The following is a 135,381-nucleotide window of genomic DNA, read 5'->3' on the forward strand; positions in this document are numbered from 1 at the left end:
TTGGGAAATTCATTGGTTTCTTGGAGCTCCAAGAAACAACCTACAGTAGCAAGATCCTCAACAGAGGCTGAGTATAAGGCATTATCCTTTACTGTTGCTGAAGTTCTATGGATCTCTTATTTGTTGTCTGAGCTTCATATTATCCCTACTATGCCTTTTATGCTCTATTGTGATAATGTAGGTGCTAAGGCAATTGCTTCCAACCCTGTGTTTCATGCTCGAACGAAACACATTGAGGTTGATTATCACTTCTTAAGAGATTTGGTAGCAAATGGCTCTGTGGTGATTAACTACATTCCTACCGAGGATCAGCCAGCAGATCTATTTACCAAAGGCTTGCTTCCAGCTCAATTCATTCATCTTCGAAACAAGCTCATGTCCCTCTCGGTTCCTGATCTTGAGGGGGATGTTAGAGTATGAGATGGTGGTGTATTCAAGGTGTTAACTTCTAAAGATTACAAAAGCTAAGTATGGTGGTATTGATAGAAGTGGTGGGTGCTGATAGAAGAATTTTGTTAAACAAATAGTTATGAAATAATAGTTTGTTAAGAAGTAGTTAAATTTTGTTAATTTCTGTTTAGTTTTCTCTTTCATAGGTTAAGAGATTATAAATACTCAAACACTTGTATCTTTTAAACCTAATGAGAAATTCTCTTTTCTTCATCTTTCATGGTGCTTATTGGGATTTAGATGTGTAGTGGGATCATATACAGTATGTTGGAATTAAAGCTTATTGTGGCTCGCTGCCAATTGTCAAACTCAGAAAAGGAATACGTCATTTTGTTCGTCTCGCAGGCTCTTAAATTTAGAGTCAATACAGTCAAATAGATTCCAAATAAATGAGACATTCAAGTTTGAAGTTTGGATGAAAGTTGGTAAAAGTTAACCGAGTCCATTAATTTAGGAATTAAATCACAAACTGGACCAATTAGTTTGGGGGTAAACGGAGAACAATGAAACGTCAGGATATAACGATCCCATTCAACCCGCTAAAATGATCAGATGGCTTGTATTTAGATTGTTGGGTGCACTTCACACAACCTTTTAGAAGGTCTCAAAGCGCGATCCAACAGCGAAGCTTGATCCTGTTTCAAGATCGTTCGGGGATAACATCTAGATCGAATAGATATGATTCTTTCCATGAATTTTCTTCTAGTCAAGCATTCAAAAATGCAACCGACATTCAAATGAATGGAACCATCATCACGTTTGTTCGCTAAACATCGCATTTGTTCATGCCAGGATCAACAACAACGTCGCTATAAAAGCCGACATGTCCTATTTACGCGTATCGATTCAATTCCTATATATAGACTCAAATCAACTCCTGTTTTTATCAGTTTTTTCAATCTTTCAAGAGTCATTCAAGATATTTTAAAGTTCATAATACTAGTCAATAGTTCGTATGTGTAGTTTTCCTTCAACGCAGGTAAGAAGGCGACGTCATTCTAACTAGAGTTGAAACAACGTTGACATATAAAGACGCACAGGTATATTCGTCTTAAGCCAAGATATTTTTCTACGCCTCAGCTTTTTCTATACCTCGGATACAACACATTATACATAGTATGTTAAGGAGAAACCTAACCAATTGATGATTTCTATTTTTCCCTCATATTATATGACCTACCTCAATTTCTAGATTACATTGGGGACGAAATGGAATAAAAGCAAGAAATGTTCTTAAATTCCCAACTAGCATCAAAACTGAGAGCCACATAGGTTCTGTTAAGGACGATAGAGGTTTCGAAACTATCTATGTATAAATTGCTTGTGTAAAAGATACCTCATTAGCCTAAGGTGTATTTTGTGAGTCTTTCATCATTGGAGAGTCACAAACTCACAAGTCACAACTGAATTAAGCCATTTTTTCAGAAATTGCAACTGAGGTTGTGTTTGTTTTTTTTTGTTTGTCTGAATCTGAATTGCTTGAACTGAATTGGCTGAATCTGAATTGCTTGAATCGATTTACCAATTACCATGTTTGTTTTTTTATCTGAATTGTTATCTCTGAAATTTAATTTTGACACTTATACCCCTTTATATATAAATAAGTTCTCTCCTGAGAAAGACCTTCTCCAACTCTAATTCATTGCTTTTCCCTTTTTCATCTGCCGACTCTTTTATCCCCGTTGACCAACGTTCAAAAACCCTATCTCTTTCCCTTATATCTCTCTGTACCCTCTTCACGGCTTCACCTCCCTTAATTCCTTAGGTTCATTTGGTCATCTATTGGGGTTTTACAGTAGTGGATTCGTTAGTGTTGAAGATTGCAACAGATTCACAAGATGATAATTGCACAAAGATAACAACAAAAGCAACAAAAAACAGTAGGAAATAACAGGACACAAGATTTACGTGGTTCGGCGTTAAAACCTACTCCACGGGGCAGCAACAATCAATCTTCTTCTTCACTAAACAGGAACAGTTTTACAGGGTTACTCTTAAAGCAGAGAATAATTCAGAACATGAAAATAAACCACTAGTAATTACATATATATAAGCACTTGGTAGTTTTCACAAAACAGTTTCTAAACTGCACAAAACTACCACCCACTCCAACAAGGCTTCACACATTGCCTTAAAAATAGGATATTTCTCAACATTCTCCCACTTGAAGACTTGTTCTCTTTTAGTGCGATGAACGATTCTTCAAGTTGCTGTCCAAACGTTACATCTCATCAAGTAACAACAAGCCCGAGAGGTGTCATGCACCTCTCAAACTTCTCTCTTGCAACCGGCTTCGTAAAGATATCTGCAAGATTATCATTGGTACTGATTTTCTCTAAGGAGACCTCTCCATCATTAACAACTTCACGAACACAATGATATTGAACATGTATGTGTTTAGTCCGAGCATGGAAAGTTGGGTTTTTAGCCAAGTGCAAAGCACTTTGACTGTCACAATATACTGTCACCATATTCTGCCCAAATTTCAATTCACCAAGCAACCTCTTCAGCCATATAGCTTCTTTACATGCTTGTGTTGCTGACATATATTCAGCTTCTGTGGTGGATAAAGCAACTGTTGACTGCAACTTTGATTGCCAACTAATTGCTCCACCACCAAGAGCAAAAACATAACCTGTAGTTGATCGAGCTCTATCCTTATCACCACCAAAATCTGCATCTACAAAACCAACCAATTGCAAATTTTTCCCACCATAGGAAATAACACAATCAGAAGTGCCCTTCAAGAAACGAAGAATCCACTTCACGGCATCCTAATGCTCTCTACCCGGGTTTGCCATGTACCTACTAACTGCTCCCACTGCTTGGGCAATATCTGGCCTAGTACATACCATGGAAAACATCAAACTCCCTACTGCTGATGAATAAGGTACACGAGACATCGCTGCCTTCTCCGCTTCCGTGCTAGGAGATTGCCTAGAAGACAACTTATAGTTAACAGGAAATGGAGTACTGACTGGTTTAGCATTCTCCATATTGAAACGACGGAGAACCTTCTCAACATAACTCTTTTGAGTTATCCAGACTTTCCTGTTCTTTCTATCTCTATGTACTGTCATCCCAAGTATCCGATTCACAGCCCCCAAATCCTTCATCTCAAATTCCCTAGCCAAACGAGCTTTTAAGTTAGCAATGCTACTTTTGTTAGCACCTGCAATCAACATATCATCATCTACGTATAATAACAAGATAATGAAGCTACCATTGTCAATATCACAAACATAAGCACAATGATCAGCTTCACACCGACGAAATCCCAAGCTCACAATGAAGGAGTCAAATCTCTTATACCAACACCTCGGCGCCTGTTTTAAACCGTACAGAGACTTGTTCAACTGACAAACCAGATTCCCTTTATCTTCTTCTACAAAACCTTCGGGTTGAGTCATATATATTTCTTCATCCAAGTTGCCATGCAAGAAAGCAGTTTTTACATCTAACTGCTCAAGTTCTAAATCAAAAACAGCTGCCATACTTAACACTATTCGAATAGTAGTCATACGAACAACTGGAGCAAATATTTCGTTGAAATCAATACCTGATTTTTGAGCATACCCTTTGGCAACTAAACGGGCTCTGTATCTTTCTACATTCCCGTTAGCGTCTTTCTTTAGTTTGAAAACCCACCTGCAACCAATTGCTTTTCTACCCGGTGGTAATGTTACCAATGTCCATGTATTATTTTTATACAAGGCTTCCATCTCCTCTTCCATGGATGCTCTCCAAGAGCTAGCATCAACAGACTCACATGCTTCTTGATAGGAATTAGGTTCACGATCATCAGCAACACATGCATAAGTCGTGTCGTAGTCTTTTAACCATGTAGGAGAATGACGAGTTCTTTGTGGTCGATCTTGTGTTTCTTGCATTTGAGCAAGTGGTTCTTCTACCTGCTCTTCACCAACATCATCTTCATGATTTTCAACAGGTTGGTTGTTTGAATCAGCACCCAATTGTTTCTCATCTCTTTTTGCAAATTCAACTTCAACACTATCTATCTCATGTACATCAGCAACTTTCTGTTTTTGCATAGCATCTTCATTAAAAATGACATCTCGGCTAATCACCAACTTGCGAGCAGTAGGATCCCACAATCTGTACCCCTTTACTCCATCTGCATAGCCAAGAAAAATACACTTTTTGGACCTCACGTCCAATTTAGTTCTCTTCTCTTTTGGAACCCACACATAGGCATCACAACCAAAAATCCGAAGGAAAGAATAATTTACAGACTTACCAGACCATATCTCTTCCGGAACCTTGTAACCAAGTGTTGTTGTAGGAGATCTATTTACTAAATAACACGATGTAAGAACCGCTTCTGCCCAAAAACAGTGCTCCAAACCAGCAGCACTTAGCATGCTTCTAGCACGATCCATAAGAGTACGGTTCATACGTTCAGCCACACCATTTTGTTGTGGTGTGGCAGCAACAGTCCATTGCCTGTAAATCCCATGCTCACTGCAAAAATCCTGAAAATCTCCAAGATACTCTTTTCCATTATCAGTTCTCAAGCATTTTATTTTCTTTCCTTTCTGATTTTCAACCAAAGCCTTAAACTTTTTAAAACATGCAAATGTGTCAGATTTCCTTTTAAGCATATAAACCCAAACTTTTCTAGAATGGTCGTCTATGAAAGAAACAAAGTATAGTGCACCTCCAAGTGACTCAACAGTGGCTTCCCATGTATCTGAATGTATTAGTTCTAAAACATCCTTACTTCTAGAGTTAGACTTTGAAAATTTAACACGATGTTGTTTACCAAATAAGCAGTCTTCACATAAATCTAACTTAGAAGATTTCAGACCAGGAAGTGAGTTATTATCAAGGAGTACCTTTAAACCACGCTCGCTCATATGACCCAAGCGTTTGTGCCATGTTGTTGCCAATTCAGATTCTGCATCTGCAACAATTGCTTCACCGGCTACGGTATCTCCAATAAGACGATACAAACCACTGATTAATTCCCCTTTCATGACCACAAGTGCCCCTTTACTTACTTTTAGTCGTCCATTTTCTCCAGAAAATTTGTAACCAACTTTATCCAAGACCCCCAAAGATATGAGACTCTTTCCTAGTGCAGGAACATGTCGAACATTAGAAACTGTACGAGTACTTCCATCAAACATCCGGACTCGGACATCTCCAATTCCAGCTATTTTACATGGATTATCGTCACCCATGTAAACAGTACCTCTATTACACACCGCATAGGAGTAAAACCACTCTTTATGTGGTGTCATATGAAACGAAGCACCTGAATCAAGAATCCATTGATGTATCAACTCGCCACATCCTATTGCTGACAACACAACACCATCTTCAGAAGAAGTTCCATCTTCAACTATATTTCCTTGTGAAGTTTCTGGTTCTGTTTTTTGTCCTCGCAAATCAGCTTTTGAATTTTCCTGATTTGCTTTCCGTAGTCGACAATCTCTTCGTAAGTGCCCAGATTTTCCACATGACCAACACTTTACTTTCTTATGTCCTTTAGATTTGGATCTGGATCTATCCCCATAATTTTTTTCAGTCGATCTACCTCTTACCAACATTGCATCGCCTGAAGAACCTTGGCCTGATTTTCGCCTAGACTCTTCGGTGAGTAATGCTGACACAAGTGCATCCATACTAAGAGATGTACTGCCACTTAAGTTCATAATCAAACCATCCCATGAATCAGGCATTGAACATAACAAAAGGCTGGATTTTTCCTCTTCTTCAATCTTCACGTCAACTGCTGCAAGTTTATTAATCAGAGTATTGAAGTCGTTCATGTGCTCTTGCAATGAAGCTCCTTCCTTCATCCTTAGATTATATAATTGTCTACGGAGAAAAACTTTATTTGGTAAAGATTTTCCATCATACATGTTTGTCAATTTGTCCCAAATGCCCTGTGCAGTTGTTTCTCCAGACACATTGAACAAAACAACATCATCTAAAGCAAGTAGAATATCTGCCATTGCTAAACTATCCTTTTCTTCAAATACATCTTCCTTCATTTCAGGAGGTTTTCTCTCTTTTCCCTTAATCGCAACTTCACAACCATCTTTCACCAACATAGCTTGCATCTTCAATTTCCACAATGTAAAATTTGAACCATTGAATTTAGGGATTTCAAATTTTGAAGACATTGTGTAGATTAAATCACAACCAAAGCTCTGATACCAAATGTTGAAGATCGCAACAGATTCACAAGATGATAATTGCACAAAGATAACAACAAAAGCAACAAAAAACAGTAGGAAATAACAGGACACAAGATTTACGTGGTTCGGCGTTAAAACCTACTCCACGGGGCAGCAACAATCAATCTTCTTCTTCACTAAACAGGAACAGTTTTACAGGGTTACTCTTAAAGCAGAGAATAATTCAGAACATGAAAATAAACCACTAGTAATTACATATATATAAGCACTTGGTAGTTTTCACAAAACAGTTTCTAAACTGCACAAAACTACCACCCACTCCAACAAGGCTTCACACATTGCCTTAAAAATAGGATATTTCTCAACAGTTAGGGTGTGAAGAACACATTCATGTTGGTCAAAATTTGTTCTCTAGATGAGTAGCCATTAAATTGCTTCACAAAGAAAAGGTGTGCAGATTGAGATTTCAACTACTACTTGACTATTTGAGTACTTGAATGAAGATAGTATAGACGCCATTACAGAAACATAAATTACAAAATACAAATCTTTCTTTCTCTCTCTAGGTTTTGCTCTTAGCTTCGGTTTCTCCACCAACGACGGATCTGATTTTGTATGGGAGGGTTTGAAGTACCACATCAGCGGATTCGTTAGGGTTTTAGGTCAGTGGGTGGTGGTCGATGGTGGTGGTCGACGGTGTGGTGGTGGTGGTCGATCAAGTCAAGATGGATATTAAAAGTATTTTAATCATTTCAATGGGGGTATATTTGGATATTTTCATATGGTGGATTTGTATTTCAGACTTGTTTTAAAGTCTGAAAGAAGTGGCCCATTAATCAGCCGATTCAAACATCCAAATCTTTCAGACAAATTTTCAGATTTTACTAAATAAAAAAACAAACGTCTGAAATCTGAAATCGGCCACAATTCAGACCGATTTCAGATTTCAGATCTGAAATTTTTTAAAAACAAACAGCACCTAAGTCCGCTAAAAATGAATGAGGAAGTAGAATCCATGGTTTATTGAACTTCTCTTACTTTTATCCTAAGGTGTCGTTTGACAACACAAAAATAAGTAACTCTTTTTTTTTCTTTAAGTAAAAAAAAATTAGTTTGGTAATACAAAAATTTCTGACTAAAGTTGAAATTTGACTTAATTTCGAAGTTTAAAATACTTGCTTTTGACTTCGAAGTTAAGTTATTTATGTCCAACGCATATATGAATGACTATTTTTTTTCTTCTCTACCTATGCTCCACCACAATACAATTTGCACCATTACCACAACACGTTGACCACCATCATTGCCTCACTTCCAACCCCGCACCTCCACCACCTCCACCACCCCCGCACCTCCACCACCGCACCTCCACCACTACCACCTCCACCGCCATCGTACCTCCGCCACCGCCACCACACCTCCACCAACACACTTCTACCACCATCACTACGTCTCCACACCACCGCACCAACACTTCAAACACTGCCACCGTACTTTCATCTTCACCGCCACACCTCAACCTCCAACATCACACCTCCACTACCACCACCTTTACCATACTTCCATCACCATCACCACCACTATCATCATACTTCCACCACCACCACCACACCTCCACCACCACAACCACCGTACTTCCACCACCACTGCACTTCCACCACTACCATCACCAAGTCTCCACCACCTTATCAACACCACTACCACTATATTTCCACATCCACCACACCTCAACCACCACCATTGTGTTTCCATCACAACCACATTTCAACTACCTCGGTTACCATTTCTCCAAAAGTCTAACACCAGTGCCACTTTGATCATTAATGTCAACATAACCACCACCATAACCACCAACACCACCTTTGTCACAATAGTCATCACGCAAATAGTGTGTGTAAACCTAAAATGAAGTTTCTCACTGGGAATTGAACAAGAATAAATAGAAAAGTAAATTATGTTGCCAAACTAGCTTTTTGACTTTTTTTTTTTTTTATTTGTAAGTAACTATTTTGTCATATATACTTTTGATTTTTTTTAACTTTGTTAAAGCAAAAGAACTTCTAAAGCTTCTCAACAAAAAAAAAAGAACTTCTAAAGCAACTATTTTGTCATATATACGTTTGTCAAACGACACCCAAAAGTATAACGTAATAAAATTGTCGGGTCTTAGGCGTCTTTCATGTTGTCGAGTTTTAGACATCTTTCATTAATAGTCTAACTTTGAACGTAGTCGATTCTTCAGAAAAAGAAATCATGAAGTATTTATGGATTGTCACAAATACTAATTTCATGTTCTTTTCCATGCGTTGTTCTTGATTAAGTCCTCCAACTCTCTTTAGATGTGGACAGTTTTTATTTTTTATTTTTTTTGGAACTAATACTTTTACGAAGGTTAAAAAGAATATCACAAAAGCAACAAAGTCATAGCATATCTCAACCAAATTTAACCTTCATCAACATAAAAGTTTCAAAAGAACCTAAAAGTACCTTCATCAAAATAAAAGTTTCAACAGATCCTAAAAGTATTGCAGTATTACTAACAACTCCAAAAACTAATCGAAATTCGTTCACATATGCAACTATTCACCTATTCAAGTGTAATCACCACTTAACAACAAAAAGAAACTCCATGAGAACAACACTGAAACCAGCTCCTAATCCAGCTCCTAATCGGCAAAAATATCTATTCCTCCCCAATCTTCGTCGCTTTCTTCTTCTACTTCTTCCTGCAATTTAACACAACCATCAAACTCAACATTCATCAAACCTAATTTAAGAAGAAAAAAACAATAAATTTTGCAGATAATAAACATAGTTTGAAAGGAATATACCTTCTTTTCCTCAGCTGCAGGTGCAGCGGCAGCACCGCCACTAGATGGGGAAGAGACAGAAACAGCACCAAAAGCACCACCACCAGCAGCACCAACATTAGTGATCATTTCATTGATGTCCCTATTCTGTACCAACTTAGCAAAGAGACTTGGCCAGTATGATTCACATTCTACATTAGCTGCTTTAATCAAGGTAGCAATCTTCTCAGCCTGTATTAGCATTCAACACCCAAATTAACAAACCCCTAAACACCCAATAAAATAAAGCCTATTATTATATCATAAAAAAAAATCATACATGAAATAAACAAATATCAAACCATATTATACCATACAAGACTAAACCCTAGATGAAATAAACAAATATTAAACCCTAATATATCACACAATAAATACTAAACCCTATATGAAATAAACGATTCAAAGCTATAATATATCACACAAAACTAAACCCCAAATGAAATAAACTCTTATCAAACCCTAATGTATCATACAAAACGAAACCCTAAAATCTGTATGAGATAAACTCTAATCGAACATTATCATAAACAATAAACCCTAAACCATAGATGAAATAAACTCTTTAAGTCTTACCGATCTTGATCATGAACTATAAACCCTAAACCCTAGATGAAAATACTCTTATCAAACTAGATCATACAAAACTGAACTCTAATCCGTAAAACATAAACCCTAGATGAAAATAAACATATAATGAAGCATAATCATACAGAACGAACCACTAATGCATCAAACATCCACGTGAATACAGAAATTGATGAAACTCTAAAGGTTAAAAGAGTAGAAGATTACAGTAACGGGGATCCCATCGTCATGGAGGATCATGACGGCGTAAGAGCAGGCAAGTTCTCCGGTGGACGACATCTTTGGAATTTGTTCAGCGTTGTTAGCTAGCTAGGGTTTTGTAAAGAAGAATGAGTATTTTAATGAGTCTTTAGGATGCATTTATAAGTTTCTAAAATTGAGGCGGTTGGGCCTGGACTCGGACTAGTTTCTAAAATTGAGGCGGTTTCGCATGGACTCGGACTGGTTCAGGTTCTAAATAGAACCGATTCATTATCCCTTTGGGTTCCAGAGTTTTGGGGATGTTTGTTCAAGTAATCCACACAATAAAAAATTGTCAACAACCCTGAGCTAAAGTTTGAACCAAAAGAAAAAAAAATTCAACAAAAAAAAAAAAACAACCACCCTAAGTTGAAACGGTTGCAAAATTGGTTTTTATTTTGGCCAGCGCTTCGGGGAAAGCTAAATAGTGTCTGAGGAATAGTGTTTGAGGTGTGAAATTTTAAAGGGAATATGCAAGATTTTGAAAATTTTCCGGAGAAACATATTTTATCGGGAATATGGTTTAAAATAAAAAACCCTCCACCTCACCTCACTCTCTCTCCACCTCACCTCTCTCTCTCCCCACCATTCTCTCTGTCTTCTCCGACTAGGTCGCCGGCCGGAAAATTCACTCTTTCTCTCTCTCTAGAAACTCCGGCGAAGGGGTTTCCCTTCATCGGAGTTCTGGTATGTTGAAGAACAGACCAGATCAGACCGGAACTCCATCGAAGGAAAACCCCTTTGCGGGAGTTTCTAGAGAGAGAGAGAGAGTGAACTTTTTTTTATTTTCGGTCGGCGACCTAGTCGGAGAAGACAAAGAGAATGGTGGGGAGAGAGTGAGGTGAGGTGGAGAGAGAGGGAGGTGAGGTGGAGGGAGGTGAGGTGGAGGGTCTTTTAGCTTTCCCCAAAGCGCTGGCCTTTATTTTTTAGAAATCATGTCCCACACACATACATATTATTCCAGAACCAAGCCAAAATGATACAGTAACGGTTTGAAACGACAGTTAAAACATGTGAGTTTTCTTATTTGAAAATTGACTACGATAGTCATTACAATGGCATTGATACATCAAAAATGTGATAAGCACAATAATGGACAAATTTTAAATAAGAACATGTCTAAAGCTCAACTACATTATTTATTCAAAATTGGAACTATAAAAGATAAATATGATATACGTATTATTTATGCCCTAGTTCTAACGTATTTCCATTATTTCATTTTAACGTTTTCCCAACACTTCTTATCTATCACAATTCTTGAACACTTTCTTCAGCGTTCTTTTAACTATTTTTTGGCATTCTAGCGGTGGCTTATTTGTTTACGGTAGGTTTTCAGAGAATTATTTTTCACTTTGCTCAAATTCAAACATACTATTTTTTGTCTATGACATGCTATAGTTTGTCATTGTTTCTAATAAACTCTTGTATGGTTCTATATAATATTTGTTTATTTCATTATTCTCGAGATGGCATATTATGGTATGCCTAAGATATACAACTTTTGTTTTCTAAAATTGTTTTTTTTTTCGGAAAAACATATTTATCTTGTCTAAAACATACATCTACTTGTTTTCAAAATATTAATGTATTTTTTTATGAATTATTTTCCTTTCCTGTGACATTTTTTATTTGAAAATCTTTTTCTTTTTACTATCTTTTGTTTATAGAAAATGACTATATGGGTTTACAAAATTATAATCTATTATATAAAACAGAAGGGAAAACGATGACTGGGACAAACATCCTTATTTAATTATGCATATTGTCTAGAAGCCCTTCTCAAAATTTAAGATATAGTCCTTCGTAGAATTAAAGTTACCTATTTAAAAAACAATAATCTTTTCCTTATTAGAAATAAAATAACTAATTTAAGAAAAAAAGAAACAAAATAAATTTCAATCATAATCTATTATATAAAACAGAAGGGAAAACGATGACTGGGACAAACATACTTTTTTAATAAAGGATATTGTCTAGAAGTCCTTCTCAAATTTAAAATATAGTCCTTCGTAGAAATAAAGTTACATATTTAAAAAACAATAATCATTTCAATCTTAGAAATAAAATAACTAATTTAAGAAAAAAAAGAAATAAAATAAATTTCAAGGGTTAAAAAAAGAAATTAAAATCTCTCTCTCTCAATAAAATAAGGGTTAATTCCGTTTTGGCCCCCGATTTGTGACCAACTGGCCGTTTTGGCCCCCAATTGTGTCCGGTAGTTCGTTTTGGCCCCAACATATTTTTGTAAGCTTCTCCATTCTACCCTTATAGCAATTTTGTAAATTAAATGTATTTTCTTTCTCTTTGTCCACCTCACTAAGCAATTGCCACGTCATATTCGTCCACATAAGGTCGCCGGAAAATGTCGTCGGCGACATCATTTCCGGCGACCACCATTTTTTTTTTAACTTCTTCTTCTCCAACCATCTCCTTCCTTCTTCTTCTCTCTCTCCTTCCTCTTCTCTCTCTCTCTCCTTCTTCTTTTCTCTCTTCCCCTCTTCTCTCTCTCCCCCTCTTCTCTCTCTCTCCCCCTCTTCTCTCTCTCTCCCCCTCTTCTCTCTCTCTCCCCCTCTTCTCTCTCTCTCCCCCTCTTCTCTCTCTGTTAGGTTTTCGGCGAAGGGAAACCCTTCGCCGGAAACCGTCTGGATCTGGGGAAAACCCCAGATCCAGACACCTCTTCGTCTGGAAAATTCCAGACGGTTTCCGACGAAGGGTTTCCCTTCGCCGGAAACCTAACAGAGAGAGAAGAGGGGGAGAGAGAGAGGAGAGGGGAAGAGAGAGAGAAGGAGAGAGAGAAGAAGAAGGAGAGAGAGAGAAGAAGGAAGGAAGGAGATGGTTGGAGAAGAAGAAGTTAAAAAAAAAAATGGTGGTCGCCGGAAATGATGTCGCCGGCGACCTTATGTGGACGAATATGACGTGGCAATTGCTTAGTGAGGTGGACAAAGAGAAAGAAAATACATTTAATTTACAAAATTGCCATAAGGGTAGAATGGAGAAGCTTACAAAAATATGTTGGGGCCAAACAGGAAATTGGGCCAAAACGAACTGCCGGACATAATTGGGAGCCAAAACGGCCAGTTGGTCACAAATCGGGGGCCAAAACGGAATTAACCCATAAAATAATAACCAATCTAAGAGAAAAGAAACAAAAAAATAATACAAAAAAATAATGACTAATAAAAATCTCTCACTCTCAATAAAATATAACAATAAATTTCGTAACATTTGATTGATACAAGTGTCCGTGTCCTAGGGCACGGGATATACCCTAGACAATATCTAATTTAAGAAAATAACCTATTTAACATTTGATTGATATTGTTTAGAAGCCCTTCCCAAAATTTAAGATATAGTCCTTCATAGAAATAAAATAACCTATTTAAAAAATCTTTCTTAGAAATAAAATATCTAATTTGAGAAAAAAAATGAAAGAAAAGATATTGCAAGGGTTAAAAAAAGAAAATGAAATATCTCTTATAAAATAACTAATTTAAGAAAATGAAATAATAAGTAGAATACCAAAAAATTATGGTATCCACTATATAGCAATAATAAATATTGAAAGTCGTCAAATTTAATTGATACGACTGTACGTGCCCTAGGGCACGGGGCATACCCTAGTAATAACTAAAAACACCTAGATCTTTTTCTATTAAGTTGAAGATACCAAAATATTATGAGTAATAATAGGTCAAATTTGAAATAATATTGATAATTATTAGAAAGGTCATTTTCTAATTGTTTAGTTCCAAAAATACCCTTCCACATCAAAATCTACTCTCTAAAAAAACTCCGAAAAATTTAGGGCTCCTCTTCTCCAATCTTACGATGTCAAACCGTCGCCGGAATCTTACTCGGTGTATAGATCTCAGATTTCGCCATCCCCACCTAACCCGAGAAATCTCCTTTCTCCTTCAACCATTGTTGGTGATTACTTCTCTCTCGATGTGAATTCAGCCGAAGATGATGTTTTAGTAGTTAGAAAACCATCTGATGTTTCTCCATCTCCTTCCACCATTGTTACTCCAATTTCAACCACAAACCCTAGCTTAGAACGTGGTTGGTTTCGAGCTAATAGTAAATTCGAATCCCCCATGATCCAACTCCACAAAGGTAAAAAAGATAACTCATTTAAATCTACTCAATTTTCTAGGGTTTTGGAAATTTTATTAGTTTATTTTTCCTGTTGGTTTGTAGACTAATTGTGGGTTATTCATAATAAAGATACTTAGATTTTTGTGAGTTTCTCTTACCTACTAAAGCAGAATTTTTTGAACTTCTATATATTATTTATGTAAAATTGTGTGTGTTCCAAATGCTGCAACTTTTAGAACTTTTATACATTATTTATGTAAAAATGGAGATTTCAACAAGGGTTTGGAGGTGTTTAAGGAGAGTGTGGAGAGAGATAAAGTTCCTGACTTTGGAACTATGAGACATTTGGTTGCAGGGTTAGTAGAGAAATTGAAATTAACAGAAGTGAAGGAATTGATTAAGATTGTGAAGGAGTTTCCTCCTAACTTCTTAAATGGTTGGAAGAATCTTGAGATAGAACTTGGGTTGAACGTGGAAAAAGAATTTGCTTCTGCTACTTCAATTTAAAGCTTTCCGGTTAACTGCGGAGCTAAATTTTGATGGAATAATGCCTACCCAACAGAATTAATGCTACAACCTTATAGGTGAATTCAGAGGGAGGGATGGGTGATTGGAGAAAAGGAAAATTTGGGTCTAAAAGTAGAGACAATAGGTGGTGGTGGTGGGTAAAGCAGAGATATAGATGAGGCTGTCATTTTTCGTCTACTTCTAACTTTTCCCCTGAATTGAGTGGCTTTGGCTGAGATCGTTGGAGATCTTTTATCAATTGATTATAAAGGTTGTTGCAATTCATTCGAATTTGGAGAGGAATAGGAAAGATAAATACAACAAAAATCAAAAGATTGATGGTAACGACGAAGAAAGGTTTTCTTGCTTATTTTATCTTCTAAACATTAGTCGTTTTTGAATTTATCAATTGAAGGAGACAGTGAGGTTTTGTTTTGAGATCTCTTGTTAAATTTGAATATCATCTTAATGAATTTTCCCGGCAAGTTTAATTACATTGTGCAAACACATGTTTGCAGTTTACATTATCAATTGAAAGAGACAGTTTGCAGTTTACATTATGCAAACACATGTTTGCAGTTTACATTAAGTTTACATTATGCAAACACATGTTTGCAAATCAGATTGTTGCAAACACGTTTGCATAACAGATTGCTGCAAACACGTTTGCAGAACAGGTTGTTGCAAACACGTTTGCAGAAAACGTAAAGGAAAAAAATGCCGTTTTTTTTTTGTTCTTTTTTTGAAAAAAAGTATTGAAAGTGGATCTTGTTAGAAAGCTAATGAAAAATCATTTCTAAATATATAATTTTTATAGAAATCCGATATCTCAAACAAAGGTTATATCGATTTAAAGTTTAAAGAAAAATAAAAGAATTTGGTTACACAAAATGACAAAAAGGGACATTTTAGTATTTGCACACTTTTTGACCTGAATAATAATTTTCAAATGTTTTGTGTTTTTCTACTCATTTTCAATATTATTTTGACCTTTTTAGAAATTACCTCTTTTGTTTATATAAAACATTCATTTACTATTGTTCTTTTTCTTGAAACATTGTATTTCCATCATTTTTTCTATTAAAAATACACTACTCTTTACATCCAATATACAACGTTTCCCTTGTCTGAACATTATTTTGTTTTATTTTTTGATGCAAATTTTTTTTTATTTTTCTAGCTTAATGTATACACACAAGCCAAGACTACAAATCTATTGACATGTCCTTTTTAATGGATACTATGAACATGAAATTAGTTCTTTTTTAATCCTAACATAGAAATCACAAGTGTATTTAAAACATTTTAATTAACTTGCATCACAATTAATAATAGCCGTTGATATTTCTAATCACTTTTATCTTCTTCTATAGAGCTCCAAACAAACATCATCACTACCTTCAAAATCTTTCAATCCAAAATTCAACGTCAATGGATGCAAATCTTTATCGATTTACACAAAATTCGTCTTGGGTATTAAGGAAATCACTATTCAACAAACCCCATAAACTTTTTTCTCTCAATTTCGATCAAAACTTAAGGAATTGGAATTCTAATTCTATGAATCGAAGTTTTTCCAAATTGGGTAGCAGTAACAATCGAAATGCGTTCAATGAAGCTGAATTTGAGTCAGAGAGAAATAGATTAGACACAAAAGCCAGATAAGAAATGGCAGAAACGGCTGAGAGAATGATTAATAGTAACAGTTTGGGGAATGATGATGATAAAGAAGAAGAAGGAGAAGATTCTAAAGCTTGGAAATGGAAAATTAGAAAGAGGATTTGGGATTTAATGGAAGCTGAGAATATAGCTCAAAACCCTCGTCCTGTTCATCATCGAATACCTAATTTTGTTGGTGCTGCAACTGCTGCCATTAAAGTTAGTCTCTTTCTCTCTCTCTCTCTCTCTAAATTCTCTCTATCATCTGTCTCTATAGAGTTACTGATTGATTTTGTTTTGGTTAATTGAAAGCTATCTGAACTGGAAGTTTTCCGGGAAGCTAATTGTGTGAAGGTTAATCCAGATTCACCACAGAAGCAAGTTAGATTTCTAACACTCTCAGGTTAGTTCTTGTTCTTCTACTATATTCATTCTCCTTGAATTTGAAACTGATTTTCATCTATAAAGAAAAGTTGACAATGATCTCTCAAGAAATTCTAAAAATTTAATAACCCACAAATTTAAGCACTTTGTATTAGCATTATCCCACATTGTTGGGGCATTCGGATTTATAACGTAGACAAGCCTTGGCTCTTGGCCTCTTGGGTAATTCTTTCCTTGTAAGGCGGTTTTTAAGGAGAGTTAGGCCCAATGTGCTCTAACGTGGATCCGAGCTAGTGTCTGAGGGGTGGGTCGGGATTTAGTTAGCTTTGTGTGCAGGGGGAGTGCCGAGTGTCTCTGGCCTTGGCGTTGAAAGAAGGTATTAGCATTATCCCACATTGTCTGGGCATTAAAATTTGCAAAGTAGATACGTCTCGAACAATCGTTTCCTAGAGGATATGCTCAATCTTCATTGAGCAACTCATATTCATGACACTTTTCAAAATAAAAATTAGTTTTCAATTGAAATATGGAATATTAACAAAGCACACCTTTTCTTTTCAATGTGTTTCTCCAATCTTTAATGACCCATGATTGATGAGCTTTAGCTCAAAACATCAAAGTTTGAGTTCGAGTTAACTCGACGTAGATTTCTAGAGGATATGCTCTCACATCCAGCTGCATCGGATAATGATTTAAAACTGCAATTTGAAGTGGAGTTCATTAAATTGTTTTTCTTCTTCAAACAGGTGGAAAGAAATTGTTGACTCCACAACCACGTTTAAGGACGGGATTTTTCTCGGTGTTAGAATCGAGCAAGTTATCTCCTAGTACCATCATTGAAGCTTGTACATCAGTTGGAGCAGCTAAGTATGGAAGACCAATTGGTCTTGATGAGAAGATGAAAGTGGATTTGATAGTGATTGGTTCTGTTGCTGTTGACCCAAGGACTGGTGCACGACTTGGTAAGGGCGAGGTATAAACATCTACCGTTCTTTGAAATACGATTATTGTTCTAAAGCTATTCATTCAAAGCTTTTAAGTTGTGTTGCGTTCAAAGCTTAGAGTCCGAGCAATTGAAAATTTGAAATTGAAACATTATACCCGAAATAATAGTTCATGAAGATTATTTCATCTAGTTACACTTTGAGTGTTATATAATATGCATCTAGTCAAACTATATAGATCACTCCTGTTTGCATTATGCTACTATGCGCACTATGTGGTACTAAGTATTTCGCAATCGACCAAGAAAGAGACTGGTTTATTATCATTAAATCACTTTGATCAAATGGATCGTTATGATAGGATTTGTAGACGTATTTAGATAGTACAATAGAACAAGAAAACTAAGGTATTATACAGAAGGAATCGGCTACGAGGAGCCAAGCTGTGGAGGTAAAACCACGACAGTTTGATCCATCTCCATTTTTTTTTTGTTGAAGGATCCATCTCCATCTTGATCTCTTTCATTGAGATGAGTTTGAAGTTTATCGAAATATCAAGTGTACATAGCCATGGAGAGCTTGCGGTGTTCCTTGATGAGCAAGAGAAAGAATCAGAACTAGGATTCGGTGGGCCAAGTCATTGCAGTCGGTCCATATCTTCTAATAGGCTAGTTCCATACACTTAAGACTTTTAATTCTATCGAAAACAAAACGTGCATTAGTTCCAGTAGTTTACATGCATTATACAACATATATATTTACGAACCACATTGTTACTTTTTCTTTTTGTGAGGTATGCGAGAGTATATTGTTGTGTTACCACACATATTTTTGTAGTCCGAGTCTCATTCTTACACTCCACTTGTTTGTAGTCTTTCAAATTCTTTAATTTTACGGGGTAAAAAAGGGTTCCCTAGTTACTCTCCTTAGTCTCTGGAAATCTTTAATTCCTTAGCATGTTAGTCTTCCATTGCTCGTAAGACATCCAGCATTTCCTCTTTGACTTGTAATGGTATTATGAAGTGCTTTAATATCGGTAAATGTAGAAAGAAAATCGTGTCATCAGGGGTATTTTCAAAAATACATTGTCGGTATGGTTCATCTTTGACATATGTTTCATATGATAAGTTGGTCAAAAGGCAGATGTCTAGAAATGTAATGCTAAGCTATGAATTTGTACTTACTCTCTCGTCTTTTCAGGGTTTTGCTGAACTTGAATATGCAATGTTGAGATTCATGGGCGCTATAGACGATACAACGCCTGTTGTCACGTCTGGTACACATTTAATTTTCTTATAATTGTCCCATATTATAGTTCATCTAATCGATCGTAAACTAGAACCAGTTTTAATGCTTGTTTAGATATAAGGTTAAAACTTTGAAGAATCGGTTTTTGCAGTTCACGATCGACAACTTGTTGATGATTTCCCTGTGGAGAAGCTATTAATTCATGATGTTCCTGTCGATATCATTTGTACTCCTACCCAAGTTATATTCACAGATAAATCAATACCGAAACCTCAAGGTAAAACTATATTTCGTTTCATTTGTTTTGTCGTTCTTTCGTTCTTCTGAGGTTATTCATGGTCTATGTTTGAATGATTTGTCTCGTTGCGTTAATTTTTTTCATATTAGGAATATATTGGGAAAAACTGTCTCCGGAGAAGCTTGGTCAGATTCGTATTCTGAGAGAGCTCAAAAGTCGGATTGAGCGAGAGACTGGCCAGAAACTTCCAACTGGACCTTCAGAAAAACTACCAGCCACAGCTCAAAGGAAGAAGCGAAAATGAAAAACTACATCAGGACTTGGCTTTAAAGCACATTTTGTGTAACTATAGTCCAAGGTGAAACCTTTGAAGGAAGGAGAGTTACTCCGTTGTCGTATGTCTCAATGTTATCAAAGCCAATATTAATCTTTTCGTGCTCCATATAGTTCGGGTTCGCCGAGTTTTTTATAGTAAAAGTACTTCCACAACTTCATTTTAAACATAGACCAAGTGCTCGGACACGCCTAATGCCAAACCTAGCTTGATAGACATTCGGCTCTACTCGAACTCTTGTTACTCCAACTCTTGTTACTCCCACTAGAATAAAATACATTAATCTAGTGCCATAGCTTGTCCCACTCTCATTCCATTCGCGCATTCCAATGAGATCCTTTCATGCACGTGTGACCATTTCGATTAAGTTCCTTTCACGCACATCTCCAATGACTTCCTTCGCTTATCGAGTTCACCGACAAACTATGGGTGTGCAAGCTTCCTTCCATCATCACCTACTTTCAGGCGCAAGTTCCTTTCATACACATTTCCAATGACATCCTTCCCTTATCGAGTTCACCGACAAACTATGGGTGTGCAAGCTTCCTTCCCTCATCACCTACTTTCATGCGCTTCCTCGTCAGCTTCTTTCATGTGTTCTCCAGTGAGTTCGAACTTCCTTCCATCATCAGTTACTTCCATGTGTGTTTCAATGACTTTCTTCCCTCGTCAGCTACTTTCGCGTGCTCCAGTGACTTCCCTCGTGGAGTTTACAAATTATGGAGAAGTGGTGTTATAGACCAACAAGTAAGGACTAAAGGTTGGTGTCCATGGGATTAAATCCACAAGGCAACCGAGTCTGAGTGCAGATTGCAGTTACACGCCAAGTTCTTCATGAACAGAAGCGTCAGGTCGTTGTGGTCTAGCATGCCTCAGCACGCTTCTAGCTTCCTTCCCCCTTTCACCCGTAGTGAAAAAGAGATCAAGAAATCAAATCTTAACATGTGCGCATGTTCACAGACCACAAAATTCGAGAGTTCTATAAGACAGCGCAAAAAAATAGATCCCATAACTAGAAACATAACAACCAATATCATAATAAAAACAGGCACCAAACTCTTCTTGTCAATCTCAACACCTCCAAAAAAAAATCGGATTACATTCTCCTATTACAAAATAACAAAGTTTAGAAAAGAAACTTCAACTAATTGGCATGATCCAAAACTTTGGCTAAAAGATAGAATCTAGTTTAATCCTTGATCAACCGCCACCGCTGAACTTCGCTTCATATTCATGGGGTTGCTGCAAGAGTTAACAAAAATGTTATATGTCATGAAAATACGGAAAATGGAACAACAGATCAATTGTTAAATATTTAAAACAGTGCTAATAAAAGTTCAATAGTTTGAATGTATGCTCAAATAAGGAATCTTCGAACACAAGGAAAAAGTGCTGCAACATTAAGTAGTACTCTAAGCAAATATTTTCGGCACAGGCAGGACGAATAATCAGATGGTACAAGAGACAAGTATCATTCCCCTAGTTAATTTATCAGGCCTGAATTTTTCAGTACTTCCCAAACTAAAGGTCACCGATTGGCAAGAAAGCTCATTTGTCAGCTAAGGATTATTAGAAGCAGAGAAACTGAGTTGGAATTGAGAAGTTTTATTTAGTATTAGTTAGGAATGGATGAACAGTTACCATGAACACAGCCGAGATCAACCTTCGAGCAAACCATCGCATATGCATTGCTCGTTGAGCACTAGCAGCTGCTGCTATGGTTTCAAACCGCAAGTAAACATGACCGGCGCTGTGCCTGCAAATATAGTCAAGGTAAATGTGGGAGAGAGAGAGAGATTGATTTCGCATAATGAGTATATATATATATTTAAATATGTAAACGCTTGTGGGGAGAAAATATCATACTTATCCACATAGATGTGCTTCACTGGGCCAAAACCAGAACATTCTTCGTGAACTTCGTCTTTGATATCCAAATCAAAATCAGGTTCAGTCTGTAAGACAAATTTGATAATTAACTCCCCAAAGATAAGATAACGTATATGAAATTGAAATAGAGAAGGTTGAGAACCTCAGTTGCCGGATCAAACATATTCTTTAACAAGAGGCACTCAGAAGGATTCCCGACAGGTTCCATTGCTGGAGAAGGTACAACTAACGCGGGAACTGCGGGAGCAAAGCCAGGTTGTACATTTATAGGAAGACCTAAAGTTTGTTGATTTGAAGTTGGCCCATTAACCAAAGGTACTCCGAGAGACCCGACAATGCTGCAAAAATGTTAATAAGCTGTCACGACTCATGATGTCTAGAGAAAGAACAGGGTTTAAAAGAGAGAAACAAACCTATTAGCAACGCCAGTTCGATCTAGCTTCTGCATAAGCATTGCTCTCGACTGAGCATTTAAGGACTGCATTTAGAAATCAAAACACATCAGCATAGCTTATTATTACACACCTCAAACCCCTTTCTGGGTGAAAATATAAGAACCTTTGTTAACATCAATTGTAACGATCACTTACCATCAAAGTTTAGACAACCGAACTTAAAAATCAACCACTAACAAAAAATTTAACAAAAAGATTTTGTAAACATAATTCTATCAATTCTAGCACAAATTTGACTCACCAAGCCACCCCCATCATCATCATCAAAGTCAGCAGCATTAGCTCCAACATTCTGAACTCCAATATGATCTGTAACAGCTGAAACCTACACAAAGAATACATAGATCGTCATAAAAAAATAAAACGTAACCATTTTGGCTGGGGTAAAGAATGATAAGAGATAGCATTATTAGCATCATCAAACTGAAGTGTATAAGTATAAGTTGAAGCAAGCAAACCTTGATAACACGTCCTGCAATCTCTAATTTACCATTCAGACTTATCGCAGCTTTTGCATGTTCGAGCTGAGCAAACTGAAAAAACGAAGTAATATCTCATTTAGAAAAAGAAGATGAAGTAAATATTGTACGAATTAACTTCTATACCGAAGAATGAACACTAAATTTAGTAACTCTCACTTGAATAAAGCCAAATCCTTTACACTGCCCTGTTTCAAGATCAAGAGGTAGCTGCACAAGCTCCACCGGACCAAAAGGCTCAAAAACCTACATATAAACATTACAGAATTTTTAAATATTTTCAAGACACCAGAATCTTCACCCAGATCTATATCACTACCATAGTAAGAGAACATTAAAATGCTTCCCTGTTGAGCAAATTTGGTGGTAAGACCCAAAAAAAGTCAGGAGTATACATAATAGTATAGAATAACTATAATAGCTCCTTTTAGTTGCTTTAAAGAAGTGTTTGAGGAACAATTATGTCACTGATCGGTTTTATACTTCAGTATCTACATGCGTCCCAACTGAAATCTATAAGTCCAACTAGCATTGCCACCAATGATTTATACTTGAGGTTTTAGAAATTTAAACACCTTGACTGACGTCTAAACTCTAAACTGAGGTGCATATTCAATTCTTGCCTTGTAAATGGAAAAAGGACTGAAATGCTAGAGCATACCTGTCGAAGTTGATCTTCGGTCATGTTGAAGTGTAGGTTACCAATATAAAGTTTCCTAGCAACCGCTCCATATGGCCCAGCGAGATTACCTGCTCCTCCAGGAGTGGCAGTTGATTGAACAAGATTCTTTTCAGCTTCAGAAGGTTTCACCATAACAGGTTGACCAAAAAGCTGATGACCTGATAACGCAATTGCCATTGGAACTGACATTGCATCATAAAACTCGATATACCTGTATAGAAGAAACAGAAAACTCATGAACAAGTAACTTTTGCTCTACATACATAATAGGATTTCTGTAAATACCTAGACTTGGTGATGTATGTGGTTTTTTACAAAAACAAAACTGAAGTTAATCATCAATAAACCACACAACAAAGAAGTCCATGAAGGACTAACTACACTAACCAAAGTCTACAAAAGACAAAAACTAAAGAAGAAATAGCAATATTATAGATGTCAAGAGGCTCCTTTGGCAAGTTCAATGGAATGATATAAGCCCACCAAAGAACATGGAAGATACCACCGCCAACAGTCTAAAGAAGAACAATGCCCTTGGTGGTGCCTTAACATGAATACCCAAAGAAAGTTCCATCATATTTAGGAATATTTAACAATACTCCCAACGATGAAAACCAGGCAAAAAGATATCAATCATAACCAAGGTAAACATTAACCACTCTTTCCTCCTACATCTGAGGCTACACTAGAAGCACCGAAAGCATTGGCCCACAGACAAGCTCAACATAAAAAGAGAGCTTACAAAAATACTATAGCTGTCATAAACTTGAAGAACTCAACCAACGGCAAACAAGAATTGAGCATGAGTACAAGTCAAGAACTCAAGACATCCTTTTGTACTAAGACAAAATATAGAACAAGACAATATACATACCCGACCCCTTTTGACCGCCTTGAATTTCGGTCCATAATCAATCGCACATCTCTCACCTGAAAATAAAAATTAACTGTTCAAACAAAACATTATGAATAAAGAAGAAAAAGTAAATATTAAACCTAAAACTTACAAAGTGATACGTGACATGTTTGATACACAATGGTCCACCTATAGAAGGTGCGCTAATGATCATCAGTCAATTTATATGGACATATTTAGACTCACCCCAAATATTTGAGCCACAAAAAGTGATTATACTACGCAACTTCGAAGGAAGTGGAGATTTACTGCAATAAGAAGCAAATGTATCTCAAGGATATGCATTCGTACTGTTTGGAGATATCACTCATATATTAAGAGTTTAAACATCAAAGGAGCGATACAAAAACCTTCAAGATATCATGATATGCACGATCACAGTATGCATATATCTATTATACCAGCGACTGTAATCATTCAATACAAGAAAAGTCATTCATGTGAAGAAAATTAACAACTTAAAAGATAATACATATTTTTTTGAAAGATAAAAATATAATACATATAGATTTAATTTCTCCATTCAAATAAGTTTATTATTCCCCTAACCTTGCCCGCTTTGGAGAAGAACTCGTAAACATCTCTCTCGGTCGCTTTCAGGGGCATCTGTCATCAGAAAATAAATAACAAGTGAAAATTTGTAATACTAAATTGATTAGTCATACATGAGCGCAAGCAGAAGAATCACTTGGGTAAAAATGGGCTCGCCCTTTTCAAAGCAACAAGCAAAAATATTGCATACCTGATAAGCAAAAACAGTCCTCTGATCTCTTTCTGGGTCCGCTTCAGGCTCCGCTTCTTTCTTGTCCTTAAATCTCCTATGAATCAACAAATAAAGAACGCCAATCAGAAAATGACAAATTGACCTATTGATAATGGAACTACAATGTGTTAAGATTAGTTTACACTTATAGATCAGAAGGTAATGTTGTGTAAAAAGCTATAGCGGTTGGCTTCTTTAGCGGCTTAATTTAGTAAAATTATGAAATGGTGCTTAGCAGCTTAGGTATGTGATATAACATCTTCGACGACAAAATTACAAAAAGTCATATATGATAATAACCCAAATTTAAACTCTTAATGAAAAGATAGAGTCCGCAGATAAACCCCATATGAAGCTTATCCTCAAAGAAGCTATATGCTAAAAACACAAGGTTAAGTTACTAAAACACCTTTTGTAACTTTACTAATAGACATTCTGTAGATTATTGTGAAATTGCATACACACAATACCACGGGCAAAACATGTGGGAAAGTTTTGAAGCAACCCCAAATGTAGATTGCAGCCTCAATATAACTTAAATCGAAATTAAACTCACAAGGCTGCACAATCAGAACACAAACTCTGAAAGCTAAAATTTTGATACATCTATAAGTAGTTTGCACAAATAATCACACTTCATTACATACAAGTTAGACTATGGAGCTAGTTTCATTTTCACAGATTAGTCTCTGTAGTACAAGCTTCTTTTAGGTAATGAAAACAAGTCGTTTATCCAATTTCACCCGAAACTATCATACTGAAAAGAGTCAAGCGATAAGCATAGAAAACAAATAATACAAAATCTACAGAGAATTAACGACATTTCATAAATAAAGCTGTAAAACCATAACATGAATTGTACCTTGTTTCCCTCTCTCGTTCTCGAATCTCCATTTCTCTTTCTCTTTCTCTAGCCTCCCTATCACTACTCTTTCCTCGAATTTCTCTATCACCATCACTCCGATGCTTCGTCGAATGGCTACTACTCCTACGCGACCTTTCTCTCTCTTTCTCCCTCTCTCTATCTTTTTCCCTCTCCTTCTCTCCATCCTTCTCCCTATCCTTCTCTCTGCTCTTCTCCCTTCTCTCCCTCTCCTTCTCCCTATCCTTTTCTCTCTCCTCTCTTCCCCTTTCCTTTTCTCTCTCTTTCTCCTTATCCCCTCTCTCACGATTCCGTTCCTTCTCTCTCTCCTTATCTTTCTCCCTATCTCCTCTACCCCTTTCTTTCTCTCTATCTCCTATATCCCTTTCCTTCTCTCTGTCCCCTCTATCCCTTTCCTTCTCTTTATCTCCTCTATCCCTTTCCTTCTCTCTTTCTCCTCTATCCCTTTCCTTCTCTCTACCTCCTCTATCTTTATCCACATCTCTATGTCTTTCCTTATCGCGCCTTTCCGATCTTGAAGATCTTTCTCTTTCTTTCTCTCTATCATCACTGTCACCATTTTCACCTCTTGACCTTTTATGACTCTTACTCCTACCCTCTGTAATTCTATCATCTTCATTACCACCATTACCATTACCAGTACCATTATCATCTTCTTCTCTCCTCCTAGAACTTCTATAACTCTTCTCACCTCCTTCTCTCTTGTTCCCTGAAGAAACACGATGATCACTTTTTGGATCTTCAACTGCTTTCTCTAAATAATCGTACTCATCGAAATCCATTATCAAGTAAACCCCTTTTTTCAGCTCAAGGTTGAATTTTGATTATATGAACTTGTTCAAGATTCACTGTCAAATCTAATCAAACTCAAAACCCTAGAGAGAGAGAGAGAGAGAGGAAGTCTTCGAGAAGTTAAACAGCGTACGAATTTGATAATTTTGTAGTGTTAGAAGAAGTACTGGGAAAACTTGAAAGTATTTTTCAAACTGGAAAAGGGAAGAGAAAACCCTAATTCTCTCTTCTTTTCGTTTCGTTGCTTCGGGAGGTTATTTCCTCCTTTTTTTTCTATTTCCGCTTATTAGCTCAGTTTGTAGCCGCGAGATTACCGTTAGATTTTATCATCATCATCTACAATGGTTAAGATCGAGGTTTAGGTGTTTGATTTTTAGCACTTATAAGCGATAGTATTTAGTAGTAAGTTGTAAGGGTGAGCAAAAATCAAACCAATTGGCCGAACCAAACAAAGTCGAACCGCACCGATCAATTTTTGGGCCGAACCGATCACCGTTCGACTCGGTTCGGCCGAAAAACCGATCAAACTCAAATCGGTCTGGTTTGACTCCGACTTGAGTTTCTAGAAACCGCCCAAACCGAACCGACCGAACCCTAAAGAAAACTAAAATAATAATTTTGTAAAGTTAGGAAGTGTTGAACTACAAAGGAAAAAAAAATAGAAAACCTAATCAACTCTTCCATACTATTGTCCACCATCCTTCATAGTAGTTGTTGTCGGCTTCATCAACCACAACCTATTTAACTTGATTGAATTGTTTTAGAGGTAAGTCTTCATTGATTTTCTATGTACCACAACCTATTCTTAGTTAGTAACTTAACATTATTGACTTTGCTTTCGCACTTCTACTTATTTTTTTGTTTGTAATGGTGCAAAAGTACGATGAAATTTTAATTTTAATTTTCGGTATATCCAATAGTGGAAAAGCAAGATGGGTACTTAATTTTTATTTTCGATATATGCAATGAAATGAATAACATTAGTTACTATTTTCTCTAAATTGTGCTTGGTTAAACCGATCAACCGAACTCAACCGAGTCGAACTAAACCGAATCGAACCATGTCGCCCGACCGAATGATCGGCTCGACTTCGGCCGATGATTTGGTCAAACCGCCACTTATTGGTTCGGCTTCGGCTCAAACCAAAACCGAAAAAAACCGACCTCTGCTCACCCCTAGTAAGTGGTATAAATAATGTGAATTGTTTAGACTATCCTTGCATATAGTAACTAATAGGCCTGTGAGCTCTCTGCTCTATGGCAGATATTAGTAAACAAGTTTGAGATGGATTATACTGAAGTAAGAATGTCAAAAACATATATTTTGTTTATAAGTGCTATAAATAATGTGAATTGTCTAGACTATCTTTGCATATAACTAATAGGCGTACGAGCTCTCTGTTATGGCAGAGATTAATAAACAAGTTTGAGATGGATTATACCGAAGTACAAATGGCAAAAACATATATTTTGTTTACTGAAGTTTGTAATGAGTTTTTTGTGTCATAAAATTACATTAGTCAACGAACAATGTAAAAAATAAATAAATAATAAAGAAAGAATAGCAGAAAAACATATTATTTTTTTGATGAACCAAACTTATTTGTATATTAATCAATGAAAAAGGCAAAACAAATAGCAAAACAACTAAAAACAGTAGTATATTAACCAATGACATAGTTTACTTATTAGTGTAAACAAAATTATAATGAATACAAACAAATTACCATCAAATGATAAATTAATTAAACAATGAATAATAAGAAAAGGTGGATGATTTGGGGAAATAAGAAAATTATCCAGGGTGCAAAATTTTAAAGGGTGAGAAACAAATTTTTTTTAGCCAAACACACCCTCCCTTGTTGCAGACAGAGAGTAGCCGACCGGTTCTTGGACGGCGACAGAAGTCAACAACTCTCTCCTCTTATCTCTATACCTAACAATGGCAGTTGCGAAAGTCATCTACAAAATAAGAACTCAAACCTAAATCCAACTCATCCCCATGAAGTAATAGAAGAAGAAGAGTGATGTATATAGTAATACCAATTGTCAAGAATGTGGATCTAGTGATAATGAGGATGAGATTCTTCTCTGTGATAAATGTGACAGAGGGTTTCATATATTTTGTCTTCGACCTATATTAGTTGCAGTTCCTAAAGGTTCATGGTTTGGTTCCTCTTGTTCTCATCAAAAGAAACTTAAAAGTAAGTTTATTATGGTTAAATCGAGGGTTTCTCATTTCAGAAAATTTCTCCCCTTTTTTAATGTCATTTTGATTAACGTGTTATTTTTATTTCGTTTGGAGACTATACTTTCAAATTCAAAGATCTTCAGATTCGATCCACAAGCCATGCAAAGGTAAGAATGATGATTAGGGTTTTGATTTGATATTTAATGGGTGAAAAATAGTTTTTTCTTGATTTCTGAAATTAGGGTTTATAGCTTCAGATAATCGTAAGAGGCGTAAGAGCTTTATTGTATCTAAGTTCCGACAAATTTGGTGGTGGTCGGCGTTAATGGTGGATGTCGCCAGAATTTTGGTTGAGGAAGAAGAAGTCGAAAGGTTGAAATGTTTGGAGGAAACAAAATGTTTCAAATTGTTTTGTTCCCGCCCAAAACTTTGTACCCCGGATGACTTTCTTATTTCCCCAAACCACCCACCCAAGAAAAATTTATTGACCTTACATTAAAAGTTTTTTCTCTCTCTGTAACTTCTTTCTGTTTAGAAGGTCTTGCACAGTGGGGAGGGGGTATCGTTAAATTCCCCTTAATGAATAAAGCTTTAGGATTTTAGATTATTAATAGATAGGTTTTTTAATGTTTTGATGTCCTAAGACTCTTTTTCTCTCTCTAATATTCACTTCTATAGGATTCCTACTACTTTTGCATCACACGGTTTTGTCTCGAATTTAGATATACTAGGTTTCCGACGCGTCCTACGAACGCGATAGATCCCTCTTGGCTAACGCCGGAGATGACATTCAAATCAAAATTCCTAAAAATAGTACTCTGGACAAAGAACAATTTGTAATAAATATGATGTCGATTTGGGGAAAAAAAATAAAGAAGATAAGGTAGAATAAATAGGAAAGTATCCGTAGTAGTTATTGTAGGGCTATCCTAAGTGATTTTGGTCGATATACATTAATATCCTTCTATTTTGATTTAATTTACATGAAGTGGATTTTATACCAGTCGTCGGATGTGATCCCTGTCAAAATCCCAAAGAAAATAGACAGTCAGACTTATCCGTTATGTAACTCTTAGAAAGTAAGTGCAAAAAAATTATGTGTTTTTCAGGATAAGGTTTTACGTAGTAATAGGTATTTATAATTCTCATTCTTGTTTAGGTTTTTTTGTCTTTTTTAACACTTAGAAAGTAAGTGAAAAAAAATAAGGTCCAAGTTAGAGCTTACTTTTTTGTATTTACTTTAGCACTACTCACAAGTGATATTCACTTATTAAGTGAAAAAATAAACGGCCTAAAATTACAAACTCGCACTTATTAAGTGAAAGTCACTTTAAGTGCAAAAATCAAACACCCTCTTAGTCACTTAACCTAGTGTTTGTGTTTGCTAGAGCAACTCCCATCCCCGGGCCCGGGCTCCCAATTATGGGAGCCCCTATGTTTTTCAACTTCAATGTCGGGTCCCCAAATGGTATCAAAGTTTAAGATTATTATAGGGGCTGACATGGATTAAAAAAAAAAAAGAGAACGGTTCGAATAGCATCTACTAATATCAACGGAAGCATTGGGAAAATACTTCTAAGATAAGATCTAACTGATCTACTATTAAAAAAGAAGATAGCCTTCCAGGTCTAATGTATGAAGAAGTCTCCCAATTCAGTGGAATGAAAGAAAAGATTAGAAAAGCTTCACCTCTTGATCTAGTTTTTATAAGACCAAATCTACTTGCCCACAGATAAGGATCATGAACCACACTCACAAAGATTTTGACAGGACTGGTTCTGTTTATCTTGGAAAACTTAGCTCAAAATTGTCTTAGAACAAAAATGAAATTGGGAGATTTTTAGCCTCTAATTGTACATTATAATGATACGATTGTCCCGGAAAACATCTGAAACCTAGGCTATATGTGAGAGCTTATGCTTAATAAGTGTTAACGCCTTTTTAGGTGAAGTTGTAAAGTTTACGTAATAAACAAACCACATATTTCGAATTTTACTCCTTTGACAAGGCATTATTAAGAAAAACTTAATTACAGAGTAAGATGAAAATTTTGGTATGCAAGGAAAGGAATACAGTCCATATCATCAAGGATCACATAATAAAAAGGCAACAACATATCTACAAAAGAGTAGAACAATAATTCAAGAAAAAGTAGAGTAAAATTACACAAACTCCAATAGTAATAATTTACACCAAAGAATCAAAGCCAGCACCCTAAAACAAGATCACAAACCCTAATTTTGGCACAACATTTCACAACACAATCTGGAACCAAAGAGGTAAATATCATGTCAGGAAAGAATTTCTATCCACTAACTTGGAAAAATTACAATTTTACTAATTTCATTGAGTACCCAAATAAGGGTACCGAGACCCGAATAAGGAGAGTACCAAAATGATAATTGATCAACTTCCACGACCATATAGTAATTTTCCAAGTGATTTTGATCTTTTCCCCGAATTTAAAACTCCCCACCAGTAAACGAACATTTAAGTATCGCTAAATTGGTGGTTAAGTGTGTAGGATGGAAAAATAAATGAAAACAACCTTACTGGCTATCGTTTCTGCTTTGGGCACCAGCCATAGCAGCATTCATGGCAGCAACATCTGGTGCAATCTCCCAGCTTCCACTTCGTCTACCCCGACTAGAATGACGAGTTTCGGATTGAACATTAGGGTTTTGCTGATCCAAACCCGCACCCAGACCCAAATCAGCAGTATCTGAAGAATCGCGGTGTGGACCGTTGCTACCTCTGCTACGTATATCGATATCATCGTTCATTTCTTCAATGTTTCGGCGTTGAGAAATTTTGAGTAGATCTCCTCCGAGTTCTAGATCATCTTCTATCTTGGCCCGCGGATTCCCACCAGTGTCCTCTACTTCAGGCTCTCGGGTACGAGTTGTTTGAGGTCTTTGTACCTCCTCTTGCACGAAAGATCGGAATTTGTTCTTCGATGGATTTACTTTGGAGCAGAATACTTCGAAAAAGTTATTAAAACACCCTCGGTTGTAGACGTTTATCCTGTTGTCAGCTCTGTACCGGAAGTTCTCATATGTAGTCTGAAAGAACAAACAACTTGTTCATTTCAATCGGCATTCTTATCAAATTTTTACAGATTCTTATTTTCCAACTGTAAAACCTAATTTAATAATCAGTGGCCAGGGTCATGAAGGCTTCTATGAGATCTTACAAACGTAACGGCATGCTCAATTATCATTTAACCTAGCTATGTGAGGCTCTTTAAGCATTGGTGTAGCTCCCATATGTATTCCATGCCCCTTATCCATATCTGGGTACTGACAATGGTACCCAACTTTTGTTGTTCACACATTACGTGTGGATCGGTGAATTTCTCATAGTTGGTGCTGCTGCACATGTGGCCATTTTTATGGTAAGAAACTCTGATCGAACTACAATTTGCATGTCGTAAGAATATAAATTGTCTGTCGAGAACCCAATGTAGCAAAAATAACCACAATCTAAAGAAAACAAAAACTATATAGAATAACTGTGCTTAGAAAGAAATATATGATATATAAAACCGAAATCAATCCATGGCGAAAATACCCGAGAAGAAACTGACCTGGTTTGTGCCTATTAGGTATAGATGAAAACCAGTGAGACCACCGACGAACCAAAGTGAAATGAAGCAATATCCCATTAGAACCACAGAAGTGGGAGATTCTTTCATAGCCTTCCAAACTGTTCCCTGATCTCGATCCATTAGAATCTTAATGTACAAAGCTGACATTGCAAACACGTAGATGCAAAGAATGGTTGAAGAAGATACAAACATGAAGAAGAAGCGATAGTTTCGCTGCACATAACCATATCTAGTTAGATAACAAAAAAATCCAATTATTTAATCATAATCTAAGCTTAAACTCCTAAGACACCCATTAACGGATAAGAAAATAAGAGAACCAAAAACATACCAGTCCAATGCATTGACCAACCCAAGGGCAATGATGATCGAATTTCTCTACACAATTATTGCAGATGGAACAATGGGAACATCGGGGAGGACGATAAAGCATGCATGTTTCACAATACTTAACTCTAACAATCATTCCATTAACATGAACTTCTTTCGTCCGAGGAAATTGAAGGCTTGGTGTTTGTCGTCCACCGGCATCAACTGATGCCGACGACTCATAATTGAACTCATCCTCTGGCGGATGAGAAGCTCGTGGAATAATACCCGGATCTCGGGCAGAGGTAAAAAGTAGAAGGCCCAACACCTAGCAAAATCATTGAAGTAATTAGAACTACAAGTCACTTAGAAGAGCTTACAGCAACAAAGGAATCAAAATTTTCCTAAATAACTAAGTATCGATATGTAGATGGAGATAAAGAGTTGACTTTTGGAAGAAGCGATAAGAATTGCATAAATAATATTGGTTAAGAGTACTAACATAGATAGTGAAGACAATTGCTACCACCAAAATTGCATATCCAGCATTTTGAAACTCATGGCGGAGATGCCTACCAACAAGTGCACAAAATAGAATGACGGGGACAAGGATAAGCAATATAGTCACACTAAGTGATTTTGCATCTGGTCCAAACACTAATCTCCCGCCAAAAAAGAATTTCTGCTCAAACATGAAAAGGAATTCAATAGCAAGTAATGTAAGAATGAGACGTATACAGATAAAACAAGTAACTTCAGAAGCTTTACAAGAAATATAAGGCTTTCATATATAAACTATCTTCACAAATACTAATTCAGACCAAGTATTATAGTTCAAAGATAAAAAAAAAATTACATAGTATGCGATTCTAATCAGAGTTAAGAAAGCGAAGGATACCAACTAATTAAAATGAATTACACATTATCACTACTCAAAGACGTGCCAACATTTCGGTTACATGGAAGTATCATATTTCATGGAAATAATGATTTTCTCTAAATCACTGCGAAGCTATTTAAGTACGAAAGTGTAGGTATAAAAGAAATGCTGAGTGCTGGCAGAATCACGGAATATGTAACCCAGCCAATCTTCAAAAAAGTCAACTTAGCACAAATCTCCCTAAAGCCACCAATGACAATGAGATACCATGCCTCGTAAATTTCAACACTCCACAACTTATGATATTCGGAAGACGGCAACAGTGCACCCAAAGGCTCTGATTGTTTTGGTGTAAACTGACAGATAGATATTCAAATGCAGACTAACGGAAAAAAGATAAAGACAACCTTTTCCGAATATATCTCTACACTAGGGAAAAATGCTGGCAAACTAGAACAAGGAGCTGGAAGAGAACTAAAATTATTCTCCCCTTTCTTGTTGTGTGAGTCTAACCCTCTCGGTGAGTTTCACATTAGAATTGGAGGAGTAATTGATATGCAAGCAAATCATTGTTAACAGTGGATATGACGAACATATACTGACCAAGCTTATTGAGTTGGTTCACATTGATGTCTCAAAGAAATAAACTACAACAATAATCCTTAGCGCTTCGAAGCTACTATATGTCGATCTTAATATATAAAGAACTCTAGAGTCTACACTATTTACAAAATAAAATGAAAGTAACAAGACGGATATTATATCCCAATATAAAGAACACAAGAAACTTCAAACATCTAATACCACTATATTATCACGACTTCGCGGTTGCTTCTCACCATTAACTCTCCCAAAATATCGATCCTAAGCTATATTCAACTCTTTTAAGAAGTTGAATGCCCAATGTAACGAAAAAAAAAACCAAGTCAACCGCAATTCAGATAAAAACAATATAGTGATATCATCCAGATAATCTTTAAATCTTCAACAGAAAAGCAAGTGAGCTAAAAAGCAAAAGTCCAAATGCCAAAACAGCCCAGCCTACAACATATAATTAACCAGATAATGCTTCTAGATCAATAAAAAAAAGTCACCATTTTCAAACAAAACTAACAGCAATTAGAAAAGGAACAGTTCAAAACAATAACAAACATACTCACCCTTTTGAAATAGACCCTAATAAAGAGCTCAATAAACCTAGCAGATAGTCAAAAAGAACAGTAAACGAACCTAAATGCAAATAATAAACCTAAAGAACAAGCTCAAACACTTGGACCAACCATTATAACTAAATAACAAACAAAATCAGTACCTACCCAAGTGTCAAAATCACCTAAAACCACCAAATCAAAGACAACCCAATCGAAATTTCAAGATAAGAAGAAAACCCCATTATTCCCCAACTCGATCCAAACATACCCAAAACTTAAGAACTTAAGAAATCACCAAAAAAAAAGAATTTAGGGGTAGAAAATCTTACATTACTTCCCTTCCAAACTTGATAAACACGCTTAGCCATGAGAAAAACAAAAAGAGATTTCTTTTCTCCCTCTCTCTTCTTCTGGTTCTCTTTAACTACGCAGGAAGAGAATCGAAGATTTGGAACTTGAAGTTATTCATAGTTTCCAGATCATGGGTATCGCTTAGAACAGTATAGAAGGAAGAGGGTTGGGGGGGTTTACGAGGGGTTCTCAAATCAACAATTAATTTTGATTGCTTGCTTGGTGGGTCGATTAGAGGGGGAAAAGGGCTAGTTTTTGCTGTGGCTTTTCGAGCTTCTTTAAATGCTAGAGAGAGAGAGAAGAGAGGGTTTGTTATTGTTTGTGTTATCTTTGGATCTAAAAAAGAAAAGACGGTTTGGATTAATAATGGAGGAATGTTTTTATTTAAGAAAACGTATTGGAAGCGGGTATATAGGCAAAATAGAAATTAAGTAAAAATATTGATGAATACACCCCCCATCTCTCCCACGTTCTACTTCTTCATTTATCATCATCTTTAAATGAATTCAATTTTGACCCTCACTATGTAACAAAAGAGTTATTTTGACCCTAATAATGAATTTTGTTTTGACCCTAAATATATAACCAACTAGTCATTTAAACCCTGATAAGAGTTTGGCTGTGTTTCTTTTGGTCCCTATCGACAAAAAAATATTATTTTTTTTCTAAAATTACCGTTTGTGGCATTATGTAAATAATAAATTTTCTAAGTTTATTTTCCATCGTCTTTATCTCTTTCCTGTACTTCACTCTGTACGTCGTACACTTCATTTTTCCTTCTCTCAACCTCACATCCGAGGGCGGAACTATTAAGAGGCTAAACTGGGGCAACGGTCCGGTGGCAATTTTGTAACTTTTTAACAAAAGAGGGCTAGTTTACTATTTTTCATTTATTGTCTAATTCTTCGGGTTTGGAGAGACAGAGAGTTACGGGACTTGATGAACTATTTGGGAACTGGAGAATAGGAAAGAGGAAGAAACTTAATCGTTGGAAAATCTTCATTTTTAATGCTTCAAATTTCAGAAATTAATCTTTGCTATTCATATGCAATTGAAAGTATTTTGGTTGAAAATACTTACCTATCAGAACAATATTTTGAAGGTTTTCATCAATTTTATTTTATTTTTAGGGGTTAGTCAAGCACATATAATCTTGAGTTGCTGATTTCAAGTTTAAATTAAAAAATTAGGGGTTTCAACTTCAAAATCAAATACTAGTAAGTTATCACTTCATTCTATGTATTTTTTTAAGGCTTCATTTCTTTATATAGTTTGCTGATTTTATGTTTAAATTTGAAGAGTTCTTAGGGATTTCAAATTCAAACTCAAGTTAGGTACTAAACTGACAAGCTGTTACTTACTAATTGTATATAAATTTGAATTTGGTATATGTGTTATACTTTTTTGTATAAAAAATTGATTTTAGGTATTCAGATTCATACATCAATTTGGTCAATTTACTTTTGCACGTGAAGTGTTTGATAATATTGTCCAATAGACATCTACCAAACATAGCTAATTTTGTTTATTTGATTGTTTATAGTTTTAACTATGTTTGTAATATCTAGATACATAATAATTATTATTAATGCCTATTTTGGGTTTGCAAGTAGTTGATGCATCTTTAGTAGAAGCTAAATACATAATAACTTTTTGATGCAAAATCTACTAACTTCAACTCAGAGGTCAGTCCTTTCGGGATTAAAATTTTGGTTCCGCCCTCGATCACATCGTCTCTTTCATTGAGGTAGCCCGCAAAATATCTAAGGCCGACAACTTTCAAACCAATGAACTATTTTTATTCTTCTCCCGCCACTACCGCCACCGCGACAAGATTTTTTTTTTCTCTATATTCACTCTATCTAGCGAACTTTCCACCGAAAATTGTGTAGAAAAATCAAGCCAAAGAGGTTTGGTTCTACCAAACCTTCCTCATATAGTAAAACAAAATATGACAAATGATTATAGTCTTGGACAAGACAAAAAAGTAGTGTCTTGGACACGAAAACGGAGTGTTTGAACGAAGACTAGAACGGCCAGTTGGTCACATAGTATGGATCAAAACCAATTTTACCTTAGCTACACTTTTAGTCAACTGGTAGCTCTGCCTCTATTGTTATTTGATCGTTCGCATAAAAAAAAATTAGTCAAAGACATTTAGGGAGAAAAAAAGAAAAGATTGGTGACATCTCAAATATGAAAAGAATTAAATGGAATGAGGTATTGTTGTAGATGGGATCATTTTTGAAAGAGGGAAAAGAATAAAAAGAGATGTTCAGAGCTATAAAAAGGATAGAAGGGAGTCATGAAAGTAAACCTAATTGCAGCCTTAGCTTGGAATGGCTTGCATCATGGGATGAGTAATGTTTGTTCCCAGTGAGAAAAGCCTCACCTAGTGAGTAGTGATGATCTTTCTTCTTTTCCCTCTTTAAAGAGCAAAATCACATGTCTTCACACGTGATTTGATGTACGGTTGAGATCTAATCTATACGCGTCAAGTGACTTTTTTTGGTTACATAGGAGAAATTAACCGGAAAAAGAGTTCTCTCCTCTCTTGTGAAATCCTCTTCCCCTCTCTCGATTTCTCTCACTCTATCCTCTTTCGTGTCTATTCCTCAACCAAATCATCTATTTTTTTCCGCAGTCGGATAATCTCTCTTTAATATGATGACCTGTCTCTTTAATGAGACGACCTCACTCTTCATCTTCATATCTATCTATGTCCCTATATGTGGCACTGTCCATCCATCACACTTCGTCTCACCCTTCTTTCTTATCACTCACATCTTGTTCGTGTTCCTCAACCCACACAGATTCGTTTTTACGCACGGTTAAATAAGTCTCTTTCGAGACAAATTTTAGCGATACCGTACAAGAGAAAGAGGCGTCTTTACCATAAGTCTGGATGCTTTTAGATATTCCCCTCCTCTTTTTATGTGGTGTCATTGACAGACACATGGACCAAGTGAAAGAAGAATCAGTGAGGTGTTTGTAAAAAACTGACAGTGCCTATATAATTTCCTATGGTATTAATCGGATGCGGGTCTATAGACAAACTCGGATCATAGAAGGAAAGTAGTCAGGGCATCAAATATACGAAATAGAAGTGCCTTTAAACTAATCGTCAGAAAGAAACCCTAGAATTTTTTGTAAAACCCTAACCACTGCTTATATAATCTCCATCCATTACCTCTTCTTTCATATCTATTTTTCTGTCTAGGGTTTCTTTAGGGTTCGTAATGTTTAGAAAACAGCTTTTCTACACATTCGTAATCATCAGATTTGCTACTGTTTTATTTAATTCTGGTTCTTCCTGTTCTGTTTATTGATTTCTAGGGTTGGTTTTATGGAGAATTTGAAAGATATCAATGATGATAAACAAAAGGCTTGTTTCTCAAGACATTCGCAGTGGCCGACTAAGAGCTTTCGCCTTCGCCAGGCTTGAGAGTTAATGCTGCTTTATCCTTCCTTGGATGTCTGAGATATCTCTCTCTATATATCTATCTTTTTTGTTTGTTTCTTTTCAATTTTATGAATCTAGGGTTTATAAGAATATAGATGATGGAAGTGATGATTCTTTCCCCAAATGATCGACTAAGATTATAATATGCGTTTTGTTTAATTCTCTTTCTTATAGGGGAGAATTACCAAGCCAGTACTCTGATCCATCTCTTTCTCTACTAAATCCTATACTCAAAACCCCTAATTTGTCTATCTGAATTCATTCAATAGATATAAACCTTTTTTTTCGTAGATATAAAATCTAGGGTTTTTATTGTTGGAATTGGGGGGTTTATGATGATATCTTGAAGGCTTGTTTCTCAAGACATTCGCAGTGGCCGACTAAGAACTTTCGCCTTCGCCAGGCTTGAGAGTTAATGCTGCTTTTTTCCTTCCTTGGATGTCTGAAACTCTCTCTCTATCCTTTTTATCTTTTAGTAGTTATTTTCATAATTAAATTAGGGGTTTGAATTGAATCTGAGGAATTGAATTGATAGATAATATGAGCAAATGATGAATGAAATATTTTACTTCTGAAAATTCATGAAGTTTCAAATATTCGAGCTTTTTAAAACTGATGCTCTTTTTCATTTACTATATTTATCATATTTTTTGAATTCAGATTTGATTTCTGAATGGGGTGCTTCCATTCAGATTTGATAGCCAAATTTGGAGGGTGATCTGAATTGGTTAGAATCCTGAATGGGCTGAGTGGAAAAAGATTTGTAATCTCATTCAGATGTTATAGCAAAATTTGAAGGAATCCCGTTTCTTTTCATCTTTTTAAAAACTATTCTTGGCTGATATATAAATATGTTTACATTTATGTGGACTTTCATTATGGTTTTGTTTTGCAGATTGAACAAGATGGATTCTACAAATTTGATTAATTGTTTAGTATATATGATTCTTGTGAAAGAAGAAATTATGAAATGAATGGAATTTTTTTTATTTTTGAACGATTGATGAAATTGTATGTGATTTGAACGTTTGGTGTGAATGATAATTAATTAGTAATCATATAATGTAATCTTTTATTTGATTTTTATATGTTTATTAAATTATCTGATGTTCAAATGTCATTTTTGTTAATGATGGAAATTGTGAAAGAAAACAGAATGAATACTTTTGACGTGTTAAGAAAATAAGGTTTATTGATACGTTAAAACAGGGTTATAAAATTCATTTTCGCAACAAATGACAATCTTTTGTTGTTTGACTAGACCCACCAAAGCGTGAAAAACAATTCATGGAGAAAAAAACAGTGGGAAAATAAGCTTCAAAATTTTACCACAAAGTATGTGGTAAAAGTTCTCTCAACAACAAAACAAAAAAAAAGTATGTGGTAAAAGTGATTTATCACCCTCCCCTAATTGTTGGCACTACTGCGTGCTGTTTTTTTTTTAACGTCTGAATCTGAATTAGCTGAATCTGAATTAGATGGATCGGAATTGGCTGAATTATTTTTAATTTTGATGTTTGTTTTCTAAATTTGAACAATAAAATCTGAATTAAATTTATGGCATTTATACCCCTAACATTAGTACTTTTCCCTTTCTCTTTTTTTTCTTGTCCCGCCAAAATAAAAGAAAGGAAACCCTAATCCAAAAACTACTGTCTCTCTCTCGTTCTCTTCTTTTTTCCTCTCTCTTCTTTCTCTCCCTTTCTCTCTTTAATGATCAACCGCAACTTCAACAATGTCTTAAAGGGTTTTAGATCTCTGATCTTTTTTCACAGAAACTTCAAGATTTAACCCTATTTGTCTCTCTGTAAATCTCCTTTGATATTATTGGGGGTTTTATAAGGGAAGTCATGAAGACAATGAGAATGGTAGATATAGATTGATTTTATGGTGGGGATTGTACAGGCAAGTAGTATAGATGTGATGTTTATGATAGTTTAATCTACTGCTCTAACTACCTTCTTTCTATTTCTAAAACAAGAATTTTGTGGTGGTGTTGTGGTGGTAGTCTGGATCTTGGTATTTTTTTTTTTTTTGTTGAAAGTGGATCTTGGTATTTGGTGGTGGTGGTCTGGTTTGTGGTGGTGTTATGGTGGTGGGGTTGTCTGGTTTGTGGTTTTTGGTGTAGTGGTGGTTGTGGTGGTCTGGTGGTGGTTTTTGGTGTAGTGGTGGCGTGGTCGATGGTCGGCGGTCGGTGGTTGCGCGGCGGTGGTCGGTGGAGGTACTGTTGGCAGATAGTGAAATATTTAATTATAGATTAAGGACTTGATTAAAATCACAGGGGTAAAAACGTCTTTTGACAAATTTCAGATGTTGGACTAATGTTTCAGACTTGTTTTGAAGTCTGAAATATGTAGCATATTTTTCAGCCAATTCAGACCATGGCGAAAATCAGATAAATTTTCAGATTTTCTTTAATTTAAAAACAAACATCTGAAATCTGAATTGGGTTGCATCGGACCCAATTCATATTTCAGATCTGAAAAAACTAAAAAACAAACAGCACCTTAATCTCTCATCGCTAAATTGCAGTTCTCCCACCTAACTTTCTATCTTGATGAAACTATCTCTCTTACCTCTGGGAATCTCGGTCTCTGTCTCCTAATCTTTCAAGAAAAAAAACCATCACAACACTGATTGAAAAACCAGTTCACTATCACCAAGAAGTCATGTAGACTTCAATCAATTACGGATCCAATAGGTAGATTGGTAGATCAGAACGAAAGGAAATTGATTTCAAAAATGTTAGTCTAGATTTGAAGGTGGTGGGGAGGTAACAAATTTTGTTTGGTTTTTTTTTTTTTTTGATGAAAGTGGTAACAAATTTTGTTACTCAACCATTTATTTCTTTCACACCAGAAATTGATCTATCAAACTAATAATTAACCAATCAAATGATGCCTTGGGTATGTTTTTATGGAACAAAGATGAAATTGAAACAAACAAATCAACAGTAACGATGCAAATCCACATATTTGGATTTGAAGGTGAAGAAAGACAACCTCATTCTTAGTGATCTATCAGCAGCGATTCAAATCCACATATTTGGATTTGAAGGTGAAGAAAGACAACCTCGTTCTTAGTGATACATCAACAACGATGCAAATCCACATATTTGGATTTGAAGATCATATTATTCCTCATCTTCCACCAATTTCAGATGAGATAAATATAAATCATCAATGTTTTATTACCCGTCTGAATAATACGATTTAGCACTAAATTTTCCAGACTTTGTGGGAGTCGAAATAAGGGTATCGATTGATTGATCAATTGTGATTGTGATGGAATTTATAGCCGTGATTGTAGAATTGGTAAAGTATTGTCTGAGTAAATTCTGATTTATCAGGAAGCATAAGGTCTGAAACCCACATGACGTGGTTAGGTAGGTCTCATATAAGTTGTGGTTTCCTATCATTAAAGTTCATGTAACGAAGGATCACTAATAATCTTAATATTTGTACCAAAAATGGAGTGGATGAATTAGGAGAGGAAATAAACCAAAAATTACCTGACTTGACATATTTGAAATTCAGAAGTTGTACCCATATTGCCTTAGGATTAGTTAAATACCTCCAAGTCATTTTAGGTAGCATAGATTCATTATCACAACAGAGAGATCTTATGCCCAAACTTCCATATTTTTAGGCGAACAGATGGTGTCCCAGTTAAAAGCACCTCCAAATTAATGATGAAAAAGAAAAAACTTGAGTAACCAAAACCCAGCTGAATATTTCGCACTCTTTCCCGTGCTGGTTCCCACACAAGAATTAAGACGGGGGCCCCACAAAAACTTAGAAAGAGGTAAAGATTTTGTCAAATTTAGTAACCTAGTCAGACTTAGTCAAATTTAGTAACAAACTTCCAAATCAAATTCAACCGACCTAGGGCTAGGAGGCTAAGAGTTGTACTTCACTTTTCTATAAATTTAGGTTGTCTCTCTCTTTCCTTTATAAAATCGAAATCTAATTAATCTAAGAGGCTAAGGGGGGTAGTGGAGCGGGACTTTCACAGACTTTCATAACAAAATGTCCCGTAGACATTTCAAGACATTTCGGATGAGTTATTATAGACAACATGTGTTCATAGATAATTTCAAGACATTGTGAGTTTGTAGACAAAATGTCTTTATAGACATTTCAAGACATTTGATCCATAGACAAAATATCCTGGGGACATTTTAAGATCTTGAGTCCATTGACAAAATGTGTAATGCATATTATATTTGTACTAATCAAAAATATATTTTTCGACTTTTGTAGACATCTGTGAATATTTGTGGACATTGATGGACATTTGGTAGACATTTATTATTTTAATATTATTATTATTATTTAATCACATGAAATAATATATTAATACTAACATTTCAAAAATATATTTTTCGACTTTCGTAAACATCTGTGAATATTTGTGGACATTGATGGACATTTGGTAGATATTTATTATTTTAATATTATTATTATTTTTTAATTACATGAAATAATATATTTATACTAACATTTCAAAAATATATTTTTCGACTTTCGTAGACATCTGTAAATATTGTGGACATTGATGGACATTTGGTAGACATTTACTATTTTAATATTATTATTATTGTTTAATCACATGAAATAATATGTTTATACTAACATTTCAAAAATATATTTTTCGACTTTCGTAGACATCTGTGAATATTTGTGGACATTGATGGACATTTGGTAAACATTTATTATTTTAATATTATTATTATTGTTTAATCACATGAAATAATATATTTATACTAACATTTCAAAAATATATTTTTCGACTTTCGTAAACATCTGTAAATATTGTGGACATTGATGGACATTTGGTAGACATTTACTATTTTAATATTATTATTATTGTTTAATCACATGAAATAATATGTTTATACTAACATTTCAAAAATATATTTTCCGACTTTCGTAGACATCTGTGCATATTTGTGGACATTGATGGACATTTGGTAAACATTTATTATTTTAATATTATTATTATTGTTTAATCACATGAAATAATATATTTATACTAACATTTCAAAAATATATTTTTCGACTTTCGTAAACATCTGTGAATATTTGTGGACATTGATGGACATTTGGTAGACATTTATTATTTTAATATTATTATTGTTTTTTGATCACATGATGGACTTCAAATGCCTCTTGTTTTTTGAAAGACATTTTGGCTTCCAAATTTGTCCCAAATCCTTCACAAATTCATCAAACTATGAAGTCCACCAAAGTCTGGGACATATTTTGTCTACAATCGAATGCCTCGGACTTTCATAGACTCTCAAATGTCTGGATTTGAATGCCTCAGACTTTCGTGGACTCTCAAATGTCTGGATTTGAATGCCTCAGACTTTCGCGGACTCTCAAATGTCTGGATTTGAATGCCTCAGACTTTCGCGGACTCTCAAGAGTCCGCGAAAGTCTTGCTCCACTACCCCCCCCTAAGAGTTGTTATCCTTTCCTTTATCTCTCTATCTAACAAGCAGGTAAGTTCTCACTTTTAAACTTTTTCTCCTTTTCTATTTCTTTTTTATTTTATTTAATAGTATCCCTTTACCCCTTTAAAGAATTAATTTCATTGGTTTTAAATTAGGTCTTCACAAACAACAATTACTACTTTTGATTCTCTCATCTGCTACAACAAATAATTTTTTTTTTTATAATTAGCATAGAAGGGTCCCAAATTTTTTTTCGCTTTAGGCCTCCCAACTACTTGGGCCGCCCCAGAATAGATTTAATCAGTACTGTTTTACCTGCTTGAGATGTTAAATGATTTTTCCAATTAGCAAGTGATTTATCAAATTTAGCAATAAGTCAATTATAACTAACTATTCGATTGCCAGGTTTCAGAAGAAAAGCTCCAAGATATTTGGCCTGTTCCCGCATTATGGGAGCTCGAAGGGTAACAGTGTATTGTTGTCTGATGGCTTGGGAGACACCTTCACTAAAATAGATTGAAGACTTATTGAAGTTAACTAATTGGCCCGAGACTTGACTGTAAGTATTAATAATCTCATTATAGCATCAAGATTTTGAATTGTAACCCGACCAAATAATATAAGGTTGTCATAAAAAAAAAGATGAGAGATGATAGGACTGGAGGGATTAATCTTGTACTGATTGTTGTTTTCATAATTATTAATAAAGAGGAGAAAGATTGTGAGATGATGAGACAAAGGTAGGGTGATAATAGGCCCCAAGTGGCCACAAAATCTCCATAAGTAGTCCCATTAAACACCAATAGCTTAGAGGACTTGTTCTGAGAAGTCACAATTGACCCTAATGTCTTAGCCTTTCCAGCTTTAAAGAGAAACCACCTTTACTAGCTCCAGAATTATGCATAGAATGAATAAGTTATTGAGTAATGATAATAGGGTATTGTCTGTAATCTGACAAGAAGGGACAAATGCATTCTAAGTCCACATAATACAATGTTCAAGATAGAGTCTCGGCCTATTAGCCACTATCTTCGTGATGAATTTATATATCGAATTACAAAGTGCTATAGGCCTGTAATCTGATGCCATACTCGGGTGCGAACCACGGGAATTTATATATCGAGAAGGGACAAATGGATGGATCTATCGAACCTGTTTGGAAGATGGACTGGATATAATGAGTTAATTTTGGTACCACTTCCCAATTGTGCTGGTAAAAAAAAAAACAGGGTAGTCCTTTTGGTCCTGGGCTTTTGATTAACCCATTCCCATAACTACAGCTTTAATTTCTTCCGTTGTTGGGATCCTTGAGACGTAGCCTAGATCCCTAGGCGAGAGCATTTTGTAAGCCTGAATTATTTTGATAAGGACAGGGATCACAGGTTCTGCCTGAAATAAATTCAGAAAGCACTCCACCAAATTATCACCAATAGCACTTTCATCATTAATCAGAACGCCTGATTGTGAAGTCAACTGATGGATTCTATTATTTTGTCTCCATTGAGACATAGTTAAGTGAAAGGCCTTGGAATTTCTATCTCCATCATGAGTCCATCTAAGCTTAGAACGTTGTACAATTTTAGTGTTTTGCACCTCTTCTAAATAAATAATTTGTTCTTGGAGGTGGCTTTCAATAATCTAAGTTGGATATCATGAAGTCTCTGTCTAAGAACTTTCAGTCTGTTTTTCAAGAGACCAAATGTTGTTTTACTCCAAACATGAATAGTAGACTTAACATGCCTGACTCTATCATAAAAGGAACCCGAGCTATCCTCCACCCTTTTTTGAAAATCTCAGTGTCGTCGTTGCTTTTGGACCAGAACACTTCAAAGCGGCCCATATTTTAAAGTGTCTGGCCAAGAACTTGTAATTTTCAAAGGATAGGTGAGGGATCACTATTATATGTGCACAAAGCCCTGTCTAATATTTTTTTAGGTGCAAATGGACCTACAGGTAGTCCAAGTGAACGTCGGTCCATTATACCTGAGATCGATAAGACTTGCATTTGTGATGAACGAATTAAATTGGGTGCGAATGGACCTACAGGTAGTCCAAGTGACCCTCCCCACTTTTCAGTAGTAGAAGTGATATTACTCAGATCTCCTGTGCAACAAAGAGGATTGGAGATCAGATATATTCTATGCAAAAGGTCCGACCAGTGACATGGATAACTCCCCCACTACGACCAACAGAATGGACTTCATGTTTCGACAAAAGAAACACCATCACAGTTCCTAAGGAAAACCATAGGAAAACCATAAAGGGTCTAGATGCCCTTAGCAACTGTGATAGTGTTTCTTTTGTCGAAGCATCACCGATGCCCTGACAATTCTAAGCAAGGCAAGTCATTACTCTTGCTGCGTTATGGGCGTCTCTTCCTTTTCACTATTAGGATCACAAAAGGGAGAACATGAAGGGGAGAAGCTAATGCGGTATGAGTACAATGCTAGAAAATTTCACTTAATACAAAATTGAAACTATAGAAACAATTGTTAATTTCTAATTAATTAGTCACACAAAACAATCAAATCCCATACAATTTCATTAATCTTTCTAAAGTCTCACAAAAGTAAGGAAACCATTTATCCCTAAATTTCTTCTTTCCCAAGCATCTCTCAAATTAGAAGAATACATCATTGTTCAACCTGTAAAACAAAACTCAAATGAAAATACACATAATTATTAAACACATGTAGCAACAAAATAAGATTAAATTGCAATTATGTTACAAAGCTAGAAGAAAATGGGGATTCTTCAAACCTTGCTATAACATATGTATGTTAAAAATCTTTTTCCACTCAGCCCATTCAGGATTCTAAAAAATTCAGAAGCACCCCATTCAGAAATCAAATCTGAATTCAAAAAATATGATAAATAGTAAAGGAAAAAAGAGCATCAGTTTTAAAAAGCTCGAATATTTGAAACTTCATGAATTTTCAGAAGTAAAATATTTGATTCATCATTTGCTCATATCTATCAATTACTCAGATTCAATTCAAAACCCTAATTTAATTATAAAAATAACTACTAAAAGATAAAAAGGATAGAGAGAGTTTCAGACATCCAAGGAAGGATAAAGCAGCATAAACTCTCAAGCCTGGCGAAGGCGAAAGTTCTTAGTCGGCCACTGCGAATGTCTTGAGAAACAAGCCTTCAAGGTATCATCATAAACTCCCAATTCCAACAATAAAAACCCTAGATTTTATATCTATGAAAAAAAAGGTTTCTATCTATTGAATGAATTCAGATAGACAAATTAGGGGCTTTGAGTACAGGATTTAGTAGAGAAAGAGATGGATCAGAGTACTGGCTTGGTAATTCTCCCCTATAAGAAAGAGAATTAAACAAAACGCATATTATAATCTTTGTCGATCATTTGGGGAAAGAATCATCACTTCCATCTTATTCTTATAAACCCTAGATTCAGAAAATTGAAAAGAAACAAACAAAAAAAGATAAGAGAGAGAGATATCTCAGACATCCAAGGAAGGAAAAAACAGCATTAGCTCTCAAGCCTGGCGAAGGCGAAAGCTCTTAGTCGGCCACTGCGAATGTCTTGAGAAACAAGCCTTTAGTTTATCATCATTGATATCTCTAGCCCTTTCTTTCTATTTCCCATCGAAATCACAAATCAAACTAAAAATGCAGGAAAATAAGGTTAATAAAGATGAAGAATTGGGGTTTCTACATTACTGTCGAATGAACAACAAAAACCCTAGCTAACCCACTCGGAGGAGGAGGAGGAGGAGATTGGTGAAGTGTTTGCCGGTTTCGGTGATTTGAGAAGAGAGATAGTGAGGGGGTATTTATAGGGTGAAATTAGGGTTTTCAACAATTTTCAATACGTTCGTTATTTTAGCCGGTAACTTGCCGAAACATTTAGCCGTCAAAGTTGCTTGACGGGTGATTGGGTTAAGCATCCTAAGACACTGGCGCGCACTGCTTTCAACAAAAAAAAAAAAATAAGACACTGGAGCGCACTGGATGATGGCATGGGCTCTAACCTACTAGATGGTATGGGCTCTTAACGGGACTCATAGTTTGAGGGCGAAATTGAGAAGTTATATAAGCAATGCCCGAAATTGATTTTTTTTTTTAAGAAATCGACTACGATTTACGTTAGTCGTTACAAGGTATTGATACATCATGAAGATGTGATGAACACGATAACCGCTTAATTTAAACCATAATGAAAGAGACTTAAAGCCCGACAATGTGAAAGAGGCCTAAAGCCCGACAAATTTATTACATTATATACTTTATATATTGCCTAAATTATATAAGGTAAATTTTGATGACAAACTGCTTCGACCGAGACTCGATCCCGCGACTTCATGGGCTTAAGAGGGTGTCCAACCGTTACCCAAAGGGTGGTGGGCACAATGACCGAAATTGTTAGAAGCAATGTTCCCGAATTTTTTTTACCCCAGCTTTGGCTCAATTGAAGGATCTGAAATAAAGTATGTTGTTTTTCTTCTTTATTTTCACCTCCACCCACTACTCCCTCTGTAAGGTGACCTTACATTTTTCTAGGTAAGAACAGATAAAACTGAAATAAAATGTTTATGATCGACTATACTTTTCGACTTGATATCGGGCTCGAACTCACCCTTTGTGGACGAACTTTCCGAATAATTCCTTAGGTTTTTTTGGCAATTGGATATTGACGGGGTTTGCTCTACTTAAACGGACATTACCATTTTAGCAAAATAATTTGATTTACAGAAATGCTATATGCACTAGATCCTCGACTTAATCCTTGACAAGATGAGTCAGCTTTCCAATGTGGCGGAAGTTGAAAAATTGACTAAGATCTAGATCGTTCGTTATTGGACGGGCCAGATTAAAACTAAGTAAAACCCTATTTTTTAATTCTTACTGAAACTATTTTCCCCCATTTTGTCATTTTGCTTTGCCCTCTAAACCGAGAGAGAGAAAGAAATTGAGAAGGAAAGCCATAACCAGAGAGAACGCAAAGAACGACAACACATTTGCGATCAGAAACAAAACGAGAAAGAAAGGAGTATGATAAGAGAGCAAATAAGATTGGTGGTACATCATATATCTTAAGATTTTTCTTAAATTCTTTGATAATATGCCCTAACTAATTGATTTCTCTAGGGTTCCTATTAGGATTTATCAGTTTCAAATGGTAATTTGACACAGGACCCATTGTTAAATGTTATTAGAAACAAATGAGTGGAAATCACACAAATAAGAATAACATTGAACACGATATTTTATATTAATTATTTATGCTAATTTTGACATACTTATATGTTTGTGTGATTTCCTTCATAGAAGTTCACTTAGTTGTTGGGTTTATATTAGTTCAGATTATTTAGGGTTTATAATTCAAATTATTTTAGGGTTATATTAGTTGAGAAATAATTTTGATTCCATTTTGTAGATAATGGGTGGATAATGAAGGAACATGCCATAGCAGTAGAAATATATGTCACTACCTTCCGCAGTGTCTGAAGAAAAAGTGATCCCCAAATTGTCGAATAGGTACAATTCAATGAACGTATGGAACATTACGAGGCTTCGTTTCCGCAAATTGTCGAAGTTGCAATCCCCAAATTGTCAATGAGCGTATGGAACAATTCAATGGCTAAAAGTCAATGAGCGATCCCCAAATTGTCGAAGTTGTTCTCCAATTGCTCTTTAAAGTACAGATATTTTAAGTGGGATGAGGCTTCTTGTTCCGAATCAAATACTTTGGTGAATACTACCACGAATCAAGTCGAGGATGACTATATTAACAAGCTTCAACATATGTTTAAGAGACTTCTCTAAATATCAGAGAAGAAAAATATCGAAGTTACAATATTGGTCACAAAATGTGTTGTTTCGATGAAAAAATACGAGATTAGAGTTATTTCATGCAATATAATTATTAAATGTCATGTGTCTATGTTCTTGTTTATGAAGAAGTTAGCAGTAAAGCAGTCACATATGTGGATTTTTGGGTGATTTATGAATGAAGTTATCATTATAATGCGTGTTTTTGGTTGATTTTATAGTTATCAGTGGATGTCATGTACTTGAATAAGGTGAGGAGGATTTCATTTATTCAAATTTGAATAAGGTTCTCCATTATTAAACGAACTGAAGATGATTCAAATTCTATTGATTTCCATGGTTTTCCAATCCCTGACAATAAGATAACAAGTTTTTTCACACAAAAAACTTCGACATAAATTATATTAACAATTAACAACCACTCAAAAAAACTAAAGCATCCCATTTTTGACACACAAAAACCAGCAACTCCTTCATCAAGTTTTTTCACAAAAAAACTTCAACATAAAGATATATTAACAACCATTCCAAAAAAAACTAAATCATCTCATAAGATAAAAAACAGCAACTCAACTGCAATCAGCAGCTCCACTGCAATCAACAACTCCTTTAAGCTTTTCGAAAAAAATGACTTTCATCTCATTCGACTTTGAATTCATCTTCAATTCAACATCATCTCTATAATGCTTCACAGTAAGTACCTGGGTAAGATATATTAACAACCAAAATCAGTTTGCATTTCAAATAATATGGAGAAAACAAAGACACATGAAATGAAATTCTTAAAAACTTAAATAAACATACGTCAAACCGTCTGGGTTGTCGTAGCTTTCACTTTTCTCTTGCTCGTTCTCACGGTTGGTTTTAATCTATTTTGCCGCGGACGTCCTTTACGAGTGATTACTTTGGGATCATTGATATTGACGATTTCTTCAGTACATTCAACTGTGTTGATGTCATTGGTCTTCTTACAAACACTTGCATCACTTATGTCAATCATACTAAGCCTTTCCAATTCATTATCTATCATTTGAGATTTTATAAGACAATGACCTTCATCTTCTAAGACAATGACCTTCATCTTCCGAAGCTAACTCAACAAGTTCGGTAAGTTTACGATACAACATGTTATATCGTAATTCTTATGGAGTCTGAATATTAGTGACTCCAATGCTCATCCTTGTGTGGCGGCACCTACATATATCTTTCCTCCATCTTCTTAGAATGTACCTCTCGGGCAATAACCAGATCCCGCTGCGATGTAACACACAAATGGAATGCCTACACACTAATCCTTTGAACTCGAACAAATAACAAGTACATCGGACTTCAGTTGTGGACTTTATGAATAGAACTTTAAACTTAGTGGTCTTAACATACTCTCCAAGATTAATTGCCTCTTCTAACTCGTGCTCTACCCCAATGTATGTTTCTCTAGTTGAAACCAAATGACAATATAACTTTCCCGTCAACTACGCTTGAAACTCTTTGAACTTTGACATGGTGTATATACTTTGAATTTGTTTCTCCATTTGAAAGGTAGTCGTGCATGGGATTATATGTGAGAAAGACTTAAAATCAGCCAAGTTTTCATTTTCAATATTTTTCTTTGAAGCATTTTCACATTGCTCTACAAACTGTTTCAACGTCGTTTATGATTAACATACCCATCAAAAAAGGCATTGACACCCTCACTCCTCTGAGTACTAGACATACCAGCCCAAAAAATGGCTTCACATAACATGGTATCCATCGACATCTATCGTTGTATAACCCACTCAACCATTCGTTTTCATGCAAGTGAAAAGTTTCAAGCATTACATTCCACTGATACTCAAATTCCGACTCAGTTTGTGTGTCATAAACGAACCTTTGTAAAACCCTACTTATCGACTCATAGTGAGATTGACTTCCTAACTTTTGAGGTAATTTTTCATTATATGCCACTAACATAAACGATGCCTAATGTGAGGGAATAATTGTGAAATTGCATTTCTCATGGCTTGATCTTGATCTGTAATTATACCGTGAGGGACTACATAATCCATGCATTCAAGAAAAGCTTGAAGTAACCAAACAAATGATTCAGTATCCTCACCAGAAATCAAACCAAACCCAAAGAGTGTTAATTGGTCGTGGTGATTAACACTTACAAATGGTGCAAATGGCATCTCATACCTATTTGTCAAGTATGTTGTGCCGAATGTGACAACCTCTTCGAATTCCTTGTAGGCTTTTCTATTTCGCCCATATGTCCAAAACACATGCTTTAACCTATCCTCTTCGTCCAACTCGATCTCAAAGAAGAACCCTTTGTTTTGTTCATTCATTTTCAAAACGTAATGGTTAATTGCACTTGCATTCCCCTCACCTAGACGCAATCTTCTTGACTCATCCAATAAGTTTCTGACATCCTTTTGAAGATACGGTACATTCTCATAACCTCCAGCTTCAATAACTAGTCTGTAGTTCTTACTTGGAGGAATACCAGCTAAATCGAGTTGCCTCCTAACTGGTCTACTTATGGATCTATTGCATCGATAATAACGAGATTTTGTAGGACTGATCTCATGGTTGTGGTCGAGTAAAATTTTTGTAATCTTCCAAAATCCATTTAATTCAAACCTTGCAGCAACCCTAACCATACGTCATGTTTGTGAGTTTTCCCCTGGGTTAAGTGACTTGGTAGTCGTGAGGGCTCTCTTGCCTTCTCGGCAACACACAAACGTGACGTACCTAGCAACCCCATCTATATCTTTGCCGCTTGTTCTTTTTCGAATAGAATATCCTTTTTTTAAAACTATATTTTTTAAAAAGCTCAAATATATCTTCAGAGTGACTAAATTCCATGTCTACTTCAGGCGTAATCAACTGTTCTTGCTCCGTCTCATGTTCATCACTGATTACATCTTCTACTACATTAAAAAACATTATCAACCCCATAAAAATATTACAATAAGATCAACTATATAATGGCTTTTAACTTATGTTGTAATAGTAGTGTTTTATGTTGGATACATTATATGTATAAAATAGTTCGTACCTTCAAACATAGACAAATCCTCCTCGGGTTCACCTGCATTATCATAAGAGCCTCCCAGATTTCATGGTAAAAATGTCGAAAGAAACGAACCAAATATTCTTCAAATTTCTAAGGGCCATAACAAGAAAATTAGAATTTTAGCAGTCATATCAGATAACACACAAAGAGAGATAAAATTCATAAATCGGAGCCCCTAGAACAAGAGTGATAAAATTCATAAATCGGAAACCCTAGAACAAGAATGAGAAATAATGTAAATTGAATTAGGAATTTTCACTTCTCCTTCCTCTGTGAACGGGGGTAAACATCTAGATTTTAGATTCTTTAGAACAAGAGTAAAAAAACATGCGATCCTTAAAATCTTAAATAGAGAAAGAAAGAATATTATTGATTTAAAAAAAAAATCATTACCTCTATGAAGTTATTAGCTCTTGAAGGTCTCCCTTACTGATTTCAAATAAGAATCATCACTAAGTTCTTGCGTTCTGTGATTCTGTGATTTCGTTGGTGCTCTCACTCGATTTGGCGGGTAAACGAATCGTTGGAATAGTTTAAGTAAAAGTTAAAAAATAAGGTTTTACTTAGTTTTTATCTGGCCCGTCCAATAATGGACGGTCTAGATCTTAGTCAATTTTTCAACTTCTGCGGCATTGAAAAGCTGACTCATCTTGTCAACTCATCTTGTCATGGATATAGTGCATATAGCATTTCCGAAAAACGGAAAAAAAGAAGGGTTTATTTAGTGTATAGACCCCAGTTATTTACCTATATTAGGGATCCACCCCCAAAACGATAATGCTTTAGGGGTTACCCCCCATTCTCTATTTTTCCGTCAAAAGCCCGTTAAGTTGCGAGCGTGTCAGTCATGTGAGCTTCCTTTGACAAATTTGCTCTCTCCATCAGCTTTACTGTTGGGGGTCTTTCCCTAAATAGTTGTTTTACAGTGGGGGTCATTCACCATTTTAATACTACTTCTTATTTTTCATAAGAAAGTTGTGATTTTAGTGAAAACAAAGTTCAACTCTCTTCCAAGTGAGTAACTAGGTCGAGGTTTAACCTGGGTTTTGGAGTTCAGCTGTAATGAAGTTCTAGAAAAGAAGATTTCAGATAAATGCCAGCTAAAATTCAGAAGTTTTTCAATCTTTTTCTCTTTTTCTCAAGATCATACTGTTATTCGTGTAATGTAGTTGGTATTTCAATCTGTTCAAGATCAAGATCAAGATCAAGATCAAGAGAAAAAGATTGGAATACCAACTACATTACACATGAATAACAATCTGATCTTGAAAAAAAGAGAAAAAGATAGAAAAACTTTTGAATTTTTTTCAAAAGCAAAGAATTTTTGCTTAATTGCTTCAAATTAAAGATCAAGTACTAAATTGAAGAACACAAATTTACAAAGAAAACATTAAAATTGAGCATAATGACTCAAACCTAACAATTATCTCCAATTTTAGCTAGCATTTATCTGAAACCTTCCTTTCTAAACTCCATTATAGCTGAGCTCCCAAACCCAAGTTAAACCTCGACCTAGTTACTCAATTAGAAGAGAGTTGAACTTTGTTTTTACTAAAATCACAGCTTTCTTATGAAAAGATAGGAAGTAGTATTAAAATGGTGAAGGACCCCCACTATAAAACAACTATTTAGGGAAGGACCCCCCAACAGTAAAGCTGATGGAGAGGGCAAATTTGTCAAAGGAAGCTCACGTGACTGGCACGTTCGCAACTTAACTGGCTTTTGACGGAAAAATAGAGAATGGAGGGTAACCCTTAAAGCATTATCGTTTTGGGGTGGATCCCTAATATAGGTAAATAAGTGGGGTCTATACACTAAATAACCCAAAAAAGAATCGGCACCGGGCCAGTCCTCTGCCACCTCCTTGTGAGTTGTGAGTACATGGTAAGCGCAGCGGGATGATTTTTAGGGTTTCTCTGCGCTAAAAAAGAAGATGAAATCAAAGTTCATTCAGTTCTAGCCTTCTATTTGATTTAATACTGTCGTTTCATGATAAACTTCACCTGCTCACACTTCATCTCCACTCTTCTAAAATCGAGTATTAAACAATTGCAGTGAAACTCCCCCCTCTCTCACTCTCTCTTGATTGAAGATTGGAAACGATTACTATACGGGATGAGAATAAGTGGAGATGTAAATTTATACCGACTTCTACATAGTTTCAAACATGGGTATAGGATATTATCTCCAGATAGTTGGATTTCACTTTCCAAAATTCATATCTTAGCTTATGCTTTGGGTTTTACTGGTTTTATTTTGGCTATAAAAGAGGGAAAAATTGGATCTTTAAGCGGTTTACTCTCTAATTCTGATAGAGGGGATTCATTAGAGAAGGTATTCTTTGTCCCTGGGTTGAGAAATCTTGGCAACAATTGTTTCTTGAATGTAATTTTGCAGGTATGAATATGATAATCTGTTTTAAGTGTTAGCATTTCAATTTCTTCTCATTTTTACATGGGGAGCTCTGAACATTACCCAAGTACTATAATTAGTTTTCGTTATTTGGAATTTTTGTGCAGACCCTAGCTAGTTGTGATTGTTTTCCTACATTTCTTCAAAATATAATAGAAAGAGATGGCTTTTCGGTTGACGATCGTGATGAAAGTATGCCTCTTACGGGTGCTTTGTTTGCTTTATGTAGAGGTAATTAGTAATTAATGTTTTGCCGATTGCAAGAATAATGATTTTGGGTGATTTTGTTTTGCCGAAATCCATGGATTTAAGTTAGGAAGACTGAAAGTACGATGCTCGGTAAAAAGGAAAAAAAATCCCATAGAATTCGCTCATTTGAGCTGATATAGCCAAAATATTGGAGCCTTATTCTTCGTTTTATTTTTTTATGAACTGTAATCTGTCTTCTTTAGTTAAGCAAATGCATGTTGCTAGAATGCTTCTTACCCAACTAGATGTCAAAAATATATTGATTGTATGTTAATTCTCTAATGCTTGATTGATGTCCATTAGGAAATTGTTGATTGTAGATTCTCTTTATGCAATTCTATATTGATCATATTTCTTTTCACGTAACCATATTTTTATGTTGATCATATTCATTCCTTCAAACCATTATAATATATGGTATTATTTAGAATTGCGGAAGTCTTGCAATGGAAGGATGACTCTGAGTCCCCGGAGAGTAATGCAAGCTATGGATCAGTACATCCCTACCTTCAACTTGACAAGTCAGCAGGTCAGTTATTGCACTTACTTCGTACTGTGGTAGCATTTCTCTTACTGCAAGGTGACATGATTTCTAATCTCAATTTTTGTCCCATTTTTAGGATGCGGCCGAAGCATTCCTTCACATTTTATCTTCTTTGAAAGAGGAAGCTTCAGAATGTTATGTACCAAATTATGGTTCTTTGGCAGAAATATGTTCCCTTTCCGAACTCAAAATTGCTAGTCCAATGAAGAGAGAAGGTCTTAATGAACAAGAGCAATGGCAACAAAACTTTCTCGGGCCATTTAATGGGATTCTTGGTAGCACTTTAACGTGTAATAGCTGTTCCTCTCAGGTCAAGTTGCGTCTAAAGATCACTTTAAGTGAACAAGTATTGCTTGCATTTATATCACACAAACACAGTGACACACACTCACAGTCACACACACACAGTCACATAGCACATAAACATGCACATGAAGATGGATGACCCACTTAAACGGTTACCACCTTGAAGATCTGTATGAGAAATGCACGTATTGTGAGGCTAAGTATAACAATCTTATGCACATAATTCTCTGAATGTGGCAAGGAGTGAGAGAATGGCGAAAAGAAGATATTTCGAAGTACTGATTGACTTCTCATAGTTTATGTAGTGTTTTCCTGTTCGTGTTTTGACCTGCACGGATGTACTATTTATTATTTTATTTTATTTTGCAAATTGAAATTTCTATCTTATTTCTTTGTTTCCTTGTGTATTTTGCATTTTCAGCTTTCGGCGGATTTCGAGTTCTTCGTCAGCTTGCCCCTTTCACCATTACATGATGGTAGTGAAACCATTGTAGGTCCATTTAGGTCATTAATTCCTCCTATCTTCTTGTCCTCTTGTTTCTTATCCATCTATCTATCTGTTATCAAATTCTTTTGCAGTATGCTTTATATTTACCTCTTTTTTTTACAATCTTAGATCAATGGATGCTCCGTTGAGCACTGCCTGAAGAAGTTCACTGCTGCAGAGCGTGTGGATAACTACCGCTGTAACCAGTGTTGGCACATTGCTGCGAGAAAGTATTTTGCTACTATAAAAGGACACGAGGTATTATCTTTTAGTTTTTTTTTTGCATTAAAGTAAATCGGTACTTCCAAACTTTTTTGGCATTGTAAAACCTGACGACCGAGTTTCAAACTTTTTTGCCCCTGACGACCAAGTTGTTCACGGGTCTGAAAATTGTCATTTCTCTCTTAGAGAGATACTGAACGATTGAAAGTAGAACCTAGTTTCCCACATAATTTTGACATTGTAAAACCTGATGACCTATGTATTGTGTTCGTTGAATATAATTAATTCAGTAGAAACTGTGGGGTCTTGAACATCTAGAAATGTAACGGAGGGAAGGATAATTATGTTGAACACATAACATATAATCAAATGCCGAGCAAGAAAAACAAAACAGAAGGAAACTTAAAAAGAATCTAATGTGTGTGGAAAACTAGCATCTCTCTTAGTCGACCTACCCGATCTACTTGGAAGATGGTTATGAATTATCTGAAACGGGGCATTCTTTCAAAATTATTTCTTGCACGATGTTGTTCATGTCTAGTTTTTAATATGCTTCTATAATATTTTTGTTAATTTAACATGTTTTTCGATTTACAGTCACAGATTGAAAAACTTAATTCTTGTGTCGGGGAAGATTCTTGTGATTGCAGAAATCTCTTTCCTCAGGGAGTGCCGTGGTCAAATAATATCTCTCGTACGTTGAAGCAATTAAGTATCACACGTTGCCCAGAGGTAGGAAACTTATGTGCTTTTCTTGACAAATTTTTCTCAATGACTAGTTTTACAAAAAGTTTCATCATATAAGTATCAGGTTCAAATTTGACATGAAAATATTGAAGTTACTTAATCACTGTTCACATGTAAATCCACAGATTCTATGCCTTCATCTACAACGAGCCTCAGTGAATGAATTTGGAGAATTGGTCAAACTTAAGGTAGTTGAAGTTCCTCGTTACCAGCTATTATTGTGACATTCAAAATGAAATCTGCATCTTTCTGTAAAATGACTAATTATCAGCCCTAAAATTTACAATCACGAGTTTAATTTCATGTATTAGACTGATAATAATGATCTATGATTGTAGGGCCATATTTCCTTTCCGATGCTTTTGGATCTTTCCCCATTTAGAAAGTCGGTAGTGGGGATTGTGAAAGAAAATTTCGGCAAAACTGTGGAAAGAATGCAAGTAAATCAGCCTCAACTACCTATCACTCGACTTGACCAGCTTAACATGCCATTTGCTACAAATATTCTCCAACAGATATATGGACGGACAGGACAAAATATAAACATTGTGTCTGAACCTTTATTTGAAGGTGAAGATGATAATAAATGCACGCACGCTACAGATGCAGGAGAAGGCACGCACATAGCATCAAAATCATTAGTTGGAGTTATGGCGCACATCGATGATTCTGCGGAGGATAAGAGTGCTCAATCTTTGCAACCAGGAGAGACAAACCTCGTGCCTGAACCATTATGTGGAGTTGAGGTTGGAGATACTAATGATTTAGCAGATGATAAGTCATACCCATTTATCGGAACTGAGGTTGGGGCGACTAATGATTCTGCAGTTCATAAAACCTGTCAAGCTCTGAAACCAGAAGAAAATGTAGACTCCACATCAGAATCACTCGTCGGACTTAAGGTTGGCGACAGTAATCATTCTGCAGTCGATTGCACTCAAGCTCTAAAACCCGGAGGCATAAACGTCACATTAGAATCATTAAATGGGGACGATATTGATACTATTACTGATTTTGGAGAGGATCAATATGACCAAGCTCCGTCACCACAAAAAGACCTAAATATTGTTTCGGAATCATTAGTTGAAGCTCAGATGAGTGGTGATGATTTTGCAGACGATGAATGTGCCGAAGCTCTTGAACGAGAAAAAAACACAAGAACCATGAAATCTCAGCACAAGGTCAATTGATAACTTGATTAAATGCATTCAGTATTAACGTATTATCATTATATTATTCATTAAACTTATGGGATTTTTCATTCTAACTACCATCTAACTTTGGGTGCAGAACAATAATAACAGTCGTCACATAGTTGCTCCCAGGAGCTGCATGTACCAGCTTGTTTCTGTTGTCGAACACTTCGGAAAGGTCGGAAGCGGACATTACACAGTTTATAGAAGGGCTACGAACTCTGACGATACAAACTCTGTTGAAAGGTCACATGTTCAATGGTTTTGTATTTCAGATAGTGATGTCTTCCATGTTTCAGAAAAAGATGTCCTTGCTGCAGAAGCGAGTTTACTCTTCTACGAGAAGATCTAACAAGTAAAAATCATCAGAGGTAAGTACTTCCAACTGAAACCTTAAGTTTCAGTCGGAAAGAGAGTCGGAGTGGTGGGAGAATATGCGGAAGAAACCAGTTTTTCCTTCTTACTTGGAATTATTATTATTATTATTTTTTTTTGAAATTTTTTTGTCTTTCGAAATTACATACCTAATAATACCAATTAGCATGTACATGTTTGAAAAGAAGAGTGACATGAGATATGTTGTTGATTTGAATTTTTGGTAGGCCCTAACTATTTTGTTGTTTTTTGTTTGAAAATTTGTAATTTCGGTTCAGTTACGCCAAGACCGAATAACCAAACACCATTTGACACTCCATCTTTGCCTTTGATTCCATACACCACTCTTTACCCTAAACCCGTGGTCCAAGTATTGGACCTCTTAACACTTGTCATTATAAAAATATATCGGTCAACCCTAACTTCACTAGATATTTGTCAATAACTGATAGTTCAGTTGGTAAGTGCATCTACTCTGTAATGCGGAGGCAGTAAGTTTGATCTCATGGAAGTGTAAATTTAGGAATATTAAATTTGAGTATAAATAAGCAGTCTTTGTGTGTTTTAGACCATTTAATTTCGTTGAGTTTTAAGTCAGTAATACTAATTAAACCGTTATCGAGCTTATCAATAAGTCCGACCAAAGGGACTAGACCCCTCTTTCAAGTAAAAAAACTCAATTTTTGGAGATGCTCCAAGACCGAACTAATCCTTTATAAACAATCATCAAAATATATCTCATAACCCAAAATATTAGTTTAAATCGGTTCCCCGATTCGACTCGGTTGTGACTCGACGACCTTCTATATTTTAGTCCTCCCTCCGTTTTTTTTTAAAGAAGTCCTCCCTCCGTTAATGGCGGCTCTTGTCCTCCAAAATTCAGTCAAAACTCATAACATGCTAACTTTCTCTCTCTAACCCATCAAAACCCCTTACTTCAAATCCCCCCACTTTCTCTCTCTAACTTCATCTCTCTCTCTTTCTCTCTCTAAATGGGTCCAATAATCCAAGCAGCAATAGCAGCAATCGTGAGTTTCTTCTTTGTTCTTTCAATCTTTGCTTTCATTCGTCTTCTTCGAAAATCAAGTTTCCCCAAAAAAAACCCTAGTTCCTCACAACCAATTCAAAATTCAGCAAACTTCACATCAATTACAATCGATGAAAGTGCTTCTTATGATCCGTCACTCGATCGGATTTCCATGCCGGAATTAATAATCGCAACACGGAATTTCGCTACAGATCGGATTATTGGCGACGGAAGTTTTGGTTACGTTTATAAAGCTCGTTTATCTAACGGAACTACTGTCGCCGTTAAAAAACTTAACGACGACACTTTTCAAGGATTTCGCGAATTTCAAGCTGAAATGGAAACCCTAGGTAAGAGCAAAATCCGTCACCCTAATCTTGTTAGAATACTCGGGTACTGTGTTTCAGGTGATGATAGGATCCTGATTTATGAGTTTATCGAGAAAGGTAGTTTAGACCAGTGGTTACATGACACATCATCATCATTTAATTTACCAGAAGGAAGTAGTATTAGTATTCACCCATTAAATTGGGAAACTAGGGTTAAGATTATCAAAGGTGTGGCAAATGGGCTTTTGTTCTTACACACTTTAGAAACACCAATTATACATAGAGATATTAAAGCTAGTAATGTACTATTAGATTCCAATTTCGAAGCTCATATCGCTGATTTCGGGTTGGCTAGACGAATCGAACTATGGCATTCTCACGTATCGACTCAAGTTGCTGGTACAGCTGGTTATATGCCACCAGAATATAAAGACGGAGTCACTGTAGCTACTGTCAGAGCTGATGTCTACAGTTTTGGTATTCTGATGATTGAAGTAGCTACTGGAAAACGTCCGAATTGGCCGATAAAGCTTGATAACGGAAAAGAAGTAGGGTTAGTGGATTGGGCTAGAAAAATGTTGAATGAGGGTAGACAACTAGAGATGATTGATAGTTTAGTGGGAAGAGAAGGTTTGAGAGAGGAAGAAATTAGAGAATTTTTAAGGATTGCTTGTTTATGTGCAAGTGAGGTGCATAAAGAGAGGCCAAATATGGGAGAGGTTGTTAAAATGTTAAACTAATTTCTTATATGTAATTGTGTAATTATGTAATTTAGTTAGGGAAATAACCTCCCTCCCCTTATAAGCTTTTATGTTTTTGGTACAATTGTAAGAATTATATGCATTTTCATTACTCAAATATATAAATTTATGTTTTTTTTATCTCATCACTTTGATTACTCGTTTTATTTACAAGGTAATAAACCGTGTTCGTCGGACACAGACAATTCTGTCAAATGCGTAATCTCATTTCTAAACCAAGTTAAAAAAGTGTAATCTAAATTATTGAAGAAAACTAGAAGATAAGTTTAGAAAATATAACCTTAACCCTTCCAGATAAGTTTAGGATCTTAGCCATTGAAGCCAAGATTATATTGTAATAAAAATATTCTTATCTGCTATTACATAGGTTCTCCTAAGATTCTACTAACGATGAAGTTAAAAATATAGGTTTTTGGTATAGGAAGAGCACTATTTAGTAAAGGCAGTGCGTTAGAAATGTCAATTTATGTATTTGCTCTTCCTTTACCAAATCAGTTTAAGGAGGGCGTTATAAGGATCACTTAATAAATAGTGCCAAAATAGAAGGACTTAGATAAAAATTAATAATAAATCTAATATTTTATTCACTTGTAGTTTCTCTCACGTAAACAACCAAAACCCTAATATCGTCACTACTATCAACATCACCATTGCTATTAAAAAACTTGCAAAATTTATCATCACTATAGTCTTAGTTTCGAGCTTTTAATGATGCCTCAAGATCTCATGAATGAGGAATCACCGTTAATGAAGGAGGCAACCTACATCAAGAAAGAAGATTCCTTTGACTTAAACGTAGACATCGACTTAAATAAGGACATCGACTTAAACGAAGTTATCGACTTAAACAAAGACATTTATAATTAAAATAATATGTCTCAGGTAAAGAAATATCATTTCTGGTCTTCCTCTATGGTTGAACAAACGTTTTAGGGTTTTAGGTCGTTTTTTTCGTAAAGAATTTTCAGTTGGATCGACTGAAAAAGACAACAAATTTCGGTAGGGTCGGCTGAAAAGGACAACAAATTTCGGTCATAATGGCTGAAAAAGACGACAAATTTCGGTTGAGTCGATTGAAAAAGATAACAAATTTTGGTCGGTCCCGCTGAAAATAGTAATAAATTTCGGCTGAGATGGCTGAAATTAGTCTGTTTTTTCAACCACTCTGACCGAATTTTTTTAAAATTTTCAGTTGTTATTCGTGAATTTTTATTTAGGCTAAGCGAAATTTCTTTTATGTAAATGTCACTTATATATTTTTCGAGTTACATCCTTGTTTATATTCTTCATGGCAATATTGATACATGAAATCTTCAAAAGTTACTTTAGTTAGTGTAAAACCCTAAAAATCTATGGAGAAATCAAGCAATAACAAGAATTACAAACTCTCTATAGAGATGAGTATTGTGTTAGTCATCTAGGGTTTAGGTTTCTGTCTCTATATCTTTCTTTTTGATAGAATCAAATAGATTTAGGGTTTTTTCCCTTTTCAGGATGTTTATCTCTCTTCTCTCTCTTTGATTTGATCGAAGCTTTTAGGTCGAACAAGATTCTCTCTTCTCTCTCGAAGGTTTTTAGTCGAACAGGAAGATACTTTCTTCTCTCTCTTTTGGTCCAAAATAGTTTGATGGGAGGGACCAAAGTATAAATTTGGGATATTTTAAAAAAATGTTTAGCCCTCCCTATTCTAAAAAGAGTGCTCTCCCTATCTAATGCACTGCCTTTGCTAAAAAGTTCTCTTCCTATACCAAAACCCAAAATATAAGAACAAAACAGATATTCGCATTAAATAGGACCTCCGTGATTGCTACGACAATAACTTTTATTTGTCTATCTGCTATCAAAAAAATCTAATACAAGAAATATCTCAAACACATTTTCTAGTTTCTAATAAGCATACAAGTTAGATGTGGACCACACTTGAGAACTAAATTTATTTTCTTGACATACCAATAGTAGCACCAAACCCCTTGCAAAACTGACTTTATGTCTGATGTTCACAATCTTGTAAACCACATATCAGTGTTCATTTTTCTTGCCAAATATCTATGTCTTGAATATGTGGTTCATAGATTCTACTTAAGTAAATTACTCTTTACTTAGGGAGAGGAAAACAATTTTTAAACCCTAAAACATTCAAAGACTTGAAGATTAGGTAAGAAGGCCCATGTTACTGCCTAATTAATACTGTTTATTTTGGTTGAAAAACCATGTTTTATAATATTGGAAATGTTAGGTTGGACTTTTCTTATACTGTTTTTGTTGACTCTTGACATTATTATTTGCAATTATTGTTTTTTTGTTATTCAATTCAATGAATATGTGAGATAACAATTATAAGGGCTTAGATAAACATGTCCAACCCAACTGTCCAATGTGTTTTCGAACGTATCGGGAAAATGAAAATGAGTTATTCTCAAGAGAGAACAAATGTTCTTATTTTCGGTCATAATTTATGCACGACATCAGAAGTCATATAGAATTATAATTTTTTTGGCAAAAGTTATATAGAAACTTATATTGTGTGAATATATAACCCAAAACTTTGTCCTACAATGTGGCTAGGCTCTTTGAGTGGCTTTGGTGTCTAGATTGTTATTTTTTTTTTTTGTTGAAACTGGTGTCTAGATTGTTAAGTGAAGAAGCTCGTAGCTGTCTAGGGCAAGCTAATGTCAAAAGAAAAAATTGTCCCACGTCGAACGAGTGTAAACTACAATAGTGTTTGAACACCAATGAAAGAAGGAAGAGAAGAAATTTGTTTCTGTATATTATTTCTATTAAGACATTACACTTCTTATATAGGATAGTTATATCCTTATTGAGAAAAATAAATCTAGTAACAAATAATGTGGTAATATATTGGTGATTTGTGAGCAAGGATATCAAGAATATACGGTAATCAAGAATATACGGTAATTAGTCCATTCCCATATATTCTTGATTTTAGTAACAAATGTCAACACTCCCCCTCAAGTTGGCGCATATATATCACACATGCCCAACTTGTCCACAAACTTTTTAAGCACTTGATTAGATACGCTTTTGGTGAGTATATCAGCTAGTTGGTCTTCAGATCGAATCTTTGGAAGTTCTACTGTCTTTTCGTCAAGTTTTTCTTTAATGAAGAACCTATCAACCTCGACATGTTTGGTTCTATCATGTTGAACCGGATTATGAGCTATATCACATGCTGCTTTGTTGTCACAATAAAGTTGGATAGGATCTTCTAGGGGGTACACTAAATCCTGTAAGAGATTTTTCAGCCATAGTGCTTCGCAAATACCTAAAGCCATTCCTCTATATTATGATTCCGCACTAGAACGTGCAACAACATTTTGTTTCTTGCTTCTCCATGTCACTAAGTTTCCCCCTACGAAAGAGAAATATCCTGAAGTTGATCTTCTATCATCAACTGCTCCTGCCCAGTCAGCATCAATATAAATTTTGATATCTATTTTATATGTATTTTTTGGAGAATAAAATTCCTTTTCCCGGAGCAGATTTAAGATACCTCAAAATTCGCATAACAGCATTCATATGTTGTTCTCCTGGATTATGCATGAATTGACTGACGACACTTAGAGCATATGCAAGATCAGGTCTTGTGTGACCGAGATACATTAATCTTCCAACAAGTCTTTGGTATCTCCCCCTGTCGACAGGCACTTGATTTGTCTCAATACACAATTTTTGATTTTCTTCTAATAGAGTGTCCACTGGCTGGCTGACAGTCATACCTGTTTCTTGTAATAAATCTAATGCCTACTTTCTTTGGGATAAAAATATTCCTTTATCACAACGAGAACTTCAATTTCCAGAAAGTATTTCAAAGGACCTAAGTCTTTCATTTCGAATTCCCTGGATAAGTATTCTTGCAAAGCCTTCATTTCTTCTGGATCGTTGCCAGTTACTATCATGTCATCTACATAAAGAATAAGTGCAGTAATCTTTCTGTGAATCTTCCGAACCAAGCTCTAGGCGATTGTTTTAGTCCATATAACGATTTCTTCAGTCTGCACACCTTTTGTTTTTGCTTTTCAGTTATCATGCATCCAGGTGGAAGATCCATATATACTTCTTCAGATAGCTCACCGTGAAGAAATGCATTTTCTACATCGAATTGTTGTAATGACCAATCAAAATTTGCAGCTAAGGATAATAGAACTCGGACAATGTTGATTTTTGCTACAGGTGCAAATATTTCAGTGTAGTCAATCCCATATGTTTGTGTATATCCTTTTGCAACTAATCTGACTTTAAAACGTTCCACTGTACCATCCGCTTTATATTTTACGGTGAAGATCCACCGACATCCAACTGTCTTCTTCCCGGTAGGAAGATCTACTAATTCCCAGGTTTTATTCTTTTGTAAAGATGTCATTTCTTCATTCATTGCTGTTTTCCATTTAGGATCAGTTAATGCTTCCTGCACATTGTTAGGTTTAGCTACAACAGATAACTGATTGACAAATGATTGATTATTTTTTGATAAACGATGAGTAGATACATAGTGACTCATGGGATATTTTACTTTACTAGACAATTGAGGTTCATATAAAGTTTTTGGCATACCTCTATTGACACGTTCTGACAACTGTCTCCGGAATGGCTCAGGTGTTGAAGAATGAACCTCCTCTCCCAATGATTGACTTTGTGTATTGATAGGAAAAATCTCGGACTCGTTTTATGGAATTGTTTGTCTTTCTGGATGCCCATTATCATAATGATTCAAGACTTGATCATTTTGTTCTGGTTCATTTTCTTCTGTATTCACTGTGTTTAGCAAGTCATCACCATTCACATCTGAATTTTGATTATGTTGATCCAAATGACCTACTAACTGGTCAGTAACTTATACTTCATTGTTCTCAAGGTCACAAGTATCTTGACCACTTAATTCTAAATTGCCTACCATTTGGTCAGAAATTCCTACCTCATTATTCTCAAGATTATATTATAAAGTCTGAATTTCCTCAAAACACTCCCCCTGAGCTTCAGACTTAGCAAAAATACATAGTTTCTTCATTAAAGACGACATCTAAAGTAACAAACGTGTGTTTGGTGAGAGGAGTGTAACATCGGTAACCCTTTTGATGAAGGGCATATCCCACAAAGACTTATTTTAGAACGCGTGGCATAAACTTACTTTCTGCTCGGGTGTGAACATAAACAACACAACCGAAGACATGAGGAGGTAAATTAGATACCGTTGGAGCAATAACTGCATTAGCAAGTGTCTGAAATGGTGTGCTGAAATTAAGAGATCGTGATGGTACACGGTTGATGAGATATGCAGCAGAAAGAAGAGCGTCTCCCCAGTAACATAAAGGCATGCGAGCCTCAATCAAGGAAGCGCAAACAACCTCTAATAAGTGGCGATTTTTGCGTTCAGCTACACCATTTTGTTGTGGTGTTCCTGGACAGGTGGTTTGATGAATGACGCCATTAGAATCCAAAAAATTCTGAAGTTAGGCGTCACGATATTCACCACCGTTATCACTACGTAACACCTGAACTCGAGCATTATATTGTGTTTCAATGGTTTTATAGAATTTTTGAAACAACATGTTACCCTCAAATTTAGACTTCATCAAACATAACCAAGTCATCCTAGTACAATCATTTACGAAAGTAACAAACCAACGTGTCCCTCCTAGGCTGGGGATTTTTGAGGGTCCCCAAACATCAGAATGAATTACCATAAAAGGAAGAGGACTTTTATTCAAAACCAAAGGGTATGAAGTGCGATGACTTTTCGCAAGTTCACACACATCACATTTAAAAGAAGAATCATCTAAATTTGTAAATAAATTAGGAAATAACTTTCTTAAATAACCAAATGAGGCATGACCGAGTCGTCGATGCCATAGCTTTATTTCAGTTAGTCTCTTATGGGAACTAGTGGTCTCAACAGCCTATGCATGTTGTAGTCGATTAGAATACTCTGACTCCAAATCCAAATAGTAGAGCTTCCCCTTCTTAACACCATAACCAATCGTCTGTCGAGTCCGAAAAACGATATATTTTTATAATGACATGACCGAGTCGTCGATGCCATAGCTTTATTTCAGTTAGTCTCTTAGGCCAAAAAATAACAATACATGATAAAGTAGAAGTAATTTGAGAGACAGACAATAAATTATAATCTAAAGAAGGAACAACTAAGATAGAATCAAGATGTAAAGTATTAGTCAGAAGGGATGATTCTTTCCCAAGTACTGAGGTGGTATGCCCATTGGCTGTGGAGACAGATTTTTGCGAGGAGGATCGAAAGTTTGTGACTTGTCCGACATCAAATGTCATATGATCAGTTACTCCGGAATCAATTATCCATGCATCATTAGAAACATGTGAAGAGGTGTTTAAAACCGTACCTTCAGTTGTAGTAGTGGTGATTAATGCGGAAGACGTTGAAGGTGCGTGATCCTGTTTTGTTTGAGCAATAGCAGCAGTAGAAGGCCTTTTGGCGTTCCGATGCTTTGTAGGATCCCACCAGTCAGGATAGCCTATAAGTTCAAAACAATGATTCTTCAAAGGCCCTGTTTGATGACAATGAGTACATTTTAAGTTAGATTTTTCAGAATTATGAGAATTTTTGTAGTTTACGGATTTTGACCGATCTTGAGATGATTGTGGTGGTCGATGTTGTGAAAGCATAGCGGAAGCATCAGAAATGTCACTATCTATATTTAGAGTTGTAGCTCGAACCGATTCACGACGAACTACTGAATAACATGCCTCCAAGCTCAGAGGAGGATCAAGGCGTAGAATTTCACGGCCAAGCTGATCTAAGCTTTTATCTAGTCCTGCAAGAAAAATATGACCCGGATCCGTTCAATGGATTTGTGGTATATTGTCACATCATCTGGATCTTTCATGACCACTTTATCACGGTGATCCAGTTCTCTAAAGATTTCTGTGAGTTCGCCATAATAGATAGAGAGAGATCTAGACCCTTGTTTAGCAGAGAATGCCTGTTGATGAAGTGAATAGACCCGTATTTCATCATTACCATCAAAAAATGTAGTAGAGAGGGTTTTCCAAATTTCTCGCGCATTAGGTATACGAAGGTAACGTTTCATAATATCAGGAGACATAGACATCAAAAGCCAGCGTTTCACTTTTTGATTTTCAGCATACCACTTATCATAACCTTTATCAGATTCAGTAGGTTGTGTAGTGGTACCCATGATGTAAGCCAAATTTTCTCGTTCAACAATATGCATTTCCATTAGTTGTGACCATATATCATAATTTGTTTCAGTAAGTAGAACACCAATATTAAAAGCACCTTCTGACTACAACTGGGATATGGGAGTCACTCATTTTCGTTTTTCTTTTACTTTTTTTTTTCTCCCTTTTTCTTTTTCCTTTTTTTTTCTTATATATGATGGATATACTTATTAAATCAAGGATAGAAAGAGAAAAAATTACTAAAGAAAATACAATCGAGAAAAAAAACACAAACTATTGGTTGAACTCTGAAGATGGTAAGGGATAACTCTGCAACAAGTTGAACAATATCTTCGGAGGTCCTTTTGTATCTTCTTCTTTATGTCTCATTTTTTTTTTAATCTTCTTTGCAAGGGATTTGATTGATATTATGGTCTTGGAAAGAAAGAAAACAATCTAGTTTTGGTTTTGATATAGAAAAGGGTTAGGATTTGAGTTTTTCTGTTCTTTTATTTGAATAATACTATGGATCTATGATTTGGAGGGTTTTTTTTTCCCTTCTTTTTTTCTCATAGTAAACTTGGCTCGGATACCATGTTTGAACACCAATGAAAGAAGGAAGAGAAAAAATAAGAGAAGAAATTTGTTTCTGTATATTATTTCTATTGAGACATTACACTTCTTATATAGGATAGTTATATCCTTATTGAGAAAAATAAATCTAGTAACAAATAATGTGGTAATATATTGGTGATTTGTGAGCAAGGATATCAAGAATATATGGTAATCAAGAATATACGGTAATTAATCCATTCCCATATATTCTTGATTTTAGTAACAAATGTCAACAAATAGTACCTAACTCAAAATCGTAGCTAGTGTCGAAATAGGTATGTAAAACCGTAGATGGAATCATGGAAATATGAAGAAATAACCAAAGAAAAAACTCTAGATACGAATCACAAAATTCCCCACATTTTTCACTTCATAATTTCATCACAAAAAAGAGATACACTATATGAATATCATCAAAATCATTCATGATTTTAAACCTAAACTGGAACTTAGTTCAATCCACGGAGGAGAAAGAATGTGGGAGAATTCAATCGAGGTCTACTATTCCAAAATTAGAGAGAAGAATCTTCAATTGATCGACAAAATCAGAACCAGTTGCATACTCCGTTAATAGTCCAACAGCAAAACCAAACATTGCCCATCTGCATAAAGGGTCATATATACAACAAATCAAAATGTTTATAAGAATTTATATGTTAATTTACAATCAAAGGAAATTTGACTCCTTAGAATATGAATTTGATTCTTTGTGATCAAAGGCAAGATAGTCATTTTAGATTATTCTGGACAAATTAGCATTTTTTGGGTCAGACTCCACAAACGCAGAATCTGTCCCATTGGACGAATCCGAAAGAAAAACACAATCATTGTGAAATCTGACTTGAGTCAATTCAGATCTTCAGTCAGAACTAAAATCTGAATAGGAAAGAAGAACACTACTTCAGTAGTAGCTAATCAAACATGGGGTTGTTCATTGTTGAAGCAGTAATTAGAGTTTTACAAGAAAACCAACTAAATTTCATAAGGAGAGATGATTAAATTGTTACCTGCCATTGGAGATTTCATTCTTGTTGATGAACCCAAAGAAAGGTCCTTGATTTGCTTCTTCAAGTTTCTTCTTTCGAAAGTATTCTTGAAGATCTTTAGCTATTTTTCTTTGAAACTCCATGGAAACAACATTTTGAGTAGATATCTGAGACACCCCAGTTACTTGTTTAGAGAGAGGAAGAGATTGAGATGAAGGTGGTGGTGGTGGTGATGGAGAAGGAGCAACTGGTTTGAGAGAAAGAGAAGGTTCTCTTGAAGCAATAGGTCTTCTAAGAGGACCTTCACTAGTATTTGAACACCTAATTATAATTGAGGGTTTATTATTAGTACTATTAGTAGTAGGAGAGAATCTAAATGGAGAAGAAGATGAAGAGGTTGATGAAAAGGTGGTTGATGCTATAGACATCTTCTCTGTATTGTCTCTGTTTTGGTATGACAAGTTCAGAGAGAGAGAGAGAGAGAGAGAGAGAGAGGATGATTGGATAATCAGATTTGTTATCAAGTACAACTCAAAAAGGTGTGGATAAGTTGCTGCCAAGTTTTTCAAAGAAAACAATACCCTCTCTTTTATGGGTCTGGATCATATTCAAACAAGGAATATATACCATAAACAAAAATGATGCTATGCCCGGCCGGAATCCCGGCCGAATCCCGGCCGGGTGAGTTGGCAGTCCAACCGGGCATAGCTTCATGACGTGTTTATGAGAGAGAGATGTTTTCCGAGTTTCAACTTTTAGTCCCTCATATTGTATACTTTCATCGTTGAGGACTTTATCTATCAAAGCACGGGATTTGATTTCATATAGTAATTTAGGGCAAAACGCAAAAGCACTCGATTTCTTCCCCCTCTTCACTCGAATTCAACAGCCAAAAAATCATCAGGTAAGGTTCAAAACCCATCATCACTCGATTTCTTCCCCATCTTCACTCGATTTCAACTGGTTTTTGGCTTCAAAATCAACAGCCAACCAAGATCAGGTAAGGTTGAAAACCCTTCTTCACTCGATTTCTCTCAAATTTCTATCTTAAAATCTCTCTCTCTACAAACCTAAGCTCGAATTTGGGACAAGTTGAAGCTCGATTTTCTCTTAACAGTAACTCGGTTTTGCCCTAAATTTATTATATGTTCTGAAATTTTGATTATATGTTCTAAAATTTTGATTATATGTTACTATATGTTATGAATGTTCTGAAATTGTAGAAATTAGTCTGATTTTGCCCTAAATTGGTATCTAGATTTGTGATGTGATGAATTTTCAATAAATTTCTTTAGTTATATGTTCTGAAATTTTGATTATATGTTACTATATGTTATCAGTGTTCTCAAATCTTGGAAATTGGCCTGATTTTGCCCTAAATTGATATCTAGATGTGATCAATTTGCGACAAATTTCTTTGATTATATGTTCTGAAATTTTGATTAACATATATGTTATCAGTGTTCTCAAACAGGGTCTAATGTCATGTTATGTGTGGTTTCAATCTTACGATATTGTTTTGCCTGCGATGGCTCGACTAACCGAAACAGAAAGGTATTGGCCAAAAAAAAATGAAATCAATTCTATTCGTAAGTCTTATTCTTCATTGTTCAATCAATTCTATTCCTATTTGATGAGTTAAGATCATATTTATGACTAAACTTTGCAAGTCTTTATCCGTTTCAGATCAAGAAATTAGATGATTGTGGTGTAGTTCCAAGTGGTTTATTAGGCTAAATTTTGCTCTTACTATTGTTTAAATTACATCATATTGGTTAAGTTTAGGACTTAAGCGGTTCTATTAGTTCAATAGGCGATGTAATCTCATGCATTATTTTGTGTTGCTCAGGATACTGATTTGCAGACGATGGCTCGACTAACTGAAACATAGAGGTAGTAGAGGATTTGTGGTTGTGTATGGTTATTCGAATGCAATTTGAGCTCTCAATGAAGGTTGTGTATGACATACCGGAGGCGTCTACTAGAGGAGACAATGAAATAAGCCCCATTGCTGGAAAATTCATGTCGTTGAAGCTGGAATCTTGTAAAACTTCTTTGTTTAGTTTTGTGGTGTAATTTGATCTTGTACTGTAGCATGAATGAGTATTGGCATGAAGTAGTCATGTATATCCATAGAACTTTATTTTGTCAAACTTCTTGGTTGTTAAGGTAAACTGTAAATTGATCTTGTACTGTAACATGAAATGGGTTTTGGCATGAAATAGTTTGTATCTTGTTGATTTATGTCTCTTCCAATGATTTTTGGTTGCTAAGGTTGAGATTCCAGGTTCCTAGGGTGGAGATTCTTAGTCAAGTTAGGGTGGAGATTCTTAGTCAAGTCCAATCTTTGGCCATTCTAACTGTGTTATTTACCTTGGCTTCAATGATCCAAATAACAAGACTCTTGCAATCAGGAGGTAGAGAGGAGAGTCTACAATCAACATCAGGTGCGATTGCTATGGGCCGTCTCCCCTAAACATATAAGATATATTGAACTTACTACTGTTAAATTCCTGTTCACGCTGACCTAAGTCAAGTGGTCACCTTCACAAGATTTAGTTCGAAACTGAAGTATGTTTATATCATATACCCATTTTTCAGTGGAAATGCTACCTGTTATAAACATACCATTTGAGTTTAATCACTTAACAAAGAACCATAAATATTCTTCCAGCAAAAACTGAGTTCATATTAAAAAGGCAAGTTGCTTAGATTGTAATTTAGAAACTTAAACAAAATTTAGTATTGTAATAACAGTGAAAATACAGTGAAGTGATCTTATACGACTTAAAAGAATCAGAAATCTGGACATTTCGACATAACACATCGAAACTATACTATAAGTAAACACATTTGGTTGAATTTGAGCTTCTTCCAATTCAACAAACACCTTCTCTCTTTCAACGTCATTAGCCTAATGAGGGTGTTGACTGATGGGCCAGATGTATCCTTAAATGGGTCTCCAATTGTGTCACCAAAAACAGTTGCCTTGTGTGGTTATGATCCTTCAGGTCCAAGTGTCCTTGCAAGCTAGCTCCAAGTTTTTCTGTAGCCGAATCCTTAGGTCCAAGAGTCTTTTAGGTCTCATCACGTATTCCTGCAACATCAAAAGTATTGGGCATTATAACAACGTCACAAAAGAGATATAACGTTCTTGTTGAATTCGAATGCACAAAAACAAAAAGATCCTTTCACATTCCTGCATAATCACTGACTCCAATAGACAGAACTCTGTCACTGAAATGCACATGAAATCATTTATTTGATAAGCAATTGTATCTCTCTCACACATTTTATCAAACACCTTCCTTGCACTATCAACAACACCACAAGCACAAAATAGATGTATCAAAGTATTTCCAACACAGATTCAAACCCAGTTTTAAAAACATCTGTATAGATTCATTTACCTTCCTCAATTCCATAGAACAGAGAACAAGCCTTAAAAGACTACAGGAAATGGGTAATTATTAGGTAGTAAACCATCTTGGTGAGTAGACAAATAGGAAACGATAGAACCTTGAACCCTAGCTGAGATGATTTCTGAAATTAGATGCTTTTATATGGTTTGTAAAGAGATAGAGAAAGTCCACTGAAACCTAATGGTTTGTAAAGAGAGAGAGAGAAGAAGAAAAACAAAACCTTACTCACCTCTCGATCAGATCTGATGAAGCCCTAGGTGGTGATTTCCTTTCAACATCAGAGGGTGTATTAGATTGAAGGAGATTGATCAGTTACTAGTTTCCCTAAGAACTCTCTAAAGAGGTGAAAGAAGAACGGCACCTCCGGATTCATACTTGAATCAATAAAATAGAAACCTTAGGAGAAGAAAATGAAGTAGCTTAAAGAGAGAGCCGAGGTGTTGTTTTTGCGCTGAATGGGTTTAATCCTCTTTTTTATGATAAGCCCATCATTATAATTAATCAAAATTTCAGGGACCTTATCCGAAATCGATGAAATCACTCCCTAGCAATTATTCCACGTTAGATGCAATGCCCGGTTGGCCGCGCCAAGTCAGCGCCCCGGGTTTCACCCGGGATTGGCACCGGGCATAGCATCATTTTTGTACCATAAAACAGTTACAATTCTTCTCCTTTTCAGATCGACTAGACAGTAAAATTGGAACTCTAGCATCTGACACCCATTTTCTCTCTAAATTCTGTTCAGCTACATACCCGAATTGGAACTCTAGCATCTGATGCCCATTTTCTCTCTAAATCCATAGCATCTGATACCACATTTTCTCTCTAAATCCTGTTCAGCTACATACACGATCGGGATTCAGCAAAAATCAGGGCAAACAAATTGGAATCTTGGAACATTCCAAACTGAGAGCAAGTATAGGAAGAAATTGTACGTGGGATTTTAGTATGTAAGCCCGCACCAGATTTGTTTGCCCGGGTCCATTGGGGGCTAGCGGGCACCTCAAGGCTAAAGCTCAGACTTGATGGTAACCCGGGAGTCCGAACCCACCAGACTTGGAACCCACCAGTCCAGTGGCTAATGAGCCAGACTCGGTAGTACTAAACCCAATTAGTCAAGAGAAGTGGAGTGGGCCTGTTATATTTTTGCCCAGCCCGGATAGGCCGCTTTACAAACTATCTGTGGGCCCCAGCCAGACCCAGCTCCCACACATTCCTCCTCTCTCTCTCTCTCTCTCTCTCCCTCTTCTTCTCTCTTCTTTTTTTCTTCCTCCTGTAGTCTTGTTTGAAGGAGGAGGAGCTTCGATTAATGAAAAGAAAGAAGACTAACGACAGTTGAAGATTAACAAAGTAGAATCAAAACTAGAGACGGAAAACCCCAAATAAACCAAGATGGAATAATGAACAAGTCATCACATATATATGAAGCAAATGAACAACTGTTTTTGCATTACAAATGAAACGAAGAGAAGAAAAAAAGAAAAGAGACTACCTGAAATCAGAGAAACCAGACAAACAAAATTGAAGCCCTAAGGACTGATACAACTTATCAACTTCTAGGAAGAGAAGCCATTAATGGAATCCTTAAAGCAAATGGAGTGGGGAGGATTCATAATCACATATTTTTCTGATAGAAGAAGCAATATCGAAGAAATCAAATGGGCCATGTCAGTTGAGTCATTCTACCTCATACCCCATAGCTTTCATCACTTCAACAAATGATTTGGTTGTGCCGAATAATTCCTTTATATTCTGACAATCCTCCGATATTACATTATCGTACATGCACAAGTCCTTTTACTGTCTTGTTCTTCGTCTGACGCACTTCCCTCACTGTCATTGTCATCATATAGAAAGTTTCATGTTAGCAACAAGGTATTATTAGGAACCTAGAAAGAAAAAGTAAGAGGAAAAATCTTTTCTAGTAAACCTCTAGAGATATTAACAGACCGAAAGTGTAAGGACTTCCATCAAGTAAAGTGCCCATGAGTTTTAAGAACGATTTTAGTAAACACAGATACGTAAACGAGAAAGAGAGTAAAAGGCCGAAAAGGAAAGAAACAGCAGAGTTTGGACTTTATACATCAAGTACAATAACGAAATATGAACTTCCACCGACTTCTAGTGAATAAATAGATAGCATAGAGAAAACATCTGTCATGAAATAAAGCTCAAAAGAAGAAAACAAGAGTAGAAAGCGGAATGAAGGTAGACTTCAATACCTGAGTTCAAATTCTCTGATCTCAACTAGATCTTTTCCACAAGAATCAGTCCATTGCACTTTTCTTCTTCCAGTATCACTTTGGACATAATTTTCCAGTATCCCGGATGTCATAAGTGGATCATCATCTTCATGAACTACTGGAGTACATTGGGGCCTCTTTAAGCTACTCTTGAGACATAATGTTCCTCCATTTTCATCGTCCCTATTATCAACATTAGATTCCTCTGTATTATCCGATACGGAGGAAGGATCTTGTAAGACAGGCTTGTGTTGCGTGGGCCCAACTTTAGGCGGGGATGGGCCATCGAGTCCTGCGGAAGCGCAACCGAAGCAACCAAAGGTAGCGCAACCGCGGGAAACCCGATTCTTCCCGGAATCCAGCTGAAAGTCAGGGTTACTTTCTTGATCCACCAACTGGTATTGATTCCACGGCGAAACTTTCATGGGCCTCTCTTCGGTCTTGCGGCCAAAGAAAAGCAGGGTCAGACCCTTGCTATACCCAGTAGCCGAAGAAGAGAAGAAGCCTCCACCTTCCACTGCCAATAACATCAGTTATGCTCATCTGGATGACATATTCTATCAAGTTCTATTTAAGTCTCCTCTCGTTCTTCTCCAACGGCACCGGTGCTACACCCATCAATAACAAACTTTCATCAAAGAACAAGACAATTCATCCACAAAGTTGATAAATGACAAAGAACATAAGCATAGTATTAGTAATGCCACTTTCTTCTATTAGAAAGCATACTCGAAACACGAAAACTCAAGTATCAACTACTAAACCCAAGTTATAACAGGAAATAGGAATCAGACGTAAAGTAATCAACGCGTATAGTCGAAAACAAGACGGATAGTATAACAAACAACCACATGGGCTGTCTCCTTCGATTTCATTTGGCATATACAACGCCATATAATAGCTTGCAGGAAATTCAACCTGATGTTCTAACATGTATAAAACTAAGCAATAAAACATATTGAATTTAAAAGTAGGGAGAATAAATACTAAAAATAGAACACACTGATTTTCTTTTCCGTAATATTTTCGCTAAAGGTTGACAAGATTGACTATTACCTTACATTACTACTAATAAAAATAAAAATAAAAATAAAAATAAAAAAGATGAACAAATTGAAAGGGTTAGGCGAAAATATAAACTTTTTTCACTAAAATTCATTAAGGTTGCCGAAAAACATGAACAAGGTTAAATAAAATTGTAGTAACAATAAAAGGCAATTTAATGTTCACACTTAACCATTAAACACATATGGTTTTAATAAAATTTACTAAAGAACTAAAAATAATAATTTTAAATATAATAAATTCAACAGTTTGATATTGACAAATTGGGACATCAAAATAAATAATAGAAGTAAAATGAAAGCTGAAAAATTTAAAAATATTATAAATTACAAAAACTATCATAAATTAACATCAAATGATCCTATTAGTTGGTATTAAAATTTCAAGTACCTTAAATCAAGTTCTTAATTTACTTAATGAATTAATAACACTAAGAACAATCTACTCTATACTAAAATCACCATTTAAAAATTACAAAGAAACCCCCTTTCTAATCACAACAAATATGATGAACCCTAATTTTCTTTCATCCATTTTTAACTACCCAGGAACTAAAACTTAGCTCATTATATTAATATTACCCTAAATTGATGAACCCTAGCTTCATTTCACCCATTTCATGAAGTTAGTTAGAAACTCAATCAGATTTACTTGAAAAGGAAAGAAAAAAGGGTACCTGAAGAGGTAAATGAAGTTAGAGAGAGAAAGGGTATTCAGATCTGTTGAGAGATTTTTGGTGGTTTTAGTTTTTGATTATATCCAGATGAATCGGGGTCTCAGCCATGACTGAGTCTCTGAGTTTCTAGTTGATATGAAAGTGATGGGAGAAAAAATATTAAAATAAATAGAGATTTTATAGAACTTATAAAGTCGAATCGGCGAGGAATTGAGTTAAAGATGGCGATTTCATATGATAAAGACTCAAAAGAGAGAGAGATGGAAAGAGAGAGGATGATGACTAAATGGTGCATATTAGCTTTGTTCCCTCCTTTTTGGTTTCTTTCTTTCTTCTCGGATTCTTTACTTCCACCCAAGTTTATTTTATGTTATGGAGTAGAATTTTTGTGGATGAAGACTTCAAAAGTCATTACACTTACAAGTCATAGTATTTCGTAAAGAAATAATATGACGGTACATTGACATTTGTGAATTGAGTAAAGGTTGCTCACGTTTTTGTTGTAAGCGTTCGGTTACAGTCATCGATTGTAGTCAATTTAATTTTACCTAAATACTTCACTGTTAGCTAGATAAATTAGTCATTAATACTTTTTATTCTCTTAATGTGTTGATTGTAATTGACATTAAGTATAAAAATAGAACGATCAATAAAGAGATTACAAGTCTGTGATGCAACCATAACTTGAAAAAAATATAAAATAGTTACAAGGTACAAGATCATTTTTTTCGAAGATAATGTTATTTCCTTGTTTTAAAGGTTGGACGACATTTGAAAGTGATTTTTCTATTACCTAATATCCATGAGTGGTCTATAATGCTATATGTAATGAGAGAAAAAGGAGAAAACAGAAAAGATGGGGTGGAAATAACTTCCACTTACTTCTTTTGTTTAATAAAAGAGAAAGGTTACTTTTGTTTCTGTTTGCTCATTAAGGGCTTGTTCTTACAGCACTACAAGAGAAGACCACAATCCCCCCAACTAATGCTACAAGGTGTCCCCTATCAGTACGAATCAAATGATTTCAAAATCTATCTGAATCAAAATGAGTCTAAAATCTGTCTGACTCAACTATTCAGACATAGTAACTAGATATCACGAATTAGACGAAATAAGCATTTTTTAGGTGCACCACTCAGATCTTGAGTCAAATTTCCGATATGACTAGAGAAAAGCTCACGCTTGAGTAGTAATGTTCCAATGCTTACGATGGTGCACTACCCCAACATACACATATGCACGAGTAGGCACTCCTGCGACCAACTTTGCAGTTCGTGAGGAGCCACTGAACAAAGAAGTCTCTTTGTTCTTAGATATCACATATAATCCAACCGTTGAGATGTGCTCCTATCCAACAAGTAAAGAAAAGTGAGGATCATCATATTGTTCATAAGAATATGGTGGGTGCTTTCGAAAATACAATTTTAGTTGTGGGGATGCATACTTTGATTTATTAAACTTTATCCTAATTAACTTGGAAAATAATCTAACTTTAAGTAGGGGCGAGCAACAGTCAACTAAACGGCCCGACCGAACTTGGGCGAATCAAATTGAATGTTTTTTTTGGTCAAACCGAATAATACTTGACTCGCCTCGACTGAAAATATAATCAATCGGTTTTAGTTTGGTTTGACTTCGGCTTGAGTTCTTCAAAACCGAAAATCGACTAATGCTCACCCTCAAATCTAAGTTTTAAAAATCAATACGTTTGTTTTTATATTTAATTTTCATCTTCCCATAACCTCTGACCACCGCCACCAATTTCTCTCACTGCCACCATGGAGAAACCCAAAAAAGCCCATTATGAAGTTCTATAAGCCGAATTAGGTTGTACTAGTGGTGATGGGCGAAGGTGAATCAAGAGGTAACAAAAACAAGTGTAATTTTCGGATAACATTAAGTTGTCTTCTAAGTCATTTGGGGTCAAATTTGATTAAGAGCTAACCAACACCAACAATTTTCTCTCTCGAGGAACCCAAGAAACCCCAGTCCGAAGTTCTATGACCTGAATTAAGTTGCGGGTGTGGTGATGGTCGAAGGTAGTTGCAAAATTAAGATCAATAGGTAACCAAAACAAAAATTTAATTTTTTTTGGAAACATTAGGTCGTGTTGTAAGTCATTTAATTTGGGGTCAAATATGATATCCTATTGATCAAGTAGTGAAGTTTTCTCCAATTCTTTCACGTAATTACTTATCTCTTCCATTTTCAAGAAATTGGGTGGGTGTACATGTAAAATATTTGGGTTGAAATATCTACTCCCCCCTTCCTTTCCCTTTAATGGCGGAAACGATCAAGTAGTGAAGTTTTCTCCAATTCTTTCACGTAATTACTTATCTCTTCCATTTTCAAGAAATTAGGGCTTCTACAATTGTACTAAATTTCCCCATCATCTGCCCTACTTCTTCATCCGATAGCAAGGTATCTCAAACAAAACATTCTCTTTATTAATATTCAGTAATGGCAGAAGGATTTGATTCTGCCCTAAAAAATTCCTCCTGATCGGTAGATTTATACTAAGATTTGATAATTTTGGATGATATATTTGCTAAAAAAATCATTTTTTTATGCTGTATTAAGGGGTAAATTTCGATTAATTAGGAGGGTTTGTTGAATTGTAGTTGTGAGATCTTGTTTTTGTTTAGGGAAGAAGGTAGATCTGATTGGAATTAGTATAATAATTAAACTTCAACATTTACTCTGTTAATTTGATCTTGAAATTTGTTGTAATCTTTTGTTAGGATTGAGAAAATTGAAACATATGATTTAGTTACTGAATCTAAACTCATGAGTTAACATAATAGTTTACAAGTTTGATCTTTAGTTTTTGAATCTATCAGCCTGAAGTGAAATAACTGTTGTATTGACCTCCGTCATCATGCAAGGGTAGAACTATTAGTAGGCTAATTTGGAATATCCGCGGCTGTAGCTGGACTAACCTGGGTTAGCCGCACCACGTCCGGGCTAACCTAGGAACAGACAGCAGCGGAGCCAACCTGGGTTATACCGCACGGCAGACGGGCTAACCTGGGTTATATCGGCAGCGAAAGGGCTAACCTACTAAATATTAATGAGCATGTTTGTGTGTGTGATTTTGTGTGGTTTGATGAATTGAGATTGTGTAGAAAAGTAGAAGCTACTTCTCAGATTATTGAAGGGTTCCTGCGAAATTGTTAGACCAGAACGACTTGACCTACATAACTTCACTAATCGTGCCTAGTAGAAGGAACCTTATTCAGCTATTCGAAAGATAATAGTCATTCTTGTGAATTAGCTGTATGGACATGAATGGCGATGTGTTTTAAGAGTTCACATGAAGAAAACATACATGAAGAATTATACGGGGAAAAGTCGTCAAACAAAAATAAAATTGAGCTTAATGAGCAGAAATTGGATCTGGCAAGATCCATCTGGTGCAGATAGACGAGGGCCGAGTTAGATTATGAATATGTGGAAAGAAAATCAATTAATCAATGGTAATCTAGCTTTAGACTCAACCGACCAAGAGGTGAAAAAGTAAATGGAAATTGGTTGAAAAGGTTGGATCATCGGAGATCAAGTTTAGATTCGAACAGGTTATGGAGCAAAATAGCGCTGTCAAAGGCTTTAAAAGATGAGGACTGGAGGAAAAACTATGCCTAGGTAAAGTATTCAAATTTGTGAAGCATAAACAGAGAAAATGGTAATTCGGCAATTAAACAAACATCGTACATGATGAGGATAGTCATGGCTATTGATATTTATAGGAGTCCAGTTGTACTACCTAATGATGAATGCGACCCTGTGAGTCGATTAAACCCTGATACTAGTGCACTTCTCTCCCACAAATTTCAGCAAATACTTGAAATTTGGTATATAAGTTGTGTGTGTTTTGCTAGTTTTTGCCTTTTCATTTATGCATTTTCTGATTGACTAAGTTTAGACACAAGTCATTTATTTCTTATAACATTGTGGTGTGGGTTTTCTGTCAAATTTAAAGTCAATATTTGCGGATAAATCACTAATAAATCCTTAAAAATCTGGATGTAGATGTTGAGAACCATGACTGTGGTAGTTGGTGTAGCAGCTTAAAGCTAAATTTTGTGGAGACTCAGAACTGAAAATACTATAAGCTAAAAAAAATGGCTCCAGGGAGCAAAGCTGATAAGAAAGCGGCAATAGATGCCGCCTCATGGATGTTCAATGTTGTCACTTCTGTTGGAGTCATCATTGTCAATAAAGCCTTAATGGCTACCTATGGCTTCAGTTTCGGTAAATTCTTATTGTTCACTCGCCTTTTCTTTATTCTTTTTACAGTTGATTGCTTGTGGTTTCTTGTGTTCATCCCTTATATGCTGAATAGTATGATACGGTGTCCGATATAATATTAACTGTGGATTGTATCCTGAAATTGTTAATGTGATATTATATCCGACCGTCACTTCATGAAATACATACCTTTCTAATCCTTAATGGCGATGATCTCGTGCAGCTACTACATTAACTGGTCTGCATTTTGCCACCACAACCTTGATGACTGCTGTTCTTAGGTGGTTGGGTTATATCCAACCCTCTCATTTACCCTTATCCGAGCTTCTAAAATTTGTCCTTTTTGCAAACTTCTCCATTGTTGGAATGAACGTGAGTTTAATGTGGAACTCCGTGGGATTCTATCAGGTAAATCCTGATTGTTACTAGCTTCTCTTATTCCTTTCGGGTAAAAGTATCAGATCTTACATCTGAATGACATCACATTATTTTCAGATTGCGAAGCTGAGTATTATCCCTGTGTCTTGCTTTTTGGAAGTTATCTTGGATAAGATCAGATACTCGAGAGATACAAAACTTAGTATAGCATTGGTTCTCCTTGGTGTTTCTGTCTGCACTGTTACTGATGTGAGTGTCAATACCAAAGGCTTCGTAGCCGCTCTTGTTGCAGTCTGGAGCACTGCACTCCAACAGTATGTAAGTCTTCTATACTAAGTCTAATCTCTTAAAGGTTCTGCTGGATTCTGCAAAAGCTTGTCATAGATTACTTTCCTTTTTTCTTTACTTTTTCTTTTCCATTTTTAAAATTTTGAAAGTACAAAGTTTAGTTAGTAACTTGGTGGTGTTCTTTTTCTTTCTCTATTCCAGATCTGAACCTGACTCGAGTTAGGTTTCACAATGTTTGTTTTGTCTGACTCGTATGTCTGACTCATCTAACTCGTCTGAATGTCTGTCAGGGGCCTATTGTGGTTCATTTGAATCAGAATAAATTAAGAGTCCATTGTCAGGGAAATCTGGAATGATCATTGTGCCCTTACCAAAACAAGTCGTACTCAGAGTACCAGTTTTCAAAAAAAAAAAGTTTCAGACAAGTAAAACTCATATGAGTCGGTCGTTCTCAGACTAGTCGTAGGCAAATCAACCTTATTTTACACAAAAAAAGAAAAGAATTCACAGTACTCTAATTTAGTCTTGTTGCTGATATTTCCCTTTTTGCAGTATGTTCACTTCCTTCAAAGGAAGTATTCGCTTGGTTCTTTCAACTTATTGGGCCACACAGCACCAGCCCAGGCAGCATCGCTATTGATATTGGGACCTTTTCTGGATTTCTTGATGACAAACAAAAGAGTTGACGCATATGACTACAATGTAGTATCTGTGGTAAGTCTCTTGAGGATTTAGTAATCGTAAACTCTAATTGCTCTCTGTTCTTTGATATTGACTGCCTGCATTTATTACATCATGGTGAGATGACAAAATTTGTCTGAATTTGTAACATGTTATGAGTTTTGATAAACATGTCATTTTTACGGTTGTATGCAGTTGTTTATAATCTTGTCATGCACAATTGCGGTAGGAACGAACCTCAGTCAATTCATATGCATTGGAAGATTCACGGCTGTGTCTTTCCAAGTACTTGGTCACATGAAGACTATCCTTGTTTTGATATTAGGGTTCTTCTTATTCGGCAAAGACGGCCTCAGTATTCAAGTAATCTTGGGCATGATTATAGCAGTAATGGGAATGATATGGTATGGCAATGCCTCTTCTAAACCTGGCGGAAAAGAGCGTCGAAGCCATTCTCTTCCAACCACTAGACCACAAAAACACGGAAGCTTGTCAGACTCTGGGGAGAGTGGCGGGAAGGCCTAAATTCACGAATTCCACGAATGAAGGTTATGTCATGCTTCATTCTTTTTATATTCCAGTTCCTTAGCTTGATTCACTACCATCCTTTCCATATTAGGTGTCATTTTTTATAGTTACCTGAATCTGACTCATTTGAGTTGACTTGTCTAATTATATTACATCAAATGCATATTAACTAACTGATTGACTTGTTCAACAGCGAAACGACAAATTCATCTCATCTTCATTATCAAACAACTCAAATATCAATGACTCGAAGAATGAAGAGCTACTGTTTATTTTCTTCAACCTGCACGGATGATAATTCGTCAACCTCACTACTCTGGCAGAAGAATCGTGACTAGATATCTACGGAGAAGCGAAACTAGGGTTTTACTTGGTGGAGAATGAATTACTTAACAGGAAGGAAACAATAGATGGAGGAATAGAACATGGTTGAGCAAATTAAGGTAGGGGAAATGGAAAATGAGTAATCTCTCTGATTAATTATTTTTGGTACTTGTTTAGTGTTCTTGATTTCTTTTTTAATTATTCTTGTATTGCTGTTATTTTCAGTACTCTTCTGAGGCATTTTTTCGAATTACTTTTTTATAAGATCATTTAGGACCATTTTGACCTTATACAAATATATATATATTTTTTTCGTATTACCTGGAATGTATGCGATATGAGCAAGACTGGATTCAACTCTGAGATATATTATCATGTTATTTTGCGAAAAGGTCACAGATAAATATCTTGGTGTTGGGTTGATAACAAATATGTAACGGCCTAAGACAACAATAATTGATAGCTTTTCCCCCACCGGAGCCGGGATGGGGGTCTACTAGGGTGTGTGTGTGTGTTTGGTCTATCCGCGTATGAAAATGACTCTGTTACTATACTTAAGCACAGACTTATTATCTGGCTTTAGGGCTGGGAAAAAGTTGAAACTCCAAAACCTGTCATGGACACCCGAGTCTCAAAATCTAGAGAGGGAAATTAAAAAAGTATGAGAAAGAGAGAGACAGAGAGGGGAAGAAGGATAGAGAGAATAAAATGGTGGTGGTATGAGGAAATTATGGTGTTTGTGGTCGGAATTTGTAGGCGAAGGTGATGTGAAGATGAAGACTAAGGACTAAATGCATTCCATTTAATTTTCGGGTTAAAAAATAAATACGCTTGGTGCATCTTTTGTTTTGCCAACACTCTGGATGGTTAAAAATTCGAAAGAACCCCTGAAAGAGTAATGGGCTTGGACGGGTTCTTAGCACCAATTTTTAATAAATTACCCATATGTGCTTGCAAGATAATCTTAATAGATGTAATTTTTCATAGCCCCACCGATCCAACCCAATGAGCGAGCAAACTAGCGATTACCTGACTGGCTGACTCGAACCGTTTCCCACCCCTACTCATCTCAGAACGCTCTCCTAAGCAATGTGAATCAACCGTCATCGACTCTGATACCACGAGACAGGCTCGGAAACCCATCCGGTTGACTTTTGTAGGTGGAACTTTCCTAAGACCCCATGTTTTAAACGTTTTCAAATATTCCATGTGATTAAACTGATTCCCGCCTTCCCCTTCTCTCCCCTGTTCCCCAAATTAGTTCATAAATACACCAAATCTTTTTCTTCTATTTCTTGAACAGATCAAAGCTTCTTCTTTTAAGCATTCAATCCAAAAGTTGCCAACAGTCCTTGGTTGGAGTGGTAAGAGGTATAATCTTCCACCTAGAGGTTAAGGGTTCGAGGCACACGCTGAACAATTCAAAAAAAAAAACCCAAAAGTTCTGTTTCAGTAGTTTTGGTCTGAATCAATGGAGTTAATGAAGATGATTATCTTCTTATACTCGTTACTCTGTTTTGTTTTTCTCCTTAAGGAAAGCTCACAACAACCCATTAATGGAGAAGAAGTTCAAAAGCTACTTACTTTCAAAAGTAAGCTTATGAATCCAAATGTGCTTCCTAACTGGCAACGAAACCGAAACCCTTGTTACTTTAATGGAGTTTCATGCAAGAAATCTCATATTTCATCTATTGATCTTTCTTCGATTGTTAATGAGTTTAAAGAATTTAGAAAGCTTATCTTTGAAATTCACACACGTAAATGGAAATCTTTCTTCGATTTCTACTTCTCTTTGTGGTGGTTCATTGAGAAACTTAGATCTATCCGGAAATCACTTGACTGGTTCGATTTCAGACATTTCGAGCTTGGGTCATTGTTCGAATCTTCGATCTCTTAACTTATCGAAAAACTCGTTTCGTGGTTTGAAAAGATGTAAAGTTGTTCTGGCTAGTGGGTTAAGGATGAATTTGGAGTCTCTTGATCTGTCATTTAATCGAATTTCGGGGAACAATGTTCTTACTTGGGTTCCCTCTAATGGATGTTCTAATCTCAAGTACTTGGATTTAAAAGGAAACAGAATTAGAGGTAAAATTTCATTATCGAATTGTCCTAGTTTAGAACATCTCGATTTGTCTTCGAATAATTTCATTGGAAAATTTCCATCTTTGGGTAAGTCTTTAAGTTTCTTGAATCTTTCACATAATCGTTTTTCGGGTAAAATTTCTCCAAAACTTTCGGTTTCTTGTCCAATTTTGAAGAAGATAGATTTATCTTACAACTATTTCGTTGGTAAGTTACCCGATTCTTTATCGAAGTTGACGAATTTAGAGTTTCTTGATCTAAGTTCGAACCAACTTTCTGGATCAATTCCTTCAAAACTATGTCAAAATCATAAGAATAGTTTGAAAGAACTTCATCTTCCTAACAATTTATTTACAGGATCAATTCCATCAAGTCTTAGTAACTGTTCTAAATTGATTTCACTTGATCTTAGCTTTAATTATCTCACAGGGACTGTACTTGAATCGTTTAACGGGTAAGATTCCGTCCGAGCTAAAATACATTCGTTCTCTCGAAACTCTCATTTTAGATTATAACGAACTTATCGGAGATATTCCATCTGGTTTAAGAAACTGTGCTAATTTGAAAAGGATTTCATTATCAAACAATTTACTAAGTGGAGAAATTCCAAAATGGATTGGTCAACTAAGTAAGCTAGCATTTCTTAATCTTGGAAACAACTCTTTTTCGGGTTCGATTCCTCAAGAACTCGGCAATTCTCGAAGCTTGATATGGTTGGATCTTCATAGCAACCACTTGACTGGTAATATTCCTCCCACCCTCTCTAAGCAATCTGGACATATTGCAGATGGTTCGATAACAGGGAAGAAGAAGTACGTTTTATATGAAGAATGATGGTAGTTCCAGCTGCCGTGGAACTGGAAACCTCGTCGAATTCGAAGGTATTAGAGAAGATGATTTGAAGAGAATCCCATTGAGGCATTCCTGCAATGTCACTAGAGTTTTCATAAGTAATACACAAAACACATTCGACAAGAATGGTTCGATTATATTTCTTGATCTTTCATACAATTTCTTGAATGGTGGTATTCCAAGTGAACTTGGGGAGATGTATTATCTTTCTGTTATGAATTTAGGACATAACAATCTATCTGGTTTAATACCAACACAACTAGGAAAGTTGAAGAACCTTGGTATTCTTGATCTATCTTATAATGCTTTAAAAGGGTCGATACCCGAATCCATATCTAGTCTTTCTTTGTTATCTGAGATTGATTTTTCGAACAATAAGCTCTCCGGACGGATTCCTCAGTTGGGTTCGTTACCAACTTTTCCTGCTGATAGATACGAAAACAATGATGGATTATGTGGTTACCCGCTTCCTCCTTGTTGAAATTTGGGTTCGAAATTGAAGTCCTTGAAGAATCTAAAGTCTTACCATGAAAAAGCATTTCTTGCAGAAAGTGTTGGTTTGAGTTTATTGTTCGAAATTTTGGTTCGAAATTGAAGATGAGTTTTTCATTTCTTCACTCTTTTTTCTTTGTGTTTGTGGTTTTTTATTTATGTAAGCTTATTAGTTGAAGTTTAGCGCACGACATTTCTTTCTCTCTTCTTTCGCTCTATACTGAACTTTTAGTATTGATTCTGAAAGACTCTCGCAATTGCACTACGAATGATAACAATGAAATGAAAGTTAGACGAACCAATGATAATGTTAACCTTCAACTACCGTTTGACGTTACATTATTCAAATGGTGACCATGACAATAAGCTGTAATGTTAAAACTTTTCAACCGTGCTACGTGGGTTGAAAGTATTGTCCAAGTACAACCATGATTGATGACGTGACATATTCATTTTTCACTTAGACACAACTACATCATCTTTTAGTTCATGTTGGCACAAAATTATTGGACCATTTAGACTTTTCATGAAATGTAGAAGATGTCCATTCAGATAGCTGAGTTGGATAAATTTGAAATCGTTGAACAAATAATGTGATCATTTTTTATGTAGCTTCTCTGCAATGAACCCTTGAGGACGTTTACTTTTTTAATATGTAGATGCTTTAAACGTGCACCAAAATAGTCCATATCTCACTTTTCTATTAAACAAAGCAACAGTACGGACTGTCAAAAATCAAAATACGAATATGAAATGGAATATGAATGCTTGTATGAATGAGTTGGGCCTAAACCTTTGGTTGTTAGAAGGTAGTTGGTTTGCCCCTGAGGTCTAATAGGTAGCCTCTGGGGGATACCGTTCATGTTCATGTAAGGACCATCAAGATAAATTGTTCGATCACTCTGTCAAGGCCTTTCATGCCCCAAGCGTTCGAGTTTACCCAAGCCGGGGTAAGCGGGTAGCCATATTCTTTCACGGATTCGGGGCGGACCCCTTTGGACAGACACCACTTGAATGAGATTGGACTAAACATGATATCACTAAATAGTTGGAATCATGCCAAATTAACTCTTAATTAGATGTATAATATTTTGTATTACTGAGAGAAAAATGTTTAAATAATTTATTTGTCTAGTCTTAATGAGATATTAATATAACGGTACAAGAGAATATCGAGGTGACCTAGGGTTTCAACATAAGTAACAAAAATAATACTCTTTGCAGGCTAACTAGGAGAGAAAAAAAAATAAAGGCGAGATTCATCATATTTCATTTTGATTGAGTTAGATTTGTCGAACTGTTATTTCATTAGATAAAATATATAATAACACCTGAACAGTTTAACGCTGAGTTAAGCTCCTTAAACGTTTACAAAATGAAATCTTTCAAATCTTAAAGAAATGAAACGACGAACCCAAAAATTCCCTGCTACTTAGTTGCCATTACCCGTGCGCACTTCTACTTTGTTCGTGATTGTGAGTGCTTCTTCATTTTCCTTCACTATCATAAATCAGAAATTGCAAAAGAAGAAGAAGAACAATAAACTCGTACCAAATCTATGAGCTAAAAAACTTCGTCTTGATGATTTTGGAGAGCAAGAGGATGATATTTTCGAACCCAAATCTTCACAATTAGGGAGAGGATAACCACATAATCCATCATTGTTTTCGTATCTAAAAGCAGGGAAAGTTTGTAACGAACCCGACTGAGGAATCACTCCAGAAAGCTTATTATTCGAAAAATCAATCTCAGATAACAAAGAGAGACTAGATATAGATTCGGGTATTGGCCCTTCTAAAGAATTATAAGATAGATCGAGAATACCAAGGTTTTTCAAGTTTCCTAGTTGTGTTGGTATTAAACCAGAGAGATTGTTATGTCCTAAATTCATAACAGAAAGATAATACATCTCCCCAAGTTCACTTGGAATACCACCATTCAAGAAATTGTATGAAAGATCAAGAAATATAATCGAACCATTCTTGTCGAATGTGTTTTGAGTATTACCTATGAAAACTCTAGTGATATTGCAGGAATGCCTCAATGGTATTCTCTTCAAATCATCTTCTCTAATACCTTCGAATTCGACGAGGTTTCCAGTTCCACGGCAGCTGGAACTACCATCATTCTTCATATAAACATACTTCTTCTTCCCTGTTATCGAACCATCTGCAATATGTCCAGATTGCTTAGAGAGGGTAGGAGGAATATTACCAATCAAGTGGTTGCTGTGAAGATCCAACCATATTAAGCTTCGAGAATCTCCGAGTTCTTGAGGAATCGAACCCGAAAAAGAGTTGTTTCCAAGATTGAGAAATGCTAGCTTACTTAGTTGACCAATCCATTTTGGAATTTCTCCACTTAGTAAATTGTTTGATAATGAAATTCTATTCAAATTAGTACAGTTTCTTAAACCAGATGGAATATCTCCGATAAGTTCGTTATAATCTAAAATGAGATTTTCGAGCGAGCTAATATACTTGAGCTCGGACGGAATCTTACCCGTTAAATGATTCAACCATATTACCAGATTTCGGAGATGAGATAAAGAACCCAAGCTTGAAGGTATAATCCCTGTGAGATAATTGAAGCTAAGATCAAGTGAAATCAATTTAGAACAGTTACTAAGACTTGATGGAATTGATCCTGTAAATAAATTGTTAGGAAGATGAAGTTCTTTCAAACTATTCTTATGATTTTGACATAGTTTTGAAGGAATTGATCCAGAAATATTATTCGAACTTAGGTCAAGAAACTCTAAATTCGTCAACTTCGATAAAGAATCGGGTAACTTGCCGACGAAATAATTATAAGATAAATCTATCTTCCTCAAATTAGTCATTTGAAGAAGAATATCAATTGGAAACTCACCATTGAAGTTGTTGGTTGAAAGATTAATCTGTTCTAAAGAAGAACAAGAACCTAAATTGTTAGGTAATGAACCATTGAAATTGTTGTTAGAAAGATCAAGTTCTAACAAATTAGGGAAAGAAACCAAAAGTTTCGAAGTGATCTCGCCAGAAAAATGATTACTTGAAAGATTCAAGAAGCTCAGAGATTTCCCAAGAGATGGAAACTTGGCAGTGAAATTATTCGAGGACAGATCAAGATGTTCTAAACCCCGACAATTTGATAATGGAATTTCACCCCCAATATCATTTTTCTTTAAATCCAAGTACTTGAGATTAGAACATCCACTAGAGATAACCCAAGGAAGAACATTATTTCCGGAAATTTGATTGAAAGAGAGATCAAGAGACTGTAAATCCATTTCTGAACCACCACCCGAAACAACTTCATCTCTTCTCAGACCACGAAACAAGTTTCTCGACAGGTTGAGAGAGTTTAGATTTGAACAATGACCCAAGCTCGAAATATCTGAAATCGAACCAGTCAAGTGGTTTCCTGATAGATCTAAGTTTCTTAATGAATCACCACAATGAGAAGGAGAAATGGAAGAGAGATTTCCATTTATGTTTGTGAATCTCAATGATAAGCTTTCTAAATTCTTTAAACTCATTAACAATGAAGAAACAAGATTGAAATCAATTCCTAAAGGTATATAATTAAGATGAATAGATGAAATACGAGATTGTTTACATGAAACTCCATTGAAGTAACAAGGATCTTGATTTTGTTGCCAGTTATGAAGAACACTTGTATTTATAAGTTTACTTTTGAAAGAAAGTAACTTTTGAGCTTCTTCTCCATTAATGGGTTGTGGAGAGCTTTTCCCAAGGAGATAAGTGAAATAGATCAATGGGTATAAGAAGATAATCTTTTTCAGTAACTCCATTGATTCAGGCCAAAACTACTAAAACAGAACCCTTTCTTTTTGAAGATTGAGAGAGAGAGAGAGAGAGAAGATTGGGTGTCTTTATGGGGAACAGAGAGAGAGAGTGAGAGTGAGTGGGATGGCGGGAAACGGCTGTTTCTCACATGCAATGCTTGAAGAAAAAAACAATAAAAACGTGGGTTGACTTGATATATTTTATACCCCCATTGACGGTTTCACCTGAAACTCTCGACGAGGGTTACCCTTACCCCCTTTATACCAGATGAAGGGCAACCGACGACACATATTAATAGTATATATTAACAAAGGGAAAGCAGGTAGCTATTTATTTTACCTATTATATATTAACACAAAAGAGGACTATTTTAAAAGCTGCAATTTTACATTTCAAAATGGATAAGATATTCAAGGCATGTCCATGAACTTAGAAACTCTTTTCTAACTCGGTCCGACTCGGGCTCAGCCCTTCGCCGAACCGAGTCTGAGTTTAACAGCTTAGCCTGTTCCTCTATCATCGACAAAAATGACGAGAGATAGATGAGTAGAGAGAAGAGAGAAATGAGAGATGAAAAACTGGAGAGAGATGGTGCATGGTGGTGGTGGTTGGTGAAGAAGAAGATGAATGCGTGGGTTTAACTATTGACTTGGTCCCCAATTATGGGCATGGTAAAAACCCTCTGTGCCTATATACTTCCCCCTACCAATATATGGTTTTATGCAGAAGTGTGTTCATTTTCACCAGTTCCACGGAAGTAACTCCTTTGTGGAGCATAGAAGCATATTCTACAGAAGTGTATGAAGAACTATACTTTTCTCAGTCTCCCCGAGAAATCATATTGCAATAAATAACAGAAAGTTAGCTTATTTCTTTAAAACTGACCCGTTTCCATGGAAATGAACCAAACACAACCTTAGAGATAGCCATAGTCTTAATCCTGAAGAGCAGAGGTGTTTGTATTATGTCGACGAACTCCAAGACTCCAGAAATGCCTCAAATCACAGCGGTTCCTGCACAACAATAAGAGCTTAGATCTTATATACGAAATTCTTGTTGACCGACTCAAACTTACAAGTAAAGATTACAAGTTTAAAAGACTACCCAAAACAAAACACGGACCCCTCCTGCCTCAACCACATCAGAATCAGCTAATTTTCTTTTCCCTAGCACATTTTGATCCATGATTTAGGCATGTTTGTTCGGGTTGACATGATAAATGATCTTATGAGAAAGTAAAACTCTATCTCTCTACCTTAAAGAAATCTACGAAAAAATTTGAAGTGTAAACTATTTTAGTATAACCCCTGCATTAATTTTATTCAAGAAAAGATGCAACAAAGAGAGACTTAAATAGAATATATAAGTTCGGAATGAATGAAAACAACAGAATCTAGGTTCTCGTAATTTTACCTGTTTAATGGAACTTCAGAGAAATGAAAAACATCTTTTTACCTGATCTTTTAAGGTTACAAGTTATCTGTTCAGCTTTATGTCGATAACACAAGACACAACCTGGAAATACTTGCCATCTTTATAGTTCATCTTCCTGCTCAGAAACAAAAGCGGGATTTTGAACTGATGAACAAGATGACAAGTATGCGAATCATGACTGTTAACTTTCGCACATAAATTTAGTCTCCAAGATTTCATTCTTGAACCTGATTTGGTCTCAAAGATTAGACTCTTACACCAAGGGTTGTTCAATTAGTTAATAAATGCACTGCTTCGTTAAAAAACATTAGTGCAGGACCTGCAGGTGAATTATCTGTCTTGGAGCTGGAGAATCTCATGGTTATCTTTGTAAGTGCAGATGAAACAAATCAGGCGATAATTCCGAAGGGTGGAAACAAACACGAAATCTATTGGGCTTCAACACGTTACGTAGAAAATGCAAAAGAGATAAATGAAAAGTTTATCATTCATTTCTTGACATGTTTGATGGTAAATTGGAGTACAGAAAGCACCTCTCTTTTTATTTGATATTGCATTATACATTTATGCTCTCCGATAAATAATCAATAATGGTTAAACTATGTGTGTGGAAGTAATTTAATGTAATATCTCACATGGCCTTAGACTTCAAAACCTGGTCTACAAGTGGTGGGTTTACTTCATTAATTGCTGAGGCAAATTTGAATCGGAAATTCTGCATGAATTCATCGGAAAACAAACCCCTGAACCTGATCAGATAGTCATTATTGTACCTGAGCAATCCTTCAGAGATGATATTAGAACCAGCAACGACTCTAATCTATGGGGTTCGGATGATAGTGTTCCACATCAACCGAGAGACCCCAGAACTTCGGCTGAAGAATCCATGTGACTATGTGAGCTCAGTAGAACAAGACCAAGTGCCCAATCAGGTGTGCGATGGAGAAAACATTGCAATGGCCAGCAGGCCATTAAATCTCCTGTACAGATCTCAAAAGGAAATAGATAGTACAACAGGAAGATACTATACATTCCCGATCACCAATTTATCTCCTTCAATTACCTCAAAACTCGGCAAAATAGATCCCAATTAAGTGGTTGATAACTTATACATCTGCAAGTTACCAATAATCCCCACATGAACATTTACCATCAATGAAATGATGAAACCGATTTGAATCACGCAATACTATTTGCCGCCCTACGATCTTAGATATGTACGTAAATGCAGAATGACAATCACCGCAAACGCGGAGATTTTTTATGATCCGAATGGGCAATCTTGATGTATGTATTAAAGCAAAAGCAACTGCAAGCTTCTCACTGTGATAATTTAGTATTTCTTCCTTACTTTCCACTTCAAGATCATATAAAGCAAATTTTGTCTGAGGTATATAACCATCATCCTTCATTTTTTTGTTTAATTCTCTTAGCTTTGAGTAGATCTCTTCTGTATTTGGATGAGACTTATCGCCTGCTACAAAGACATGAACAACATTTTTCATTGTCACCCAACTACACCCGGCTTCCTTTCTCACTGCTGCCTCTTTCATCAAGGATCGAGCTCTCGCTACATCGTCCCATCTGCCTCCAGAAGCATACAAGTTAGAAAGAAGCACATAATTTACGGCATTTTGAGGCTCCAACTCGAGAAGCTTCTCTGCTGCTTGTCTTCCCAAATCTGTTTTACGACCATTAGCTCGACAACAAGCTCCTAAAACTGTCCTCCATAATAAAACATTAGGGTTCATAGGCATTGTTCTAATGAAGTCTTCTACTTTATCAAGCTCGCCAGCTCTTCCAAGTAGATCAACCATGCATGAATAATGTTCCATCCTTGGAGTTAATCCATATTCTTTGCTCATTGATTCGAAATGCTTAAATCCTTGTTCAACTAAACCGACGTGACTACAAGCCGATAAGACCCCAACAAAGGTGACGTGATCCGGTTTTTGACCCATCTGCAGCATTTCCATAAACACATCTAGTGCTTTTTGCCCATGTCCATTTCGAGCATAACCTGATATCATTGAATTCCACGAGAACTCGTTTTTCAGGGGCATCGAATGAAAGACCCGTAGGGCATAATCTACTCTTCCATTTTTCGAGTACATATCCACAAGTGCACTTCCAACTACAATATCAGATTCCAAACAAACCCTAATTCCATGACCATGAATCTCCATTCCTCTCTGTAGTGCTGCAACAGAGGCACATGCACTGAGAACTGTAGCAAATGTGAAGCAATCCACTCTCTGACCCTTTTGCATCATAAACCAGACTAAATCCATGGCCTTGGGGATGTGACCGTTCTGGATATAACCAGCAACCATGGAGTTCCATGATACATCATCGCTCCTTTCAGTCATTTTAGCAAATATTTTTTCACAGTTTTCCATTTCTCCACACTTTCCATAACAATAAATAAGTGCATTTTCAACAGCAATGTCGTCCATAACATTATGTTTTACCGCTACAACATGAACTTGTTGAGCTAATTCAAGAACTGAAAGCGATGAAACAGCAGCAAGAACATTTAAAAATGTAACTTTGTTCACATTCCATCCATTACGCATCATATCTAAGAAACACTCTATAGCTTTTAAACTGGATGCCTCTGAACCAGCTAATGCCCCAATCATAGCATTCCACGAAACACTATCGAGCTTTGGCATCAGAGCAAACACTTTTTGGCATTCAGAGAGATACCCAGATTCTGCATATAGTGAAAGGAGTGAATTTGAAACAGAAACATCCAAATCAAGACTGAATTTGACCCCTTCACAATGAAGTTGTGCTCCGAGGGTAGTACACCCCAAGCTTGCACATGAACTTAGAGTGCTGATTAACGCAAACTTTGAAGGTGCAAAATCTTTTCTCATTTTATAGAAACTCATTAATGCTTCTTCAAAGCAGCCATTCTGATCAAGACCAGATATTATCGAGTTCCATGAAACCAAATCTTTTACATGCATGAGCTTAAAAACTTCGCGAGCATAATTAATTGCATTACACTTTGCATACATGTTAACTAGTCCATTTGAAATTGCGACATTCAAGTCGATCAGAGAGTTCCTGAGCACAAATCCATGAACCTCCCTACCTTTTCTCCTTCCTTCATCCAGAACTGAAAACTCTGCACAAGCACTTAGAAGAACCACATAAGAATCACAGTTTACCGCAACTGAATCCCTTGTTTCTACAAAAACCTTTGCAGCATCTTCTCCTTTCTTTTGCTTAATCAACCCAACCATCAAACCATTCAAAGAAACAGCATTTCTATATCTCATCTGTTCAAATATCTTCTTAGCATTGTCGAGTAAACCAGACCTTGTAAACCCACTAACTAAAGCACTTCCAACATACAGATCACTTAAGAACCCAGACTTCAAAATTTGGGGGAAAACCTGATCAAGCAAACACAGACCAGAACCACTTGAAGAAGAATAAGTGGCAGTTATCAAACTGCCAAAAGTATACTCGTTTGGTTTATATAGGAAGCCAGAACCCGATCTTTTCATTTCTATAAAATGATAAAAAGCAGAAAAAACATCTCCATTTTTAGAACACACTGAAATAATTGAATTCCAAGCTATCGAATTTTTCATAGTTATGCCATCAAACACTCGACAAGCATCAAAGGTTGGATTCATACTACAACAACCATACATAGAAATCAGCACATTACAAACTACAGCATCAAATGAATATTGAGTTTTAGAAATCAAACCATGAACTTGCATCCCGTAACTAAGTTTTTCAGGACCAGAATCCTGGCAAGCGCGAAGAACAGCAGCAAATGAATAATGGGTCGGCGTAAAACCAAGGCAAACCATGGAGCAGAAAAGTGAACATGCCCGATCGGGCAAGTCCTGTTTGTTACATCCAGACATGATACAATTCCATGTTGCTGCATTTTTTTCAGGCATTCTATCAAACACTTTCTGAGAAGATTCCATATTACCACTTCGAGCATAAATATTGATAAGGGTATTAGATAATACTAAATTATCACATAATCCATTCTTAATGATTTGCAAGTGAAATTGTTTGGCATCTTCAGAGTTGGAACTACTCTCATACTGCCTCATGAGATTCTCGTAAGTTGCAAAACTTGACTGGAAGCCACTAACCACATTTTCTATTTGATTGAAATTAGGGTTTTGGTTTTGAGTATCATCTCGACATTTCTTGTACTCGTCTATGAGATTCTGCAACCAAATCAGAGAAGTGGAAGAAGATGGGACTTTTAAATGCGGATTAGGGTTTCTATGATCCAATAACTGAACTACTGACTCGGTGCAGGTGCTGAAATTAGGGTTTAAGATGTACAGAGCATTGTGCACAACCTGGAAATACCTACCACTTCTAAAGTTCTTCCTGTTCAGAAACCAAACTGGAATTTTGAACTGAAGAGGATTCGCAACGATAACCATGAACTCTCCAGCTCTGTGGAAAACAAATTCCCAGCCCAAATCCCCTAATGATTTTAGAAAAATACAACGCTAATTAACTAATTAAACAAACCCTTTCAAATAAAAACCTAATCTTTGAGACCAAAATAGCTAATATAAACCTAATCTCATGACCCAAATTGTGAAAGATTTCAAAATGTTTACTGCAACAAGCAAAATTGAGTTTAAGCTTTATCAAACCTATCTCTTGTTAATGTCAGACATTGATTTTCTTCTTGGTGATGTTGGAAATTCTCCTTCCAGTACCATTAATGAAATCTTGCTTGAAAGGAATCTCCCTGTTTCAATTCTCTGGTAGGGTAAGTTCCAAATATCCATTATTGCAGGTTTTTTTCTCTCTCTCTATAAACCCTAAAAAAAGAATTGGGTAATTCATCATCATTATCACCTTCTGTTTCTCAATGAACTACCCAAACAAATTTCAGATGAGAATCTCTCTGTAGCTAAAACCCTAGGGGGTTTTCAATATTTGTCATTAAAAAGGTTATTTTGGTCGGACGTGAAAATACTTAACTTATTTTTAACGAAACCTGTTAGTTTGGGGGGTGTATTCACATATGCAATTATTGTAGGAGGGTAAGTACAAATATCTTTATGCTTGTAATTTAGGGCTTTACTCCCCATAAACCTAATCAACCGCGCCGTCTTCTCCAAATTCATCTGAGCTCTTCTCTCTAGGGTTTTTCACTCTTAGGGTTTAGTGCACAGAGAAACTTCAATGGCGAAACAGAAGAATCAGACTGATTCTAACACTAAGAAGAAGAATAAGAAGAAGATCACCTCCAAGAAGCTCCTCTCGGGTCCAAACACGATAGCCATGAAATCAAAATCTCCATTAGAAAACCCTTTTGAAACAATCTGGACTCGCAGAAAGTTTGATGTCGTTGGAAAGAAACGCAAAGGGGAAGAAAAGCGTATTGGTATGTCTCGTGAAGTCGCCATTAAGAAGGTAACTACTCTCTCTCTCCCATTCTGAAAACCCTAAACTAAAGTTGAATTTTGAGCTGGAATTTTCAACTGTTTACACTAAATATTAGTAGATAATAATAAAAAATCTAACTTTTATGGAGTAAATTGAATACCCTTTTTAACTTTTATCTGAATAAGGTTTGATTGAATTTCTAAGTTTCTTGAGTTGATATTAAATAATTATTTTTTAATTTACACAGAGAGAAGGCTTACGGCGGGATTTCCATCAAAATGTCAAGTCCTCTACATTTGTTGACAAGAGAATTGGAGAAAAAAATGATGAACTTGGAGAGTTCGAGAAAGGCATTATACGTTTCCAGCGCGAACGCCAGGTTCGCTTATTAGTTATAATCATGTTCTAGATGTTAGTATAATTTGATGAAAATGCTCCTAGAATCTATGTCTCATAAGCTTTTATTTGGGACCTAGTTTTGAGATTCAATGGTGATAGTCTCCGCCATTCCAAACGGGAAAAAGATGAACAGCCGCGATTTCTGGCTTTTCGAGAGAGAAAATGCAACTGAGAGAGGGGGAGAGTTGTCCCTCAAAATCGCGTCTGTTCATTTTGTTTCATGTTCGGTCAGCCTTGACTTTTCGGCCCTGTATCAGTTTTGTTTGAGATTGAAATTTAATGAAGTTGAGGTTCTAATGATGTTACATATAAAACTCATCTGTCACTCCTTGCAATTTTTTCAGTTGAAATTGAAGAAGCAAAGCAAATTTAATTTGTCTGATGGAGAAGATGACGATGAAACCCTTGGTGGTGGTTCTTTTGCAGAAAGGGATGACTTTGAGGATGACATGTTAGCATATGATGATCCTGATGGAGATGAGACAAAAAGTATGTACTTTATTCATGAAATTTCTAGCTGCCAGCTACTTCCATGAAAGGAACAAACACAAGCTTCTTATATTTCTTCCAGTTCTTATTATCTTCTTTCTCTCACCTTCTCTCTCTCCCAAGAAATATTAATTATCTGGAGAATCTTTTTTTTAATTTGAAAAGAGTGAGCTTGAACCTAGTTCACCGAACTCAGCTCGAAGCCGGCATATTAGGTGTTTGAGTTACTTGTCCGACTACTTAGATGCTGTACCATGTATCTACATTGATACTCAAAATTATGTGTTGTTTCTTAAAAATAGACACGGTTCATTTCTTACGCTCAAGTTAGGTTTAATTAAATAAGGTTTGTTTTGTGTACAGAGAATAAGCCACTCAGAGCTCATAGACCACAAAATCCGTTGGAATCTGGGTCGACAGAGAGAGACGAAAATGTAAGATCCTCTTTCTGTCAGTTTAAACTACTGAGTGTGTTATTTTATCTTTATCACTATGCATTGATAGTTATAGCTTTCTGCCCCTGCTAGAAAGTGGGTTGCGAAGTTTTACATGATTCAAAGTTGCTGCATTTATCCAATGTTTGAAAAAATAGACAAGGCGTACACCTCGAGCTGCGCCTCGAGGCGAGGCGGTCTTGATGCGCCTCTAGGTGTACGTATTTTAGGCCATGTAAAAAACGGGCGTATTTGAGGCTAAGGACTTGTTATGCTATGGTAGTAAACTTTTCACTGTTATTTTTGAGTTGTTTGGCCACACTTTAGACTTTATACTATGGTAGTAAAGTAGAAAACTTATTATACTATGGTTTTACATAATTGATGTCATTGTCTTTTGCAATTTTTTTTTTCGTATTCTATGCATTGAGGCGCGCCTCGAGGCACCACCTCGCCTTGTGAGAGTAAACCGCCTTGAGGTGTAAAAACGTATTTTAAAACCTTGCATTTATGATTTATACACTCTTTTTGAATTTTTTTCCCTGTGATTTACTCATCTAGCATAACAGGTAATTTGACTGATTTTATGGGAGGATATCATTTTACAGCTACGGTAGTAGAAGTAACCAACACTTTTAGAAGTTTATACTAACATAGTAATGTAACTGGAAAATGGAAATTATTAGTTTTGCAATTCATGGAGGATTTTGACTGACAAATTGCATCTTTTGTGATTCTGCAGAAACAAAAGACCAAGAAAGAAGTAATGGAGGAAATAATATCAAAGAGCAAACATTTTAAGGTACTGGATCATTTCAGATGAATAACGTTCCTATATGTTGACTTCACTGCTGATTTTTCTTACTTTTTGTCCCATGCAGGAACTAAAAGCCAAGGATAAAGAAGAAAACGAACAATTGATGGAAGAACTAGATCAAAACTTTGCATCCCTGGTGGAATCTAAAGCTTTGTTGTCAATGACTCAGCCAGGAAAAATGAATGCTTTGAAGGCCCTATTGAACAAGGGCAAGTCAAATGAGTCAGTGAAGGAAGATGCGTTATCTGCTCCTACAAAGAGAGAGCGTGATATGCAGGTTTGCCATTATTTAGTTGAGCATTTCTTTCGTTCCATTCTTTTTATTAATATGCAGTACACTTTTAACATATTGTTTGTAGTATATATGTTTGATTTGCTTTTTCTTCGACTACAATCTAAATATGTAAAACAGGGATAAGATGAATAGAATACCTTAAGTTTCTGTTTAACTTTACATATATTTTTGGGTTACAATGGCCATCATAGTGAAGGGTATCTTATATTCTTCACTGAAGTCCATCTTCTTCGGTTTTCTATCTATAGTGGCGTGTGAAATTCTTGAGAACTCCTCATAATGGGTTATTATCTAAATATCTTGTTCCTCCCTTCCTCGATGACCCTTCTACCACAAGAGAGTCTAGTTTGTTGGTTTCTTTTACCATGGTTTAAATTTTCAACTATCTAGCTTTCCGCAAATGAACAAATCCTTGTCTGGAGCAAGAGCTATGATCATTTATCTCTTCATTGTGAATTTCCTTATTGTAGTTGGAACTTTATTGCAGCCTCCTTCAAGTTGCATTAGTGCATTCCAGGCAAAATAACCCAGATTTGACTGTGTGGCAAAAAAAGACTTAAGACTCCCTTAAAGAGAGAAAACTATGTATGAAGTTTCACATGCCATTCTATTTGTCTTTTAAAAAACCGTCAGCATTCCATTCTACGAACTAGGTGTTGCTATTTTGAAGCTCAAAAGGACCAATCCTTCTGGAGTTGAGGCGAGATTGAGCTGTGCATTTTAACTTTACCAATTTTGTTTTTGGTCAGGAGTCTGATTAAGTTCATTCTGGAACCCTTGTAGTTCTCTTCTTTGCTGTTAGTTCTTTCCTTGCTCTTAGTTCTTTATGTAGTTAGGGATCTTCTATGTCTTTCACATACTTGCTCTTTCTAACAAAAAGTTTATGCATTTCCTCAATAAAGTTCTCACCTATCTTGCGGATACTTACCACCACGCCACCCTTGATCTTCCTCAACATTTATGCTATCATGTGTCTTTTGATACTTATCGAAGTGTTTTTTTTTGAATATCTTGATTTCGTAACTATTTGAATGTGCGGCTAGGATGAGATTTTTACCTTAGTTATACCTGCTTAATTTTGAGTGACTGCTGTTCATATAAATTTAAAGACATCTTCTCATTCTTTTAGGATCAACCTGATGCTTATGACAAGCTTGTTAAAGAGATGGTATTGGATATGCGTGCTCGCCCATCAGACCGGACAAAGACCCCTGAAGAGATAGCCCAGGAGGAGAGAGAACGGCTTGAAGAACTGGAGGTACTTTCAATTTCATAGGTCAAGAAAATGGTTTTGTCCATCATTTATGTATTTCATCATTTCGTGTCACGAGTTTCATTGTATTGAAGCAATATTACTTGACATCTTAAATTCATTTGTCACATCTTTTATTCTTACCATCAAATGTTTGTAGGAGGAACGCCAAAAAAGGATGCTCGAGGGTGATGATTCTGGTGATGAAGGCAGTGATGGCCGCGGAGGTTCGAATAAAGTCTCCTCCCAAAAAGTAAAATCTATTTCTGGGGATGATCTTGGAGATTCCTTTTCTCTTGTTGAAGAGGCGGGAAATAGAAAGGGTTGGGTTGATGAAATACTTGAAAGAGAAGGCCACAACATTTCGGAGGAAGGTGGTAGTGCATCTTCCGAGGAATCAGATGGAGATGAAGAAGATGATGTTGAAAGTGATCAAGAAGATGGAGAAGAAGATAACAATAGAACTGCTAAAGCAGTATCCTTGAAGGACTGGGAGCAAAGTGATGATGACACTGTTAGTTCAAATTCAGAAGAAATAGAAGAGGATTCTGAAGGAGACGAATCTGAAGGCAATGACGCCCTAGACACCAAACAAAAAACTAATATCCAGACAAAAGAAACTTCAGCTGGTAAGCAAACAAAATCAAAGCAGCTGCCAACCAAAAAAGAGACCCTTCCGTTTGTAATTGAAGCGCCAAACAGTCTGGAAGAATTTTGTGCTTTGCTGGAAAACCGATCTGGTGAGGAAATTATTGAAGCGATTAACAGAATTCGAGCATGCAATGCAGTTCGTCTTGCTTCAGAAAACCGAAAGAAAATGCAGGTATGTTGCTCATAGAGAAGGCTTAACAGGAGTTTTGGTGTTGTCACTTATATGGACCAAGTTGTAGTTAACAGACATGAATTAGCAAACATGAGCAAAGGATGTGAAAGTTTGTGGTTTCAACATGGCTGCATATATTCACAGTTCCACACCCTCTTTCGCCAACTTCAGATGGGCTACCTACAAATTGATTGATATGCTGGACCTTAATAATTTCCATCCAGCGAAAAAGTATAAAATATCCATAGAATATTTTGTCTCTGCAACATGCTCAATTGCTCATACCACTTCAATTAAGTTGCGTGGTTTTGATGTGATCTTGTATACTATTTACCGAGGTGTATTACTTTGTGGTTCGGATAACTTGTTTCCTGGCAGTTAGAAATCGCCGTTTGCTCATTACTTATTCTTTTACGTTGGCTCACAGATACCAGTGTGATATACCATAGAGTTTGTTCATCTTTTCAGGTCTTTTACGGCATACTGCTTCAGTATTTTGCAGTCTTGGCTACTAAAAACCCTCTGAACTTCAACCTATTGAATTTATTGGTCAAGCCACTGGTGGACATGAGCGCGGACACCCCATTTTTCGCAGCAATTTGTGCTCGCGAACGTATAATGCGTATTCGCAACCAGTTCTGTGAGGATATTAAACATCCAGGTTCGTTATGAGATTTAAAAGTCACATTATATGAGCAAGAGTCGTCAAGTTTTTCGTATAATGAATGAACATCGTTCAATTCTTGCAGAGAAAAGCTGCTGGCCTTCCCTGAAGACATTGTTTCTGTTGAGGCTGTGGTCAATCATATTTCCATGTTCTGACTTCCGTCATGCTGTCATGACACCAGTAATCTTGTTAATGTGCGAGTATCTGATGCGGTGCCCAATAACATCAGGTCGTGATATTGCAATTGGATCATTTTTATGCTCTATGGTTCTCTCGGTATGTGCATTTTAGAGGTTGATTTGTTTTTTTTCCAGTTCCAGCGCTTATGTATGAAATGCATAAAGTCTAGTTTTGTTATTACTTGAACCAGGGTGCAATATTAGAGTCCTTTTCTATGGTTCTACTGTGATGCCACCTGCATGTATGCCTTCATTCGCGTGATTTTAGATGTGCATCTCAGTATCTTTATTTTTCTTTGGGTATTTTTGTTGAATTGCCGTCAAGCTTTCGATTATTCGGCAACCATACATTTTTCTCTCACTGTCACATATCTAAGATCATTGGGTGACATAGTATTGCGTGGCAAGTTCCATCCTTTAACATGCCTTGTGAAAAGCTTTAACCATCGAAGTGTTCTATATTTTACCCTAATATATAGGGAACTAGCTGTGACCATTTAGTAACTTTCTTTCATGTGAGGGTTTGTTAAAGCGTCTTGGAACGGTCCATTTAAAGTTTTTCCTAACCAATTGGACTTCAATTTCATTCAGTGTGCTCTTGTGTCATTAGAAAGACCATCAGTACCCAAAGGCCCTTATCTGTTGCTTAGCTTTCATGATCGTTATGAATTGGGGAAAGGAAAAAATAAAATGAAAAAAGGATATAGGGGTAATATACTGGTCCTTCCCTGTATAACCCACCCTTCATCTTCTATTTTGATTATTTATGACCACAGTTATTATGCTTGCTTCTTTTTTTGGTCTAGACTTGGTAAATCAAGTTGCAGTTATATATGTTTGACTGTACCCATCTTTTGTTTGACCCCTTTGGTCTATTACATTTACAGTTAGACTAGTTAGTCATCAAGTTGTCAGAAAATGTAAAATTGAAATCGTTCTTTCTGTCACAAGGCAGTTTGCTCCGAAAAATTGAAGAGCCGCCGCATGTTTAAAAAGCCTATATTAATTTTCTTAGAAGAAAAAACTGAAGCCACATTTATAAACAATGATATCATAACGTAGTCCTGTAACTCCTTTTCACTTTGCTTCAATAATATTAAGTCTTAGCGTTTGCGAAGCATAAAATTATAATTCAGTTACTTCTTATGTTGCATAGACTTCACTTTAGGTCCGTCCTCCTTAAGGCGAAAACAGTCTGAATTTCCTTGAGGCGTGCCTCGGGGTGAACACATTTACCAAAATTTAAAACATGACAATTGCCATGTTTCTTCATGTTTAATAGTGCTACTTGCTAAGTTTTCAAGCTGAACCGTCTCTCAAATTATACTTTGTTTTACAGGTCTCCAAACATTCTCAGAAGTTCTGTCCAGAGGCCTTAATATTTATTCGATCTGTTCTAACGTCAGCGTTGAAGACAGAAAAAAGTTTGCCTGATTATTTGCAGGTAGAATTTTTAGCTGAAGGAGTTCTTAATTCTTAGTTAATGATGTTGATTTCTTTGTTACTTGAGCTCTTCACTCTTTTGAAGCAAACTAAAAGCACGTGAATTCGCTTTCGTGTATCAGGCTTATAATTTTTCTGAAGTCAAAAGGCCAAGAGCATGGTTACTGATACAAGATCACGAACCTGAGACGGAGCCTCTAGATTTTCTCGAAGTGATAGAGATGAACGAGGATTCTCCATTTTTCAGCTCTGATAAGTTCAGGTCGGTAGTTTCTTCTGGTTGTTGGAAAGTAGCTGAAGTGATGCATATGGGGAAATAATGCCTGTGACATACATATCCCTTATTCGGCAAATGTATCTTCCTGACCAAACTGTCAAATAAATGGAAATCATCTTACCTGACCCACTGACTGAAATTGCAATACTTGCCTTGACACTATGCAGTCGTTGAAATATTGTTCACAAACGCCTATTGTCCCTATTCTTTGGATCATTGGATGGTTGGTGATAACCAGAAGATGACATTTTCTGTAATGTCAAATACATGTCTAATTGGAAGCACTTGAATATTGGTACTGGTTTGTTTAGATTTGGTTTATCACAGTTAACGTTCTTGTCTTTTTTTGTCGTTTACAGGGCCAGCATGCTTGCATCAATTACTGAAACTCTACAAGGATTCGTTCATATTTATGGAGGATATAAATCTTTCCCCGAGATATTCTCACCCATTTCTACTTTGTTACGTGAAATATTAAAACAAGAAAACATACCAGATACGTTACAAGATAAGATTAAAAATGTAGACGAGCTGATAGGAAATAAAGTTGATGAATATCATTCTCTACGTCAACCACTTCAGATGCGGAAACAAAAGCCAGTGCCAATCAAACTAGTGAATCCCAAATTTGAGGACAAGTACTTACTAAATCTCATACTCTTCCCTTCTCATTTGATAAGAAAAATATTTCATCCACGGATATAACAAGATTACCCTTCATTTTTGCAGCTTCGTGAAAGGTAGAGATTATGATCCAGATCGTGATCGGGTTGAGCAAAAGAAGTTGAAGAAGCTTGTTGAGAGGGAGAGAAAAGGGGCAAGACGTGAACTCAAGATCGATAATTTAGTCTTACAGCAAGAAAAGGAGAAACGTAAATCAATGGAGGCAGAAGAACGATCTGAGAAATATGGGCAGGCAATGAATTTCCTTCAAGCACAAGAGAGTGCTTTCAAATCTGGGCAATTAGGCAAAGGTGGCAGCAAGAAGAGAAGGAGATAAGGCTGCTGATAATTTTTCGATAGTTTCTCAAGTAATCTCTTTTTCCTTAAATCCTCTGTTACTTGGCTTAACCTTTTCGATCACCATTAATAACTTCTGCTCGAAATACAACGTCATCTTCTTGCTCCGTCATTTTTGTTTTAACTCGCATCCACACAATAATACTCTTAGACTCTCTACTAGGATGTCAACTTTCAGAGATTAATTTCCGTTTGTTCGGATTCTAAACTAATTTCTGGTTTTTTTTTCTTGTTTCTAGGTTTACCAGAGCTTTCCGATGAAAAAAGGTGGGGGAAAAGGCAGGAGCTCCAATGCTGCTTCAAATTTTGGTACCAGTTATGAAGCCATTGTCGATAAAAGGGAGAAGCTTCAACTTGAGGGTCAAGTCATATGCTTACTGCTGTGTGACAATTTCTTTAGTCTCTTTTGTATTAGGTCATTAGCTTAAATTAGTAATTTATCGACAAAAGTGCAAACCTACATTCCTGCTCAGAATAATGACACATTTTCAGGTTATAAGATTTTGCTTTTCATAATAGGCGAGATAAACACTACAATACAAAAGAGTTTTGGAGAACTTGAATCTAGTCTGAAGAAAAAAAAACTGACTTTATAGAAATTGGTATATATTTATTCGCCAACAAACTGAAGGAAAGGTACACCTTTACTTTATTCTCTTGTGTTCTACGCACGTAAACTGTCTGTGTGTGAGCGCGCGGGTGTATACAAGTGTTCATCCATAAACTGGCGTCGGGGCCGGTGCTGCAGCAACATGATTAACACACTCATTCCACACTTGAGAACCTTTTTTATACAATAAAACCTCATCAAATGATGGTTCAATTATAGTATAAGCTTTTATAATCCCATAAAAACACTCTTTTCCCATCTTGTCTAGGTCTTTGCAACATGAACTCATGTTGCTATATTTCTTAACATCCATTAGGAACACAAATTGTGATATACATCCATAATCAGATTCATCCACATTAGATGTGCAATTTTGTAAATAATGAGAAAATTCCGGTCCGAGCTCTTTTTCGAAACCTGATATCGAGGGAGCCGGTGCTGTTGCTGCATCAGTGTGACCCGGTGGTGCTTTTGCTGCATCAGTGTGATTAGGTGGTGCTTTTGCTGCATCCGTGTGAACTGGTTGTCCAGTTCCGGTCGAAACCATCAATGTTGCACAAACTAGTAAGACTATTAACTTCATCATGATTACTTCAATGGTGAAGGTTGGATTTATCTTTGTGATCAATTGGGAAGATGTACTGACATTTATATAGAGGGAGATGGTAAATGTTTATAACAATTGTGGAGTTTTTCCATGTGATTGGTTCATTGGTGGGAGTTTCACTTCATCTTTTAAAGGTTCAAATTTCATTCTCATGAGATGTCCTGAGGGAAATAAATGTCATAAATTAGGTTGGCTTGGCCTGATCGCTTGGAGTGCCATAGTAATATTTTTTTGCCCCCCTTCAATAGTGTTATACATATATTAGAATGAGCTAGATTGATGTGTATTCAGACATGAATTGATGTATATTTTTATATGTTTAAATTTATCTAATCTTCTTTCGGAAATGGAACTAGTTCCCTCTCGAATTAAGATTATTTTATGATTGAAAAACTCATGAACCTAAGACAAAGATTTGTTTTAAGATCTAACTTCCCTAATGAACCAAATTGATTTTGTATTTTATGAACTTAACATACATTGGTGTATAGCCTTCTCCTCTAGAATTTTTGGAACGAAGGAAATAATTGTGTTTAAAAGCGAATTTAGCTTTCAAGTTGGCCAATATTTCGGCTTGGTTTTGTTCAGATTTGTTGTTACCTACGCTCTTCACGACCAATAACACTCCTATTCGTACATCTCTACACCTTCACGATCAAGAACACTCCTATTCGTACATCTCAACACCGTTCTTTTCACTTTTAGTTATCGAGAATGTAATGTTGAATTATCTTCATATTTTTCTTTCTTCCACTTGTATCATGTAACATTTCAGGAACTTAATATGCCCATTGTACATCTTCACTTTTTGAAAAATCTTTCTTTAGTGAGAACATCTAAAGAAGTTTACTCTCGGTTGTAGAAAATAAAATAAAACTAAATATTGTTTAATATAACGGGAAACAAGGGCATACACCATGAACATTTTTGGGACAAGCAATGATAAGAAAAAACATCAAATAAGTAATATTTTTACCCTAATGAAATCAACCGTTTTTACTTTAGGGTATCTTTTTCTCTCTCGAGTCTTGATGAAATTTCCCGCTCCCTTGGTTTGGTAGTTTCTGTTTATAGTATTTTACCAATAAAGGACCGAAAATACAAAAAGGTTTCGTGGTGTAGTTGGTTATCACGTCAGTCTAACACACTGAAGGTCTCCGGTTCGAGTCCGGGCGAAGCCATTTTTTTGCCCTAGTTGGTTTTGATGACTTTGTACTCAAAGAGGAGAGGACTTTGCCGTCATTTAAATCCTTTAGAGAGAGAAATGGAGATTACTGAGAGAAAGTAATCAAATCCATCATTATAGAGAGAGAAAGAGAGCTCTTGAGCTGAGTTCTATTAATGGAATGGAATTCTTTTCATCTTCTCCATCACTTCTCATACTCTTCTTCTTCTTCTTCATCTTATCATTCTTAGATCTTGCTATTGCCAGAGGTGGTGAACAATCCTTCAATCTTTCAGGTGCTCCTCTTCTCTCTCTCTCTCTCTCTCTACAAATTCATCTGATTTTTCATTTCCCCTATTTTGGGTTGTTAGCTGATTCAACTGAAATGAAGAAAATTTTGATTCAGTCAATGTGTTTTGGAAAAGGGTTTTTAGTTTGAGTTTCAAACAAAGATTTGATAGGTGTCATTGCTTGAACTGGTTTAACAGATCATTACTATGGATCCTTTACACGACGCTTGTTTGATAATAAAGAGAAAGACTTACACCCCAAGTTCTTAGAGATCCCTGAAACTAAACAACCCAGGTTCTTACCACCCAAATCTCTCTCTCTCTCTCTAGATTTGGAAGTAAGACCTATTTCTAATGGTTAGGGTTCATTACAGTGTTGATATAGCTACTGGGTACATGACAAATTCTGAACTTGAGAAAGCTATAAAGAAATTTGGACAAAGATGTAGTAGCATTTCAAGGATTTATAGGTGATTTTAATCAAAGTTTGCTTCTTTTTCTTGTTTTTGTTTCTATTGAAATAAGTGGAGTGTAATTTGGATAGTTATTTTGCTAACTTGTCATTTGTTTCTCTCTTTGAGGGATTCTTGGATTTATGATCAGTATTGGAAAGAGTGTAAATGGAGTTAAATTGGTAAAGATTTCATCTATTTCTTAATGTTTATTAATCACAATGCAATTAAGAATGAAATCTGTGAGCTAAATGTTCTTGTTCAATTTGTTCTAATGAATTTTGGTTCGTTTCTTGTAGTGGGTAATGGAAATTTCCGACAACCCGGGGATAGAAGAACCTGAACCTGCATTTAAGGTGAATATGTAGATTTCATATATCGTAAATCACTAGAGCTTACTATCCTTCACTTATACTGAAAGAAAGTAGATGTCTAGTATATATTTAACAACAAAGGAAATATAAAAGGAAAATGAAACACGAAAACACGAAAACGAGTATAGACCGAGTTTGTCGTATGGTGATAATGAAACACATTTCATATCTTTCTTTGTTTGAGGCAAGTTATTGGGTTTCTTTTTTCCTTTAAATTTATCTCCTTGTGCAAAACTTATTTCAGTACATTGGAAATGTGCATGGTGATGAACCTGTTGGACGTGAACTACTGATGCTCCTAGCGAATTGGTTGTGTGACAATTACATGAAGGACCCATTGGTAACACCCTTGTACTTCCCTTGTGAAATGTGGCCTTGATATATAACTTTTATTCTTGAAATTAGATCATCTTTTTTCGAGAAATTTTGAGTTCTTCTGGCTTTAGATCAATTTCATGCAAAACTTATTTTTGACTTCCTTACAATCAACCTGAGTCCCACACGAGAACTAAGGTACTCCACTAATCAAGAATATAATATCTAAGTCCTTTCCAGTCATTGCGAATTGGCTTTAAGTTGGATGTCCACAAACTTTACGTGTTGTTAGAGCTAGGCCCACACGTGATAGACCCAATGGCTACACGTGCTCCATGTAACCCAACTAAAGAAAGACATGTGTATGGATCAAAGAACACCGCATGTGAGGGGGCATGTGAGAATAGTCCACATGGGGAATAAGCTCAATTAACCAAGAATATAATATTTAGGTCCTCTTCATTCAAAGCCAATTGTTTTTTGGTAGGACAACCACAAACTTAACACAACCACCCCACTTGACCAAATGTATAAATGTTGCTATTAACCTTATCAGTGATTTGTGTACTTTTTCATGCATTTATTTTTGCTATTTGAATCGTGACCATGAATATGATGACCTCATTCATTTTACTGAATGGTTCAAATTTGTACATTATTCAGTTTCATATACATCATCTCTCTTCAGCTTTTCACTTCTGTGATTATTATCCCCTCAAATTGTTAGGTAATTTATACTTCTTATGATCAAGGTCTAATATCTTCTGATTTGTTCTTCTATCTCATAGGCAACAATGATCATAAAAAGTGTCCATCTTCATATACTTCCAACAATGAATCCTGACGGTTTCGCATTAAAGGAACGTGGTAACGCAAATAACATTGACTTAAATCGGGATTTCCCTGACCAAGTGAGTGCCTAAACCATATCCAGTTCATTATAGCAAGCCTGGTCCATCATTAATTTTTTCTCGTATATTTTGCTTATTTTCTGTTAAACTAAACATCAATGGAAACTATCTGATTTACATTTTTGTGCATGTAGTTCTTTCATATGAATGATGATTTGAACTCAAGACAACCTGAGACAAAAGCAATTATGAGGTGGTTGAAAGAGACAAATTTCATGGGCTCGGCCAGTTTGCACGGGGTAATACTTGCCCCTTCACTCTTGTTTCAAATATTATTGCTACTAAGTACTACCAGAAATAATACAATGTCTCTGTCATTTTGATCACTGTACTAAGTGTTGTCTTTTCAGAAAAGGAATCAAAGTAACCATTAGGCTCAGTGCTTTCTGAGTGTAAAAGTAGTGTAGTCAAAAGGACTTTAGAATGAGGATTAACATGTAAATGGATGTTTATCTATTGAAAATAATTAAGGAAAGGAGTACCCCCAAAATCTCTTGATCCTAAATAAAGTTACTTCCTTTGCAGGGTGCGCTTGTTGCAAATTTTCCATGGGATGGCTCTGAAAGTCAAAAGTAAGTCTTTTTGAGTCCCTTTTAAGTCTAGACAGTTGAGGCTTATCTCTAGTTTAATGTTTTCTTCCACAACCAGTCATCGATACAATTCCATTTCAGTTCTATTCCATTTGGATATGTATTGATGACAAATTTAGACATTTATTTGAAAATTTTGAATAAACAGTAATGGAAGTAATTTTGAGAACACAATTATCAACTAGTAAACTTGTATTTGGAAAATACATCTATGACTTGGTCTTAAATTTACATTTCTCATGATAGCTTTCTTGTAATTATTTCTATGCTGATTGCAGTTTTGTTCAACAACATGGATCAATTTCAGGAAAGAGTATAATGCATGTCCTGATGACACTACTTTCCGGTACATGGCAAGTGTGTATAGCCGTTCTCACAGAAATATGTCTCTGGATACAACATTTCAAGAAGGAATTACAAATGGTGCTGCTTGGTATGGACGTACATCAAATTTTTTAGATTCATCATTAAGTGTTTCATGATTTGGCAGTTGTCTCAAGGATTTCATTTCTTATTTGACACCCATTTTGATAAATATATCTGAGTATACACGTATTACAGCAATTCCTATAAATTTTGATAAATACAAGCATACGTTCTTGCTTATAAATCTTTGAAGTAATTCACAAAGGTAAACCCGTCACCCAAATGATTCGTACAGTTTTTTAGTGTTTTAGAAAGTCGCAAAAAATTCTGTTTTTTTATCTGTCCGTATTTTGCTTGATATGTAAACAAGTCCTTGACCGGCAAAGTGAAATGTACTAGATTACAATTTCTTGGATTTTCCTGTCTGAGTCGCTAACGATGTTCCACTTAAAATGTTTAAGAAAAAAAAATTATGTTGCTTTGTTTTTCTCTTATATGTATTTGACAAAATTGATCAATTAAAACAACTCCAGGTACCCTATCTATGGAGGTATGCAAGATTGGAACTATATCCATGCAGGCTGTTTTGAACTAACATTGGAGATTAGTGATATAAAATGGCCTAATGCAGAAGAGGTTTGACTTTTCTTTTCTACTATGCTGTTATTCTGGTTTAAGAACTGAGACACGCCCTTTGTTCAATAAGAAGATTGTCTTGCTCAAATCACATGTATGTTCTCGATTCTCAAGAAACCAATATATTGGATGTTGGCTACTCCTGCATGGTATAACAGAAGACTACCGAAGTTTTCTTGTACTTTTTTAAAAGTAACCCCAATATGTCGGGCATATTGGTTATCGCACCTTGTCTCCTCAGCCAATATGGTCTTCTCATATAACTAGTTACCACTTAGTAGAAAACTAGTGTCGTTGATAAGTACTTCTAATTGCTCAATATGTTCAGTTTCAAAACTTTTCCTATAGGATCAATGGGAACAAAAAAGTTGAACCCAGGAGCTAGGAATCTGAAATCCAACTTAATTGGTTGATATGCGGAGATATGAGCTTCATTTTTTATTATCTCTTTTACGTGCCTAATACTTTTTAACATTTTGTGTATACCGGCTGACACTGTCTGTTTTCCTTTTCAGCTTCTCACTATTTGGGAGCACAACAGAATGAGTATGTTGAATCTTGTTGCAAGCCTTGTTAAAGTAAGCTGTCTGTTTCATGCTATTGCAACATATATTGAATCAATTTATTATGTAAGACTTGAGTCAAACTCTCTAAGTGGCTGTAACACTTCTCCGAGATATTAGTACTTTAGGCACATGTATATCATGGTTGGCTTCTGAGCTATAGAGGTTTAGCCATCAAGGCATTATTAATGAGTTTTATATGTCATATTATTGCTGTTTCTGTTATTTATATCCACTATCCTTTACGTGCTTCTAAATTAGTCTTTGTATAACTCCAAATTCTGTAGACAGGAGTGCATGGAAGGGTCTTATCTACAGAATGTGGGCAACCTTTGCCTGCATCTATCTCAATCAAGGGTATCAATTACACAGTAAGTTCCCTTATCATTTCAAATTAAATTCATACATGTTTAGTTTCAGGATGGTGCTTGGTTGGCACAAATTTTTGACAGACTACTTCATACAACAAGACCACCAACACGTTCATTCTCATTATTGCCTATCTAGTAAAACCGCCCATCAGAGCTATTTTTAGCCATTGCTCGTTAAGACATAGAATCTAAATACCTATATCTACAGCCGTAGCAATAGAGGTGTGACGGTAATACACCAATTTGGCCACTAATGGTAGATAAAATGATTTCTTTCACTTTTGAGTCCAAACAATTTGATTAGGAGTTGGTACACAAAGATTTAAGATGATTTCTTCAAGATGCTCTCTTCTATATTTGTAGCTATTGCTGTAGTTTCATCGATGTTACCTTTCGAATTTCCTGTTCTTGAAAACAATTGAGATGACGATGAGATTCTATCTGTTCATTTTTGTGTAAACAAAACCTGTCAGTCCAGCATTATTGTTAGTAAAAACTACAAGGTTTTACCGTCGTGATTGTGTTATTGTCTTGTGTGGATCTGTTAATATCAAGGTTAATCATTCCATTAATATTTTGAGTGAGGTAGTTAACTAACTCTTTGAGATTCTTTACTTGCTTCAGACTTTCAGTGTATTTCTAAATTCTAATGGGCTTATATCTATGAAGTTTCTCTTTAGAGTAGATTGAGACTTGGCCGGGGCTTGGTTTACAGTAAATTCTAATTGATATATGTAAGCTGTGTTTTTTTCCCGCACTTGGGAGTTAGGAGAGGGTGCTCGGGCTTGGCCCTAGTTTTGCCTGGACTGCGCCCAACAATTTATGGTTTCTTTCCTGGGGTGATCCTCCGCAATTATCAATTAGAGTACTACAAACACACTACTATGTCAAAATATCTCTCATCGTATTATGTTTCAGAAGGAGATTTCTCGTACGTACTCATTCACAATACTCTACTAAGGTTCTCGGAACAAAGCCATTATTATCGAGCTTTAACAAGTTAATTGGTGAAAATATCTACTCCTACAAATATTTGAGTAACTAACTACTTGTTTGCACATCAACATTATTACCTGGCTGCCAAATCAACTCATAGAATCACTCATTCTAGACCATTATTAGCCGTTTTTGTAGAGCTAAGTGAATCAGGATAAAGTGTTTTATTCCCACTTGTGGGTGGTGCATTTTTATGGGCTAGCACTTGCTTGACTAGATGATAAATCTATTTCACCCATCTAATAACCTTTTGTTAAGTTCTACTAATTTACCATCGAATCTTCAACTTAATAGGTGAAAGCTGGTAAGACATTTGGAGATTACCATCGGTTGCTTGCTCCTGGTGAGAGCTATGAAGGTACGAAGCTATTAGAATTCTGGTTTAAAACTTCGTAAACTGGGTAACGAATCTTAATGTCATTGGAGTCCATCTCTAGTTTGGTCAGTTGGATTTTAATGATCCTGTTCTCAAATGCCAAGTGAAATGCTGAATATTTCCTATGAAGTCGGGTTAGGTCTAACTGTTCCTTTCCGATCCACCGAGTCACTCTGGTGGATCTACCAATCCCAATTACTTAGACAGCATGTGTATAAACTATAAACCATGTCTCATACTATGCAGTAACTTGTAAAGTTCATCTCTGATCTGAAATTGAAATAGAATTTTCCGTTATTTAATGATATTCTAATCAAAATCTGCTCAACTGTTGCTTGTAGTTTCTGTAACAATGCCCGGATACAAATCAAAGGCTACCCACATCTTGCTCGAAGATGCAGCTGTGAGCTTAGATTTTGTTCTCGATCCGGAAGAAGGCTCAGTAAAACAACCACGAAGCCGTTGTAACTCCAGTTACCTAGTTGATTTTCTCGGATCGACCTTCATTGGAGTTTCACTTCTTATAGTTAGTATTTTGATATTTCTCTGCCTCTTGTTTAAACGAAAATCAATTCTAAGACAAAGACAACTACTAGGACAGAGGAAGGTTGGTGTAGTTTAAGATGATGCCTGCTTTGACCTTATAAGTAGAAAAAACATGATTGTTGTACATTAAATTTGATGTTATTTATAATAAGTTTGAATTGCTTCTCTTCTATACTGTTATTTTCTCTTATCTTTTGTTCATAACTCCAATATTCATGTATACACCCCTTAAAACTTGACCTCTTTTTCTGACCAACTAGCCTCCATATTGGATGGAATCTGGAGACAAAAACTCATAAGAGAGTTGGGGCCGGACCGGGCACCCATGGATACTTAGCTTTTGGTTGCACCAGAGGTGGAAGGGATTTATGTGCCCGGTTTAAGGACGTAACCATTTTTACAAATGGTGCACACGCCAAATGGAGAGTTGGGAGAGAGAAAGCGGGAGTGTTAGCGAGAAAAGAGATATTTATAAAGAGTTAGTGAGGGAGAGTAGTCGTCGGACAACCCTTTGCCACCACGGTTCGGTATGTGGGTTTAACCAAAACTTGGTCCGAGTCTTTGGACCAGGTGAAATAGGGTTAATACGACAAGACAATCGTAAAACTGGTTCGTGCCTCCTGACACTTCCCCATAAACATTTAGGCTGAATCAAGCTAGGCACATCTTCAAACTTTCCTTGCTTTTATTCTTATCTCAAGATTCAAGTTGACAAAGAGTTGTTCAATAATAAATATACTTGTCCGTTATAAATCATATAATTGTCTAATTATTTAGATTAAATGAGTCCCCTTTCAAACATGCTCATTCACTCTGCTCAAAAATTCAACCCAAAAGAGAAAAAGTAAAAAAAGAAAACACTTATAGAATTACTTAAACTTCACGATTATTAGGTGTTGGTTACGAAATTATTATAATTATCATTATTAATCATCTCCATCCCCATTTGAAAAGAGAAAAGAAATTGAGGAAAACTCAACTTCCAACCCCCACCTCCCATCTACTAAATCCCAAAAATCTTTTGGGCATCCTATATATGCATTTTCGTGGTCAAACTCTATCACCTAGCGAGGAAGGCGTGTCAACAGATGTTTAACAAAATAGACTTGTTATTTGTATGCATTCGGAAAATTACAAATGTATTTGAAAACCGTCCAATCTAATAAGCTTGATATAAAATTTTATATTTCAAAAGAAAATGTTAAAGAGCCCAACCTAAGATAACGTATGCACGCAAAAATCAGAATCTCTTAACTAGAATTAGAAAATGACTAGTTTATAGATATGGATAAGGGTTTGAGTCTTTCAATATGGCTTCCTAACAATGTATGTACCTAGTAGAAGATTTTGAATATGGCAGGATAGAAGGGTCTTATATGACATCATGATTATTTAGAAGATCAATGGAATCTACATTGTTTATTTAAAATAATAAAATTCTCATTTTGGATAAGAGTTTTGAATACTATTAGATTGGCCAAAAATATTGACCAAATTAATGGTATTATGTCTTTAAGTAGCAAGTATATAGTGAGAGTAGCCATCAAACATTAATTATGTCAGATTATGATTATCCTTCCTCCAATTACTTCTTCTCCACTCCAAAGACCACCCAAAAATATACTACTAGTATAACAAGAAAGAGTAAATATGGCTAAGTTTTCTTGGTAAGGCCTTAAGTCTCCATAATCACTTGTTTATGGGAGGAATCCCTAAGGCATTTCTTTTTTCACTCAATTCCATTAAAATATGGGAGGGTAGACAGTGTCCGGATAATTCCACATTGGTTGTAGATGAGATAGGTCGTCACTTCATATGTATGTGTTAATAAAAATTTCACCTTTTAAACTAATTTTTGGGTTGAAAGAGGCTGAGGAGTTACAGGAACGTCCTCAAACTGTCTAGTTATAAGGTGTGCGCTCTCTTAGTTAGCCACCCCAAAACTGTCTAGTTATAAGGTGTGCGCTCTCTTTTTTTTTTTTTTTTTGTTGAAGAAGGTGTGCGCTCTCTTAGTTAACCACCCCATCCGCGCAAGGGCATCCAAGGTCTAATAAAATATATTATTATGCATGACCTGTTACATGTATATGTGGTATACTCAAGAGATGACTCGTCTTATTATCATTGGTGATTGTTTCGACTCGATAAAGTACTCCATACTAGAATAGATGTTCCTTTCTAGTTGGGAGATACCACAAAATATGCACAACAATGTCTCAAATCGGACTGACAAATAATCACTTGTAACTCCCCATCCCTTAGGTTAGACCATCATGTGCTCTTGAAAACCATCTAAAACCAGCATGTTATTGTCCTCACATTTCATAAAACAAGTTCTATGAATTGAAAATTACGAACGAGACCACATAAATGAAACAAAAATACTAAATTTTCCCCAAGAATGTGATCTTGAATAACCCGAAGAAAAACTTAAATTTACATTAAGAACCAAAAAGGAATTTCTTAGTTCTATTATCAAGTCTCAATTGAGTGCTTCATCAAAAAAAAAAGTCTCAATTGAGCTTCTCATTCGTATATAGTAAAAAAGAGATCGGTGAATTTTGGTGTGTCCCCATTGTAAATCTCATTTCAAAGATATATTGCGATATGATTTTTGTTGGTCTAATTTTTAAATGTGATTTAGTTCAACAATTAGAGATATTTCACATGACACTTTAGAAATGACATGTCATGTTGAGTTATATCTATTTTTTTTTTTTTTTTTTTTGTTGAGGGGAGTTATATCTATTTAACTACTGACACGTCACTTTAGAGATCTAAATTTTAGATCAAAAGTGTAATCTATATAATCGTACTCAAATATAATCATATCACCATATAATCGTCTAGTATATTAGAGAGAGTTTGAGAGAAGAAAAATTCTAAAAAGGGAAATGATAAAGTTACAAAAGATTTTGACAAAAAAAGGTTCCCAGCTGATGTGGCGGGTGTTTTTTCAAACTTTGACCAATTCAGGCCGTTGAGAGATGAAAATCACAATCGCCACATCAGCTGGGAACTTTTTTTTGTCAAAATCTTTTGTGATTCTAGCATCTCTCTTCTAAAAAACCTCAGTGAAAGCTCTCTAAGTGTACTCGATATAATCGTCTAAAACCAAAACGGTCAAAGTTAGAAATCTTGGAAAATGAAAACAATACTTGGAGAGTCAATTTGACTTGTTAAAATAAAAAAGAATAAATACAATAAGATAAAGTGAAACTTCAATTATTCGTTGCTCTCTTGAATGTTTGCCTTCCCAACTGCTCCGTGACTCTCTTTAACATTAAACTCTCTCTCTCTCTCTCTCTCTCTCTCTCTCTCTCTCTCTCTCTCTATATATATATATATATATATATATATGTGGTGTTACTATCTAAAGAAAATTCCACCTGCGTTTATTATTAGTAAACCTTATACCACCATTAATGAAAGAAGACCAACTATTCATCTTTCTCTCTAAAAAGCAAACTGCATGCATGAACTACCCTCTCAAATATCCTTCTTTAGTGGAGTGGCCCCTCCATTAAAGAGTACATCAACATTCTCTTTATCTCTCTCTCTCTAAAAATTATGTATAAAAACCCTACAAAAACATAATTATAACATTAACCCATTACTACTATAACATCAAAGAGCAAAAATTCCACTTACCCATCTCTCATTTTTCCCTCTCAAAAAAACCTGCAACAACAAACCCTAATCCCATGGAATCTCTCACTAAAATCCAACTCCTTCAAATCTCATTTGCTGCTCTTTTACTCTTCACCCTTCTAACCCACTCCACATTCTTATTCTTCACTCAATTCCTTCACTTTATTTCCATTAATTTCACTTTTTCTTTATCCTGCGCTTGGTGTTGTTTAATTACTCTGTTTTTTTACGTTAAATGTCGGCCTTATCCTACCCTACTCCTAGATTATTCTTGTTATAAACCGGCCTTTGACCGAAAATGTAGTTACGAAATCGCCGAGTATTTTGTTCGACGTAGTAAACGATTTTCTAAAACGAGCGAGGATTTTATGCGAGGAATTTACTTAAAATCGGGACTTGGTGATGAAACCTACGCACCCCCGTTCATTTTTACAACTGACTATGAAGCTAAACTAAAATGCGCCGTTCAAGAATCTGAAGAAGGTATGTTCTCAGCCGTTGATTCTCTTTTATCAAAAACAAAAGTTGACCCACAATTGATCGACGTTCTGATTGTGACAAGTGGCATGTTTACACCCGTTCCTTCTCTCACTTCTCTCTTAATCAATCGGTATAAATTAAAGTCAACGATTAAAAGTTATAATCTTAGTTCAATGGGTTGTAGTTCTGGTGTTATGTCCGTTGACCTAGCTACTAGTATACTTCGCGGGTGTACCAAAATTCAGTACGCCTTAGTTGTTGTTACTGAGAGTATTAGTTTGAATTGGTATTTTGGTGATGACCGTTCGATGTTGGTTACTAATTGTATATTTCGGGTCGGCTCAGCTGCTACGATTATTACTAATGACCCGAGTCAGAGAAAACTCGCCAAGTTTGAAATCGTTGACTCGTTGAGAACTCACCACGGGGCCGATGACTCGGCTTATAAAGCTGCATTTCAACAAGAAGACGATAAGGGTAATATTGGAATTTCACTGACTAAAGATTTGATAAGAGTAGCGGGTGTTTATTTACGTGAGCACATAAAAGAACTTGCCCCACGAGTTTTACCACTGAGTCAACTCGTTCTATATGCCTACTCGGTTGTTCTGTCCGGGTTGACTCGGGGCGAGTCGAAACCTATTGTGCCCGATTTTATGACAGCATTTGAACATGCTTGTATTCATACCGGTGGGAAAGCAGTGATTCAACAAGTTGGGCAAGTTTTAGGACTGGGTGATGAAGTGACTGAGCCAGCTCGGATGAGTTTACACCGATTTGGGAATACTTCAAGTAGTCTTGTGTTTTATGAGTTGGCTTATTTTGAAGCTAAAAAGAGGATTAAAAAGGGAGATAAAATATGGGTTTTGGCATTTGGGACAGGGTTTAAAGTGGGTAGTATTGTTTTTAAGTCTTTGAAAGATTCCTGTTATGAACATGATAATCCATGGAATGATTGTATTCATAGGTACCCCATGAAAACTTGGTAGAGATCTATAGAGAGAGAGAGAGAGAGAGAGGTAATAGAAGAGAGAGTATTGAGACTGAAAAAGCAACTATGGGTGAGAAAAAGAAGAGAGAGAAAAAAACTATAAAATTAAGTTGATATATTTGTGGTATTATTTTATCAAGAAATTTTAGAGAGAGAGATACTGTTGAATGGGTATTGTATTTGTGGTATTATTTTATAAAGAATTGGACTTTGAGATTAAATGGTTGTTGCGTATTATACATATTATAAAAATGTAAAATTGCCTGAAAATGGGATTGGGCATGGAGGTCGAATAACAGCGTGGCGGCTCCAATGACGCCATTTCTTTCTCTCATAGTTTGATCAATTGGAGCCGATCATATCATCATTCCATTGAATAGTGACATGGAATCTTCGGGCCATTTGACATTACATATCATATGATTTCGTAAGAACTCTAGAGAGTTTGTCATTAGTACGGAATCCAATTTAAGTGAAATGATAGTTTGAATTTCACCATCACCCATGAGAAAGACACACCAGCTAATTGACCAAGGAATGCCTTTGGAGAACTTATACATGTCCTTCTCACCATTACAAATTTAACAAAGATTTGAATCTAAGGGCTCCACCTTCTCCCCCTAGCGGGACAAAGGGGGGCCGTCGGTTTCCCTGTTTCGATCATGAAAGAGTGAGAATGAGAGAGAGGGATGAGATGAGCGACCGACCTGTTTTAATGTTATTCTTCACCGATGTGAGAGTTCAAAGAAAGAAGAAGAGAAAAAAAATTGAATGATTCTTCATCCAAAATTTAGAGAAAAGAACTCCGAAAGAGGTAGAAAATGGAAAAATAAGAAGCAAAGAAAATATACCGATAAATTTTTGTTTGAACTACTACAAATAAGGAGAAAAAACACGTCGTAGCAACATAGTCCACAAGAAAAAAAAGATTGTGAATATAGATAGTTCTACCCAGACACTTCTCTAGCTAAGGGCCATGGCCCCCTGACCTAGGGCTGGGAATCGGGCGGGCGCGGACGGGCTCGGGCAACAATAAGCCGGACTCGGGCGGATCGGGCTCAGATAAGTCGAGCCCGCGGTAGGGAGTCGGGCGGATCGGGCCGGACCAAACACATAATATAAGAGCCCGTAGCCCGCCCGAACCCGGCTGCCCGTGCGGGTTCCAACGGGCTCGGGCCGGACGGGCTCGGGATTTTGACACTTAAAAAATATTTAAAAAAAAATATTGGAATATTCATTACAAACTAGACTACTAGAGGAAAGTTAATAAGAGACCTAGACAGATGATTCAAGAACTAAAACTATATTCTAGTAATTCAACATATTGTCCTAACTCTTAAACAAACTTTCATTCTAATTTAATTCATTTTTGTGATCAAAACTCGAAATTTAGACGATATATACATCCTATAAGAACTGAGGAACGGTTGATGTTTACTCAGAATTTAGTAGGTTTTAGGGTTCACTTATCTGCCTGTGTCAAAGAAGAAGAATGTTGTCTACCACATAAAATTAATAACTAATGTACTTTTAGATTAATTAAGAACACGTTGCATAAGAAATCTACTCATCTCTAAAACTGATATTGTCTCTGCTCAAGATGAGCAGTAGCCACAAATACAATAGACTACAACAACACCAATATCAACACCAATATAACTTAGTCATATAAACTAACCATCTAGCTAGCATGCATCAAACAAAAATAGCTCAACAACAAGCTAGCTAGCATTAAAGTCTCATGTTTGTTAAGGCACGAAATATCAGTAGTTTGCAGGACTATTGAGAATCTCCTAAACCATTTAACCAGTACATTAACAGTTGCTCCTATAATGGAGTAATGATCATGGTTTAGGTTTAGAGTAAGGTTCTCTGTTTAGAAAGAGATAGAGAGGCGGAAACAGAGAGAGGCGTGGAGGTAGAGAGAGGCGTGAAAGTAGAGAGAGAGGCTGAAAGAGATTAGGGTTCGGCCTCTGTTGAAGCTGGTCCTTTTATAGAAGAGGTGCCCTTAATCCAACGGCTGCTAGATGATTTGAAGGGTCGCCCAATCTCAGGCGTTGGATTAAAAGGTGCACGCGGATCCTAAGCTGGGTAGCGAGTAGGGTAGGCGGGCGGATCGGGCAGGCGGGCATCGGACTCGTTTCGCGGGCACGGATATCAGGCGGGTTCTCGCGGACGTCCGTCGGACGGACCAAACGGGCCGGGACTCGGAATTGAGGGCCTATCCGAGTCCCGGCCCAATAAGCCCGAGCCATCGGGCCGGGTATGCCCGGCTCGGGTAGGACTCGGACTGCGGGTCAAAACGGTCCGGGCCGAACGGGCCGGACCCCGGGTTCCCGGAACGTTTTCCCAGCCCTACCCTGACCCATACTCCTTGCCATTATTTCCGTACAAAAATATTAGAATTTTGTCTTTTCAATTGAGTGTGTGATCTTGACAACCATTGAGAGTTTCTTCAACAACTCACAGCAGAAGGTGGAAGAAGCAACGGTTTTAAAACTACCCACAGATGGTTAGTGGTGACTGCAACAGAAGTAGTCCACAAGTTAGTCCAGGCAGCTCTAGATGCACCCCAAGTGGGCATAATTTGACTTGTTTGTCCGATTTGGTTGTGTCTTTGATTTTAACTTCATGATGTAATTCTCATTAACCTTTTGGCCTATGTATGAAGGAAGTTTGATTCCAAAAAAAAGAACTGTATTGCCCCTTATTCTTTACCACTTCTTCTATATGAAAATATTAGAATTTTCTTTTTTGAACTTTATCCCACCCCTAACCTAACTCCAAGCAAAATCCTACCAAAAATTTATTTACAACCCACTTAAATTTCTACCCCATAATCTAAGTTACCAATTCGCCTAGAATTTGTCCAACAAACCTATTTTTGAACAGTTTTTCTAATTATATAAAGTTCCAGTACCCATCTATTTCTAATCAACTCCCCTGTTCTAACAATATGAAGTCCAGTTCTCCTCCATAACTTATCATCTCTGGTTTTGTTATCTAGACCGTTAGTCGATTCGCAAACAACTTGGACCTTGATCACTAGGGTATCTCTAGTAATCGGAGGTAAGGGACTCCTGGCCCAATCGCAGGAATACGATTCTCTTCTCCTTTCATCCTCGTAACTCCATCTTTTAGCTAGGAAGACTCTGCCTGCTCCTAGGGTTTCTATATCATCTCTCTCTGAGCTAATCTTGCAAGTCTCTTCTATTTCTTTTCTTCTAGTTTAGCATAGCTTTGTATTCTAAAGTTTTCTTTTAGTTTCTTTTCTTTCAGGTGGTTGCTGGTTTTTCCAGCAGTGGGAGGAGAGGATGAATCACAGTTACAAGTGTCAACATTCATGTTTGTGTTTGTGCTGCCAAGTGGCAATTTTGATGACGTCAGATGTACACAGTCTTTGGGGAGTTGGGATTCACCATAATCTGATTATCCATCCCAATGGCCTCGAAACTAAGCAAGCAGGAGACTTTTTACCGGTGGTTTATGGGGGTTGGTTTCTTGAAACCACAAATACAAACCCTACATTCCCTAATGGCTGCAGCTCTTTTTCCCATGATGAACACGTAGAGGACCTTCAATGGATTGCATGCATTCTTGATATCACGCTTCCACATCTCTTAATTATTCAGCACGCAAACTTCTCCTTCTCCTCAAACCTTTCATCTTCCTCCTCTAGAACCTGTAATCCCTCCATGGAACAAAATAACCCTAATCAGGAACAGAACACTTCAGACATTGTTAAACTCTCATCTAAAATGGAAAAACAACTAAATCTTCCTGCAACTTCTGAAACTACAGTCTTTTTGGCGAAGAAACTCACTCACAACAAACCTATAGCAGACATTGATAAGAAACTCATTGGTAGAACATGCAGCCACCATTACATTCCTATTTACAAAATCCAAAATCAGCTGAAGAGGAAATGGGAGATTTCTTTCCCTTGTGCAGTAGACCCTATCCCTAACAGACAAAATTGCTTCATTTTCACGTTCAAATTTGCTAAGGAAAGAGACAGAGTTCTTATCAACAAACCATATGTTGTCATAGATTACCTTTTAATATTGCATGTTATTGATGTGGACACAAACCTTCAAACCATTCCCCTCAAACATGAAATCTTCTCAGTTCAACTCTCTCCCCTACCTCAACGCCTTCAGTATGAATCTGACCTTAGAGTGATAGCAGGACCGCTCGGTCATGTCCTTAGGTTCTTCCCGGCTCAATGGGGTTCTCTTCCAGGGGACAAAATCAGAGCAGACATTGTTTGGGACGTTACTAAGCCTTGTCCTACAGGTACTTTAGTTCAACTGGATGATGAAAAGATTAGAATAGAGTACAGATTCTTCCCTTTCTCCAAATCTACTTGTCTCTATTGCAGAATCATTGATCACTCACCTTTCCCCTGTCAAGAACATGACAACCCTCAGACTACTACAGGACTTAGAAGCCTCCATAGCAGTACTTCCCTTATGCCCACCACCTTGGAATCGATCCTATATTTCAACCCTTCACTCATCACTACAATCTTACCCACTACTGCAGATGATATAGGCGCCTCCAAAGCCCCCATCCAGATCGAGGATGAAGCCATATCATCTCCTCTTGCTACTAGTATCATAACCCCACCCATCGTTCACATAACCCGATTCCAACCTTCTCAAAATCCGCCAAATCCCCCTCTGTGGACAAAAGCCTTCATCAAAGACACCTCTGTGCAGTCGAGTAAACCATCAAATGTCAAGGGTATACAGATCAATGAACCAAGTTCTCTCACTTTGCAGAAACCTACACAAGATCATACTTGTTTGGGCAAAGGGAAACAGCCTATGTATCCTGTTGATTACAGTCATCTCGACATCAGGGAGAAAAGGAAACTTCTTAGTGATGAAAGCTTAGTGAAAGGAACTATTTATGAGGATACGGATTCCTTTCTTGTAGGATTGGAGCAGCTTTGGAAGAAACACAAGGATAATTCCTCTTTCCACCCTTCAAGTACAAATTGGATTGCTGATTTCAGTCAAAACATATCAACAACAATATGGTTAGATAGACCTTTCTCCTGTGCTCCTTTTAACTCCACTGATATTCCCACAATCCCTGTCACTTTTCAAGACATAAATTTTGATCAAATTTATGGTAAGACTTCTCTACCATCTGGGAAACAAACTAATCCACCTAAGCAAAAAAGGTATAGAACTCCAAAGCCAAAAATGTCCATTAGGCTCAACAGTTCTGCTTCTCAGGATCATATTAGTCATAATAATCAAACTCAGGGCTCTAAGGAGGGTAGCAACAACAATTCACTAGCTCAAGTCATAACTGTGATTCAGAATCAAGACCCCACCAATGGACAGACCAGCACTCCACCAATCCCCACAACCAAGGTATACACTCCCACTGATTTCATTACTTTTCACTTTTTTACACATTTCTCTTTACATAGTTTTGGCACCAGCATAAACTTTTATTTTATACTTATGAGGTCCTCTTACCCTTTAGATATTCTGAGTTGGAACTGTCAAGGTTTAGGTGGTAAAGTAACTAGGCATCATCTCAATAATTTAGCTAGAGCTCATGCACCTGATTTTATATTTTTATCTGAAACAAAACAGAATGATAGTTTTGTCTCAAATGTTCTATCAAAATTGTCTTATAGTAATTTTATCATTGAATCTCCTATTGGCCTTAGTGGAGGTTTGGTTATAGCTTACAACAAAGACTTTCAAGTGCAAATACACCACCAAAATAAAAATTGGATTCATATCTCTGCTCTCAACTCCCAGGATGGTATCACCTTATCTCTTACCTTCATATATGGGGAACCAAATAGTGCTCATAAGATGGAATTCTGGTCAAATTTGGGCACATACCTTCAACAAGCCCACACTAGAAACCTCCCTCAACTAATGATTGGAGATTTCAATATCATCTTTCACCCACATGAGAAAATGGGGGGCAATACTCCATCTAGACATCACATAGATCAGTTCACCTCCCCTGTACTGGAAAATGGGTTCCATGTATTACCTTATCTAGGATCCTCTTATACATGGACAAATAATCAGCCTGGTACTTTTTTAGTCCAACAGCTACTAGATAGAGCACTGGCAAACCAAAAGTGGATTGATCTCTATCCCTTCTCAAAGATAACTCACCTACCTAGACTTGGCTCGGATCACCACCCAATTATCCTCAACACAATCCAAGATCAAAAGTTTGGTACTAAACCTTTCAGATATAATCCAATATGGTACTCCAATCCTGATTGCCCAGCATTAATTCAATCTCACTGGGAGGAGACTAAACCTTTGAACCCTGCCACTGCAGTCCATAGCAAGTTGATAGGTCTCCAACCACTCCTTCAGCAATGGGATAAGTATCATTATAATGCTCTTACAACTGAAATTAAGGATATGTCAGCAAGAATTCAAAATTGTAAAGACAGTGAGCTTTACTCTTCACATCTAAAGAAGCTGAATCAACTTTTAGATACTCAAGAAAAATTCTGGAAGATCAAATCTAGAGATAGTATCATTACTCTAGGGGACAGGAACGCTAAATATTTTCATGCTATGGCCTCCTCTAGAGCCAGAAACAACAGAATTAAGGGTCTGAAAAATGTTTTAGGAGATTGGGTGGTCAAAGGTGAAGAAATGAGTTCCATCTTGCTGTCTCATTTCTCTGAAATATTAACCTCCCAGAACACCACCTCTTCTAACCTTCTGGAAAACCTATTCCACCCCCATCATATCTGAGGACAGTAACCACATGATATCAGCTACTCTATCAGTAGAGGAAATAGAACTTACAGTGCATAGACTCAAGGCAGATAAAGCTCCAGGACCAGATGGATACTCTCCTTTTTTTTTCATCAAAACTGGGAAGTAGTGTCTTCTGATGTTATCCTCATGGTCCAACAATTCTTCCAGACTGGTTGCCTCCCACCAGAGCTTAATGAGACTCATATAGCACTCATCCCTAAAAGACCAAATCCTGCTAATGCCTCTGATTTTAGACCTATTAGCCTATGTAACACCACCTACAAAATCATCTCCAAAATTTTGGCAAATAGGTTGAAACCTCTTCTTGACTCTTTCATAAGTCCTTCTCAAGCAGCTTTTGTACCTGGAAGGCATGGTTCAGACAATATCCATCTTGCTTCTGAGATTGCTCACTCCATGAAACACCAAAAGGGTAAACAAAAATACTTAGGTCTAAAGCTAGACATGAGTAAGGCCTTTGATAGGATAGAGTGGAATTTCCTAACTGATATCCTTTCAAAGTTGGGTTTCTCCAGTGCTGTTTGCAACCTCATACATCAATGCATCTCTACATCAAAGACTTTCATTCTTCTTAATGGAATCCCTGGACCTTTTTTCTCTCCTTCCAGAGGATTAAGACAAGGAGACCCTATCTCTCCTTATCTCTTTATCATTTGTATGGAAGCCTTAAGTAGAATGCTCCAGTATGCTCAATCTCTTGGACACATTCAAGGTTTCAAACACTCCAGTAACTCCCCCATTATCACCCATCTTTTGTTTGCTGATGATTGTCTCTTGTTTCTTAAGATGGATATCCCCTCAGTCCATTGTCTCTTGGATCTCCTAAAACAATTTGGGGCTGCCTCTGGACAAATGGTAAACCTTCAAAAAAGTGGTATCTTCTTCAGCTCCAATGCACACAGGAAGCACTGTAAGATTGTTTCTAGGATCCTTAAGGTCAAATGTATCAACAACCAGGAACCATATCTTGGTACAAACATCTTCATATCCAAATCCAAAACCACCCCCTTGTAGGGTTTTGTGTATCTCATACACTACCTAGTGTTGTAAGCGGAATCTCAAACATCTCATGTTTAACACTAGATTGCCCAGGACCTATATGCATAAACTAATCAATGAACTAGAGAGGGATAAATACCTTAACGCGTTTTTCCCTCGAACCATTCCAATCGCATGCAAAGATCGAGAGCTCCAACTGTAGCTCCTCTACTTGAGACACCGAGTGAATAGACTTGATCTCCCTTCCTTTCAGACTGCTAGGACTTACTAGAAGGTTGAGAAGAACTCTTCTTCTTGACTAGATTGATAGAATGGGAACTTTTTCTCTATATTCCTCTCTCTCCAATAGCTGTATATTCAGAGAGAGAGAGAGCTGTATAATTTTTCCTTAGAGAAAAATCCACACCTTTTCTGTTCTCAACTGACCCAATATATAGACAAACCCTAATTAGAATCTCATTCAGATTAGGTTTTCTATTTTCTGGGTCACAGAAAAGATAATTACCAAAATACCCTTTTTGGGGTATTTTGATAATCCCCTTAAGTGTGGCCGGCCAGGGCAGCCCACTATGGGCCTTATATGGCCGGCCCACTTACTCTGGTCGGCCATCTCATGGCCGGCCCAAAGAGCCTCCTTTCTATCTTGTCCCGAATCTCCATTCGGACCCTTTCGGCCTTTCCAGTTGAATCCCATCCAACTTTAGCCAGTTCCCGTCTAGTCAAATCTCTCCGATCAAGTTACCACTCTTATGTGTAACCCGTTGTAGGATCCGGTCTATGTTAGCCTCGAATCAACTCCTTGATCCGACGATCGTAGTTGGCTTCTAGCAAAGCATTACGACTCCTAATTGGACCGGACTGGATGATCTTTACGTGTGGTCATCGTTATCCTAACTGACAAATTGATCGCATTGCCACCTTGGTCGAAGGACACTCCTTCGGAAGGACATCTCCTTCAGACCGAACGGATAAATCCTTCAGTCTCCCACTTGTACTTAGAACAAGTGCAATGCTCGATTCCCATGTCGCTTAGTATCCCATCTGATACGTCACACCGTTCAGACTTTCTTGATCCAGAGAACAACTGTCAATTCAAATGATTAACTCTTAATCCATTTGAGTGCGGCCACACATTTCACAGTTGCTTCTCCTCAAGTGGCCCGGAGATACTTATTCCTAACTTAATAGGAGGACATCATCCAGTCTTGTACTCCCACTTAACTTCATGTCTATCCTGTCTCCCCCAGTATGCTGCCTTTATAACCTCCTTTTACGGCGCGGCGTTTGACAGTACCAAAGTTCGACATTCCTTACATAAGATGAGTGGAGCACTCATGTTTACGGAATCTCTCCAATCTTGCCTATGAGAGTTTGTGACGCCTTTTTCAACTTCTTGAAAAAACTCTCATCTTTGGGTTAATCCAATGTAGATTCCCCAATCTACATCCATGTAATTGACTTAAATACCATATTCCTATAGCCCATGGAACTGCGCTATCAGTCAATTCCCATGCTAGTCTTCTTAAGTCATTGTTGTCCATGCAATGACCTAGACTAGGGACTCAATAATGAATCTATTCCACGTTCACTTAGTGGGGTTCCATTTACCAGATCACGTATCTGATAAACCCACCTGGAATTCCTCATTATTTTGGACCGTCATTAAACACTAAACCATTATTTAACGACAGAAATAAACTCCTTTATTTCTTTTTATTGAATGTAGCTAATTGATTACATGAAAACCCTTTTTCATTAATCCAATTACAACCTAAAGCCATTCATCGATGCGCTTTATACCTATGCCCCTTCTATGACTCTCATACTTGGGCTGAGGCAGTGGTTTAGTTAACGGATCGGCAACGTTGTCGTCCGTATCGACTTTGCAAATGACCACATCCTTTCGCTCAGTGATTTCCCTAATCACGTGGTACTTCCTTAGGATATGTTTGGATTTCTGGTGTGCCCTTGGTTCCTTAGCCTGGGCGATAGCTCCATTGTTGTCACAATACAGAGTAACCCCATTTCCTATGCTAGGAACTACACCAAGTTCGGAGATAAACTTCTTTATCCAAACTCCTTCCTTCGCTGCTTCCGAAGCGGGAAGGTATTCTGCTTCTGTGGTAGAGTCTGCTACAGTAGTCTGCTTTGAGCTCTTCCAGCTTACTGCTCCTCCATTTAGACAAAAGACATAACCCGACTGCGATCGGAAATCATCTCTGTCCGTTTGGAAGCTCGCATCCACATGGCCTTCCACGATTAGTTCGTCTTTCCCGCCATACACCAAGAAGTGATCCTTAGTCCTTCTCAAGTACTTCAGGATATTTTTGGCTTCGGTCCAGTGTTTCTCCCCTGGATTAGATTGGTAACGACTACACATACTCAAAGCATATGAGACGTCTGGGCGAGTGCAGACCATGGCGTACATGATAGATCCTATTGCCGAAGCATAAGGCACCTTCTTCATGTGTGCTAGCTCATCAGGATCTCGGGGACACTGAGTCTTGCTAAGCGTCGTACCATGTGTCATGGGTAGGAATCCTCTCTTAGAGTCTTCCATCTTGAACCTCCCAAGAACCTTATCTATATAAGTCTCTTGACTAAGTCCAATCATCCTCCTCGATCTATCTCTATAGATCTTGATGCCCAATATATATTCTGCATCTCCTAGGTCTTTCATTGAAAAACACTTCCTAAGCCACTCTTTCACGGAGTCAAGCATAGGAATGTCATTTCCAACGATCAGTATGTCATCCACATACAGGACCAAGAAAACTAGGTTGCTCCCACTAACCTTCTTGTATACACAAGATTCCTCTTCATTCTTCAGAAAACCAAACTCTTTGATTTTCTCGTCGAATCGAAGATTCCAGCTCCGACTTGCTTGCTTCAACCCGTAGATGGACCTTTGAAGCTTGCAAACCTTTCCAGCATTCCCGGAATCCTCAAAACCCTCAGGCTGTGTCATGTACACATCCTCTTCCAGTTTACCGTTCAGGAAGGCGGTTTTGACATCCATTTGCCAAATCTCATAATCGTAATGAGCTGCAATTGCTAGAATAATCCTAATGGACTTAAGCATCGCGACAGGGGAAAAGGTTTCTTCGTAGTCTATACCCTGGACTTGTCTGTAACCTTTTGCCACCAGTCTAGCTTTGAAAACGCTCACGTTTCCATCCTTGTCTGTTTTCATCTTGAAAATCCATTTGCATCCTATGGGTTTTACTCCATCGGGCAAATCAACCAAGTTCCAAACTTGATTCTCAGACATGGATTCCATTTCGGATTTCATGGCTCCCAGCCATTTTTCGGAGTCTGGGCTCGTCATAGCTTCTTCGTAGGTGCTGGGTTCGTTATCCTCTACCAACAACAACTCTTGTCGTTGAGACAACTCAATCAGCCTTGCAGACCTACGCGGGGCTTGAACAACAGGTGAGACACTCTCAACTCCTTGAGGGTTCTCCTGCGAATCACATTCGCTCTGCGCGGGAGGATCTCCGAGATCTACCATCTCATCCCCTCTTTCCTCTTCTATCGGCTCATAATAGTTAGGAATCGCGACTTCTGGCATCGGTGCAACGGTGCCAGTTTGTTGCTCAGATCGAACCTCTTCGATCTCTATATTTCTCCCACTTGTCTTCTTGGAAAGGAACTCCTTTTCAAGGAAGACACCATCACGAGCAACAAACACTTTGTTCTCTGACGGGTTGTAGAAGTAATACCCCTTTGTCTCTTTCGGATAACCGACGAAGAGACACTTGTCTGATCTTGGTGCTAGTTTATCTCCTTGTAAACGCTTTACATAAACATCGCAACCCCAGACTTTGAGAAAAGACAACTTTGGAACCTTTCCAGTCCACATCTCATGTGGCGTCTTTTCTACAGCTTTTGACAGAGCTCGGTTAAGTGTGAAAGCAGCCGTTTCTAGAGCATACCCCCAGAAAGTGTTAGGAAGATCGGCTAAGTTCATCATCGATCGAACCATGTCCATCAATGTTCGATTCCTCCTTTCGGACACACCGTTCATCTGAGGTGTTCCTGGAGGAGTGAGTTGTGAAACTATTCCACAACTCCGAAGATGATCCTCAAACTCTTGACTCAAATACTCACCACCTCGATCCGATCGAATGGCTTTTATTTTCTTGCCAAGCTGATTCTCTACTTCATACTGGAATTGTTTGAACACTTCAAACGATTCCGACTTATGCCTCATTAGATACACGTAACCATATCTAGTGAAGTCATCAGTGAACGTTATGAAGTAGCCATAGTTACCTCTTGCAAGTGTACTCATAGGTCCGCATACACCCGTATGTATCAGTCCTAAGGGTTCACTCACCCGATCTCCTTTCCCCTTGAAGGACGATCTTGTCATCTTGCCCACTAAGCATGGTTCACATGTATCGTATGATTCCAAATCACACGATCCCAGAAGTCCATCTGTATGAAGCTTCTGCATGCGTTTCATGTTAATGTGACCCAAACGACAATGCCAGAGATAACTTTGGTTAGAATCATGAGTACGAAGCCGTTTCGTGTCTATGTTCAGGATTTCGTCTTCTATGTTCACAACATAAAGACCATTACACAGCTTAGCACTGGTATAGAACATCTCACCCTTGTATAAAGAACAACTCTTGTCCTTTATTATAGCGTGATATCCCTCTTTGTCTAACACCGACGCAGAGATGATGTTCCTCGATATAGTCGGTACGTAATAGCAATTACGTAGCACTAATATCAACCCAGTCTCTAAACTGAGCTCGAAAGTTCCTACAGCCACAGCAGCAACTCTTGCCTTGTTTGCGACTCGTAGAACCATCTCGCTTTTTGTCAGATACCTGACCTCCTTGAGCTCATCTAATTCTGAAATTATATGAGCTCCACATCCGGTATCATATACCCATGAGGGAGAGTCAGCCATATCTGCCAAATTGACCTCTATAACATAGGCACCGACTTCCACTTCCCTTTCTGGTAGCTCTATTACGCTTTCTTTCTTTGAAGCATCGAGAACTCTTCTCTGATCTTCCTCCCAATCTAGAAAATCGTATAGATCTCTATCTAAACGTGAACTAATCCTATTTGCCATCTCTACTCTACAGAAACAAAATAAGGATTTTGCTAAGTACTACATTCAATGTTTACGCAAAAACACTTTTTGCCATATTATTCAACGAAAAACCGTCCCCCTATGAATAATACGATTCCAAGACCCCATTCCTGTGAAGCTAAGCGTACTTTGGCACTGCCCTTAACTTCACCCTCCTGGGTGAGTAACTCCTTACTGATCATATCTCATATGACTCTTGGTTGATGAATAACACTTATGTGTTAAATTCATCCTTTTGCCTCGAAATCCAAAACTCTTTTGCTGACTCGTTGAGAATAACCATTTAGACATGTAGACCTCTTCATAGGTCTACCCGTATTGTCCCGAGGTAAAAGATGGCACCCTGCTTTGGCATGACCCACCATCGATGAACAAGGGCGCAACAGGTGTCTTAATCTGGGTAGGCATTACTCAAAATTCTTTTTGGGGACTCTTACATTTTTGTTTGCATGCATTACTGTGAACTCTAACATAATCATACACCACACAAAACGTAAATAAGTAAATGCGCGCGAGAAAATAAATCAAGCAGATATGATCCTAGTATGGCCCCTAACCTAAAAGATCTAATCTTCTTAGGTTCTTTGCTTGTTTAGCCTCCGTTCGCCTGGATCTCCATCCTCGAACATCCATTGAATTCTCCCACTCGAACCACGATCTCATCCTTTGGCTCTTCAATGGACTCAATTGTACCCTAAACTCTAATTACAAGACTCAACGATTCGCAGATCGTATAAAACTTGAAATTAAATTAATTACATCGGGCACCCATCCATGCTTAAAAACAAGATAGAACGATTCTATGGCCATACTAGAACCCGCATTCACATCCATACATACATAATAATATGACACTCATAAAACACCCAAGTATGTATGAGATTCGCTTACTTAGGTCGAATCTAGGTTTGCTATGTTCTAGATAGCTTTTCGGGAGATACTACCGACATCTCTATGTCTAACGTGCCTTAAGTCTAATTATCTCATAATTCTGACTAATGGCTCGTTCTGGTTTTATCCTAAAAGATTTTGAAATCGTTTTGGAAAAACTCCGATTCGGGCTTTGGTGGGCCCGGGTCACTTTCGGAAAAAATATGGTCAAAGTCGGAAGAAGAAAACCGAACCCTCCCACTTAAGTCAAGGCCCAAAAGACCCGAGTCTAACTCAAAAGACTTAAGTCGAACTTGGTCAAGGGACCCTTTGACTAGACCTAGTCAAGTCTCGGTCAAGGTCCGAACCAAGGTCGGACCCGGATTGGCACGTTCCAGACCGTGCCAAGTCCCTCGGGTGGTCGCGTCCTGGCCCTAGGCCAGACGCTTCCTGACCATGCAGACGCGTCCTAGACGCTCTGCCCAAGTCTTAAGCTTCTCGGACTCCCAGTCCGAGACAGCTTCTGGTCTCACCAGACGCGTCCCAGACACGCTCTGGAAGGTTCTGTCCTGGTCGCGTCCGGATTCTCAATCCGAGACGCGTCCGGACTTGTCTCCGTGGTCGCGTCTGGAAGACGCGACCTCAGGTGCTGGACGCGGATCCTTCGGGATCCCTGTCCGAGACGCTCTCGGACTCCCAGTCCGAGACGCTCTTGGACGCGTCTTCCTGTCCGAGAAGCTCGGACGCGTCCTAATCCGAGACGCTCTCGGATTCCCAGTCCGGGAAGGACTGGGACGCGTCCAGAGCGTCCGCGACTGGCCAGACGCGTCCTGGGACGCGTCCTGGTCAGTCCGGTCTCTGGACAGCACCCTGTTTTCCTCTAATTTTCGAAAAACTCCAACCTTTTGCTGCTGTTTTGATGATTCTTCATCCAAAACTCAGCAATTTGAAAACTCTTTTTCAAAAAACCATCCACTTTAAAATTTTATTTTGAAAACTCTTTTCAAAAACACCAAATTTTAAAGATTTCCCATTGAAACTCTTTCAATTTTCTATCCGA

The 135,381-nt window shown here is 36.6% G+C and overlaps 13 protein-coding genes, 3 long non-coding RNA genes, 9 other non-coding genes and 3 pseudogenes across 31 annotated transcripts; 14 read left to right on the forward strand and 14 right to left on the reverse strand.

Moving 5' to 3' along the window:
- Positions 1–9,026: 9,026 nt before the first annotated feature.
- Positions 9,027–14,461, reverse strand: LOC147564967 (large ribosomal subunit protein P1z-like). Of its 2 annotated transcripts, XM_086651360.1 has the most exons (4): positions 14,439–14,461; positions 10,262–10,363; positions 9,449–9,658; positions 9,027–9,343 (listed from the first exon to the last, which is right to left on the reverse strand). In XM_086651360.1, the coding sequence occupies exons 2-4, from the start codon at positions 10,331–10,333 to the stop codon at positions 9,284–9,286; spliced, it is 342 nt and encodes a 113-aa protein (XP_086507486.1). In that variant the 5' UTR covers positions 10,334–10,363; positions 14,439–14,461; the 3' UTR covers positions 9,027–9,283. The 2 variants fall into 2 exon arrangements, with proteins under 2 accessions (XP_086507486.1, XP_086507484.1); XM_086651358.1 differs by lacking the exon at positions 14,439–14,461 and having other exon boundaries at positions 10,262–10,437.
- Positions 14,462–16,120: 1,659 nt separating this feature from the next.
- On the forward strand, positions 16,121–19,814 carry COG0212 (NagB/RpiA/CoA transferase-like superfamily protein). The gene is made up of 6 exons (XM_086651368.1): positions 16,121–16,777; positions 16,871–16,961; positions 17,689–17,915; positions 19,087–19,162; positions 19,286–19,411; positions 19,522–19,814. Exons 1-6 carry the CDS (start codon positions 16,568–16,570, stop codon positions 19,674–19,676), a joined length of 885 nt encoding a protein of 294 aa, XP_086507494.1. The 5' UTR covers positions 16,121–16,567; the 3' UTR covers positions 19,677–19,814.
- Positions 19,815–20,715: 901 nt separating this feature from the next.
- Positions 20,716–26,930, reverse strand: LOC147564969 (uncharacterized). Its single transcript, XM_086651365.1, has 13 exons — positions 25,754–26,930; positions 24,871–24,946; positions 24,678–24,734; positions 24,087–24,142; positions 23,192–23,423; positions 22,690–22,776; positions 22,510–22,584; positions 22,293–22,376; positions 22,010–22,074; positions 21,739–21,934; positions 21,573–21,661; positions 21,348–21,462; positions 20,716–20,948 (listed from the first exon to the last, which is right to left on the reverse strand). Exons 1-13 carry the CDS (start codon positions 26,554–26,556, stop codon positions 20,907–20,909), a joined length of 1,977 nt encoding a protein of 658 aa, XP_086507491.1. The 5' UTR covers positions 26,557–26,930; the 3' UTR covers positions 20,716–20,906.
- Positions 26,931–30,876: 3,946 nt separating this feature from the next.
- On the reverse strand, positions 30,877–35,547 carry LOC147564970 (protein S-acyltransferase 8-like). Its single transcript, XM_086651375.1, has 5 exons — positions 35,034–35,547; positions 33,176–33,355; positions 32,696–33,001; positions 32,344–32,577; positions 30,877–31,819 (listed from the first exon to the last, which is right to left on the reverse strand). Exons 1-5 carry the CDS (start codon positions 35,070–35,072, stop codon positions 31,307–31,309), a joined length of 1,272 nt encoding a protein of 423 aa, XP_086507501.1. The 5' UTR covers positions 35,073–35,547; the 3' UTR covers positions 30,877–31,306.
- A 2,871-nt stretch (positions 35,548–38,418) lies between these two features.
- Positions 38,419–38,540, forward strand: LOC147564971 (small nucleolar RNA SNORD14). The gene has a single exon (XR_015231592.1). It is a non-coding gene; the product is annotated as a small nucleolar RNA SNORD14 (small nucleolar RNA).
- A 76-nt stretch (positions 38,541–38,616) lies between these two features.
- On the forward strand, positions 38,617–38,724 carry LOC147564972 (small nucleolar RNA Z103). Its single transcript, XR_015231598.1, has one exon. It is a non-coding gene; the product is annotated as a small nucleolar RNA Z103 (small nucleolar RNA).
- Positions 38,725–38,845: 121 nt separating this feature from the next.
- Positions 38,846–38,968, forward strand: LOC147564973 (small nucleolar RNA SNORD14). The gene has a single exon (XR_015231637.1). It is a non-coding gene; the product is annotated as a small nucleolar RNA SNORD14 (small nucleolar RNA).
- Positions 38,969–39,060: 92 nt separating this feature from the next.
- LOC147564974 (small nucleolar RNA SNORD36) lies at positions 39,061–39,140 on the forward strand. The gene has a single exon (XR_015231514.1). It is a non-coding gene; the product is annotated as a small nucleolar RNA SNORD36 (small nucleolar RNA).
- A 7,271-nt stretch (positions 39,141–46,411) lies between these two features.
- On the reverse strand, positions 46,412–47,752 carry LOC147564975 (uncharacterized). The gene is made up of 2 exons (XR_015229254.1): positions 46,737–47,752; positions 46,412–46,621 (listed from the first exon to the last, which is right to left on the reverse strand). It is a non-coding gene; the product is annotated as an uncharacterized LOC147564975 (long non-coding RNA).
- LOC147564976 (small nucleolar RNA SNORD36) lies at positions 46,866–46,945 on the reverse strand. Its single transcript, XR_015231606.1, has one exon. It is a non-coding gene; the product is annotated as a small nucleolar RNA SNORD36 (small nucleolar RNA).
- On the reverse strand, positions 47,028–47,149 carry LOC147564977 (small nucleolar RNA SNORD14). Its single transcript, XR_015231612.1, has one exon. It is a non-coding gene; the product is annotated as a small nucleolar RNA SNORD14 (small nucleolar RNA).
- LOC147564978 (small nucleolar RNA Z103) lies at positions 47,270–47,377 on the reverse strand. Its single transcript, XR_015231599.1, has one exon. It is a non-coding gene; the product is annotated as a small nucleolar RNA Z103 (small nucleolar RNA).
- LOC147564979 (small nucleolar RNA SNORD14) lies at positions 47,446–47,567 on the reverse strand. The gene has a single exon (XR_015231578.1). It is a non-coding gene; the product is annotated as a small nucleolar RNA SNORD14 (small nucleolar RNA).
- Positions 47,753–53,512: 5,760 nt separating the features above from the next.
- UBP27 (ubiquitin-specific protease 27) lies at positions 53,513–59,611 on the forward strand. 2 transcript variants are annotated; one of them, XM_086651383.1, is made up of 11 exons: positions 53,513–53,557; positions 54,635–55,239; positions 55,362–55,485; positions 55,932–56,032; positions 56,124–56,357; positions 56,775–56,843; positions 56,970–57,098; positions 57,660–57,794; positions 57,935–57,997; positions 58,148–58,990; positions 59,100–59,611. In XM_086651383.1, exons 2-11 carry the CDS (start codon positions 54,958–54,960, stop codon positions 59,352–59,354), a joined length of 2,235 nt encoding a protein of 744 aa, XP_086507509.1. In that variant the 5' UTR covers positions 53,513–53,557; positions 54,635–54,957; the 3' UTR covers positions 59,355–59,611. The 2 variants fall into 2 exon arrangements, with proteins under 2 accessions (XP_086507509.1, XP_086507514.1); XM_086651388.1 differs by lacking the exon at positions 53,513–53,557 and having other exon boundaries at positions 54,670–55,239; positions 55,362–55,446.
- Positions 59,612–60,125: 514 nt separating this feature from the next.
- Positions 60,126–61,619, forward strand: LOC147564981 (Protein kinase superfamily protein). Its single transcript, XM_086651391.1, has one exon. The coding sequence runs from the start codon at positions 60,370–60,372 to the stop codon at positions 61,471–61,473; it is 1,104 nt and encodes a 367-aa protein (XP_086507517.1). The 5' UTR covers positions 60,126–60,369; the 3' UTR covers positions 61,474–61,619.
- A 5,854-nt stretch (positions 61,620–67,473) lies between these two features.
- Positions 67,474–69,709, reverse strand: LOC147564982 (uncharacterized; annotated as a pseudogene).
- On the reverse strand, positions 69,599–70,912 carry LOC147564983 (light-harvesting complex-like protein OHP2, chloroplastic). Its single transcript, XM_086651393.1, has 2 exons — positions 70,290–70,912; positions 69,599–69,884 (listed from the first exon to the last, which is right to left on the reverse strand). Exons 1-2 carry the CDS (start codon positions 70,694–70,696, stop codon positions 69,770–69,772), a joined length of 522 nt encoding a protein of 173 aa, XP_086507519.1. The 5' UTR covers positions 70,697–70,912; the 3' UTR covers positions 69,599–69,769.
- On the forward strand, positions 70,902–72,490 carry LOC147564984 (uncharacterized). Its single transcript, XR_015229326.1, has 3 exons — positions 70,902–71,268; positions 71,730–71,822; positions 72,118–72,490. It is a non-coding gene; the product is annotated as an uncharacterized LOC147564984 (long non-coding RNA).
- A 497-nt stretch (positions 72,491–72,987) lies between these two features.
- Positions 72,988–74,138, reverse strand: LOC147564985 (uncharacterized). Its single transcript, XR_015229337.1, has 2 exons — positions 73,920–74,138; positions 72,988–73,365 (listed from the first exon to the last, which is right to left on the reverse strand). It is a non-coding gene; the product is annotated as an uncharacterized LOC147564985 (long non-coding RNA).
- A 947-nt stretch (positions 74,139–75,085) lies between these two features.
- LOC147564986 (uncharacterized) lies at positions 75,086–78,011 on the reverse strand. Its single transcript, XM_086651392.1, has 3 exons — positions 77,675–78,011; positions 75,913–76,541; positions 75,086–75,523 (listed from the first exon to the last, which is right to left on the reverse strand). The coding sequence occupies exons 2-3, from the start codon at positions 76,461–76,463 to the stop codon at positions 75,460–75,462; spliced, it is 615 nt and encodes a 204-aa protein (XP_086507518.1). The 5' UTR covers positions 76,464–76,541; positions 77,675–78,011; the 3' UTR covers positions 75,086–75,459.
- Positions 78,012–79,836: 1,825 nt separating this feature from the next.
- LOC147564987 (UDP-rhamnose/UDP-galactose transporter 6) lies at positions 79,837–84,435 on the forward strand. The gene is made up of 7 exons (XM_086651394.1): positions 79,837–80,095; positions 81,704–81,925; positions 82,146–82,330; positions 82,418–82,618; positions 83,141–83,302; positions 83,465–83,817; positions 83,991–84,435. The coding sequence occupies exons 2-6, from the start codon at positions 81,796–81,798 to the stop codon at positions 83,792–83,794; spliced, it is 1,008 nt and encodes a 335-aa protein (XP_086507520.1). The 5' UTR covers positions 79,837–80,095; positions 81,704–81,795; the 3' UTR covers positions 83,795–83,817; positions 83,991–84,435.
- Positions 84,436–85,592: 1,157 nt separating this feature from the next.
- Positions 85,593–87,650, forward strand: LOC147564988 (uncharacterized; annotated as a pseudogene).
- A 1,185-nt stretch (positions 87,651–88,835) lies between these two features.
- LOC147564989 (systemin receptor SR160-like) lies at positions 88,836–92,887 on the reverse strand. The gene is made up of 2 exons (XM_086651400.1): positions 92,443–92,887; positions 88,836–92,351 (listed from the first exon to the last, which is right to left on the reverse strand). The coding sequence occupies exon 2, from the start codon at positions 91,341–91,343 to the stop codon at positions 89,058–89,060; it is 2,286 nt and encodes a 761-aa protein (XP_086507526.1). The 5' UTR covers positions 91,344–92,351; positions 92,443–92,887; the 3' UTR covers positions 88,836–89,057.
- Positions 92,888–93,241: 354 nt separating this feature from the next.
- MEF7 (Tetratricopeptide repeat (TPR)-like superfamily protein) lies at positions 93,242–97,701 on the reverse strand. 3 transcript variants are annotated; one of them, XM_086651398.1, is made up of 3 exons: positions 97,428–97,663; positions 96,503–97,252; positions 93,242–96,426 (listed from the first exon to the last, which is right to left on the reverse strand). In XM_086651398.1, the coding sequence occupies exon 3, from the start codon at positions 96,423–96,425 to the stop codon at positions 93,894–93,896; it is 2,532 nt and encodes an 843-aa protein (XP_086507524.1). In that variant the 5' UTR covers position 96,426; positions 96,503–97,252; positions 97,428–97,663; the 3' UTR covers positions 93,242–93,893. The 3 variants fall into 3 exon arrangements, with proteins under 3 accessions (XP_086507524.1, XP_086507523.1, XP_086507522.1); XM_086651397.1 differs by having other exon boundaries at positions 96,503–97,701; XM_086651396.1 differs by lacking the exon at positions 97,428–97,663 and having other exon boundaries at positions 93,242–97,208.
- Positions 97,492–106,780, forward strand: LOC147564991 (nucleolar-like protein). The gene is made up of 15 exons (XM_086651399.1): positions 97,492–98,196; positions 98,417–98,548; positions 98,913–99,057; positions 99,421–99,491; positions 100,234–100,293; positions 100,373–100,585; positions 101,733–101,861; positions 102,016–102,678; positions 103,147–103,339; positions 103,428–103,621; positions 104,864–104,968; positions 105,090–105,229; positions 105,604–105,882; positions 105,974–106,275; positions 106,504–106,780. Exons 1-14 carry the CDS (start codon positions 97,966–97,968, stop codon positions 106,242–106,244), a joined length of 2,826 nt encoding a protein of 941 aa, XP_086507525.1. The 5' UTR covers positions 97,492–97,965; the 3' UTR covers positions 106,245–106,275; positions 106,504–106,780.
- Positions 106,781–108,588: 1,808 nt separating this feature from the next.
- Positions 108,589–108,662, forward strand: TRNAV-AAC (transfer RNA valine (anticodon AAC)). The gene has a single exon. It is a non-coding gene; the product is annotated as a tRNA-Val (tRNA).
- On the forward strand, positions 108,595–115,601 carry SOL1 (carboxypeptidase D). 2 transcript variants are annotated; one of them, XM_086651401.1, is made up of 15 exons: positions 108,595–108,942; positions 109,135–109,231; positions 109,311–109,406; positions 109,540–109,570; positions 109,688–109,744; positions 110,007–110,102; positions 110,866–110,988; positions 111,123–111,227; positions 111,514–111,560; positions 111,886–112,011; positions 112,478–112,580; positions 113,096–113,158; positions 113,431–113,514; positions 114,805–114,868; positions 115,228–115,601. In XM_086651401.1, the coding sequence occupies exons 1-15, from the start codon at positions 108,828–108,830 to the stop codon at positions 115,506–115,508; spliced, it is 1,488 nt and encodes a 495-aa protein (XP_086507527.1). In that variant the 5' UTR covers positions 108,595–108,827; the 3' UTR covers positions 115,509–115,601. The 2 variants fall into 2 exon arrangements, with proteins under 2 accessions (XP_086507527.1, XP_086507528.1); XM_086651402.1 differs by lacking the exons at positions 109,135–109,231; positions 109,311–109,406 and having other exon boundaries at positions 108,733–108,942; positions 109,518–109,570.
- A 3,119-nt stretch (positions 115,602–118,720) lies between these two features.
- LOC147564994 (3-ketoacyl-CoA synthase 1 pseudogene) lies at positions 118,721–120,775 on the forward strand (annotated as a pseudogene). The gene is made up of 2 exons (XR_015236976.1): positions 118,721–120,582; positions 120,665–120,775. The product of XR_015236976.1 is annotated as a 3-ketoacyl-CoA synthase 1 pseudogene (transcript).
- The last annotated feature ends 14,606 nt before the right edge of the window (positions 120,776–135,381 follow it).

The sequence above is a fragment of the Eschscholzia californica genome, unplaced genomic scaffold, assembly GCF_041429995.1.
Source record: "Eschscholzia californica isolate CP2 unplaced genomic scaffold, dmEscCali1.0.p SCAF_1, whole genome shotgun sequence".
Lineage (NCBI taxonomy): Eukaryota > Viridiplantae > Streptophyta > Magnoliopsida > Ranunculales > Papaveraceae > Eschscholzia > Eschscholzia californica.

Excerpts from the sequence above, each read along its gene's own strand:
- LOC147564987 (XM_086651394.1), top strand. The coding sequence starts at position 81,796 with ATGGCTCCAGGGAGCAAAGCTGATAAGAAAGCGGCAATAGATGCCGCC. Across the intron at positions 82,619-83,140 it reads GCACTGCACTCCAACAGTAT|TATGTTCACTTCCTTCAAAG; the intron begins GTAAGTCTTCTA and ends CCCTTTTTGCAG. Across the intron at positions 83,303-83,464 it reads ACTACAATGTAGTATCTGTG|TTGTTTATAATCTTGTCATG; the intron begins GTAAGTCTCTTG and ends GGTTGTATGCAG.
- LOC147564981 (XM_086651391.1), top strand. The coding sequence starts at position 60,370 with ATGGGTCCAATAATCCAAGCAGCAATAGCAGCAATCGTGAGTTTCTTC.
- LOC147564983 (XM_086651393.1), bottom strand. The coding sequence starts at position 70,696 with ATGTCTATAGCATCAACCACCTTTTCATCAACCTCTTCATCTTCTTCT. Across the intron at positions 69,885-70,289 it reads AATGAAATCTCCAATGGCAG|ATGGGCAATGTTTGGTTTTG; the intron begins GTAACAATTTAA and ends CCCTTTATGCAG.
- LOC147564989 (XM_086651400.1), bottom strand. The coding sequence starts at position 91,343 with ATGGAGTTACTGAAAAAGATTATCTTCTTATACCCATTGATCTATTTC.
- SOL1 (XM_086651401.1), top strand. The coding sequence starts at position 108,828 with ATGGAATTCTTTTCATCTTCTCCATCACTTCTCATACTCTTCTTCTTC. Across the intron at positions 110,989-111,122 it reads ATCGGGATTTCCCTGACCAA|TTCTTTCATATGAATGATGA; the intron begins GTGAGTGCCTAA and ends TTGTGCATGTAG. Across the intron at positions 112,581-113,095 it reads AATGGCCTAATGCAGAAGAG|CTTCTCACTATTTGGGAGCA; the intron begins GTTTGACTTTTC and ends TTTCCTTTTCAG.
- LOC147564991 (XM_086651399.1), top strand. The coding sequence starts at position 97,966 with ATGGCGAAACAGAAGAATCAGACTGATTCTAACACTAAGAAGAAGAAT. Across the intron at positions 98,549-98,912 it reads GTTTCCAGCGCGAACGCCAG|TTGAAATTGAAGAAGCAAAG; the intron begins GTTCGCTTATTA and ends CAATTTTTTCAG. Across the intron at positions 105,883-105,973 it reads AATCCCAAATTTGAGGACAA|CTTCGTGAAAGGTAGAGATT; the intron begins GTACTTACTAAA and ends TCATTTTTGCAG.
- LOC147564969 (XM_086651365.1), bottom strand. The coding sequence starts at position 26,556 with ATGGATTTCGATGAGTACGATTATTTAGAGAAAGCAGTTGAAGATCCA. Across the intron at positions 22,377-22,509 it reads TTGCAGGACGTGTTATCAAG|GTTTCAGCTGTTACAGATCA; the intron begins GTTTGCTTGCTT and ends TTCTTTGTGTAG. Across the intron at positions 22,075-22,292 it reads ATGATGATGGGGGTGGCTTG|TCCTTAAATGCTCAGTCGAG; the intron begins GTGAGTCAAATT and ends TTCTAAATGCAG.
- LOC147564967 (XM_086651360.1), bottom strand. The coding sequence starts at position 10,333 with ATGTCGTCCACCGGAGAACTTGCCTGCTCTTACGCCGTCATGATCCTC. Across the intron at positions 9,659-10,261 it reads ACGATGGGATCCCCGTTACT|GCTGAGAAGATTGCTACCTT; the intron begins GTAATCTTCTAC and ends ATGCTAATACAG. Across the intron at positions 9,344-9,448 it reads CTGCAGCTGAGGAAAAGAAG|GAAGAAGTAGAAGAAGAAAG; the intron begins GTATATTCCTTT and ends GTTAAATTGCAG.
- UBP27 (XM_086651383.1), top strand. The coding sequence starts at position 54,958 with ATGAGAATAAGTGGAGATGTAAATTTATACCGACTTCTACATAGTTTC. Across the intron at positions 55,486-55,931 it reads TTTGTTTGCTTTATGTAGAG|AATTGCGGAAGTCTTGCAAT; the intron begins GTAATTAGTAAT and ends GGTATTATTTAG. Across the intron at positions 57,099-57,659 it reads CTACTATAAAAGGACACGAG|TCACAGATTGAAAAACTTAA; the intron begins GTATTATCTTTT and ends TTCGATTTACAG.
- MEF7 (XM_086651396.1), bottom strand. The coding sequence starts at position 97,208 with ATGGTTATCGTTGCGAATCCTCTTCAGTTCAAAATTCCAGTTTGGTTT.
- COG0212 (XM_086651368.1), top strand. The coding sequence starts at position 16,568 with ATGGCAGAAACGGCTGAGAGAATGATTAATAGTAACAGTTTGGGGAAT. Across the intron at positions 19,163-19,285 it reads AACGCCTGTTGTCACGTCTG|TTCACGATCGACAACTTGTT; the intron begins GTACACATTTAA and ends CGGTTTTTGCAG. Across the intron at positions 19,412-19,521 it reads ATCAATACCGAAACCTCAAG|GAATATATTGGGAAAAACTG; the intron begins GTAAAACTATAT and ends TTTTCATATTAG.
- LOC147564970 (XM_086651375.1), bottom strand. The coding sequence starts at position 35,072 with ATGGCTAAGCGTGTTTATCAAGTTTGGAAGGGAAGTAAT. Across the intron at positions 33,002-33,175 it reads CAATTGTCTTCACTATCTAT|GTGTTGGGCCTTCTACTTTT; the intron begins GTTAGTACTCTT and ends TGATTTTGCTAG. Across the intron at positions 31,820-32,343 it reads ACCTAATAGGCACAAACCAG|ACTACATATGAGAACTTCCG; the intron begins GTCAGTTTCTTC and ends TTGTTCTTTCAG.
- LOC147564986 (XM_086651392.1), bottom strand. The coding sequence starts at position 76,463 with ATGTTATTGGCAGTGGAAGGTGGAGGCTTCTTCTCTTCTTCGGCTACT. Across the intron at positions 75,524-75,912 it reads ATCAGAGAATTTGAACTCAG|TGAGGGAAGTGCGTCAGACG; the intron begins GTATTGAAGTCT and ends TGACAATGACAG.